We start from the raw sequence: 120,923 nt of genomic DNA on the forward strand, positions 1-120,923 counted from the left end.
TAAAAAAAAGCTCAATCACAGTTTTCAAAGCCCAAGATGATGATATCAAATTGTTTTTTTTTTGTACAGCCAACCCCCAAACCACTTTATTATTACATTAAACAAAGAAAAATCAGCAACTCCTCATAATTTAGAAGCTGGACCTAAGCAATGTTTGGCCTTTGTTTTTGAAAAAATGAATTTGATTGATTCCTTATCAAAATGGTTGCCAGTTGTTTTTCTGCCAATCAACTAATCGATTTATCAACTAATTGTTTCAGCTTTGAAAACGTTGAAAAATGTCTTGGTGGAAAAAAGAAAGAGACAAGAGGAAACACTAATAAACACAGTTTTATCTTTCTATTAAATCATCTCACAACCACCGTTAGAGGTTTTTTGTGATGTTTTCTTGTGGTTTTCTTGTGGGGGCGGAGCCTTACAATAATCCATAAACCACTCCAAGACATCTAACAAACTTTTTAGGTACTGGCACTTCACTTATATGTATATTTCTTGATATGTATATTTCTCTGACTCTGTGTTGTGTCATGTGCAGGAAAGCGGCCCCACGAGTGCAGCATCTGCAAGAAGGCCTTCAAACACAAACACCACCTGATCGAGCACTCGCGGCTGCACTCCGGTGAGAAACCCTACCAGTGCGATAAGTGCGGGAAGCGTTTCTCCCACTCGGGCTCATACTCCCAGCACATGAACCACCGCTACTCCTACTGCAAGAAGGACGGGCCGAGCTCCGGCTCGGGACCACGCGAGGCTCAGTCGGAGCTTGGCAGCCCCCTTGGCGCCGGCCCGCAGTCAGACAGCCGGACCACACCCCGCCCTCCCAAATGGACTCAGACGAGAGGAGAGCGCGAGGACGAGGACGACGAAGCCATGTGCATGGACGACATCCGGGTGGTTCAGGTGGACGACGGCGAGTGCGAGATCTACGAGGGCAACTTTGAGGAAGACGAGGACGGCGAGGAGATGGCGGAGGAAGACACGGCCGGGGAGGAAGAGACAGATGGAGACAAGGTGGACAACGAGTTTGTTTGTGACGTGGTGGAGGTTGAGCTTGAGGACGGTCACGTGGAGGACAAAGAGACGGAGGAAACAACTGAAGAGACGGATGAAAAAACTGAAGAGAGGAGGAAACGACTGAAGAGCAGGAGGAAACGACTGAAGAGAACGAGGAAATGACTGAAGAGCAGGAGGAACGACTGAAGAGAACGAGGAAATGACTGAAGAGCAGGAGGAAACGACTGAAGAGAAGGAGCAAGCGGCTGAAGAGAAGGAGCAAGCCGCTGAAGAGAAGGAGGAAGCGGTTTGAAGAGAAGGAGCAAGCCGCTGAAGAGAGGAGGAAGCGGTTGAAGAGAAGGAGGAAGCGGCTGAAGAGAAGGAGGAAGCGACTAGCGAGGATACAGAGGAATGGCAGACTGTGAAGCAAATACAGAAAAAGCATCAGGGAGGGCTCAGGCAGCGCTGAATCCACAGAGGAAGTGGTGACAAACGCCAAATAAAAATGATGTAAAATCTCTTTGGACAGCTCATAATGCCTCGGTTATGACATTTCGAGTTAATTCAGACAAAGCCGCAGAAAAGTCGAGAAAGTCACGGTGGTTGCTTGATCTTAACGGTTCACTACTGTGTACAAAACCTAGGTGTGCCTGAACTTGAAGAAAACAAAACAAAAAAATAGTGACTTTTTTCTTGTGGAAATGAAATATCAGTGTTAAAATTGTTTATAGAAGTCCAGATTTTAAAGCAGAATTCACCCATCAACGTGTTAGACTTGTTACTGAGACATACCAGGTTGTTTGTTTGTTGTCTGTTTTCATTTGGTCAGTGTTACTAATTTGGTTTGAAAACATTTTAACCTGTAAAGATGAGAGATTTCTATACCTTTTTATTGCCAATGAAGTTTCCTAAATCAGTATTTTATTGAGTTCTACGAACAAAAACCTCTGCACTACAGTATTCCTGGTTTACTATGGATACATGCCTCATGCATCGTATGCCCTTCAGTGTTATATACGTACACTAGCTAGCAAGATGTTGTTTGTGTTAGCGTGGCTAGTTAGCATTACTTTAGTTTTCAGTTTGACTGTTAGCCTTAAGGAAAACAAAGTATTCTTGGGGAGGATTGTGGGATGGGAGTCTGGGATGAGACGTCGGCTTCTGTACGCCATAACCAAATTTGCCCTATCAGGGAAGGTGGAGTTACAACCTTAAAGCCAGCATCAGGGGCCTGTGTTTTCGCTACGGCGTAGCCTGCACAGGTGGAGTCTCCAGTTCAAGATTCTCGCCTGGCTCCGCTGTGGTTCGGGAAACGCACGCGCCCATTCTTACCGAGTTTCTCCTTATTTGGTTGATCTTAAAGTTTCAGTTGTTAGCTTAATAATGAAGTCATACTGTACGTGAAGGACCGGGGCTGTTCCCTGCTCCACCCTAATGCCTCCAGCCTTATGCAAGACCTGTGTGCTGTTAAAAGTGCCATTGAACAGTGTTATAATTTCTTCTTTACACATGTAGCAGTATTCTGTCCCTCTGTTACCTACACAAGACCCATATTGACTAATGTTTGTCGACTTGCACAGAACAGCTCGTTTTTAGCTGAAAGATGCATCCTGTGTGAATTTAAATATTTGCCTAAAAAGGCCTAAAAAAGTATTTTGACCACTTGTTAGGGCTTCACAGTATTAGGGCTTCTAGACTATCAATGTTGGTCATTCATTTTTCTGACAAATTCTTTTTTTGAAAAAAATTGATTAATTGTTAAGTCTATTCAATGACAATAAATAGTGTAAAGGCCAAATAAAATTTCCCAGGGGCCAGGATGGTGCCTTTAAATGTCTAACTGTGTCTGAACACAAATTTAAAAACCAAATATAATCCGTTCACAAATAAACAGAGTCCTAGCTACACAATGTCCAAAATCTTAAATTGTCGTTAAAAGTAAAGACCTTTTGAAGCAGAGGAACGTGTGGGAACTGTTGAGAAATACAGTCCAGACTGAGCTTACCTGTGGATTTGAAATGCCTTGTAAACTCATTTCCCGATGATGGTAAAGTGTTTAGAAGAAGCGATATTTAATATGTTGAACTTTCAGTTTAAAAAAATTCCGTTTTCTGTAGATTTAAATATTTGAAGCTTAAGACACTCTGCTCCACCTGGTTGGCTCGGAAAGAAATACAAAAAATAAACAAAACCAAGATGAATTTGAAGTAAAATGGAGACAGAAGTATTTACTATTAAATTCAGCCAAACTTGTGCACTTGTTTTTAGATGGTTAAAAAAAGAAAGAAAAAGCTGTCCCGCACTTTAGGTAGCAAACGTTAGTGAATGTGGTCTCTGTCGAAGTGTTTCAGTTGGTTTTACCGAACAGTGTTATAATGTTAGTCTGTTTTAAAAAAAAATGTGTGTCCTCTGTATAATTTTTCGACAATGGCAGTATTAGAACCCTTTTCACAGATTAAAAAAAATGTACCTGTTTAGTTTTTAGAAGACTTTTTTATATTTGTGTCTTATTTTTATATTTTCTTTTATGGTTATTTATTACACATTGTAGTGTACATTAATGTAGTTTGAAATGATACAATAATATATTTTAGTATGAAAATAACCTCAAGACAACAAAAAAAACCAACATGTGGTTCTGGGAACTGAAGTTTGTTTTAACAAAAAAAAACATAAAAAGATAAAACATGTATTCTGTAAACATGACTTCTGTTTTAAGCTAAAAAAAAGAGAGAAAAAGACAGGAATGAAGTGAGAAATAGAAACTTGTTACATGTGCATCCACTCTGCGTCGCTATGAAGCTACTGAATTCTAAAACTCTGTGATTTTAAAAGCATGAGTCGTCGCCGTTTTAATGAAGGATCTTGTTATGAAGCCTCCCTTTTTATTTCGAAGCCAAATTCCGATGGTCCCGCCACCCTGTTTTCTGTTCTGTGCCAACTTGTTCCATTGTACTGTCGAAGCTGCATATCACATTGTTCTGTCCTCACCCTTTGTAAATCCACTGTCTTTTCGTATTGTTTTTATTTTAGTTTTGCTCCATTTTTATGACTCCCCATCACATAAAATATAAGAAAGCATTTGTGAGTTGCTTGTTTTACTTCTACTTAGCCTCCTACTCTATCACTATCACTCCTACTGGGATAAAAAAATTATTATTGTAGAAATTATTATGAAAAAAAACTTCTAGCTGCATGTTTTACGTAAGGATAGTATGACATTTAGTCACTTAGAAATCTAAGCCAGAGTGCCTCGGATATGACTTAATTTTGACTTACTTACTCATTAATTTTGAGATTTTTGCCTGTATTAGAAAGCGGAGTAGAACTGGGGGTGGATGACTTACCGAGACTTGAAAGCAAAAACATCCTAGTATTTGACGTAGTAACGTGCAGAAATAAAAAAAAAGTGAAAGTAAGTCTTGCATAGTTTATTTGATAATTCAATGCCAGTGCATTGAAAGAATGGTCACCATTCAGAGACAAAGCAAAAGGAACTGAAGGTGAGCTGGATGCAGCTCCATTTCAGCTGTTTGTGTTCTGAACTGCTTTATACAACAGAGAAGTTATATTCATTGTGACTTTATGAGAAAGTAGGATTGTCGTCAATAGCAACACTAAGAGAACATGCTATTGTTACATCAAATCTCTTATCAAATTTAAAACTACTGTTGAAATCCCAGTACTTGATACTCTGATACTCTACAAATCATGATCTTGGAGAGACTACCGTCCATTAAGTTGCACCTTATAAATGGAACAAACCGCAATGGACATTGAAGCTCAAAAGTCACATCCCATATAATTAATTAAAATTAATTTGACTTTTATACGTAAGTGTGAATATTTCTGTCTGTGTCTTATCTGTGCTATATGTATCCTGCTGGTCCTGCTTGCAAAGGAGACCTCGATCTGATTGAGACTACGTTATTAAAAATACGTTATAATGAAAGTTTTTTAGTACACAAGTTTTGCTCACACATGTAAATACATGAAGTGGAAACAGGTTTTGCTGAGCAGAAATTCAGACATCCACGAACTCAGGAAGAGAGATTATACGGAATGTTGTAGTGTTTTGCATCTAAAGCAAAATAAATAATTACCACCGGGTGGCGCTAGGAGACCACTCAACACCTCTTTACAGTACCAGGAAAAACTGAAATCTGCAGAACACAATGCATTAAGAAAACAATTATTAAAGTGTCCTGAGAATTTGGACATCAATCCAAACATAAATCTATGAACTGTAACCATTTGTTTTTCTCCATGGGGAAATGACAGACACTACTGCATGGTTGATGTCAAAGGGCAAACAATAGTATGTGCAGTTAGAGGAAAAATCAATGCTAAGATAGCAAGGGGGGTAATGACAAGACAAAACTTTTTTTCTAACCACATGTTTGAGATCCAACAGAATTTATTCACTTTTTTCACTTGTTTGAGTTTCCTTCAGGTGATTAGAAAGAGCAGAAGCAAAGCTCTCCTGATGTCCAGGTTATGTAAATATACACTTGTAATGCACTTTTACAAACATTTTTCCTATAAATATGTTTAGAGATGTTCACCTTGAGCAACAACAACAATATATTCAGCTCATCTACAAACCACACGAGTCAGAGCTGTAATAACTGGCAGTTATTAAAGCTCATTTTGCGCCGCTCCACTTCACGATGCTGCACACACGGAGCTATTTGTCAATATTAGTTGGGGATGCTTAGAATCACATCACACCTGTCAATCAAAGCACCACCTGTCTGGCCACTGATTGGCAACACTGATGCTGACAGAGGCTGTAATGAGTCGAGTGTTATGTAAAGACACGACTCATTCATCATTCATTAATAAGTTTGCTGTCACATTTTTTTGTTTGTGAGGAACATTTTGGCTTGTTGTTTTGTAGCCCTTATACCAGAGTTTATTTGTATCTATCTTGGTGCTTCAGAATTATCTTATTATATGTTATTGAGAAAAGACCCTGCAGAATATTGATATTGTGATTTGTATGATACCCTGAAAATAAGACAACAAAAAATACTTTAGTCATGTTTGTTTATTCATCATGTAACGCTTTAGTTTGTTGTCAATGACTCTTATTCAATGGAGATTGAATATAAGGCTCCTAGCGTTTCATTGCATTATGTAAAACATAATGCAAAAGACACTAATCACCATCATATTCTTTTGTGTCTGCTGTACATTTTATCTTCGTCATTGTATCAACTCTATCGGTTGACTTCCATTTACCTTTGATCTGCACTCAATCTTGACTTACCCCATCATTTTTATTCCACCCTTCTCACTGCCTCTGCATATGTTATTTTCCTCTCTTTTTTTATTCTCTCCACATGTTCTGCATTGACATACATTTGACAAACCCTGGATCCAAAAACCCAAAGCTGGATGCTCTCCCCACAGTTACAACATTTCACATGATCGGTACATTCTTTTCTGTCGTGCTCCTTTTAACATTGTCTACATCTTCTCTTACTATTACACAGAGCTGCCACATGCCCATATCTCTGGCACTTAAAGCACTCAGAGGGGTGCAGAGGAGGGCCACAGTAAAAGATATGAATTATAATTCTGTTCATTGATGGTGCTGCAGCCTCAGAATGGGATTAGTAGGCCTAGTACTTTTTTGCCCGCAGGATTACACCTAAATGAAATAGATTGTAGGCCTAGGTTCAATACCATTTCACCAGTAATATTATACTTATAACACCCCCAACCAGCCCTGTCAGACACCGCCTACCAAGAGCCTGGGTCTGACCAAGGTTTCTTCCTAAGGGAGTTTTCCTTGACACTGTCACAACAAATGCTTGCTCTTGTGGGAATTACTAGAATTGTTGGGTCATTGTAATTTATACAGTGTGCTCTAGACCTACTCTAGCTGTAAAGTGTCTTGAGATAAGTTTGTTATGAATTGATACTATAAATAAAATGAAATTGAATAGAAATCTGATATTAATAAACTATATTGGACTAACGCATTTACTCTGGAAGCAATTTTCGCATGCAAATTCTCTCTCTTTTGCAGCAGCCGTTGTGTTTTTTTTTTAACAATATATATGTTCAAACTTGCTGTGTGTGTGAGTATTCCGCTGACTAGTTTGTTTGTGGGTGTTACCATGGTGAATCATAGTTTCATGGCTCCATTCAGTGGTGGTGCACACGCTTAACTCTGAGTGAACCTACTCTGAGGTGATTGAACCAACTCAAATCGGCTGTTTCAGAGTTTGTTAAACCTCCTTCCTGAAATGGGCCCAGGACCTAGATCCATCTAACCCTGCTGCTGGCTGGATTATTAAAGCTGCCTCCTTTTCTTGGTTCTGCTGTTGAATGCCTCCAAAACTACTCTTGATCTGGACTTTCAATAATATTTATGGTGTGTTTGCTGCTTCTGAACTTTATATATGTCTAACTTTATTAGACATGTCTGTGTGAATGTCTGTGGGCTGAACACAACTCACCAACCTGCCACTGAGTGTCCCTGTCTGACAGCTCTGTAATGGCCGTTCAGCCTGAACCAGATAAGGTAAAGTGCAGATAACAAAAACGAATAAACATGATAACTTTAACTATTTATACACATATGTGCTTCATAAGTATTTCCTGTGATAAAAGGCCGTAGCCTACTGCTCACGTTAATTTAAGCAGAAACTTTCAGAAAAAGCTGATATGAACATCTTAGTGAAAAACGTTCACAACTCGACAAATTGACTCAGAATATCAATCCAGTTCGACCATTATAGTCTGTTTGCACTAAGATTCAGTATTTCAGCTTTATGTAGACTTTAACAACCAGTTCTCTATGGAAGTCCTCCCAATCTGCTACTGAAGTAAAGCGAGGGACACGACAGGAGCAAAGAATCATTAAATATATTTAATGATTTAAGAATCATTAATATGTTAGTAAATAAATGAGCAGAACGCCCTCAAATAACCTTATCGATACACATCCTTACTGCAGATGTTAAACACACAAGTTTGCATAAAATGCCATCAGTTGAAAGCAGAACAAAAGGCTCCCGCACTTTCACCGTCGGAACTGAATCCGTGTGACACCCAGCGGAAGTAAACAACACAAGTGCCCGTCGTTCTTTCAGCTGAAACTAAGCAACGATGTGTCCAGTTGAGTCTCTGAGAGAGTTTGTCACCGAGCGACTAACTGCTGCTGCTGAAGAAATCGTCCGAGCAGTTGAAGACACTATCGCCGAGTACAAGGAGGAGATCGCTCGGCAGCGCAGACTGCTGCAGCTCGTTGGGACACCCGAAGTCAAGTTACACAGGATAGGTGAGTAGGCTACGCACGTCATTAGTTTAACTATGATTACAAAAGGGTTTGTTGAGTTATAAAAAAAGTTATAAACTATGTATGATGCAGTCAGGATGGGATTATTTTGCATTTTGTTTGTGAAGAACTCAAGATGGCCATTTGTTCCTCACCTTCCCTCTCTATTTCTCTGACTGTAAAGAATTGATCTAATAATAATAATAATAATAATAATAATAATAATACATTTTATTTAAAGACGCCTTTCTTGGCACTCAAGGACGCCGCACAGGGAGTTCATGAATTAAGAACAGCAAAACAAATACTATACAACAGCAAAACAAATACTATACAACAGCAAAACAAATACTATACAACAGCAAAACAAATACTATACAACAGCAAAACAAATACTATACAACAGCAAAACAAATACTATACAACAGCAAAACAAATCCTATACAACAGCAAAACAAATACTACACAACAGCGAAACAAATACTACACAACAGCGAAACAAATACTATACAACAGCAAAACAAATACTATACAACAGCAAAACAAATACTATACAACAGCAAAACAAATACTACACAACAGCAAAACAAATCCTATACAACAGCAAAACAAATACTATACAACAGCGAAACAAATACTATACAACAGCGAAACAAATACTATACAACAGCGAAACAAATACTATACAACAGCAAAACAAATACTATACAACAGCAAACAAATACTATACAACAGCGAAACAAATACTATACAAAACAAATACTGTACAACAGCAAAACAAATACTATACAACAGCAAAACAAATACTATACAACAGCAAACAAATACTATACAACAGCGAAACAAATACTATACAAAACAAATACTATACAACAGCGAAACAAATACTATACAAAACAAATACTATACAACAGCAAAACAAATACTATACAACAGCGAAACAAATACTATACAAAACAAATACTATACAACAGCAAAACAAATACTATACAGCAAAACAAATACTATACAACAGCAAAACAAATACTATACAACAGCGAAACAAATACTATACAAAGCGAAACAAAACCCATACTATACATCTGGTCAAGTCTGGCATTTAACATATGGAAAGGAGCTTCCTGCTACAACGCCAGGAGGGGACCTGCTGTCTCCTGTCCCCTGGGGTCTTAGTCTGGGCTAAGACAATACAATGTTGATTATGTTAGAATTTCACATTTACACGACAGACCCATTTGTTCTTTAACCAAAATGACCCCCAAAGGGGCAGAGTTTAGCGGCATGTTTACTCTCATTGGACAGCGAAGATGCACTCGGCATGCTGTCATGACAACGGCAGACCAATGATAATGGATCTGAATGCACCAGGCGGAAAAGGAACCGCCCCCAGGTGCAGGGCATACATGAATATTCAGGACTGGTTTCACGTGACTCCATCATGGGGGCAGCATGAATCCAGTCCGCTGTCAGCTGCAGTGTTATTATGTTGTTTTGTCTGATTGTCTTTGTCTTATCATCTTCATCACTGCTGTTGCATTAAACCTTTTCTTAATTCGCAATTCGACCCTCAGCCTCCTTCCTTTAGCGATCCGATCAAACGCGACGTTAGTTATGGATTTCTAACAGTTTTCAAAAGGTTTTTCAGCCAAATAAACATGAAATAAGTTAGTAATGTTTAGTTTAGTAAACATCGGGGTGAAGTTAGTTTAATGTTTGATATTCGTCGGTTTCACGGATGTTACTTTCTGTGTCAAAGCCTCAATTTCATTTAGTTTCAGGGTATGTTTGAGAGCTAATTTCGACAGACGTTTCACAGTTATATTTTAGGGGGGAGGGGATTTCAAAACGTTTTAATTTTATTCAGCTAACATGATGTCACAATGGACCAAACCACTAGACTCCATGTAAATAAACAGTCAGTCAGTTGGAGGCTGGGGAAGTGGCCTTGACCAACTTCCAATTTGATGGTTTGAAAGCCATGATGGCTCTCTCTCATGGGTGGGCCAAATTCTCTGGGCGGGCAAAGCAGAGAAAGAGGAGGTAAATTAAAGCTCAGATGGGCCGGTCTGGAATCTTGCCCCTTATGACCTCATTTCCTTTAGAAAGAGCAGGATACCCAGGGGTCGGTTTACACCTTTCACCATTTCTCAGTCCCTCCTGGATTTCGCAGCCTTTTTAAGATTGTTGCAGCCCAAAATGCCTGATGTTGCGGGAAGTTTCATAATAAAAAATTGCGATAAAAGTTGCAATGTTTTTGGAAGTTTGTTGCAATGAAGTTGCAGGAGAAAGAGAGATTTTTTGTTTTTTTTTGTATAGCTTTAAAAAAAAAAAAAATGCTGAGTTTTCCTAGTAACCTTATCAATAAGTCTGAGGATGCTGCAATGAAAGTGGTTGGATTTAAGACCAAAAAAATAATTATTTATTGAATTAATCAAATTTGAACATCTCTGTCAGTAGCTTGTTGATTTAACATTGCTAATTTCTTAACCTGGCCTAGGACACACATACAGTTTAATGAAGTACTTATTGGACTTTAACTTATAATTGCACTTACCTCAATTTAGGTCATCCTGTACGTCTTATCTCAGTTTTCTTATCTCAGTGTGTGTGTGTGTGTGTGTGTGTGTGTGTGTGTGTGTGTGTGTGTGTGTGTGTGTGTGTGTGTGTGTGTGTGTGTGTGTCCGTACGCGCGCGTCGGTCGCGGGGGGAACTCAGCAGCCCCGTCCGCTGCAGAGAGCCAACAAGATTGAAGTTGCGGCTTCAGAGTGAAAAATCGTTACACCGTATATTGATGTTAAAATGTATACAGGTTGGCAAGACAGTCAGAAATGTTCTGCACAACCTTCCACTGTACATTTTGTTGGTGAATGTGAGATATTAGAGTCACACGCGTATTGTCTTCATATCGGAAACAAGGAAATTAATTGGTGACGTACATGTGACGTCAACCTTTTCTCACTCTCGCTTGGTCATAGGTTCTCAGAGTCACATACTGATACAAAGTCTGGCACGTGGGACTGCTGGGATTGGTTGAAGTCGCGGGTACCTCCAGTTATTGGTCAAATTTGTGCAGTGCCCTGCTATGCTACAAAGAACTATTTTTGGGACTGTTATTGCCACCCTTATTCTAACCCCAACCGGCCCGTCAGACGCCGCCTACCAAGAGCCTGGGTCTGACCGAGGTTTCTGCCTAAAAGGAAGTTTTTCCTCGCCACTGTCGCACTGTTGCTTGCTCTGGAGGAAACTACTAGAACTGTTGAGTCCTTGTAAATTCTGGAGTGTGGTCTAGACCTACTCTATCTGTAAAGTGTCTTGAAATAACGCTTGTTATGAATTGATACTGTAAATAAAATTTAATTGAATATGTATATAAAAATTAAAAAAACTACATACTATGTACATTAATATCGCTACTGCTATTAATACTTAGCTAGTGTTATTCGGATGTGCACCAAGCATTAGGCACAAGACCAAGGCTGACTGCTCTGATAAACACACTGGATAAGCTAACATTACACCAAAAATGTAAACGGAGAGTCGCAGCGGAGCTGAAATCTTCTTTTTTCCTTCATTGCTACAACTGTCGTCGTCAAGCTGTAGGATCAATACTGCTAGCACTGCCATACTCCCTGTACACATATTTAAAGACTGTCCAGTAGAGTTCATAGACAGTGTTTTAAAAAGTGCTTTTCTGCAATCTGCGCTTTAGTAAATGTGATTTTTACTGACTTTAATTATAATTAGTGCTGTCAAACAATTAAAATATTAATCGTGATTAATCGCATTATTGTCATAGTTAACTTGCATATAATCGCAATTAATTGCACATTTTGATCTATTCTAAATGTCCCTTGATTTCTTTTTGCCCCAAATATTATTATATATTGAAAACAACATTGGCATATAGCTTACTGTAGTGTTCAATTTCACACTAACATTCTCACTTGGAGAAATCATTCACACTTTGAGCAAATAATCTCTCACACAGTGTAACCCTGTCCATCAACATAAAAAATAATTTGATAAGGGGGGCGGAGAATTTGCATCAGCTGTGTGCTTGGCCATCAAGTGGTATTTCAGACTGGACAAGGTGCGATGATAGTTCAGTTCACAACGACAAAACACACATCACTTTGGTCTTGTTAATGGAACCATTGGCAACTTTTAAAAAGTAAACTTTCCATCCAGGATCTTTTTGTCGTCCATTTCGGCGTCTCGCGGTCGCCATCCACTTAAAACGTAGCGTTACTACTTTTTGGTCGGCTCACAAGCCCAAACAAGTGTGTGTGTGTGTGGTAGATCCGGTGTGCTGTTGTGGTTTTTCTAACACTACTGGTTATTGCAACAGCATGTGAAAAAAACTACAAAGTTTGCTAGGCCAAAAAGAACGTTAATCTTGCGAATAAAAAAAAATGTACGCCGTAAAAATGGGTTTGCGTTGACACGTTTAACCGACTAGCACTAATTATGATGTTCACACAAGGCTTACTTGTCAGTGCTTTATGTTGTCATGGTAGTTATTACATTAACAATATTAATATAAGTATCCCAAGGCTGAACATTCAACATATCAGTCACTGTGATTAAAGTAGTTTATGAATAGTCATTCAGATAAATTCATGCATCACCTAATTTAATCAATATAATAACCGTAAAGGACAGTTTGTTTAATCCATCTAATATTGTGTTAGTCATACAATCATTTGTTTCTTTGTTAACTAATACAGCAGATAATTAGCTTAAAAAATAATCACATTTTAAATTGCATTAAATTGCAATATTGGTGAAAAAAATCACAATTCGATTATTTTCCAAAATTGTTCAGCCCTATTGAAAATACCATATCAGTATCTCGGATCTGTTGGCTATTTAATGTATATTTCAAGATTATTATTTTAACATGTTTATCATTAATTAATATATTGACATCAAACCACCTGCAATTGGTCTCAGACATGCTCTCACAACTTTCACAGCTGTTAGTTTGTGAGAGAAAAAATCCTTTGAAAATACCATATCAATATCCCTGATCTGTCGTCTGATGAAATGCTTGTTAAAAAGATTATTTCAGCACGTTTGTCATTAATAATTATATTGACATCAAACTGCCTGTAATATGTCTCAGACATCCTCACAACTTTCACAGCTGTTAGTTTGTGAAAAAGACTTTAGTAATTGCTTTATTATCTTCACTGACCTATCGTGTAAAAATAATCCCTTAAATAGGTTTTTCATTCATTTAATTCAATCTACTAGAGAACAAATTACCTCTTACATTTCTCAGACAACCTCTCAGAGCTTTAACCTCTCATGAATTTGCTGAAATTCCATGCTTTTTGGTCTAAACGACATACTCATATTAAAAGTGGTACAACTCCCATATACTTTGGCCGTCTGGGGTCTGCCTAATATCATTGGAAATGTAACACACTCAGGTTTTTGTTACAAGTGTCACGTTGATTCAAGGCCTTGCTGACACAGAGTTACAGAGGCTTGAATGGAGTTTTTTTCTGACCATGTCATATATCTGTAAACTGACTAAAATGCACTGTTGTAAAGACATCTAGGTGAGATACAGACAACACAAGACCAGAGCTACATGTCTCAGCTTAATACAGAAGAAAGAACTTTTTTCAAAAGACCCAAAAATGGATTTTATATGAATTTGAATGTACAGTACATGAAGGTATGTATTTTTCTGTTTTTCTTAGATCCTTTTGGAAAGCTCAAAGAAAAAAGTGCAAAATACAAAACTTCTCAAATACAAAAACACACACACATCAATCACACAATACTTAAAATAACTATATACATAAATATATAGAAATAAGTAATTACAAACTGTTCATGGAGTGCTATGCATTATTATAGTCAGTGTTTATGATAAAACACAAAACTAGCCATCAGAGGGTTCAAATTTCATTGGAATCCAAGGCTTGTTTGAATCGTCTCCTTATTGGCCAAAAAGGTAGGAGGGTCTCGTAATAGGAAATTTTAACTGGTTCGAGCAACTGGTGCCACATCGCTTCAGAGCCATCATTGGCTTTCCGCAAGTCTATCTCAGCCTACAAGGAACTTTTTTTTTTATTATTCCTAAGGCTTGGAAATAATCATAGTCACAACCGCTACAGTGCTCAATGACCTATTTTGAGGAGGAAATAAACTACAATTTGTTTTTGCCCGTGAAGGCAGGGAGGACACCCACCAGACTACCTGGCACTCGAAGGATTGTTGTCGGCTGCGGGAGGCGAGGAAGACGGGAACAAAGGCTGCCTGCCTGGCTAAGGGAACTACCACACAGATCGATAAACAACACATCAGATTGATCACACACAAAATGGATGAGCTACAAATATACACGGATAATTAATAATATAATAATAATTTTCACAAAAGCCTGGCTGAACACACTTTCACTAGCACATCGCCTGGCAGGCACGCTCTCTACAGAAGCAAAACAAAATATAAGCCACCTGGACGAGAAATTGTAAATTGATAATTTTGCTGAAAGGACCCCCAGAAAACGCTAAAGTGATCATGGTGAGGTAAAAAAGACTTGGATCCATACAGGCAATGACACAAACGCTCACAGAACATACAATTTGCTACATTGAAGAGTTATGACATCAGATTGGGTTGTGAATGGACAAGTACGACAAGTCTATGACCTGGAAATGATGCTAAATTATTTAACTGCACTACTTAATGGCGACAATGATGAGACCTGATAAGGACTATTCCTTTCTATTTAATGACATGGACGGTTATACATTTAGTTATTTACACTGTGTTCTGCCATTATCTAATGGTAGGGTGTTTGATACTATCGCGTATTCCATGGGCCATCTCATCCTCCTGAGCTCCGTAGCAAACAATGTGACGGTGAGATAGCGTTGATTAAGCGTTGAAAATGGGACATTTTCAGCCCTGTTCTGTTCGTACGCCCCTTTTATAAATGAGACCCCATGATCTCTATAGGGTAAATGAGTGTAAAATAAAGCCAATCACCATATCAGATCATGCTCCATTCACCTTGAAAATAAATATAGGGCCAAGTACTGGAGGCTCAATTTCTCATTGTTAAATAACAATTTAATAAAAAAAGAATACACAAGCAATTAAATTATTTGAGGTAAATGAAGATAACTTTGTGGAAGGAGCTAAGCAGTGATGAGGGGCTGTATTATTGCCATTTCCTCTAGATTGAAAAAGCTTAAGGTTAAGTAAACAGGAGGAGCTAGTGAAAGAAATTAAGAACTAGAAACAGAACATCAACAATCTAGAAGTACAAACAAACAAGAAGTATTGCATGCACTGAAAGACAAGGAAAAACTTGAACTACTAACATACAAAGCAGAGGGGCATTAAGATTCATAAATAGAAAATATTATGAAATGAGTAACAAAGTGAGACACTTGTTGGCTTTCCAATTGTGGATGGCGCAAAATGGCAGGACAGTTCAGAAAATAAAAAGCCCAGATAGAGACGAAATCTTAACACAACCTACTGATATTAGGCAAAGGCTTTTTCTCATTCTAGAGAAATGTATATGAGGAGCAGGTGGATCTACACAAAAAGACAAGATAGTCTTTTTTTTATCCATCAAATAGGCCAAACTAACATCTGACATGTATCTGCCAATTTCAGAAAAGAAATCAGGGACAATATCTTAAAACTTAAAAAACATCCCTAGGAGGTGGTCAGAAAACATAGGCACTATGACTCTAGTGTGGCTACTTTGCTCTGAAGCTAAGCACTATCAGTCTCTCACTTCTCCCTCGCTCTATCATCCACACACGCACATACACACACACGCTGGCTCGACGCACACAACAGCGCACAAGTATAAACATCAGGGCGCTTATGTTATTTGCACTACAAAAAGTGTATATATTTTATATGTTTGTATTAAGTGTCCATTTCATTATACTATTCAGATTTACCATAGATAATTGAACTTGCACATGTATTTTAAGTTACATTTAAGAGGGGTGGAGGAGTCACCTTCTAGCATTTAAACATTTATTTGAAAGTAACGCACTAGTTACTTTTATAATTTGTAACTGAGTATCTAATATAGTTACTTTTTGGAAGAAGTAACTGTAACTAATTACTTTTTAAAAGTAACTTGCCCCACACTGGATACTTTCTGAACCAGTGAAGCTTTCAATCCAATTGTCAAAAAAAAAAGGTTCAGTACTGAAAGCTTCAGTACTCTATGAGGACATCTGGTGGTGAAAGGAAGGATAGCATTGTTACAAACTGTTCCACACATGGTCCTGGGACGCGTTGTTATGTCCCAGTGTATTGTTTAATTGTATTAAATAAAAATATTTGATCACAAAACAAATAAAACTGTTTCACAGATATTAGCCATGAATGTGTTTTGAGAATGTGTACATTTTGAGAATGAATTCATGGATAAATAAATAATGACTAATAATAACTAAGCCTATTTGGGACCATGCATAATAAAAACTGTAATTGTCTTCTCCACAAAGTAAAACAATAAAGTAAGGGTTTTGGTTGTGAACGTGTCTTGTTTGTAAAAAAAAAATACATAATGAAGAACACATTGCACACACAATTCTGTGAGTATATATAGACTAGAGCAGCATTATCTCCTCAGCCAAATAGGTGAGATGGACAGTGCAGAAGGCGTATATGATATATGAGCAATAGAATAACAGCGTATTGCCAACCTTGTTGGGCAAAATCAAATCAGTGTTCCCACATCTCTGGTCGCCCTCTCTTCGCAACAGGTTCCATGTCTAATTCTCGCTAAACTCTATCAACACTATAAACTTTCTACACACTATAAAATTACCTGCAATAAACTTTCTACTTGCTATAAAGTTATTTTACTTGCAATAAATTCTCCACTCGCTATAAACTTCCTACTGGCTATACACTTTCTACAGAGAAGGCACTCTCTAGCTCTCCTGACTCTGTTGACTCTTCTACTGCAACAACCTACAAAGCTACAAATCATATAGCTTTGAATTAAACTTTGAAACAGTCACAGTGGTGTGTATGGCTGCACAATTAATCAAATTTTAATCTAGATCACAATTTTGGCTTCCCACAATCAAATTTGCGTGATTGAGCGATTTTTTTTTTTTAAATGCGTCATTTCATAGAACACTCTTTTTTTTTGGAGAGCCCATCTACCGCTCCGCCAACCCCTGTCTGATCATGTGCCAGTCAGAGTTCCCTGTACCGCGCAGCTTAGTTTCTAGATGGAGACAGTCACAGAGGACAGAGTAACGTGAGGAAAATTCAACAGATAGCAGTCAGTTATACGTCGGTCTCAAAGTTCACCAGTTTACTAGTAAACGCAACATTTTGTCCGGTCTGTGTTGTTTTTCAGACAACAGCAGTGACCAGAGGTGGGTAGTAACGAGTTACATTTACTCCGTTACATTTACTTGAGTACATTTTTGAAAAAATTGTACTTCTAGGAGTAGTTTTAAATCACTATACTGTTACTTGTACTTGAGTAGATTAGTGAAGAAGAAACTGTACTCTTACTCCGCTACATTAGGCTACAAGGAGCTCGTTACTTTTCTTTTTACCTCTTTGGTATTCTACGCGTCATTGTTTTTACCCCCGCTCATTTTACGTCTCATTTTAATGTTTTATTTTGACAGAGAGAGAGACTTCCGCTTAAGGCTCTACCACGTGACTGTGTTCCACCAATCAAACGGCGTTGTGCAGTCACGTGACCATACTCGTTCTCAGCGGCGGGACCATAGACTGTATATATCTATGGGCGGGACGTGTTACCTTACAGTCGTAGTAAATCAAAGAATGTCGCCAAGGCAACACAGACGTGGAGACGTGAACCCCCCGGCCTCATAGTGAAAGCATTGTTACCTTTTAGTAAAAGTGCGAAACAGCAGCTACATCATGCGGCGTCTTCTGTGTCGACCAAAACAAACGGACATGTGAGCGTTCAACAACTCAACATCTAACCTGAGGAGACGTAGCGGTAGTTTTAGTTTTTGCTGTGGAGAGGTGATGTTTGTCTTTTAGGTTACATACAGTATGTTTTGCACATGCAGTATCCATCCAAATTGAATGTGACAAGTCTCTCACTTAAGCCATTTTGTAATTAATAAATTAATTTTAATTTATTTTATTGATTGGATGAACAATAGTTTGCTTAAATATGATTATTTTGTATTTTGTCTGATTGATGCTTGTGTTAAGAAATAAATCAGACGTTACTCAACAGTTACTACTTGAGTAGTTTTTTCATCAAGTACTTTTTTACTCTTACTCAAGTAATTATTTGGATGACTACTTTTACTTTAACTTGAGTCGTATTATTCTGAAGTAACAGTACTTTTACTTGAGTAAAAGTTTTGGCTACTCTACCCACCTCTGGCAGTGACCAGTGCTAGTTAGTGTCTGTTAGCTCACAGGGCGCTAGCGTGCAAGTAACATTTTCCCTCCAGGTTGCAACGGTGCACCTAATGTCCTTGCATCCGCTGCAATGTTGTTTATATGGATATGGTTTAATTTTGCCTTACATGACCCATTTCAATTCAATTTTATTTATAGTATCAATTCATAACAAGCGTTATCTCAAGACACTTTACAGATCTAGATGTAGGTCTAGACCACACTCCAGAATATACAAGGACCCAACAGTTCTAGTAGTTTCCTCCAGAGCAAGCAACAGTGCGACAGTGGCGAGGAAAAACTTCCTTTTAGGAAGAAACCTCATTCAGACCCAGGCTCTTGGTAGGCGGTGTCTGACGACCGGTTGGGGTTAAAATGAAGGGTAGCAGTAACAGTCACAAAAAATAAATAAAAATAAAATAAATAGTAGTTTGTTTGTAGTAGTTCTTTGTAGCATAGCAGGGCCCTGTGCAGCGTTACAAGGCACAGCAGGACGTAGCTGGGCATCGCAGGACGTAGCAGGATGTAACATGGCATCGCAGGACGTGTAGCGGGACCATGGCGACAGCTGCTACCCTGATTTTTGGCGCCTCCCTGATCGAAGGAAACATGCTGGGGAAAAAGAACATAAGGACTCCGGGGAATGACTCCCCGGAGTCCTTATGTTCTTAACTAGGCTCGTAACTAGGTTAGTAGCTAGGTTAGTAACAGGCATTTCTGGGACATGGATGCACACAAATGGAAAGATAGAAAGATAAATAGATGAGAGAGGAACTCGGTGTGTCAAAGGAAGTCCCCCAGCAGTCTAAAACTATTACAACATAACTAAGAGAGACAGGGTAAAGAGAGGAGCCTGGCCAGGCTAGAATTCTCACCAACCTGATCCCATCCCTCTGTCTAGAGGAGATGGGAAGAGAGAGAGAGAGAGAGAGAGAGAGAGATCCATCCCTCTGTCTAGAGGAGATGGGAAGAGAGAGAGAGAGAGAGATCCATCCCTCTGTCTAGAGGAGATGGGAAGAGAGAGAGAGAGATCCATCCCTCTGTCTAGAGGAGATGGGGGGAGGGAGAGAGAGAGAGAGACCCATCCCTCTGTCTAGAGGAGATGGGGAGAGAGAGAGAGACTCATCCCTCTGTCTAGAGGAGGTGGGTGTGAGAGAGAGAGAGATATCCATCCCTCTATCTAGAGGAGGTGGACGAGAGAGGGGGAGAGAGAGAGAGAGAGAGAGAGAGAGTGAGACATAACCATCCCTCTGTCTAGAGGAGGTGGCTATGAGAGAGAGAGAGAATTCAATTTAATTTATATAGTGCTTAATCACAACAACAGTTATCTCTTTGCCTATAGCGGCGTAACTAAGGGATGGTTCAGGACTCTCTGAGCCAGCCCTAACTATAAGCTTTATCAAAGAGGAAAGTCTTAAGCCTACTCTTAAATGTGGAGACAGTGTCTGCCTCCCGAACCCAAACTGGAACCTGGTTCCACAGGAGCGGAGCCTGATAGCTGAACGCTCTGGCTCCCGTTCTACTTTTAGAGACTCTAGGAACCACAAGTAACCCTGCATTCTGGGAGCGCAGCGCTCTGGTGGGGTAGTAAGATACTAGGAGCTCTTTAAGATAAGATGGTGCATGACCATAAAGACCTTTGTAGGTCAGGAGAAGGATTTTAAATTCTATTCTGGATTTTACAGGAAGCCAATGCAGAGAAGCTAAAAAAGGAGAGATGTGATGTCTTTTCCTGGTTCCTGTCAGAACATGTGATGCAGCATTCTGGATCAGCTGAAGAGTCTTTATGGACTTTTCGAGCAGCCTGGTAATAAAGAATTGCAGTAATCCAGCCTAGAAGTAACAAATGCATGGACTAGTTTTTCTGCATCATTTTTAGACAGGATATTCCTGATTTTTGCAATATTACGTAGGTAAAAAAAGGCAATCCTTGAAATTTGCTTTATGTGGGAATTAAAGGACATGTCCTGATCAAAGATAACTCCAAGATTCCTCACAGTGGTGCTGGAGGCCAGGGTGATGCCATCCAAAGTAACTATCTCTTTGGATAATGCGTCACGGAGGTGCTTGGGTCCCAGAGCAATAACTTTAGTTTTATCTGAGCTTAACATTAGAAAATTACAGGTCATCCAGGTTTTAATATCCTGAAGGCACATTTGGAGTTTAGCTAACTGATTAGTTTCATCCGGCTTGATTGATAGATATAATTGAGTATCATCTGCATAACAATGAAAGTTTATGGAGTGCTTCTTGATCATACTGTCTAAAGGAAGCATATATAAAGTGAACAGGATTGGACCGAGCACAGATCCTTGTGGGACTCCATGACTAACTTTGGCGTGCACAGAGGATTCATCGTTAACATGAACAAACTGAGATCGATCTGATAAATAAGAATTAAACCATTTTAGAGCAGTCCCTTTAATCCCAATTAAGTGTTCCAATCTCTGTAATAAGATATGATGGTTAATGGTATCAAATGCAGCACTAAGATCTAATAACACAAGTACTGAGATAAGTCCTTTGTCTGATGCAATTAGGAGGTCATTAGTAATTTTCACAAGTGCTGTCTCTGTGCTATGATGAACTCTAAATCCTGACTGAAAATCCTCAAATAAGCTGTTGCTATGCAGAAAGTCACACAGCTGTTTGGCAACTGCTTTCTCAAGAATATTAGAGAGAAATGGAAGGTTGGATATAGGTCTATAGTTGGCTAAAACATCTGGATTAAGGTTGGGCTTTTTCAGAAGAGGTTTAATTACAGCTACCTTAAAGTGCTGTGGTACATAGCCTGTTAATAAAGATAGATTGGTTATATCTAGTAGAGAAGTGCTGACCAATGGTAAAACTTCTTTAAGTAGGGATAGGGTCTGAGAGGCAGGTTGATGGTTTAGATGACGAAATAATTGAATTAAATTGATAAAGATCAAGTGAAGCAAAGCAGTCTAAACATGTATCTGGTTTTACAGCTGTTTCTAAGGTTCCTGAGTTTAGAGATTAGTCAGTGCCAGTTAAAGGTATGTCTTGGTGAATTTTGCTTCTAATAGTTATAATTTTATCATTGAAGAATCTCATGAAGTTGTTACTACTAAGAGCTCTGGGAATACTTGGCTCAGTAGAGCTGTGACCTTACGTTAGCCTGGCTACAGCGCTGAAAAGAAACCTGGGGTTGTTCTTGTTTTCCTCTATTAATGACGAGTAGTATGCTGCTCTGGCATTACGGAGGGCCTTCCTATACGTTTCAAGACTATCTTGCCAGATTAAACGAGAATTTGCCAGTTTGGTGGAACGCAAAATCTTCTCAAGTCTCTGTGATATTTGCTTTAATTTGCGAGTTTCAGTGTTATACCATGGAGCTAAGCGTCTTTGTTTTATTATCTTCTTTTTCAGAGGGGCAACAGAGTCGAGTGTCGTTCGCAGCGAGCCTGCTGCACTATCAACAAAATGATTGATTTGGGAGGGACTAATAGCATAGGAGTCCTCCGTTACTTTGTGACTTGGTAATGAATTAAATGCTAACGGAATCACATTCTTAAATTTAGCTTCTGCACTATCAGACATCTTGTATAGAAGGTTTTACCTACTGGCGTGTAGTTCAGCAGTATAAACTCAAAAGTTATCAAACAGTGTTCAGATAGAAAGGGATTCTGTGGGAACACTATTAAATGTTCAATTTCAACACCATACACCATGACAAGATCAAGGGTGTGGTTAAAACAGTGAGTAGATTTATGTACACTTTGAGAGAAGCCAATAGAATCTAAAAGAGATAAACGCAGTACTAAGGCTATCATTCTCATTGTCCACATGAATATTAAAATCTCCTACAATAATAATTTTGTCCGTTTTTAGCACTTAGTTTGACAAAAACTCTTGTATTACTATTTTATTACTATTACTTTTCTTATTCAATTTTATTTTAATATTCTCTAAAATAAAAAGGTACAAGTTTTAAATTAAAGCTGCAAGCAGCATAGGATGAGCCCTTGCTCATCTGCGCACGTCAGGGTTACTGGCGGCCGCCGCTCCTTGCGGCCGTGTATTTGCGCGGCAGTCAGACACCGCAAATTGTCACCAATGAAAAGTAAACTCCTTGCTGAGCTTAATGATATCTCACACGAGACTATACAATGTACAGTTAATTTGCTGTGAAAGGGGGCATATACTTCCTGATCCTTTCCTCGCTTGTCATCTCAGCCCCTCACTTTCAACGTGGGTTGAACGTAGGTTGGGAGGGAAGTTAGGAAGGGGACAGGAAGCAGGAGGTTGGGAGGGAAGTTAGAAAGGGGACAGGAAGCAGGAGGTTGGGAGGGAAGTTAGGAAGGGGATAGGAAGCAGGAGGTTGGGAGGGAAGTTAGGAAGGGGATAGGAAGCAGGAGGTTGGGAGGGAAGTTAGGAAGAGGACAGGAAGCAGGAGGTTGGGAGGGAAGTTAGAAAGGGGACAGGAAGCAAGAGGTTGGGAGGCGGGAGGAAGTTCAATTTCACAGGTAAGAGGGAGGTAAGAAAGGAGTGAAGTCAGAAGTGGGGAGATTGAAAGGGAGGGAGGTTGGGGGGTGAGATGAGGGAGGTTGGGAGGGAGGGGTGGGGGAATGAGGTTAAAATGGTGGGAGGGCGGTTAAGAGGGAGAGAGTGATGGTTTTGGACCTCTTGATAGAGCCTACATCCACCAGTGTGATGCTGATTTCATGTCACACCGTAGGACAGTGCTGTCACACCAGGGGACGTTTTAAAGATCAAGGCCAGTTTGCGGCCTAGCTATATGAGAGTCTTCAAACCTGACTAACAGTGTTAAGGTTTACATTATTTTCGATAGTCAATCAATATAAATTGCTGAAAATTTTCAGATCAATACTTAAATTTCATCACACCAAAGGACGACATAATGGTTACCATTTCCAACAGTGCACGGAAATAGCAATATTATGAAAATATTTGAGACAAAACTCACCTTGTGTGCAGTCTATGTGCTCCACTGAGGTCTACTGTACTTCCTGGATGAAGAAGGGCCCCTCTCAGTAATAGGGTGCCCAAATTAATGCCCGATTTATACATAAAGAATGGCGTCACACCAGCTGGACACCAGTTTTGCAGACAAAATGTAATTTGTCATAAATATTCTAAATGGGGACCTTAAAACATATAACCTTTAGCTTAATTAAGTTAACACTACTATAACATCTATTCAAGTATTTTAATGGATTTAGACTGATTTTTCATTTTATTACAGTAGTTTTAAGATAAGCAACGCCATCCCGGACAGTCACGCCACAGGACAAATGTCGTGCTTAAAATGAAATATTTACACATTTGAATTATAATGCGCATTACTTACAAATGTATTAGTTCAGGAAGATTACATTGTATATAAAAACATATATTTTATTGAAATATAATTTTTTATTTATATTTGTCACCATGGACACAAAAATGGAGCGTCACGTCAACCACCCTTACGCCAAATTCTGACTCTATCATGTGAATGTCTCAACAGAAATCGAGACTCATCAGACCAGGCAACATTTTACCAATCTTCAGCTGTCCAATTTTGGTGAGCTCTTGCAAATTGTAGCCTCTTTTTCCTATTTGTAGTGGAGATGAGTGGTACCTAGTGGGGTCTTCTGCTGTTGTAGCCCATCCGCCTCAAGGTTGTGCGTGTTGTGGCTTCACAAATTCTTTGCTGCATACCTCAGTTGTAGCGAGTGGTTATTTCAGTCAAAGTTGCTCTTCTATCTGCTTGAATCAGTTGGCCCATTCTCCTCTGACCTCTAGCACCAACAAGGCATTTTCGCCCAAAGGACTGCTGCATACTGGATGTTTTTCACTTTTTCACACCATTCTTTGTAAACCCTAGAAATGGTTGTGCGTGAAAATCCCAGTAACTGAGCAGATTGTGAAATACTCAGACCAACGCTCAAAATTGCTTAAATCAGCTTTCTTTCCCATTCTGACATTCAGTTTGGAGTTCAGGAGATTGTCTTGACCAGGACCACACCCCTACATGCATTAAAGCAACTGCCATGTGATTGGTTGATTAGATAATTGCATTAATGAGAAATTGAACAGGTGTTTCTAATAATCCTTTAGGTGAGTGTACTTTGGCCCTCTGGGGTGTCCCTGATATAATTGGAAAAGTAACACTCAAGTTTCTGTTACAAGTCTCAGGGTCATTCTAGGCCTTACTGACACAAAGTTACAGAGGCTAGAATGGAGTTGTTGTTTTTTTATTTCCATCCAAGTCATGCACCTGTAAAATTATTAAAATATACTGCTGTAACACACATCTGGTGAGATACAGAAAAAACAATACTATAGCCACATGTCTCAGCTTACTACAGAAAAAACAAGAGAAGAAGCCAAAAGACTCAAAAATGGATTTTATATGATTTTCTTTTTTTATGTGCAATGCAATAAATAAGGCCCTATTTTTGCTTTGACACAGCTACTGTATAGCCATCACAGGGTCAAACTTTCATTGGTGTCTACTTATTCGTCTTCTTATTGGCTAAAAGGAAGGAAGAAGGAAAAAGGAAGTTTTTCCTCGCCACTGTCGCACTGTTGCTTGCTCTGGAGGAGACTACTAGAACTGTTGGGTCCTTGTAAATTCTGGAGTGTGGTCTATCTGTATAGTGTCTTGAGATAACTCTTGTTATGAATTGATACTATAAATAAATTTGAATTGAATTGAAATTGAATTAAAAAGGTAGGAGGGTCTTGTAACATCATTTTAACTGGTCTGAGCAAATGTCGATCTCCTTCACATGGGTCTTACATCGCGTCAGCAATTTGCTTGGCTTCCCCCAAAGCTATCCAGGCTCCCGTTAACACATTGGCTAATATGAGGTTTCACTGAGAGCTCAACAGTCCCACCCTTTCTCCAAGAGACCTTGGGTTCTGGAAGTAAATTTCCCATTCATTTCTCCCATTGACATCTGGAAAAATCTGTGAAGTGCATGCCTTAGGCTAACCAGCTACCACGTGACTCAGAAACATACACCATATCATTTACAGTGAAAAAACAAACAGTAAATCCAAATAAGTCAAAGGTACAAGACTATGTACAAATTTTCAGCTGAAAGAAGGACCTACTCATCCCGTAAACCACTACGTAACACTGAATGAAGGAAGCTAACGTTTGTTTAGCTAAATGCTTATTCGGCTAACTGCTAGCTGAGACAGCATGTAAAAGACTCTCAAAATAAAACCTGAAAATAACCAGCAGTTACATCAGCTGTAGCCTCTTTTTCCCAGTTTTTAGTTAACATTATTTTAGACTGAATCAAGCTGTCCGCTAGCGGTTAGCCAAATAAGCTGTTAGATAAACTAACGCTAGCTTCCTGGCGGAGGCTAACGGCAGAAGATCGGGGACCAACAGCTTCCAAAACGGTAATGTCTTGATGGTCGCACCGCATGATATTTCATAAAATAGGCATACTCTGACAAAGTTTGTTAGTACATTATGACAGGCATATAAATAGAGTAATAAAAGAGCACTGTCCTTACATATAAGACTACAAAACACAAAAAAAATACATTTTAATATATTATGAGCAAATTTCAAGACATTTCCAAAAGAACAGTCATGCCTGACCAGTCGCACTACATGATATTTTGACCCTTTCAGTAACAAAAAAATTAGAAATGCCATGATTTTTGAAAAATTAATGTGGTTACATAAAGGGGAGAGACACTAAATATAAATTGTGTTTTTTTCTATAAATCTAGACCATTTTTAACTGGAGAAAATGCAGCTGGACATTCAATTTTGTCTATGTCATTGACCTGGATACCACTAGTTGCTGCTGTTAATTTGATAAGGTGTTAACAATCACAAATAGTTGTAAACATATACAGTCAGGTCCATAAATATTGGGACATCAACACAATTCCAATCTTTTTGGCTCTATACACCACCACAATGGATTTGAAATGAAACAAACAAGATGTGCTTTATCTGCAGACTTTCAGCTTTAATTTGAGGGTATTTACATCCAAATCAGATGAACGGTGTAGGATTTACAACAGTTTGTATATGTGCCTGCCACTTTTTAAGGGACCAAAAGTAATGGGACAATTGGCTGCTCAGCTGTTCCATGGCCAGGTGTGTGTTATTCCCTCATTATCCCATTTACAAGGAGCAGATAAAAGGTCCACAGTTCATTTCAAGTCTGCTATTTGCATTTGGAATCTGTTGCTGTCAACTCTCAATATGAGATCTAAAGAGCTGTCGCTATCAGTGAAGCAAGCCATCATTAGGCTGAAAAATCAAAACAAACCCATCAGAGAGATAGCTAAAACATTAGGTGTGGCCAAATCAACTGTTTGGAACATTCTTAAAAAGAAAGAACGCACCGGTGAGCTCAGCAACACCAAAAGACCCGGAAGACCACAGAAAACCACTGTGGTGGATGACTGAAGAATTCTTTCCCTGGTGAAGAAAACACCCTTCACAACAGTTGGCCAGATCAAGAACACTCTCCAGGAGGTAGGTGTATGTGTGTCAAAGTCAACAATCAAGAGAAGACTTCACCAGAGTGAATACAGAGGGTTTACCACAAGATGTAAACCATTGGTGAGCCTCAAAAACTGGAAGGCCAGATTAGAGTTTGCCAAACAACATCTAAAAAAGCCTTCACAGTTCTGGAACAACATCCTTTGGACAGATGAGACCAAGATCAACTTGTACCAGAGTGATGGAAAGAGAAGAGTGTGGAGAAGGAAAGGAACTGCTCATGATCCAAAGCATACCACCTCATCAGTGAAGCATGGTGGTGGTAGTGTCATGGCGTGGGCATGTATGGCTGCCAATGGAACTGGTTCTCTTGTATTTATTGATGATGTGACTGCTGACAAAAGCAGCAGGATGAATTCTGAAGTGTTTCGGGCAATATTTGTTACTGCTAATAAACACGACGTTTATTCAGTTCATACTTTTATTCAGTGCACAGCTAGCTTGGACACACGTGTCCACCATGAACCGCACAACCAACCACACAACTCCACGCATGCGCCAACCTGCACACACTGGGAAAACCTTCTGCCGTAGTGAACAGTGTAGAGGGGAAATAACATGTTAACAATCTCCCTATACTTTAAACAATTAAGAGAATACAAAGAAATGTTTTATACATACAAATAAAAAAAAAACATATACGCACAATGGCCACAGTTGTTACAACTTAAAATAAAACTGTTACATGTGCAAATAAAATGTACACTGCTTTTTAAATTTATCCTTTTGTTCTTAGCTTTGAGTGCTTTCAACAGCACCACAGTCCCTCACTGAGTGCTTTTAACAACACAAGAGCTGAGGCTCCCTTTTTGGTAAGACAGTCAGCAAGTTGAGTTTTTCTGTCTGACCAGAGCACTTTCTTTATTTTCTTAGTCTGTATAAGCTCCTTTATGCTGCTTATTTCCAGCCTTAGTCGTTTTTCAGTGACCTGTTTTGTTGACTTGAGAGCATCAAACAGAGAGTGATTGTCCGTTACACATATCAACGGAGGAGCATTTTGTTCTGCATTTCCACTTGTGAGCTCAGAAAAGAGGGTGGCCAGAAAAATAGCATTGTCTATTCCATCTGACATGGCCAGAGTTTCCCCTGCCAGAGTACTCCTCACAACACGTCTGATTCTCTTAGATTGCCAAGAGAGAGGAGAAAACTTCCCTCCTTCTCCCATTAGACCAATCAATGTACCCCCCTGTGTACCCCCATCAGGGAGATTACCAAGAGAAGCATCACTGAAAACAATAACGTGTAGAGCATCACTGTTTCCCAAATGCTGAAACCTGAGAGACACCTTTTCAGATTTAAGCTTTCTGAGGACCTTATTTGTCTCATGAATAGACTGGACTGTGGCATCTTTTATATTTGACGCTAAGTTGCTTGCATCAAACATAATGTCTGGTCTGGTTTGTTTTTGCAACCCATAGTATCTGGCCTATTTTTGACCTAAGCTGCTCCTTTTCAGTTTCATTAAGAGAGGCATCTCTCTGCACAGCACGTGCTGCTTGCAGCTGGACAGGCTGTAGGTTTTCAATGTAACTATTCTGATGTACATGAACTACACCATTATTACTAACAAAGTCCATTCCCACATAGCAGAATTTTTTATGTTCCTCACGCCCAACATGGAATGCAGACTTCAGCGTAGGGATCACTTCTGTTGTGAAAGTTTCCGAGCCTGCCCAAAGGAAGTCATCAACATGACATGCAAGTACTCCAATCACTTTACACTGTTCATCCAGCCAATAAAATACTGCTGGATCTACCTGAGACATTTTTCCACCTGTACTCAGCATTATTTCTTTCACCTTGTTGTACCAATACAGTGATGCATCTGCAAGGCCATAGACACATTTGTTTAGTTTCCATAGAATATTTCCCTTTTCTGCTTCAGGAGGGGGCCGGACATACACTCACCGGCCACTTTATTAGGTACACCTGTCCAACTGCTCGTTAACACTTAATTTCTAAGCAGCCAATCACATGGCGGCAACTCAGTGCATTTAGGCATGTAGACATGGTCAAGAGAATCTCCTGCAGTTCAAACCGAGCATCAGTATGGGGAAGAAAGGTGATTTGAGTGACTTTGAACGTGGCATGATTGTTGGTGCCAGAAGGGCTGGTCTGAGTATTTCAGAAACTGCTAATCTACTGGGATTTTCACGCACAACCATCTCTAGGGTTTACAGAGAATGGTCCAAAAAAGAAAAAACATCCAGTGAGCGGCAGTTCTGTGGGCGGAAATGCCTTGTTGATGCCAGAGGTCAGAGGAGAATGGCCAGACTGGTTCGAGCTGATAGAAGGGCAACAGTGACTCAAATAACCACCCGTTACAACCAAGGTGGGCAGAAGAGCATCTCTGAACGCACAGTACGTCGAACTTTGAGGCAGATGGGCTACAGCACCAGAAGACCACATCGGGTGCCACTCCTTTCAGCTAAGAACAGGAAACTGAGACTACAATTTGCACAAGCTCATCGAAATTGGACAATAGAAGATTGGAAAAACGTTGCCTGGTCTGATGAGTCTCGATTTCTGCTGCGACAGTCGGATGGTAGGGTCAGAATTTGGCGTCTACAACATGAAAGCATGGATCCATCCTGCCTTGTATCAACGGTTCAGGCTGGTGGTGGTGGTGTCATGGTGTGGGGAATATTTTCTTGGCACTCTTTGGGCCCCTTGGTACCAATTGAGCATCGTTGCAACGCCACAGCCTACCTGAGTATTGTTGCTGACCATGTCCATCCCTTTATGACCATAATGTACCAAACTTCTGATGGCTACTTTCAGCAGGATAATGCGCCATGTCATAAAGCTGGAATCATCACAGACTGGTTTCTTGAACATGACAATGAGTTCGCTGTACTCAAATGGCCTCCACAGTCACCAGATCTCAATCCAATAGAGCATCTTTGGGATGTGGTGGAACGGGAGATTCGCATCATGGATGTGCAGCCGACAAATCTGCGGCAACTGTGTGATGCCATCATGTCAATATGGACCAAACTCCCTGAGGAATGCTTCCAGCACCTTGTTGAATCTATGCCACGAAGAATTGAGGCAGTTCTGAAGGCAAAAGGGGGTCCAACCCGTTACTAGCATGGGGTACCTAATAAAGTGGCCGGTGAGTGTAGATTTCTCTGGACAACTGCATGCCCTGTAAGAAAGCAGACTTGATGTCCATGGAATTGACTTGCCACTTGTTTTGACATATTACTGCTAATAATAATCTGAGAGATTCAGAAGCACAGGTTGGGGAATCTTTCTGCAGCTCGTGAATATTCAGCTCTTCAAAACCCCTGGCTACGAGTCGTGCTTTTGGCACTATACCATTGGGAGTATCCTTGAGACTACAGACCCATCTGGTAGAGACACACTTTTGACCTGCATCATTAACTTCCTCAAATACATTGTTTTTGTACCAACTCATTATTTCCTCCTGTTTGGCGGCATCAAATGAAATGTCTTTTGTTATGAGAATATCACTCTCCATTTCAGACTCAATGTTAAGATTATCAACACTTGACATATCAACTGACTCCTTTTGCCCATCACTGCCATCAGGTTCAACATGTTGTATATTAAACCAATTTCTGTGCCTTCCAGAAGCCTTTCCTGCTCTGCCTAAGACCTTGGCTCTCTGTAGACGACTATCATCAGGTTTCATAAATGTTACAGTCTGACCTGTTTTTAACTTTACACCAGCAGAAGAGACAGAGTTGACACACACACTGTGATCTGTTTCACTTTGTGTCATTGTAGGCTGAACCACTTCTCCTGTATTCTTCCCCCTATCACTAGTGTTGGGTGTCTGTTGTGTGTCACTGGTGTTGTGTGTGCTGTCTGTGTTTTCTTCATCATCTGAGCTTTCTGCTACATTGTTTAAACTGCCTCTCTTGCTTGTTGTCTCCCTGTTGTCTTGCACAGTTGGCTCATCCTGAGACTCCTGTGTGTTTACCTTACAGAGCCTGGATTGGTGCACTCTAACTAGAATCCCTCCATGTCTTACAAATACAACAGCTCCATCCTGACCAATAACTATCCCTGGTCCCTTCCACTCAGGACAATCCGCTCTTTTGTAATATACCTTGTTTCCTGTCACATACATGTCATCTGTGGGCCTGAGCTGCTTTTTTATTGCCCTTCTTATCCGCTCAGAAGACTCTGCTTCTGAGAATGCCTTCCTGGAAGCATGTAAAGCTGAAATGTGTTCTCCTACTCTAGCACTCATGGTGGTACCCTCTAGAGCAGGTAGTTTATTAACTAATACAGATGGAAGGTTAGGATTCCGTCCAAACACTAATTGATATGGACTGTACCCCTGAACATTCAGCATACTGTTCTTAGCCATGAGGGCCCAGTCAAGGGCAGTGTGCCAATCACATCCATTCTCTCGTTTGACCTTCTGGATGATCTCAGTCAGTGTTTGGTTATGTCTCTCGAGCAATCCGTTGCTCCAGGGGCTGTATCCTGCTGTTGTTTTTGTCTCAATGTTAAAGTTTTCAGCCATGTCTCTGATCTCTTAGTTGTTAAACTCTCCACCATTGTCACTGTACAGCCTCTGGGGGGCGCCATGGACACTAATCCAAGTGTGAATGAAGGAGTTGACAATTTCAGATGACTTCTTTGTTTTCACAATGTTTCTTGCGCTGAAACATGTGAAGTGGTCGATGATGTGAAGATACCATAAACCTGGTTCCAACTCATGCAGGTCCATGGCCACTGTCTCATTATATTCCGAAGCTAAGGGCAAGCCCACAGCAGGCTTTGTCTTCTTGTACTTCGGGCATACATCACAGTCATATACTATTTGTTGCAAGACGGTAAAGCATTCTTTGTCCTTGTTCCCTGAACTGCGAATGAGCCTCTGTAGTCTGTCTGCAGACGCGTGACCAAACTGTTTATGGAGCTTCAGAAGGACTTTGTGTTTCTCATCTGGGGACATATTTTCTGTTACTGTTAGAACTTCTTCTTCAATTGAACCTTCTCCAGTTTCTTTGTCTCTGATGTCAACACAGTAATGTCCAGAGCTAGTGAATTCAAGAGGTATGGATTGCTTGAACATCACTGCACTGTCCTTTTCCATGTCCAAAATGGTCCCTGCCTTCTTAAGGGATGTTTTACTCAGCAGAAGTGGAATGTCAACCTTGACAACTTCACTTTCAATGTGGCATTTTGTTAGTCCTATTTTAGCTGGTAGTTTAACCTTTCTTGTGGAATACACCAGATTGCCATCTCCGAACCGAAATGGTCTGCAACTGGGAGTTTCTGTTCGCATCAATTTGTTCACTTGATCTTGGGTGAGGTCATCAAGATAGCTTTCCAGCCATTTCTCCCCACACACAGTACGGGTACAGGCAGTGTCAATAATCGCAGATCCCAATGATTCAGTCATAAATATCTCAGCATCTGACATGGAGGCCTTTGTAAACAATGTAATGTTACATTCCTCTACATTTGCATCTTCAGTTATTCTTACTTGTTCAGTTTTCTTGTGAGGACAGTCTTTAGCCCAATGAAACGTGCATTGGCAAATAGCACATCTGGATCTCTTACCAAACTTATCCAGTGGATTAGTCCCCGATAATGGCTGCCTTAGTTGTCCACTTTGCCATGTTGTGTTCCGTTTTCCTCTTCCTTGTGGTCTTTGTTCTGTGAAAAACGCCACGTCCTGGTTCATTTGTATTCCGTTTAATGAACCTGTCGTTTTCCTCCGAAGATCCTTTTTAGAGCCGACTTCATGGAGGAGAACTTCAACTCCGTGCAAGCCGTCAGTGCCAGTTGTCTGCTTTTCTCGTCGAGACAGGCCGTGTCTAACAGCTTAAAAGCCAGTATAGCATCAGGAAGCGTCATATTATACTTTTTCATCCGGTTGTATCGCTGTTCGAAGTCAATTATGTAGTCCGTCATAGAAACGGAACTCTCTTTCGTTATGCCATCAAAATAAGAATAGGCTTCATATGCGCGGTCCTTTTCTTCCTTTAAGAACACGTCGTCCAGTTTAGCTAACAACGTTTTCATACCGTCTTCACTGTCCAACTCTTCAGCGGGTATTCCCATCGCTGTTTCACGAGCTCTCCCCTCAAGTCCCAAGGCAACAGCAAGGGCTTGTTTCGTCTTGTCGAGGTCGGTAACCCTCGTCCAGATACTGACTTCATTTTTCCAACACTCGTATGGTCTGGCTTCATCAAACTTCGGCGGAACTTTATAACTAGCTGCCATCTTATAACCATCCTCTGCTACCAATGTTACTGCTAATAAACACGACGTTTATTCAGTTCATACTTTTATTCAGTGCACAGCTAGCTTGGACACACGTGTCCACCATGAACCGCACAACCAACCACACAACTCCACGCATGCGCCAACCTGCACACACTGGGAAAACCTTCTGCCGTAGTGAACAGTGTAGAGGGGAAATAACATGTTAACAATATTATCCGCTCATATTCAGCCAAATGCTTCAGAACTCATTGGACGGCGCTTCACAGTGCAGATGGACAATGACCCAAAGCATACTGCGAAAGCAACCAAAGAGTTTTTTAAGGGAAAGAAGTGGAATGTTATGCAATGGCCAAGTCAATCACCTGACCTGAATCCGATTGAGCATGCATTTCACTTTCTGAAGACAAAACTGAAGGGAAAATGCCCCAAGAACAAGCAGGAACTGAAGACCGTTGCAGTAGAGGCCTGGCAGAGCATCACCAGGGATGAAACCCAGCGTCTGGTGATGTCTATGCGTTCCAGACTTCAGGCTGTAATTGACTGCAAAGGATTTGCAACCAAGTATTAAAAAGTGAAAGTTTGATTTATGATTATTAATCTGTCCCATTACTTTTGGTCCCTTAAAAAGTGGCAGGCACATATACAAACTGTTGTAATTCCTACACCGTTCATCTGATTTGGATGTAAATACCCTCAAATTAAAGCTGAAAGTCTGCAGATAAAGCACATCTTGTTTGTTTCATTTCAAACCCATTGTGGTGGTGTATAGAGCCAAAAAGATTGGAATTGTGTTGATGTCCCAATATTTATGGACCTGACTGTAAATACTACAGGGAACCCTGTGCGTAATGCTGCATGATGGCGCTGTTGGCACTGCAGGAGGGCTATGCCAATGGAACATTAAGAAGAGAAATGTCATAAATCATTTGACAGAAATTATTTATATTTATATAGTACATTTCTATTCTTAACGACCTCTCAAAGCGCTTTTTACATGGTATAGGAACCATTCACCAGTCACACACATTCACACTGTGGCCGAGACTGCTATCAGATAAACATTCACGCACATTTACACTCCGATGCACAACATAGGGAATAACTCGGGGTTCAGTGCCTTGCCCAAGGACATTTCAACATGGGACTACAGGGCGGTTGCCTTCCAAATCTTCTGGTTTACCACTGAGCCACAGCCGCCCCGGCATAACAAAAGAACAACATACTGATCAGCATTAATGAGGGGCTTTGCATTGACTATTTATGGTTAAAAATGGGCGTGTACAGGGCAGGATGAGAGGCTGATTCACATACACACACTTTTGGGTAATCTGTGTTTTATAAAGGGAGCTGTTGTGGTTTGGGGTTTTTGTTTGGGTGTGTGTTTCCCTTTCTTTGACCTCCTTGTGTTTTTGTCTGTTTTCTCCGTGGTCCTGTGTTCCTGGCCTTGTCTTGATCCCCTGTGTCTGTTTGTTCTGTTTTCTGCTTTATTTTGGTAGTCAGCTTCCTGTCTTGTCTAGCTTCACTTTGTTTGTCTGATTGTCCTGCCCCGCCCTAATGTGATTAACCTGACGTCTCACCTGTTCCCTATTACCTCATTACCTCTTGTACTTAACCTCTGTGTTCCTTTTGTCTTGTGCTTTGTCATTTTGTCTCGTTCTGCATGACGTCCAGTTCGTCGTTCGTGTGAGTTTGCTCAGTCTGCGTTTCCCTGTCCGTGTTCCTGCCTTCCCCTGTGAGTGTTCCTTTGTTTGGACTTCCTCTGTGCCTGGTTTGGACCTTAGTTTGGACTTGTTTGGATTTTTGCTCTGGCTTTTCCTTTTGTCTCATGTATTTTGGACAGTCATTAAATAAATCCCTGCATACCTGCTTCAGCCTGCCTCTCTTCTCTGCATTTGGGTCCTCACCTACCCCCCACCATAACAGAATGACAAAGCCATAGTATGGACCCAGCACAAAGGCGCCTGTTTGAGGGCAGGGTGTCAGAGTTTGAAGAAACTGTTGCCGCATTGACAAACTCTGGCCCCACCGAGCAGTCTCCCATTCTTGAGAGGATTGCCACACAGCAGAGGTGGTTCAAGGAGAGGCCGTGGGTGAGCCACTTTGGTCCGTGTCTGGAAGACATTAGGAAGAGACTGGAGGGTTAGCGATCAACGTTGTGCACTGGCTCACTCACTTGCCCGCCTACGCCTGGACCCACCAAAACAGTGGCTATTGGGGCAGTGTTTTTTGCCCAGCCGGTTCCTTCACCGACTCCTCCCAGACCTTCCACGGCTCCCCCCGGAGAGGAGTCCAGGATGTGCAGCTCTCTGTTCGAGCATTTTCATGGGTGGCTCAAACAAAAAGAGGAGAAGCATGGACAGGTCTTTGAGGGCACCCACCTGGCTGTTTTTTCTGGAAACCGTGGGGGCCGGGGACGTGAGGGGGACGTCGGGGCCCCCGTCGGACTTCTCGTCGCTTCACAACGGAACCTGCCCTGATCTGTAGGCCCCGGGAGACGGACCTCCAGCAGTCGACAACTGCCACAGCCACCGCGGAGCCCCAGTCGACAACTGCCACAGCCGCCGCGGAGCCCCAGTTGACGACTGCCACAGCCGCCGAAGACGCGGACCCCCAGCCAGCACCTGCCAAGATTGGTTCCTAGGGAGTCGGTACTGAACAGTCCTCCCTGGGAGCCGCCCCGGACCCTCAGCCGGCATCCGTCACCACGGACCCCTCGGTGGTCCCGGCCCCCGGCCGACGGCCAACGTTTGCGGCCCTCGGTCGACGATCGGTGCCCCCGACCCCCAGCCGGCGTCTGGGCTTCTGCCCTCTCTGGGCATTGGCTCCCGGGGTCCCCCTGGTCCCGGTTCTAGGGGTCCCCCGGGACCCAGTCCCCTGGCTTCCTCTGGTCCTGGCCTTAGTCCCAGGTCCTCAGGAACCCACGTTCCCCCGGGATGTCTCTTGACTTCTTTTGACACTCCATTACGGTAAGCGTACCTGACTCATTTCCGTTTCCTGTGCTTGTGTGTTGATAGCGTGTTGCTGCTCACTCAATACTAGTTAAATTTGTTAGTTTTGCTATTTTAGCGGCTAACAGTCCGCTAAACACGTATTCTTCTAATAGTTGTGCCCAAGCACTCACAGTTCTTTACATGTTCAGTGACTTTCGTTAAATAACAGTTTTCGAAAGCTTGGTAGCTAACGCTACCGTACTTTAGCTTCGCTGTTAGTGACTTTAGCTTAGCAGTTAGCCATATCTGTTTAAGTGACTGGAACTTAAGAAAAGGGTTGTGTTACATTTGCTTCGCTTAGAGCTCGCATCAACGGGGCATAGGCATAAGCATTTGTTTTACGTCTTTCAGTGACTTTCGTTAAATAACGATTGTTTTGAACGCTTGGTAGCTAACGCTACCGTACTTTAGCTTCGCTATTATCAACTTTAGCTTAGCAGTTAGCCATATCTGGTTAAGTGACTGGAACTTGAGAAAAGGGTTGTGCTACATTTGCTTCGCTTAGAGCTCGCATCAACGGGACATAAGCATAAGCATTTGTGTTACGTCTTCCAGTGACTTTTGTTAAATAACAGTTGTTTGAACGCTTGGTAGCTAACGCTACCGTACTTTAGCTTAAGGAGTTAACTGTTAGCTATGTCATCTCTTTCTCCTACTTTTTCCTGCTCGATGTGTAAGATGTTTAGTTACTCCTCTGCATCCTTTAACGGCAATGGTATGTGTAACAAGTGTAGTTTATTAATAGACATGGAGGCGAGGCTTAGTGAGTTAGAAGTCCGGATCAGCACCATGATAGATAAATAATAATAATAATAATTATTTGACAGGGACAGTGTACATTAATCAACATTGCTGTAAATGCACCAGAATTAGCCAAAAGGCTATTTTTCATCCGTTGTCCCTGGACAGATCTTAAAATTGTCTCCCTAAAAACAACAACAATAAGAAAATTACAGTCAACAGTACAAATAAAAAGTAGTAAAACAGATAAAACTCTTTACAACACGTTGATAAATACAGTCTACAAATGTAATACAGACATTAGGGAAAATAAAAAAAATAAAAAGATACTACACAATAGAGACACAAGTTGCAGCACGGTTGGGAAGAGTGAAAATACATTTTCTTATTAATGGCGACATGTCTGATGTGTTATGAACCAGCTTTTTAGATGTTTTTTGAACAGAGTGTAAGTGGTGAGGTCTCTGATATTCTGAGGGACAGAGTTCCACTCCCGTGCTGCTGTGACTGAAAAGGCACTCTGACTAAATGCACTTCTCCGCAGAGGAACAACACAGTCTCCTCGGGCCGACCCTCGTGTTACTCTCTGTGTCGTGTTCCTAATGGTCACAAACTGACTGAGTGGAGGAGATGACAGACCATGGATGATTTTGTATAACAGACAGAGGTTTGAATACTTAATGACATTTTCCCAACTTAAAAGTTTATGCTTTTGTAAAATGGCACAATGGTGATATCTTAATGGTTTTTTATCCAGAATTTTGATTGTCTGTTTGTAAAGTGACTCTAAGGATTTTAGTGTTGTTTTGTTTGCCTGTGACCAGGTTGTTAGACAGTAAGTGATGTGAGACAGAACCATACTATACATAAACATTTTCGCTGCCTGAAGTGACAAGTGTGATCTTATGAACCGGAAATTTGCAATATTAAATTTGACCCGATTGCACACCTTTTTTATCTGTGATTTAAAAGTTAGTTTAGAGTCTAATAAAATGCCTAGGTATTTGAATTCTGACACAGCTTTTATTTTTTCCCCAGTCACATAAATATCTGCCTGATTATTTTCAATGTTTGATTTAGAAAAGTACATTGACACTGTTTTATTTACATTAAGTTTTAAGCAGGATTGATTTAGCCAATCAGAGACATGGTCCATAGACTGTGTAAGTTTATCAGCCACTTGTTTTGTGTTTTTACCATGGGTATAAATAACTGTATCATCTGCATACATCTGAATATAGACGTCAGGACAAACTGAAGGAAGGTCGTTTATATAAGTGAAAACAGCAGAGGCCCTAAAATAGAACCTTGAGGTACCCCTGTGCATATGGCAAGGGGCGGCGAGTGGTAATCACTAATCCTGACGGACTGTGAACGATTCGATAAATATGATTCTATCCATTTTAATGCATCTGAGGAAAAGTTAAATTGTCTTAGTTGTTTAACAATATTTATGGTTTACAGTGTCAAAGGCTTTTTTTAGATCGAGAAACACAGCTCCAACCACGCCACCTTTATCCAATAAATGTTTGATATTTTCTATAAAAAAACAATTAGCAGTTTCTGTGGAGTGTTGAATTCTGAAACCAAATTGCATTGAATGAAGGGAAAATTTAGTGGTATTCAAATGTGTTATTATTTGTTGGGAAATTAGTTTCTCTGCGACTTTTGACACAGTAGGTATGATGCTAATTGGTCTGTAATTGTCCACAGAAAATGGATCTCCATTTTTGAAAATTGGAATAACAGCAGCTGATTCCACACACTTGGAAATACTGCCTCAATAATGGAGAGATTGGTAATTTTGGTTACTGGAGTTAACAATGTGGAACTGAGTTCTTTGAGCATGCACATATCTATGCCAAATATGTCTCTAGTTCTGGAAGCTTTTAGTGTTCTTATTGTTTGTAAAACTTCGGATTCTGTGACTGTGCCCAGATTAAAAATTGGCTCTGAATTATTTATTGGACAACTATTTAGATTAATAGATGGGAGGCTGTGGGCAATAGAGGATACAGATTCAATAAAGAAAGTATTGAAGGCATCTGCAACTTTGTTTGAGTTATTCGTAATTTGTCCATTTATCTTAATTTCTAAAAGTCGTTTACTTTTTGTATCCTGTCCTGCAGTTTTTTCAGTTGATTCCAAATTCTTTTAGAATCCCCTTTCGCATTTTCTATTATAGTCAAGAAAAATCTGCTTTGGCCTTGCGTATCGCTTTAACAGTTTTATTCCTCAATGTTGTAAACAGATATTTAGCAGTAGCTGACTTGGTTTTAATTGCATTTTTTAACGCAAGATCCCTCTCCTTCATTAGTTCGAGAATATCTGAGTTCATCCAGGGAAGTATGTTTTTATTGTATTTGTGTTTAATTTTACAGCTAAAATCCTTAATTGTTCTCTCAATTTTGCCACAAAAGATTCACAATCCACTTCACAATTTTTCCCCCAACAATATTTGATCCCAGTCAATCTGGTGGACGGCACTATTAAATCCTTCCTGATTTTTTTTTGGGGATTCCAACAAACTCACGCTCTCTAACAGAATAACCAAATCTCTTTTTAGAGAGCTTTCTGGCCACAAGGATTAAATTGTGATCAGAAACACCAGCCAACAAATTGTAAGATTTAAATATTCTCTCAGGTCGGTTGGTAAATGCCAAATCAATCTGGGTGCTGCTTGTTCTGGTGATTCTTGTGGGCCCTTTGATCATTTGGACTAGATCGTATTTGTCAGTTATTTTTTTAAGCCTTTTCTACATGATGTGTCCCTCCCAGTTTATGTTGATATCCCCCAAAATAATGGTCTCTTTGTTTAAGTTAGATTCCTTCAGTAATTTTTCAAATTTATCATAAAAAGTGGCATCTGAAGAGGGAGGGCGATATACCACAATGACTGCAAAAGACATTTGTGGTGAAAGTACGACATTTAAACCCAAGCACTCCAGCTCATGATCATTCAGCCATTGAATTTCCTGACACTGAATATTGTTTTTTATGTATATCATAACACCCCCACCTTTTGCTCCTTCTCTGTCTCTCCTGAAGCAATTATAGCCAAGGATGTTAAGCGCTGAAGAGGGGGCACTTTTGTAGAGCCAGGTCTCAGATAGACAGAGATAATCCAGATTTGAGTTAGTAACAGGTGATTAACTTGTTCTGTTTTTTGACATGAAGCTTCTTATATTTAAGTGCCCACCCAGCAGACCTCTGGGTTTTGCCTTAGGGTCCCAAACTATTTTAGATTGATTGACAGTTTGAAAAAAACGCCCATTTCCCGGTGTTTGGCTACTCCTGGATTGAGCCGTTTCCTGTTTACGGTTGTTACCATGGTGACGGTGACGGATATCAGTCGTTAGTTACTGTAGTTAACCCCCACCGGTAGTCGGCGCGGGCCGGCCTGAGCCTGAGTTAGCCTCTGGTATAGGGTGACCAGACTGTGATGTTATGGATACATTGGGTTAAGAACTCCATTACCCAGCATGCCACGGTAGTGGAAGCCGGAGGCAGGAGGTGGAAAAACAGTAGTAGCCATGCGGGTAGCACAGCAGCGTTGTTCGAAGAAAGCTGTTGAGTAAAGTATGTTCAACGAGCAAATACGCCTCGTCTGCTTATTATAAAGTCTAAGCAAAGCAACACATGGTGTCAGAAGTGGCTGCGAGCAGCTACGGAAGGAAGATTTGTCGCGGGTGAAAGATGGAAAAGAAAGAAAAGTCTCCGGTCGCGTAAAGGTGATGAACAGCAACATGCTAGGAGAGTTTGCTACGGCGTGTGATGGCTACAAGTGGCAGTGGAAGTGAAGCGGGGGACGAGGGACAGATCGAACAAGTAGAAGAGGATCTGTGCCCGAATTGGAGGACATCCAGCAACAAGAGAGGGCTGGGAAGTCCTGATACCCCGACTTTCAGTAATGGAGAGGCTAGTCCACCCACTTCCATGCAACTGACTGGTAATCTTGCTGATAATTGGAAGCGTTTTAAGCAAAGATTTAATATATATTTAGCAGCAAGCGGAGCAGGGGGTGAGGACGAAAAATTGAAAGCTCACATCCTTTTGCATGTTATGGGAGAAGATGCTTTGGACATATATAATAGCTTTCAGCTGGATGAAGCTAATCTGACATTAGCAGATCTAATGACGAAGTTTGAAGAGTACTTCGTGCCTAGTCAGAATGTGACATTTGAGAGGTATAAGCATTGCTGCTGATCGTGGATACGAGTGCACAACCAATTCTGGGACTCAAGACATGTACAAAGCTCAATCTGGTTAAAAGAGTGTTTGTTGTGACATCAGATACTGCAAATGACCATGACCACTCATGGAGGAGTATAAGGACTGTTTCGAAGGACTTGGATGTCTTCCTGGAGAACACAAATACGTGTGGATAAAAGTGTGCCTCCTGTTGTGCATCCTTGCAGGAAAATTCCTTTTGCGCTGCGTAGTAAACTGAAAGAGGAGCTAGCGCGCATGGAAAAATTGGAGGTCATCAAGAAAATAGACGAACCAACTGAATGGGTCAGCTCGCTGGTTGTTTTGCAAAAGAAAACAGGTGCTCTGAGAACGTGCTTGGACCCAAGGGACTGAACAAAGCGATAAAAAGGGAACACTTTAAGTTACCACCCAGAGAAGAAATCATGGCACAGTTTGCGGGAGCTAAATGGTTCAGTAAACTAGACGCTTCGTCAGGGTTCTGGCAGCTGAGGCTGGACGAGGAGAGTTCGAAACTGTGCACATTCAATACACCTGAGGGCAGGTACAGGTTTCTTCGTCTGCCGTATGGTATCTTGTCAGCACCTGAAGTCTACCATAACGACTATACACATGATCTTCGAGCACTACCAGGAGTGGAGACAATGATGGATGACATCATAGTCTGGGGGTCGAATCGAGAAGAACATGACGAAAGACTGAGACAAGTTTAGACAAGACAAGGGAAGTAATCTGAAACTTAACAAAGACAAATGTGAGTTTGGAGTGAAAAACTTACCTTTGTGGGAGATGTTGTCAGTGAAGAGGGAGTGAAGCCTGACCCGAGAAAAACGTCAGCAATCAACAACATGGAAAGACCAAACAAAAAGATGAGGTCAGACGTTTTCTGGGAATGGTCACCTATCTGGCCAAGTTCGTCCCACAGTTGTCAGCGCAGTCAGCACCTCTCAGGAGTCTTCTTGAACAGAAGAATGAATGGATCTGGTCTCATGAGCAGGAGAAATGTTTTGTGAAACTGAAGAGACTCTGACACAAGAGCCCGTGTTAAAGTTTTATGACCCAGAAAAGAGAACAAGAATCTCAGCAGATGCGTCACAGTACGGCCTGGGAGCGGTGCTGCTGCAGGAATACGACGAGCAGTGGCTACCTGTCGCTATGCGTCCAGAGCCTTGACAAGCGCGGAGTCCAGGTACGCTCAAATTGAGAAGGAGCTATTAGCAAGCATGTATGCATGTGAACGCTTTCACCAATATGTCTATGGTCAAGCTTTTGAAGTAGAAACTGACCATAAACCTCTGGTGGTCCATCATGTCCAAACCTCTGAATGACTGTCCTGTGCGGATACAACGCATGCTAATCAGGCTACAAAAATATGACGTGCACATGATATATACACAAGGGAAATACATGTACACCGCGACACCTTGTCTAGAGCAGTGGATAAAGGGGAACGTACGGACAGCGAGAGCAATGCAGAAATACAGGCAACGTGGACATGATTGTGACAAATCTGCCAGTAACAGCTGACAGAACAGAACAGATAAGGAGAGAGACAAATGCTGACGAACTATGAAAGAACTCAAGCGTGCGATACAGAAAGGATGGCCTGAAAACAAAAAGGATTGCCCCATGAACATAAAAGACTACTGGAACTGCAGAGCCGAGTCACTGTGGTAGATGACTTAGTGTTGAAGGGGAGCAAGTTTGTTATTCCATCGTCACTACGTAAACAAATGCTCCAAAAGATACACGAAGGCCACCTCGGAGAAGTCAAGTGTAAACGACGGGCAAGAGAAGTAATGTACTGGCCGAGAATCAACCAAGATATCAGCCAGACAATAGCGTCATGTGAACTTTGTCGCATCCACAGGCCAAAACAACAAGCTGAGCCGCTGATGACTCATCCGGTGCCCCACAGACCTTACTACAAGGTTGGAACTGACCTATTTGACTGTAATGGAAAAAGTTACAATAGTGGTCACTGACTACTTTTCAAATTATCCAGAAGTTGGAGCGCTGCAGTCGATATCAAGCAAGGCAGTCATCAGCTACCTAAAACCTGTCTTCGCCAGACATGGTGTCCCATGTGAAGTGTTTTCGGACAATGGGCCTCAGTTTCCAGCAGCGAGTTTGCTGCCTTTGCCAAAGAATGGGGGTTTCAACACTCTACGTCGAGTCCCACCTATCCCAAGTCCAACGGCTTAGCAGAAAGCTCAGTGAAAACAGTGAAAAGCATGATGAAAAAGCACAGGACAGAGATGACTTTCAGAAAAGTTTACTGATCTATAGGAGTGCACCCTCTACAGAACGGGCTATCACCAGCCCAAATGCTGATGGGTAGACGCATTCGCTCTAACCTACCAATAAATGAAGACCTGCTGACGCCAAAAAGTGCTCATAAAGTCAGAAAAGTAAAGGAGGAACAGAAAGCGAAACAAAAACATTGGTTTGATCGAACGGCAAATCAATTACGATGCTGAAGCCTGGAGACATGGTGCTCTCAGGGACATCTCTACAGGCACATGGAGACTAAGGGACAGGTGGAGGAGGAAGTTGCTCCACGTCCTACAGGATCCAGACGGAGAATTGAGTGTTTCTGAGGAGGAACCGCACGGATCTTCAACTACAGCTGACTGAGAAGGACACTACAGCTCAGGAGACAGTTCAGCGGGACACGGCTGAATCTATGGAGCTAACTGACAGTGGTCTCACACAGCAGCGTCTGCACCACCAGCTGTTGAGACACCTTCCAAACTGTCGAAATTGCCAGCTGCTGGAGTACAGGCTAGACCTAAGAGACATGTTCAGCCACCTAAACGGTTGATTGAAAGTTGCTAAAGTTTATTTAGTTTATTTGGAGGAGCAAAATGCAACATGGACCTTTTAAGATGAAAAAAAAAAAAAAAAAAAAAAAAAGTTTAAACTGAAACATTTGTTTACATGTATAGTTAAGAACTGAAGATGGCTATGTTCTACGGGGTAAAGGTATTTAGTTATAGAGGTAAAGATTGTTATTAAAGGGGGAAAGATGGATGTTATGGATACTTGGGTTAAGAACTCCATTACCCAGCATGCCACGGTAGTGGAAGCCGGAGGCAGGAGGTGGAAAAACAGTAGTAGCCATGCGGGTAGCACAGCAGCGTTGTTCGAAGAAAGCTGTTGAGTAAAGTATGTTCAACCAGCAAATACGCCTCGTCGCTTATTATAAAGTCTAAGCAAAGCAACACACAGACGTCCCCGGTTCCGGGGACAGTCCCCGATTTTGGCTACCTGTCCCGGCTGGATCTGTCCCCGGAAATGTCCCCGGTTTCACTGTGACTGAAAGACCCGAAATTGGAATGAAAGAAAGAAAACACTGACAAAACGTAGCCGATAATCGCACCCACCACACGCAGGCTCCAGGCAGCCAGAGCCCGCGGTGCTCAGAGAGGTTTAGAAGCCGTATTTTACGATGCTAAAATCACTGATTATTTACATGGAGTCTGGTGCGTTTAGCAAACGCAATTTCGCGGACTTTTATGTTTAAAAATGATCTTAATCTTTAACAGAAAGGTCGACCTCCTTAGAAATCCTTTCATAATGTTGTCAGACACTTAGAATATTAATCTGTCTGTTAGAAGCTAAACAAGCACTTTTATGAACATAAATACAAGCTGGACAATTATCCCATTAACTTCCATTGTAGAGATCTCGTTTAATACTGCATCATGTCAAAGGAAAATATGTCCTCAGTAGTTTTTGTTGGATCTGATTCTCAATGAGTTGTTGCAGAAACAAGCCTTGAGCAGTAAAGCAAAAGCTGTCAGTAGTTCAGTAAACATTACAACATTATGAAATATTGAGACTTTCTGTCTTGAAATATTAGGACTTTCTATCTTTAAATTTAGGACTATTAGGACTTTATATTTTGAAATATTAAGACTTTCTATCTTGAATATTTGGACCTTTATCTTGAAGTATAAGGATGGATTTTTTATCTTGAAATATTAGGACTTTCTATCTTGAGGTGTAGTGGAGTGGAGTAGGAAGTAGCAGCAGGGGTGGGTCTAGGATCATACCTTAGGGGGCTCAACCCCTAATAAGAACAGCTCTAGGTCTAGTGTCCCCTTTTTAAGTTTTACAAAAATAAAACATTACTTGTTTTGGAGGTAAATACGCTTCTGAGCTGAAAATGTCCCCGGATTTTGTCTGAGAAATCTGGTCACCTTACTCTGGTAGCCGTCCCCCAGAAACTCCTGAGCAGCCAGGACATAGTGCCTGGGTGAATGTGCGATGCGGAGGAAGAGCTTTCAAAGGCACGGACCGCCACCAGCCTGTTAGCGTTTCTAACAGATTTTCCTCACTCAGCAACCACACCCGCTGAGATACCAACTCTGATTATCGGCAGCTCCATTTTGAGAAACGTGAAGTTAGCAAAGCCGGCAGCCATTGTTAAGTGCATCCCGGAGGCTAGAGCGGGCGACATTGAGTCTTATCTGAAACTGCTGGCTAAGGATAAAACATAAATACAGCAAGATTGTTATTCACGTTGGCGTTAATGACTCCGGTTACGCCAAATGGAGGTTACTAAGATTAATGTTGAATCAGTGTGTACATACGCAAAGTCAATGTCGACACCGCAGTCTTTCTGGGGAAGACCTGGTCTGATTCTGAGAGACGGCATTCACCACTTGGGATGGAGCAGCTCTCATTTCTAGAAATCTCGACACGTTTATTAGTGGACCTGATCCTTGACAATCCAGAGTTGGGACCAGGAGGCAGAGTCCCAGTCTAACACACTCTCTGCTCCTTCATTCCAGGAGTCACCTAGTAAAAACCCCATAGTGACGGTGTCTGCCCCCCGACCATTGAAATTATTTAAATCAAAGGTAAACAGAAGAGGAGCTGTGCATGAAAAACTCATAACAATTAAAACCACAAGTGCAATAGTGAAAAAGAATAGGAGAATTAAATGTGGACTCTTAAACATCAGATCTCTCTCTTCTAAAGGTGTACTAGTAAATGAATTAATATCAGATTCTAATATTGATTTATTTTGTCTTACTGAAACCTTGCTGGGTGATGGAGAATATGTTAGTCTAAATGAATCCCCCCCCAGTCATATTAATACTCACATTCCTCAAGGCACAGGCCGAGGAGGTGGAGTTGCAGCTATCTTCGATTCTAGTCTACTAATCAGCTCTAAACCTAAACTGAATTATAACTCCCTTGAAAGTCTTGTTCTTAGTCTTTCACAACCAAGTTGGAAATCACTGCAACCAGTTCTATTTGTTATAGTGTACCGAGCACCTGGTCCATACTCAATTTTCTTCTCTGCATTTGGGTCCTCACCTACCCCCCACCATAACAGGAACATTGCTTACAGATGTGCGTACACATGTTTTTTTTTTGCATATGCCATTTTTGGCTTTTGGGCGTACATACATTTATAGTAAGGGGTTACACAGTTTAAAAAGAGACCCAGACCCGTAAGCTCTGTCAATTATTTTTAACAGTCTGGTTCCAAGAAAAAGAGAACAATGTTTTAGTCGTTTTTTTTACAAAAACAGACTTACCTATTTCCTTTGTTCTCTGTCCCTCCAGAGTTCCCACAGCAACATGTTTGTAAGGAGGAGGACATTCTCGCTGAGGACCCAGAGCTTCCACAGATTAAAGAGGAACAAGAGGAACTGTGCACCAGTCAGGAGGGAGAGCCGCTTGTACTGAAGCAGGAGACTGAAAGTGACCACAGTGAAGGTCAGACTATGACCTTTAATCCTGATGATGACCCTCTAAGTGCAGCAGAGAAAGAGCATGTAGCTAACATGCCAGTTATAACCTCTGTGGTATCACAATCAAACAGTGACCACCAGCTCCTCCCTAATGAGGCTCAGAGCCAAGATCAGAAAGGTGTGAAGACTCATGGAGACTCAGGATCATTTAGAAGTGCAGAGCCAGATCCAAAAAAGAGACATCACAAGAGGAGTTGTCACAGTAACAATGTAAACAACACTGACTTGTCAGAGATACACCGTAATACTAAAACAGGTAAAAAGTCTTTCATATGTGACTCATGTGGGAAAGTCTTTAAGTATAATTCAGCATTTCAGAGACACTTGAGAGTCCACACAGGTGAGAAGCCATATTCTTGCAAAACATGTGGAAAAGATTTTGACGTAAAAATCACTTGGAAATTCACATGAGAACCCATACAGGTGAGAGGCCGTACGTTTGCAAGAGCTGCACAAAAACCTTCTGTGATGTCTCAGCACTAACAAGGCACATGAAAATCCACACAGGTAAGAAGCAATATTCTTGCAAAACATGTGAAAAGGATTTCGGACGATATGATGAATTTAGAGACCACATGAGAATCCACACAGATGAGAAGCCATATGCTTGCAAAACATGTGGAAAAGGTTTCAGACATAACAGTACATTATTGGCCCACATGAGAACCCACACAGGTGAGAAGCCCTATTTTTGCAAAACGTGTCAAAAAGATTTCCGGCAATATAGTGCCTTGCTGGTCCACATGAGAACCCACACAGGTGAGAAGTCATATTCTTGCAAAACATGTGGAAAACATTTTCGACAAATAGTGCATTGTTGGTTCACGTGAGAACCCACACAGGTGAGAAGCCATACATTTGCAAGACCTGCAGGAAAAGATTCTGTGACCCTTCAGGCTTAGTTAAGCACATGAGAGTCCACACAAGTGAAAAGCCGTATGTTTGCAAGAATTGTGGGAAAAGATTCTTTGTTGATTCAACATTGAAGAGACACATGAGAATTCACACAGGTGGGAAGCCGTTTTCTTGCAAACCGTAGAACAGATTTTGGACAAAGTAGTGGCTCATTGGTCCACACAGATGAGAAGCCGTACGTTTGCAAGACCTGATGGCAAAGATATTGTGACACTTCAATGTAAATAAGGCATATGAGAACCCACACTGGTGAAAATCTAAACTAATATTGATCCCTGGCCACTGTAGTCTTCATGTCAAAGTAGCCTTGGGCAAGTCACTCAACCCCAAATTGCTCTTGTTGGCTGTGCCGTTGGTGTATGAATGTGTGTGAATGTTTATCCCGTGAGCAGGTGGCACCTTGTATAGTAGCTAGAGTAAGAATGTATGTGAATGGTGCCAGTACTGTGTAAACCACTTTGTTCCTAATGATGTAAACCTTATGCTTGTTGGTTTTAAAAAATGTCCATTTACAAAGTATCTCAGTATCGCTTGTAGTTTAAAGTTTAAAAAAAACTTAAAATCCATGTGCCTCAAGTATTTGATAGTTCCATATGAAGCTTCTTGCACATCTTTGCAAGAAGTTTTTTTATTATTGTATAATTAATTCTATTAAATGGGAATGTGCTTTTTTTGCTATTTTTAAATACTAGCTTTTGTTTCTGACAAGATTCTGAACATTTTTGTATGATAAATGACAAATGATTGAATGTTTTTGATAGACTGTTTTGAAGAGTGTAATTAACTATGGAATGACTATATGGTTTGGAACCTTGTATATCTATATTTATTACTTTATTTTTATTATAATTGTTATTGTTATCAAAATAAGTTAATGATTATTTGGTAAAGAAATAAGTATGGGTAAACAAATCAACAGAACTGTAATGAAACATGTAACAAGTGTATTGATGCGGCTTTGTTTTAAAGGCTGACTGTGCTCAGTTAGTACAATGGCATGTTAGAAAGCACAGCCTAAACGATTTCTCATAAACTAGCTAAGTTAACCACGATTCTAATGGAACTGAAAAGCCAAACGATGCTGTCACTACCATTTTAGTGATTTATACGAAACCTGTTTCTTGCAGTGTCACGCTACATAGAATACAACTATTAGAAGGCAAGCTTTGAGGTGGAAGCTAAATCTAACCACTGTAAGGTAGCGAACATAAACTTTAGCTGTCTCCATGAAGCTCTCAGCTAAGCTCCTATAACTCGCAACGCAGTTAGGAAACAAGAATGAGCTAGTTAACTAATGAAAACAAGCATTTGAATCGGTGGATGTCAGTTTTAAAGTCAGGTTGAAACTGTTTCCCATAATTTTTACGATTTCCAGCCACTCCCCCCGTACTAATGTTACTCTGTACGGAGCATTAGCTCACACCCGCTAACTTATTGTTCATCAGAAGGGAGAGATTAGGTAATGTTAGCCAACCTAAAAATCCCATTTAATTAGTAATTTCAGCATTTCAATGTTCTTGTTTTTTTTTTTTACTATTCAAATTATATTTGACTTTTGGAATTCGTTCCAGCAGCCTTATGATGAAGATCCAACATATCCTGGTTTTGCCCCTTCATAATAAAACATTTAAATACCATGGGACTTTATTGTAAGGAATCGTATAGTAAATTAAAACTGTTTCTCAGCCTCTGCTTTGACCTTTTAGTGTGTGCTAGTGTGTGCTAGCGCTGTGTAATTCTGTCAATGCGAGACAACACAAATATCCTACATATTCTTGAATTTAGGGATGTTTTATGAAACTTAAAATAGCGTTATTGTATACTGCCAGCTGTAAGCTATTAGGCAACAGGACTGCAGAGAGCTCCGACAGCCAGCATCAGGCATCACAGAAACAAAACACCCGAAACACAATTCACTGTCAGTGGTTTCTTGGACATTAGGTTATTAAAATACTTTGAATGAGTATATAGTTGAGTAGGCAGTCTTTAATGAGGCCCAGGATACAGTGGGGCTCGAATGTTTTGGCACCTCAGGTACAAATTTGTATTATGTATGTGCATAAAGAAGCCAAGAAAAGATGGAAAAATTTCCAAAGACATCAAATGACAAATTAGACATTTGTATAATATGTCACAAAAAGTACATTTTATTTCCATCATTTACACTTAAAATAACAGAAAACTAAAAACCGTCGTATGCAAAAGTTTGGGCACCCTGCAGAGTTTATGCACCGCCCCCTTTGGATGCTGAGACCTGACAGTGTCATGGATTGTTCTCAATCATTGTCTGGAAAGACCAGGTGATGTCAATCTTAAGGTTTTGAATGCCCAGACTCATCTGACCTTTCCCCAACAATCAGCACCATGGGTTCTTCTAAGCAGTTGTCTAGAACAGGGGTTCTCAACCTTTTGCAAGCTGGGCCGCCCCAAAGCTGGTTCATTGCAGTTGGGGCCCTAGTGCCCTACGCCCCACACACCACGAACGATAGATAGATAGATAGATAGATAGATAGATAGATAGATAGATAGATAGGCAGGCTATTATTTTTAGGCCCACATTATTATTATTAATATTATTATCATCATCAGTAGCGGTAGGTATGCCTATTATCATTACTAGGCTATTTTTTATAATTGGCAGTAGTACCAGACTTCTAATGTAAGCTTGAAGATATTATTATTAGTAGTATTATTATTAGTATTATTATGAGTAGTATTAGGCCTATCATCATTACTAGGCTATTGCTATATATTTATATGAGGTTACATGCTTTATTGTTTTTATTATTGTTTTTATTATTATTATTATCATCATCATCATCATCATCATCATCATCATCATCAGTAGGCTTATTATCATTACTAGGCCATGCTATAATTGGGAATTGGCACCAGACCTCTGATATTAATTTATGCTTTATTATTGTTATTATCACTAGGTCTAATAGTAGGCATCATCTGCATTTTTTAAAGAAGCTTGCAGGTTGGTGATATAAATGTGAGACCTGAGCCTGCTTTGCCTTGCAAAGATCCTCAATTCTTGGCTCAATGTTTGATAAACATAGCCTCAAATCATCCTCGATTTGTGCACAATTACGGTATTTAGTTTTGAGTGCAGTCATTTTTGAGAATCCTGCCTCACACAAATATGTTGACGCGAAAGGAATATGAAGGTAAATTTGGTGCAAAAGTGAGAGCGCGTAGATGCGATGTGAGCACTTGTAAAATATGACTTGAGAGCTTGTGAAAAAAATCTGTACCCGTGTTTTTTTTCACTTGAGTCACTTTTCCAGTACAACCAGAACTCAGTGATTCCAACCTCTGGAATCTGTCACTGCAGCTTCTCATGTTATATTATATTATATGCAGTGTGCTCTCTCCATCACACAGCGGCGAGTCTGCGCTCTCCAGTTTTGCAACACTTCTTGCGATACATTTGGTGCAAAACTAATTTGTACCTGTGGACTTAGTCTGTGGAGCTCTGAGCCAACAGGACGTTAGCTAGCTAGCTTTGGCTAACTTGCATCCAGCCCGCTTTTTTTAAATACTGTAAATACCTTTTAATCATCTCAACACTTCAGTCCGACTGAAACACTGGCGGTGAGCTCCAGGGTCCTGCAGCCGCAGACGGACCGCAGTCAGTGGGGCTCGGCCAGCGTGGAAACACCGCTAGAAAGATCCGCTGCCGAGCTCGACGTGATCTGATCTCCAGCGGGACACGGAGACCTCCAGACCCGGTAGCAGCGGACCAGCCCCCCCGGAGCCCACCGCCAGTGTTGGTGGAATAGCAAGCTAGCGTTAGCTGACTAACCAACAAGCACACTTACAAATAAGTTACAAATAAATACAATTTAATTTAAAAGTCAGGCGTTATACACACTGGCGGTCCGTCCGCGGCTGCAGGACCTGGAGCTCACCAGCAGTGTTTCAGTTTGACTGTTAAAAGTGTTAGGATAACTAAAATGTATTTATTCATTAGCGGGGTTAGTTCGCTAAATGCAATTCCACCAACACTGGCGGTGGGCTCCAGGGAGGCAGTGCCGCTGCTACCGGGTCTGGAGCTCTCCGTGTCCCGCTGGAGATCAGATCAGGTGGAGGTCGGCAGCGGAGCTTTCTAGCGATGTTTCCATGCTGGCCGAGCCCCACTGACGGCGGTCCGTCTGCGGCTGCAGGACCTGGTGCTCACCGCCAGTGTTTCAGCTGGACTGTTAAAAAGTGTTGAGATAATTAAAAGGTATTGTATTTAGAAGCGTGCTAGCTGCTAGTTAGCTAACGCTAGCTTTCATGCTACATAAATAAGCCGGACAGAGTTGTCCCTCATCAGGTGATAGAAACCCTGCTGTCCCCGGCCGTCCTGTTGGCTCAGAGCTCCACAGACTAAGTCCACAGGTACAAATTAGTTTTGCACCAAATGTATCGCAAGAAGTGTTGCAAAACTGGAGAGCGCAGACTCGCCGCTGTGTGATGGAGAGAGCACACTGCAGCGACAGATTCCAGAGGTTGTAATCACTGAGTTGTGGTTGTACTGGAAAAGTGACTCAAGTGAAAAAAAACACGGGTACAGATTTTTTTCACAAGCTCTCAAGTCATATTTTACAAGTGCTCACATCGCATCTACGCGCTCTCACTTTTGCACCAAATTTACCTTCATAAGAGGGGCTCACGGCAGCTCCCGTGGTTGAGCACAGTTTTTTTCCCCTCCCATCCTGTAGTCTACTCGCGCCCCCCCGGGACAGAGTCCGCGCCCCCCCGGGGGGGCGTGCCCCACCGGTTGAGAACCACTGGTCTAGAAAACTGAAACTGAAAATAGTTGATGCTCACAAAGCAGGAGAAGGCTAAAGGAAGATAGCAAAGCGTTTTCAGATGCCAATATCCTCTGTTTGGAATGTAATTAAGAAATGGCAGTCATCAGGAACAGTGGAAGTTAAAGCAAGATCTGGAAGACCAAGACAAATATCAGACAGGATTGTAAGAAAAGCAAAATCAAAACCCACGTTTGACTGCACAATCCATCCAGAAAGACCTGGCAGACACTGGAGTTTTGGTACACCATTCCACTATAAAGAGATGCTTGTACAAATATGGTCTTCATGGAGGAGTCATCCGAAGAAAACCTCTTTTACGTCCTCACCACAAAAATCAGCGTTTCAAGTTTGCAAATGAACATATAGACAAGCCTGATGCATTGTGGAAACAAATTCTGTAGATCGATGAGGTTAAAATAGAACTTTTTGGCCGGAATCAACAATGAGGTACATTTGGAGAAGAAAGGGCACAGAATTTAATGAAAACAACCTCTGTCCAACTGTTAAGCATGGGGGTGGATCAATCATGCTTTGGGGTTGTATTGCAGCCAGTGGCACAGGGAACATTTCATGAGTAGAAGGAAAATGGATTCAATGAAATTACAGCAAATTTTGGATGCTAACTTGATGCCATCTGTGAAAAAGCTGAAGTTAAAGAGAGGATGGCTTCTACAAATTGATAATGATCCTAAACACGCCTCAAAATCCACGGTGAATTACATCAAGAGACGTAAACTGAAGGTTTTGCCATGGCCTTCACAATCTCCTAACCTCAACATAATTGGAAAATCTATGGATAGACCTTAAAAGAGCAGTGTGTGACAGACAGCCCAGAAATCTCAAAGAACTGGAAGACGTTTGGAAGGAAGAATGGGCAAAGATACCTCAAACAAGAATTGAAAGACTCTTGGCTGGCTACAAGAAGTGTTTCCAAGCTGTGATACTTGTCAAAGGGGCAGTACAAGGTAATTATTCTCCAGGGTGCCCAAACTTTTGCATCTTTTCTTGGCTTCTTTATGCACATTAATACACATTTTTACCTGGGGTGCCCCAACTTTCAAACCCCACTGTATAGCCTAACAGTACCATTTCCCTTTTGTAATCTTTCACTAGGATGTAGACAGAGGCTGCATCCGAACTGACCATTTAACTGGGTCATGTTTTGCAATATCAGGGCCTGGCATCTGAATCACATCTTAAGAGCTGTAACAGCTCTACAATCTTTCAAAATGCTGCATCTTTTTAGCTTGAAGCCTGTGGTTGACAACTTCTGACACTCTAAAGTGAACGACTTTAAACATGTATTAACATTTGTTTTTTTCCTGCCAAAACGAAAAACATTTTATTTGCGTACATTGTAAGGAAGCTCGTTTACAATCCCTTGTAATGTCCAAATACGTAAGAGTGATGATTACAAGCACTCCATCACAGTTGAGGTTGAGAAGTATTCATGAGGACAATTAAGTGAGCCTCCATTTTTGTTTAGATTATGGTACATTTTACTACTACATATATCATAATTCTCTGGATTACATTATGCTATTTCCTGATTTAAGACAACCGGCAATAGCTTCTCTTTGACGAAGATGTTTCAACTTGTTTGTGTTTTGGAAATAATAAATAAGTCATCATTATTCTGTGAGCATTCAGCACGTTATTTGTATTTGTATATATTGTACATTGCCCTTAACCATCTTTGTCACCAATGTAAAACTCATAGTTTAGACAATATAAGTGACATTGTAGGTGACCTTGTATTGATTATACAGTCCCTCAAGGATTTCGCAGACTTTTTGTGAAGATTGATGTGGCCTAAAATGCCTGATGTTGCGGGAGCTGTAAGTAATTGCAAAAAAACTTTGTTGCAATAAAGTTGCAGGAGACAGAAGTTGCAAGCAAAGTTGTGATTTTTTTTTGTATAGTTTCTTAAAAATAAAAAGGAAACTTGTTTTGGTGAGAATAAAAACACTGTAGGCTGAGTTTTCCTAGTAACAGTACCTTAAAGGCTGAGGATGCAGCAAATGTTGGTATAATATGAAAGGGCTGGTAGATTTAAGATAAAAAAATAATTATTTATTTAATGAATCAAATCTGAACATGTCTGTCAGTGGCTTGTTGAGTTTTACATTGTTAGTTTATTTTCTATCCTGGGGTGGGCTGGGACACATTCATACGGTTTGATAAAGGACTTATTGGAATTTAACTTATCATTGCACTTACAATAATGAGCGTAGCTGTCATCAAATTAGGTCATCCTGTACGTCTTATCTTCTTATCTCCGTTTTTTCTGCATCCACCGTGTGTGTGTGTGTGTGTGTGTGTGTGTGTGTTGTGGGGGAAACTCAGCAGCCCTGTCCACTGCAGAGCTGACAGGACTGAAACAGCAGCCACTTTCAGCGACATCAGGGTGAATAAATTGCTACAGCGTACATTGATGTTAAAATGTATATAAGTTGGCACAGTCTCGGTTCTGGAACCATACTCCTGGATAGGGGTTGGACTCTTTTCTACTCCGGAGATGCCCCTGGTGTGAGGATACTCACAAGCCCCTGGCTGAGCGCCGCTACGTTGGAGTTTACTCTAGTGGACGAGGGTCGCCTCCTTACATCTGCTGGTGGTGGGGGGGAAAACTCTGACTGTTGTTTGTGCATTTGCACCAAACAAGAGTTCGGAGTATTCGGCCTTCTTGGAAACCTTGAATGGAGTCCTATATAGGGCTTCAGTGGGGGATTTCAATGTACATGTGGGCAATAATGGAGATACTTGGAGGGGCATGATTGGGAGGAACGGCATCCCTGATCTAGTGGTTGTCTGTTGTTGGACTTCTGTGCTAGTCATGGATTGTCTATCACAAACACCATGTTCAAACATAGGGATGCTCATAAGTATACTTGTTACCAGAGCACCCTAGGCCGAAGGTCAATGATAGAGTTTATAATTGTTTCATCTGATCTGAGGCTGTATGTTTTGGACATTCGGGTAAAAAGAGGGACAGAGCTATCAACTGGGGTCAGGGGATGGGGAAGACTCTGGACAGACCTGGTAAGCCCAAACGGCTAGTGCCGGTAAATTGGGAACGCCTGAAGGAGGCCTCTGTCCGATGGACTTTCAACTCACACTTCCGGCGGAGTTTTTTGTGCATCCCTGTGGAGGCTTGAGACATTGAACCTGAGTGGGCAACATTCAAAGTTTCCATTGCTGAAGCTGCGGTTGGGAGCTGTGGTCTTAGGTGCCTCAAGGGGCAGTAACCCCAAACACCCTGGTGGACACCGGTGGTCAGGGAAGCCGTCCAACTTAAGGAGTCTTCCCGGGATATCTTATCCCAGAGGGCTCCAGAACCTCTGCCGTGAAAGAGGCAAAGCAGCGGTGTGGGAGAAGTTTGGAGAAGACATGGAGAAGGACTTTCGATTGGCACCAAGGTGCTTCTAGAAAACCATTTGCCACCCAAGAGGGGAAGTAGGGAACCATCCAAGCTGTGAACAGTAAGGATGGACGTTGTTGTCCTCAACTGAGGAGGTAAGAGGGTGGTGGAAGGAGCACATTGAGGGACTCCTTAATCCAGCTAATACGCCATCTATGGTAGAGACAGAGCTGGAGGATGATAGGGGATTGTCATCAGTTTCCCTTGTGTAAGTCACTGAGATAATTAAACACTCCACAGTGGCAAAGCCCCAGACACTGTTGGAGGTGCTGCGGGAGTATGGGTTGAGGGTGTCCCTGCTCAGGGCCATCCAATCTCTGTATGACCTGCATCCACCAGGGCTGCGCTTTGTCACCAATCCTGTTTGTAGTATTTATGGGCAGGATATCGAGGCATAGTCGGGGTGGGGAGGGGTTGCAGTTTGGTGGGCTGGGGATCTCATAGCTGCTTTTTGCGGATGATGTGGTCCTCATGGCATCATTGGCCTGTGACCTTCAGCACTCACTGGATCAATTCACAGCCAAGTGTGAATCGGCTGGGATGAGGATCAGCACCTTGAAATCTGAGGCCATGGTTCTCGGCAGGAAACCGTTAGAGTGCCTACTTCGGATAGGGAATGAGTCCTTACCCCAAGTGAAGGAGTTTAAATACCTTGGGGTCTTGTTTGCAAGTGAGGGGACAATGTAGCGGGAGATTGGTCGGAGAATCGGCACAGCAGGTGTGGTATTACATTGAATTTAATGTTTTGATGAAAAGAGAGCTGAGCCAGAAGGCAAAGCTCTTAATCTACCGGTCAGTTTTCGTTCCTACCCTCACCCATTGTTATGAAGGCATGACCAAAAGAACGAGATCCAGGGTACAAGCGGCCAAAATGGGTTTTCTGAGGAGGGTAGCTGGCGAGTAAGGATTCCTCCTGGGGGCATCTTTACCAGAGGCCCTCCTCCCTCCAGGCACATCCAGGTGGAAGGAGGCCTCGGGGAAGACCCAGGAATAGGTGGAGGGATTATGTCTCCAAACTGGCCTGGGAATGCCTCGAGATCCCCCAGTCAGAGCTGTTTGGCTGTCGGAAAAGGGAAGTTCGGGGTCCCCTCCCTGGGGCTGCTGCCCCCGCGACCCCAAACCGGATAAGCGGATGAAAATGGATGGATGGAGAGATGGATGGATGGATGTATGGATGCTTTGAGGTTGATAGTATGTTTTCTGGACAGGGAATACTAATGAAATCTAGAAGTTCAGAGAGGGCCACACCAGTATGTGTGTGTGTCTCATAACAAATAAGTATAAGTAGAATACTCTTTCTACTTATATTTATTTCTACTTTCATTCATTACGAACTTCTCCCAAATGTGATTCTTCATTTGCTGATTTATCGGTACTGTCCTCAAGGGAATATTGTTCTCCACTCCCAAGAATGGATGCAAAGTTAGTAAAAGACTGCGATTGTTCAAACACAACCATACTGACACTGTTATCAGAAACAAAGTTATTTGATAAATCTGCTGGACTCAAATTTGGTAGATAGACAGACAGACAGACAGATTAAAATTTTACGCAACCAGTAGCAAGACAACCATAACACAACCAACACATACACACATATATCACACATTCATAAGAATAAAAATCACTCACAGAAATGCAATGACCATGATAAGGTAAGGCTATGGTAGACAGTGTGCAATGGTGAGTGCAAAAGTGAACAGTGCAAGGATTGAACAGTGTAGTAGATCATAATTAAATATTAACTATGACTATTAAATATTAACATAACCTAGAAACTGACTGATTGAATAAGCATATAAACAATATATTATAGGGAATAAGTTATAAGATGTAAGATGTAGATGTAGGTCGCTGTAGTGAAGAGCACCCTCTGTGGAATCTTCATCCTCAAACAAGAGTGCTGATTTAGGATATATAGATTCACCACAATCTGTACATATGTTCTGTAATAGGGAAAAACAAAAAGAGTACATTGTGATCAGATTGTGGAATGGAAAGTTACATAAGAGACAAAAATAATAGTAAATAATATCAAAAGGACCTGTAAAGACCAAACTGGCTTCACTCCTGGGTGACAATCGTTTTTTTAATGTACGGGGGGGGGGGTATTTAATGTATTATTGTCCACTAAATCAACAGTGCAACCTGAAGTTATTATAATGCCAAAAAAGCGTTCCATAGGATTGAGTAGAGCTAGGTTTTAGCCAGAACTTTCTTAAATTAAATGAAGAAAAAAGTGAGGTGGTTGTTTTTGGAGCAAAAGAGGAATGATTAAAAGTCAGCGCTCAGCTTCAAATGACAATGTTAAAAACAACAGACAAAGCCAGAAATCTTGATGTAGTCATGGACTCAGACCTGATCAGCCACATTAAGATAATTAGAAAGTCAGCCTTTTATCACCTTATGTCTTATGTCTCAGCAGGATTTGGACTTTTATCTTTAGTAGACTTGACTACTGTAACAGTGTCTTTACAGGTCTCCCTAAAAAAAAAAATTAATCAGACAGCTGCAGCTGATTCAGAACATTGCTGCTCGAGTCCTCACTAACACCAAGAAAGTAGATCACATCACTCCAGTTCTGAAGTCTGTACACTGGCTTCCTGTGCCTCAAATAATTGATTTCAAAATACTTTTACTAGTTTGTAAATCACAAAACGGTTTAGGGCCAAAATACATTTCTAATCTGCTACTACACTATGAACCACCCAAAGCTCTCAGGTCGTCTGGGACACGTCTGTTTTCTGTCCCCAGAATCAGAACTAAACCGGGAGAAGCAGCGTTTAGTTTTCATGCTCCACATATCTGTAACAAACTCCCAGAAAACTGCAGGTCCGCTCCAACTCTCAGTTCTTTGAAATCAAGGTTGAAGACCTTTCTTTTTGATGTTGTCTTTCTTTAAATTAAGTGTTTACTTCTTAGACTGAAGTTGCATTGTTGAGACTGTATGACAATCAACAAGGGTAAAACAAAATTAAATGAATTGATTATACAGTGATATACTCCTAAACAATTAAGCAACGAAAATTATCAGCAATTATTGTTGGCTGAAACAAATATTAAAGTGAACTGAGTAACTTGGTAAATTTTGGGTTGTTGTTTTTTTTAGCTTAGGGTTGTAGCCATGCTGGGGGTATTTCTGAACAGGAAACAAACCTATTTCTGAGAATTTCTCCAACGTGGGTGTGACATAGATTTTATGGTCAAATCTACAAGAAACAGTTGGAACTGTTGAGGATTTTACAAAGTTTGTTGTGATTAAACTAAGCCTTATAATGACAACTATATTGTAGTGTAAAGAAAAGTACTTCCACTCTTGGTTATGTATAACCAGAGTAAAAAGTCCTATGATCCTGCGGGGAGCATGGTGGGTGAGACAGTGTGGAGGAGAGAGAGTGAACAAGTGTGTGTGTGTGTGTGTGTGTGTGTGTGTGGGGGGGGGGGGGTATCTACAATTAAGGAGGCTTCATATTCCAACACCCAAACTGGAAATGATTAATAGAGCCTTCCCTTTTAAAACAGTATTTAATAAAAGGAGAATTTATGAGGAAACCAACAACCAAGGTTTATAGAAGTGGCCAAGTTGATTAAGGATCTACGGCTTGAAATAAGTGAGGAATTTTGGTTGAAGAAACACCAATGCGTTTTGAGTAGTCGTTAAGACTAGAAAAGCGCTATATAAATACAGCACATTTACATTTACAAATACCAATCTGTGGAAGGAGTTTTACTGGTATTAGCAAAAAAAAAACACAATTAAATTAAATTAAATATTTATTTGAAATTCAAACAAAATGTTAAATATATGAAGACAACTCTGACTACCTTACCTGACTAATTAAAGAAAGTGAGCCTTGTTGCCAGATGGCAATTAAATATTTAATTGTATGGTGAGACTTGTATGTTGAGTAACACTGAGCACTGTGTTATGGTTTGGGGTTGTTTTCCCGTTTGGCCTTCCCTGTGTTTTTGTCCCAGTTTTCTCCGTTGTCTGGTGTTGTAGGTTCTGTCTTATGGTTCCCTGTGTCTGTGTTTTCTGCTTCCTGTTTTTGTTAGTCAGCTTCCTGTCTTGTCTTGTCTTGTCTAACTTCACTTTGTTTGTCTGATTGTCCTGCCCCGCCCTGATATGGTTCACCTGATGTGTCACCTGTTGCCCATTACCTCTTGTATTTAACCTCTGTGTTCCCATTGTCTAGTGCTGCATCATTAGTTTTGTCCTCGAGCCAGTGTGCTACATGTTTCTACAAGTTTTCCTGTTTCTCCGTTTTGTTCTCTGTGAGTACTCCCCTGGACTTTCCCCTTGTGATTGCCTTACCCTGCTCTGCCTTTGGTTTTGGAGTTTTTTGTGTTTTTTGGATTACCTATGTTCTGACTTTGCCCGCCTTTGTGTTTTCTTGGACTGCAATAAAGACTTTTTGTTGAAGTGCCACTCGCCTGCTTCGACTCTGCTTTTGGGTCCTCCTCCTGTCACATCCCCTTAACACACTGGCTAGTAAGTTACTTGGTTTCTCTGTAAATATTTTGAAACAATTAATAATGCATACAGTCTTTTCAAAGTTATTGTTCCTAAATGAATATGGAAGAGATTTTAATGATTCCATTTTAGGCCGTAGAATTATGGCACCAATCTGAAATAAATTACGTCAATACAGTGTTTGAAAAGCTTTGAAACAGTGGTCGCATCAATGCCAAAATAATGAGCAAAAAAATCAAAAGACTAATTCGTTCTGATCTTAATTAAAGCCAGCATGTACTGCTGAAATAATGTTAGGGTGGACAATAGATGTGAGATAGGGAGCTAAGAAATGAAACACTGTCATTAATAGTGAATATGTTTGTAAACTAGTGAAGATATTAACATTTTTATCATTGTTTTGTAGACTCATCTCATTCAGTGCAGTTCTGGTGGAGTTGCTGGATTGTCATTTTCATTAGAAACACGTAGAATATTTTAATTTGGTTTTTCTGTTCTTCCTTCACCTGGTCTGCAGTAGGACGCTTGCTGTTGTCTTGATGACAGTCTGTTAGACCCATTACTGTTGCAGCTGATGGCTTTGCTGCTTTCTATATTTGTTGAAGTTTGTGCTTCTGTTTAATACATCTAACCTCATTCTTCTTTTGTACTGTATTCTGTATTGATTTGTATTAATTTTCCTTTAGATCGACTTTTCTATGTAATTAAATCTGAGTCAGCAAACGTACTGTATCTCAAGCATTTATTCTTCCCTCCTCTTTTGCATCTTTTGTTGGGGATGTAAACCCCTGGACTGTAATATTTCAGATGTTCGAGCAAGATTTCTTCTCAAAACGTTTTGCACATTCCAAACATAACTAATACCATCTGTGTTCTCTGAGGTTTGGAGGAGTTGTGATATTTTGTGAAAAATAAAGTTATAATTGGTTAATAGAAGAATAAAGTCACTATATTCCAGAAAATAATCTACCTGCACCATAGCCTGCTGTGCAATACATGATTGCTCTGCTGATGCGGTAAATCTCAGACCTTCTGACTGACATAGAGACCTGTTTGGGTCTCTGGTCTCTGAATGAGCGAAGGTTTTAGGGATGTTTAGGGACGTGGCTGTACGCTGCTCTACATTGGATGTGGAAAACCAAAACTGTGGCAGATATTAATGAAGCTTAAACGCGACACATCTGACACAGAATGTCTAAGGCAGAGCGCATCCATAAACCTGAAGCTGCACAGCTTTTTACAGCGAGAGTGGAAACTAAGAATCAACTTCATTTGCCAAGTATGAGGACTCATACAAGGAATTTTGCTTTGTATGATATTGCTCACAATGTTCTTACTACAAATGACAAAACATTAGGTAACTTGCGTAACCTTGGTTCTCAGAGTAGCATGAGTGAGATGTCTCCCAATGGGATACGCCTCCCTGCGTATTCCTCAGAATTATTTATCTCATTATGCCAATCCTGATTGGCTGGTGATCGAGTGTCCATGTCACGTGGATCCATCCCCCTTTAAATAGCTTACGCTACGACGCGGACACCATTCAAAATAAGCACCTCTTCTCCCTTCGCCCCAGCGAGAAGGGTTGTCTGGTGAGACATCTCACTTATGCTACTCTGAGAACCGGGGTTACGCAAGTAACATAAAGTTCTCATTCATAGCATTCGTTTTGATGTCTCACTATGGGATATGGAGACTCCCGTATTGCCAGACAAGCTTATCTCAGGAACCACCGGCACTCAGGTAGCAATGCTCTGCTCCAGCAATGGCCCCGTGCTCAGCACTGCATGTGCCACGCTCGGTGCAGAGACGTCAAGTCTGTAAAACCGAACAAAAGTGAGAGGTGATTACCACCATGCCCCTGCACAAATGTCTTGGATTGAAACGCCTCTAAATAAGGCCCAGGAGGCAGCAAGGCCCCGAGTTGAGTGAGCATGCAGGCTCTGCGGGGCCAGAAAACCCTGACACGTGTTGGCCAGAGCAATGGATTCCACAACCCATTGAGAGAGCCGTTGCTTTGTCACAGGCTTCCCTCTCTGGGGGCTAGCCCAGGACACAAATAGCAGGTCACTCCGTCCTCCGTAGTCCTGTCCATGTAAATGTGCAGAACATGAACTGGACACAGCGCATGCAATTGCCATTCCTCTGAGGAAGAAAAAGGCAGGGAAGACAGCGCCAAAAGGTTAATGGGAAAGCATGAGCCAACCACCTTGGGCACAAAGTCAGGATTAGGTTTCAATAACACCCTGACACGCCCCGGGGCAAACTGAGTGCATGATGGATGCCCAACACGTTTTGCAGACGCCAAGGCCAGCAGCAGCACTGTCTTCAAAGACAGATGCTTCAGGTCGACCTCCTTTTTACCAGCTGGTTTGGGAATTTGACAGTAAAATCTAAAACCCAGATTTTTAATCTGGTTAAAACGGCAGGTAAAATTATGGGAACACCTGCACCTCTCAACCCGCAGGAGCTTTCTGATCAGGCAACAATCAGGCAGGCTAAGACCATTCTGTCTGATAACTGTCATGTTTTGTTTTCACAGTTGTTGAACTCAGGAAAGAGGTACAGGGTTCCTTTGTGTAAATATGACCGGTATAAGCACTCATTTGTCCCTATTCCAGTAAAGCTCATTAATGAGCAGAGATGAAAGTATGACTATGAATATTTTTAAGGTATATCTGTGACTGTGATGGATGAATGAAATTGGTTTTGTTTTGAAGTATGGCTTTTATCTTATTTAGTATGGGAAATCATAAATCTACTATTTGCACAGGCCCTTGAGTAGCCCATATGTTAACTGTATATTTGTTTTTTAATTGTTTTTTAACCCTGTGCTTTCGTTGTGTCTGTAAATCTTGCAGCTAAGTTGCTCAGTGTCCAATGCAAATTTCTCCTTAGGGAGACCAATAAAAGTACTTTGACTTTGACTCCTCCAGTGGTTCAAAAGGAGGGCTAGCAAGCCCATCTAACACCACTGCCAGGTCCAATGGGGGAGCCAACAGCTTAGAAAATGGGAGCAGCCAACGTGCTCCTTTCATAAAACGGCAAACCAAAGGGTGTTGGCTAGCTGTTTTATCCTCAAACCCCACATGACAAGCTGCAATGGCAGCCAGGTACACTTTTATGGTGGAGAAGGCTTTATGTTTGTCAATCAAGTCCTGCAAGAATGACAAAATTGCACCAACAGGGCACTGAAAAGAGACAAGTCCCTTCCTGAGACATCACTCCTCAAACACCCTCCACTTACAGTCATACAGGGATCTGGTGGAAAAAGCCCTGGCACTCTGAATAGTGTAAATCACATTCTGTGGGAGCCCAACTGCCTTTAAATTGCACCACTCACGGGCCAAGCCCATAGCACCAGTCGCTCTGGGTGCAGGTGAAAGATTGTCTCCCCCGCCTGGGACAGCATGTCCCTGCGTAGTGGAAGTTGCCACGGCTGTCCGCAAAGGAGTAGATATATCTCCACCAGCCAGTGCATCGCCGGCCAGTGTGGAGCTAATAAAATCATCCTGCTCTAGTGCTCTCTCACCCTGGACAAAGTGGGGGGCATCAGAGCCAGAGGAGGGAATGCGTACAGGAGAACCAACGGCCATGCGTGCGCGAGCGCGTTCACACCAAAAGTCGCGCCTGGATCGTGTATTGAGAAAAACAGCGGACATTGCGCATTATCTTTCGATGCAAACAGGTCCACTTCGGCCCGGCCATAGCGTGACCACACCTGCCTCACAATGGCTGGATGCAGAGCCCAGTTGCCGTACAGTGGCGTGCCCCTGGACAGCAAATCTGCGACTTGGTTCAGAGCCACGGGGACATCTGTCGCTTTCAGAGACAGGAGGTGCCTGCTGCTCCACAGTATCAATCTGCGTGCCAGCGTGTGTAACTGACGGAACGGTTTAAGCCGGATGCCTCCAGCGGCGCAGCGCCATTCCGCATTCCACGGTAACTGTTACCCTCTGTCCGCCATGACGCACAGGATCCAGCCTGAGGGAGGCCACCCAACGCTGGAAATCCCTCATAAACAGGCGGCCTAGTAGTCAGAATAGCCGCTGCCATCAGTCCTAGTAACCTCAGACCGCACCAAAGAGCCAGCTGATCAACCTCCCGTCTGTAGGCTGACTCATCACCATCCCGGATGAGACCGATGATCGTTGTGTCGTCAGCAAAATTCATGAGTTTAACAGCTGGGATTATTGTGGAGTATTTGAAGCAAGAGGGAATTTCGGAAAGCTCCAGTGATCTGTGGAAGATCTGAGTGAAGATGGGGGCCAGCTGGTCTGCACAGATTTTCAGGCAGGGTGGTGTCACACCATCTGGGCCAGGAGCCTTTCTGGTCTTCTGCCTCTGGAAGAGCTGGCGCACATCCACTTCACAGATTGTGAGTGCAGGTGAGGGGTCAAAGGGGGGGAAGTGACAGCGTACGGGTAGGGGAAGGTGACTGACTAAAGTGTGAGTTGGTGAGTTTGTGTGGGGAGGGGAATGTGACTGTGGGCGTTCAGAACCAGCAGTATACAGAGGGTATGTCTCCTGTAGTTTGTGAGTGTCTGCAGGCCTCCACACTGACTGAGGGTTGCTGTTTGTAAAGCGGTTTTCCAGCTTATCTTAGCTGCTTCGATCTCTTTGGTCAGTGTTCCTGGCCTGGTTATACAGGACTCTGTCCCTACTTCTGAAGACCTCCTTTTTGGACTGACGAAGTGATGCACAGTTTCATATTTGTCAGTCAACTTTTCAAAATCCATTCGGGGTACACGCAAAACATTCAAGGCAAAATATTTTGTGCTGAAGGAGATGGAACTGAGCTCCGGCAGAGACCTGTGCACCTGAGGAGGCGGAGCTGCGCTCTGGTGCGCTGCCCAATGTAACCTCTGTATACACACATCATATATCTGTTCAACGTCCATGTTATGGCTAAAAACAAAGATGAACAAGATAACGTTAAACATTATATGTAGCCTACTGTAAGTTCTTTATTTATTAAGTGTATTTGCAGATACCCCCAATTAAAAAAAATAAGATTTGAGTCAAAGGCACCAAGATCTCACTGTGTAGGCTGCTCTGTTATTTATCTAGATGGCAAATGAAGACCAGCCACTGACTTATTCATTTCATAATGGGTAAATGTCACTCAAGCACCGACATATTTGTTTTAACGTTAGGAGAATACCCTTTTAGTTGATTCGTTTGTATTTTTGGAGTGAATTGACGTTCATTTTGGATAACAAGTGGATGCAACTAAAGCTAGTATGCTCCCCAGCTATATAAGCTGTTATTTCTATGACTTTGATCATATTGTGATTATACCTTCGTCAAGGTTCTAAGGCGTAAGACAGTTGATGATTGTTGTTGATTTTGGTTAATTATGCCAAATTGATATTTTATTGATTGTTGTTCAGATGGCTTAGCTAGGTAGATAATGCTAGCGGCATCTGACTGTTGTTGCCATGGAGACATTCCGAGTGTTCATTCAGCAGTTTAAAACATAGACAGTTAAAGAAAGGTTTAATACTGTTTTAAAAGCATGATATTATTAGCCACGCATTATGAGCAACACATAAGTACCAGAAAGTAAACAAAAGAACACTACCAAAATGTGAATCTAAAAAGTCAGACAACGATGTACATAGTTCAAACGTCTTTAGATAGTGAAGGTGTGTGTTTCACACGTTTGTAAGGCGACACACTTAGTTTAGACGTCTTTAGTAGGTGTAAATTTGTATGGCATTTCTAACATATGCCGTTGTCACATTGCCGTCGGAAAATGTTTCTAACATGCCCTCGCAGCAGCCTTGTTGCTGGTCTCTTGTCTGCAAACCCTATTAAATCACTTCAAAAATCCACACAGTTTGGCAGCAACGGGGAGGGTAGCCTTCTCCTGCTCCTTCTCCAGGGTATCCTTGGCAGAACCCACTCGCCATAGGCCTACTTACGAACGTGTGATACACACGCCTTCAGTATCTAAAGACGTCTAAACTATGTACGTCGTTGTCATTGTGATTTTTCCCCTAACTTAGAGTACAGTACAGATATTCTCATTGTTAGAGTCACCTTTTGTTAGTGTTCTTTTGCTTACTTTCTGGTGCTTATGTGTTACTAATGTGTGGCTAATAATTTATCATGCTTACAAAGAAGTATTAAAATGATTAATGATCACTCAGAATGTTTGGAATGTCTCCATGGCAACAAGAGACAGATGCCAGCATTAACTACCTCAGCTCAGAGCCATATCACTCTGCCTCTGTTCAGCTGTCCGAACAACAATCCTAAATATAATAGCAAACAACAATCATCAACTGTCTTTGGACCTTAACAAAGGTATAGTCACCAGATATATGATAAAAATCATAAAAATAACAGCTTATATAGCTGGGGAGCTTCTTAGCCTGTGACTAAGGTAACGTTAAACATCAATGTTTGACTACTATGTATACAGTAAGTTGTATATAGTATAAGTGTATACATCATATGCATATACACATACATAAGGTTACATGTAAACAGATCTATAAAGCTTATTTAAACAGTAAGGCAATTAGTGCAAATGATCCAGCAGATGGCGCCAATGTTCAATCAATGTTAGAGTTACAATGCATTCTTCTAACCGTGTAGGTCACATAAACTGATGATGTACTACAATTTAATTATCAAATTGTTTTCATACTGTCAGTACTTAGTAACTTTTATCATGGATAAAGGGCCTGGAACATGTATATACTGAATGAATTGAAAGACATTTTAACCTAGCTATAACATAGGCCAAGGCCTACTGTATATAACTGACTAGAAATCACTCATTTTCTTTTTTTTTGGGGGGGGGGCACCCCTATGTGTGGCAGTGTACTTATCAACTGTGATGTACACTGATGATGGTGTAGTCTATCCACACGTTGGACACACAACAGTCTCCTTCGATAGGTTATCTGTGGCACAATCCACTCACCATATAGTAGATGTTGTTGTTGCTTGTGTTTATTAGGTTACAGCAGAAATCACATCACATGGCATATTATTCAAACATCATTAATACAAATAAGACAAAAAAGACCTGTAACATTTATACATCAATACTCATAACGTAGACCAGAGCACTCAGGCATATGGGGTGAGAGATAGGGTTCCAGACCAACTGAAAAAAATGTTTAAAAAAAATAAGATACCTTACCGTACAGGACCTTTTATTATTAATTTTTTATAGTTTGATGGCCTGTGGAACAAAGGATACCTTGGATCTGTTTGTTGTAAACAGAGGAGCACAGTATTGTCATCCGGAAGGCAGCAGTTCAAATAAGGAGGTAAGGGGGTGCTTTTGATTGTCCACAATACTGTTTGCCTTTCTTAGTGTTCTGTTTTTATATATACTTTCCATACTTGGTAATGGACTACCTGATAGTTTTCAGGAAATTATTATTTTTCTAATGAACTTTTTCTGTGCTTCAGTGGCGTTGCCAAACCAACAAATGATGCCAAAGGAGCGAACACTTTCAACAAAAGCACAACAACAAAACAGCAACAAATACCAGCGTGAAAACACTGCAGGGAAGCCACTGTCCAGCACCCAGTCAAAGACATGCTCCAGGAATGAAGGAAAAGAGTGGAGCGTGGCCCAAGAGAAGCGTCACACGGATATATGGATCACCACCGTGAGAGCCACTGACCAAGCGGATGTGAGAAGAACGGTTCAAATTAATTGTTCCTGCTATGAAGACGAGACGTGTGACGCAAGTATCTTACATTTACCAACAAAACGTACAGCGAAAGAATGTGCAAAACATTTTAGGCCTTTCTGCCAACCTGGACACATTTTAACATCAATTTACGCTTTAACGATTTTTCACTATAAAGCCGCTGTTTCAGTCCTGTCGGCTTTCAGCAGCGGGCGGGTGGCTGCTCTGTTCCGGTGGATACCGGAAAAACTGCAGTTGAGACATACAGGATAACCTAAATTGAGGACAACCACGCTAAAGTCCAATAAAACTGTATGAATGTGTGTCCCAGGCCAGGATAGGAAATTAACAATGTAAAGATTAACAAGTAGGGAGGCCCACCTTGATAATCCTGCCTAAGGGCCGGTGGTGGCTCGTTACACCACTGTGTGGCTTCATTTAGGTTAGCTAACATTAGACTTTGTAATCTACACAAAATCCATGCCAGGTAGAACTTGCTATTTTGTAATAACTAACAGTTGTGGCTAGAAAGGAGTACAGCTATGGCCGAAAAGTACGCAAAAAACCCCATGAATCTCGCAAAATAGTTCCTCTAGTGTATTTCAATCCAAACCTTGATCTTTTTCTTAAACTTAACCAGTCATTTGGTGCCTAACCTAAACTTAACTTTTGTCGCCGTAGATGTAGCCCTACTAGCCTCAACCATTAGAAACCGTTTTAGTATGTTTTGCTAGCTAACGTTATTTAAATAGGATATTTCTGTTACCGGATATGAAATGGTCACAGCATAACCAAAATCTATTGTTTGTGGGCTCCCATTGCTCAGTTTGGTTCTGATGGCTTCTAGCATGTTTTATGGCGGAAATCCTTTTGATTTTTCCCTCCCTTTGTCTTTTTCCTGTTGGTTCTGGCGTCCTGGCACACAGCAGCTATCCACCATGTTGAATCAAGGCATTTATGGAAAAAGGCAGTGCATTACAATAAAAGCAACTAGCTAGTAAGCTAACTAGTAACGACTCTGGCTCAGCTCCAATTCTGGCGCTCCACTAGGCTCTCCACTTTCCTACAAAAATGGCGGTGTTTTGATATTGACTGGTGCATGCTAGTATTGCGTGACGTCAACTGCCAGCCTAAAAAAACCAGGGATGCACAAATGACATAAATGTCCGGTGTGATGCAGACTTGGTTCACAACCATTCCACCCCGTTTTAAAACAATTTTTTAATTCTTTTTTTTTTCTAAAATGAGTGTTCATGATGAGTCCACCATTAGCCTGACAGAAGACACTAATGATCTTCAAAACACAGTGTAATTATTATTCTAATCTAGGGTGACCATATATTGATTTTCAAAATAGAGGAGACTCGGCCGGCCTTGAAACACAAAATCAGACAGGCTTCTCAGAGGTTGATGAACATGCTTTATTATGCCTCAATGGTAAAAAAATAACTTACGTAATAAAAGAAACAACCTGTAACAAAATAATAGCTCTCTTCAAATAAATAAATATGAAATAATGTTCTAAATATTACATATTCTGTGCCAGCTTCAACTAAATATCAATTAAAACCTTTTCCATTAAGCGTGTAGCTTAATGGTCCCATAAAAAACTGTGAACCCCCCCCCCCCCAGACAGTACATAAAAAGTGGATATGTCCAGGCAAAAGAGGACAATTGGTCACCCAATTCGAATCCCTAGTTTTATACTTTTCCTGTGTTTTGATGGCCATGATGACAGGTCTCAAAAAACTGAACCCTCCTAATATTCACCCCCTTTGTGCAATTTGCTGTGATATCCTTTGAGTTATTCTGTATTTGTCTTTGTGATTTTTTTTCTTTTCTGGATTGACTGGAGAGACCCGGATGATAATATGATGATGCTTGGGAAACAGCTAGTGAAGCTAGTAGTTTGGATGAGGACTAAATCCCATCTATTTGTATGAGGTTTGTCAGAAGTTAGTTTACTCACCTCTTTATAGTTTAACATTGTCCTGTGACTGCCAATATACGTGGGTAGGCTTAGACTAATGTCAAGCTAAACAGTGTGATTTCTTGTGGCTGGTGAATGACAGAAAAGTGGAAAAACTGATTCATTTATAAAATTAACTTTTTGCAGCTTACTGTTTTGTTATCATACAGATATGTTCCAATGGTCACCATGAGGTGCAACTCACAGCACACACTAAAATACGGTATGCAGGCAGGGGACCTTATGATGGCTAGAAACATACTCTTGTCTGGGAATAACTATTATAAAGTGTCCCACCAGTCCAACTACAAGAACATGGGCAAACATAAAAGTCAAACATAAATAATCTGTGTGTACAATCCTTACATCATGATGTTTTTTTAAGTACAAGTTTTTTATTTGCCATTTGATCTTGCTCTCCTTAGAACCTGTCATGCACTTTCAAGTATGTCATTACAATTCTTGTTAGAAGATAATTTTTGTGTGTGACTTTTACAGCAGGTGGAAGAATGGACAGTCCAGGACACTGTGCCAAGTACTGCACCTACACCACCATGGAGAATGATTCAAAGAAAGTCATATATGTTGTTACTATTGTTAAAAGGCAGACCCAGCAAAACTCATCATGGAATGTCATCATGGAAAGAGAGGCTCTGGTAAGCACCATGGACAAGCTTATAAATTTATAACTTATTTTTGTTTACAAGATCCTAGCGCTGGTAGATACAAGGACTCTGGAGTACTTCACTCATAGAATATGTGGCACTGAGCAAAGAATCTTGCCAAGAAAATCACTGCGGTGGGTTTTCCTATTTTTGAAATTTCAGTTGTACGGACATGTAAACATTATTCTCTATTATAATCTAAATCAATGATTTTACATACTTAGGCAGGACAGCTGTCAGGAAAAAAAGATCCTGCTGTAGTGGACAAAAGATATTGTTAACCACTTCTAGAACTGTGTTAACCAATTCTAGTATTGTTGTAAGATGGCAGAGACGGAAGGACATTTCCAGGTAAGTAATGCGTCTCAATTCGTATTATGTAATCTTGTTAAGGACTACTTAAATTATGTTTACGTTTAGTCCAATATTGTTAACTGTCTTGGGGTCTTGGATCGTAGGACGAGTAGCAGGACAACAGCGACAGCTGCAACCATGATTTTGGAGCCTCCCTGATCCAAGGAAACATGCTGGGGGAAAAAGAACATAAGGACTAAGGAATAACTCCCCAGAGCTATGTTAGTAACAATCATTTCTGGGACATGCATGCACACAAATGGAAAGATAAAGGAGAGAGGAGCTCAGAGTGTCAAAAGAAGTCCGGCAGTCTAAAACTATAACAGTATAATTAAGAGAGACAGGGTAAAGAGAGGAGCCTGGTCAGGCTGTACTGCCCTTCCTCTCTCCAGTTTTATTATATTATTGACCATATGGTAGGTAAATCTGACAAGAAACAGGTGGGCCGGGTTAGGCGGACGCTGCGACTCATCAATCCCTAACTATAAGCTTTATCAAAGAGGAGAGTTTTAAGTTTACCCTTAAATGTGGTGACGGTGTTTGCCTCCCAAACCCAGACCGGAAGCTGATCTCACACTGGAGGAGCCTGATAGCTGAAGGCTCCCATTCTACTTTTAGCACTAGAAACAGTTGTGCTCAACATGAGATGGGTGAAAGATGTGCACAGATATATGCCTTTCAGATAACTTCGGCAACCGCCTTAACCCTTGTGTTGTCTTCGGGTCAAATTTGACCCGTTTTCAGAGGTTTTTTTTATATCCAAAATAAAGGAAGTCGAAATACGGGTGAAAAATGTTGGAAAAAGCAGCAAAATTGAAGAAGAAAAAAAATCTAAAATACAAAAACTTCATAAAAAATACTAAAAAGCAACAAAAATGTTGAGATAAGGGAGAAAATGTTTTTCATTTTCAAAGGGAATACAACACAAGGGTTAAAGTGCCCTTATTATGAAAAAACACTTATGAACAGCTTAAACTGCCGTACACTACCCCCCCCCCCCCTTTTGAAAATACTGAGTCCCTTTAGTATAGGTAATATAGGGAAAATTGGTTAGAAATTAAGTAATTACAGTAAACTTAACACAAATTACTGAAAGAGCTTATGCCATAAGGGCATCAAAATACAAATCACAGTCTCAAGTGACATTTAACGTCAACTCATAACTTTTAGCTTACTGTAATTTATAACTAATGTCTGAACCTATCTGGTCTATTTACTTTGCGACCACTAGATGTTTTAACAGTTTTTTTCCGAAGAGTCTGTATCAACTCATCTTCTTCCTGACTGGCACCCCGGACCCTTCAACTGGGACAACTCATTCGGACCCTGGGGCTGGGACGCCTCACCCGGACCACTGGAAGGGGACGCCTCACCTGAATCACCTGACAGTGGCAGCATTGGCACCAGGGGAACATCCTCTTTATTTGGTTGTAGGTCTGAGTCTTGGCACTGCTGCAGCATTTTACTTCTTTGACGTGAAAACCAGACTGGTATTACTTCACTGTCATAAGGCTTGAGTCTGTCATGATGCATGACTGTGCTGCGTTTTGGACCTTGGAGCTCGTACAGCACCGGACCAAGGCGTGCTGCAACAATCAGGGGGCCCTTCCATAGTGCTTGGAGTTTTGGACTTAGTCCTTTCTTTTTTGTGTCATCTTTGACAAACACCAGGTCTACAACACTATAGGAATGTTTTCTTGCTCGAAGGTCATACACCTTTTTCTGTCGCTCTTGTGCAGCGCGGAGGAGCTCTCTTGCCATGCTGTGCACCTCTTTTAAGCCTTCTTCCAGATTGTAGAGGAAATCCGCAACTTCCAGCGGGTCGGCTTTGAGTTTTGCGGTACCAGACTGGATATCCTGTGGTTGATGGACCTCCCTGCCAAGCATAAGTCTGTTGGGTGTGAACCCTGTCACTGTGTGTCTTGAACTGTGGTAGGCTGCGGTGAGCATGGCAATCGCTCGTCCCAGTTCTTTTGGTCCTGGTTCACATAACATTGAAACATCTGCAGCAAGGTCCTATTAAACCGCTCTACCTGTCCATTAAAGGAGGGGTGGTAGGGGGTAGTCCTGGTCTTGGTAATCTGCAGAAGCTTGCACACATTTCGAAAAGGCGAACTCTCGAAATTACAACCTTGATCTGTGTGTAACTCGAGGGGGGCTCCAAACCTGGCAATGAAGTCATACACTAGCTTCCTTGCAGTTGTTTCGGCACCTTGGTCAGGGACAGGAAACGCTTTGACCCATCTGGTGAACTGATCAATAATGACAAGAATATACTTGTAACCAGAGCTGGACATAGGGAATGGCCCAAGGATATCAAAGTGCAAACGGTCCAGGGGTGCTCCAACTTGGTTACTCCGCAATTTTACTCTTTTTGTCGGTCCTGTGGTTTTGCATGCACTGCAGTGTGGGCACCTCTTGACAAAAAGGTGAACATCTCCGCCCATGCCATACCAGTGGCAGCTTTGACGCAGACGCTCAAGGGTTTTAGCTTCTCCCAGATGACCAGAGTATGGAGGGTTGTGACATGACTGTAGGACTTCCTTCCGTATGGACGCTGGAACTAATAGCAGTAAGGTTGGGTGCTGGTCTCCAATTCTCTCCAAGGAGTAATAGAGGACTCCTTGTCTCAGTGTGATTTGGGGCCAACAGAGCCAGAACTTCCTCACTGCAGGGCTCTCGAGCATCACTCCATCATTGGTGGGGAGTGTCCCTGTTTCCTTCCATGTGTGCAGGGTGACAAGGTCTGAATCTGATTTCTGGAATGATGCCAGTTGCTCAGGGCTAAGGGATTTAAGCCAATTGACTTCTGGGTTCTCTGGCAAGGGAGGAGATGACTGATCTTCCAGTGACGGAGTGCCATCGCTGTTTATGTCACTTTGGGGCTCAATGCACCTTACTGCCAGTGGCACAACGTCATCAACATCATCTTTAAACATGGCCCACTGCTGGTGAATTCTCTGGCAGTACTTGCACCCCTTGCATGGCAGATCTGACAGGTTTATCCCTGCCTGGTAACAGTCGCATTTGTCCACATTTTCTCCTGGCAGCCTTGACATGGCATCTGCATTAGCGTGCTGCTTACCGGCTCAATGCTCAATGTGGAAGTCATACTGGCTTAACTCTTCAAGACAGCGGGCAAGCTGTCCTTCAGGGCATTTGAACTGGAACAACCAGGTGAGACTGCCATTTATGGTCATGGGAATTTGTAAACTCTCACCTCTCTTTTTGGTGTAACCAATCGGCCGACCTTGTAGTTGGGGATCTGAGTTAGGGGCTCGATCTGTCTGCAGCAGGTGGTCTTTATGCCTGCTATTATGGTTACGTGCAGCCACTGGGCTGGATGACCTAACACAGTCCTTTCTGAAATGTCCGTTTTCTCCACATTTAAAAAATGGGTCAGCTGCTCTACAATTTGGACTTGGTGTTTGAGAGCGCCCTCGGTTATGTTGCACTTCATGATAATTTTGTTTTCTTTCTGGTGCGAAGCTTTGGGGTGCTTTAGGCTGTTGGGGTCCTGTGTTTGTAGGCTGGAGATTGCCAACCTGCAGCTGTAAGTTTCCGACTGTGTTAACAAGGGTCTTCACTTGATCCATTAGTGCTGCCAACTGGTCAGACGTAACATACTGGGGGGTCTGAACTCTGCGGGACATTGTAGCAGTATCTTCACACATGTCTCCTTCATTTACCCATGAGATGCGTCTTGCCCTGTTCTTTCTTTTATTGTCACGGCCCACAGTAGCTTTGAAGTTATGCTCATGGGCGTCCACAAACTTTTGGGCCTCAACAAGGAAGCCTGGGTCACGATTCATTACTTCATAAGCCCCCTTTTGGTTTCCTAAGCCTTTGAGGAAAACAGCAGTTGCTAGTTGGTCCTGCAGCTGGAGACCCTACTCCTTGATATGCAAGTGTGATAAGGCGTCTCACCTCCTCTGCAAACTCAGCTGATGTCTCTTGCCCCTGTCAGAGTTCTCCAAGCTTCCTCCTTAATGTGGTTTGGGGGTTGTTTTTCCCAAAGCGTTGAGTTGCTCTACCAGGAGAACATAATCTTCTCTTGTGCGCTCTGGTAGTGAACAGAAGTACCGCACTGCAGCTCCTCTTAAACACTCATGCAGCCTGTCCACTTGTTCTATGGCACTCCAGCCATATTTCCTGGCTTTACGTTCAAACGGCATCAAAAAAGAGTCCCAATCCTCATTTCCATCAAATGTGGCTAATTTAGGCCTCTGGGGTTCTGACAATGTGTTGTAGTAGGCTCCAGAATTATTTTGCCTCCTTTCGTCATGGTTAACAAGCGTGTGTTGGAGTTCAAGCTCAGAATCTTTAATCTCTCTGCGTCTGCTGTCAGGAGTTGTAGCCCACCTTGATGGGCCTGAGCTTTGAGATCTTTGATTTATGACCTCAAGTTCGGCTGCAAAGGGAGCACGATCTCTTGGTCTAGTAGTCATATCAAAAGGGGCACTTGGGTCAGGTGCATGCCTTTCTCTTGGAGAATGCATTGAGATTATGTCCTGTGATGGTGCAGCTGATTGTCCTGTTATGTGTGAAAGAACAGGGGCCAACATCAATTGAAGGTGTCTTGTTTGTTGATTTTGATTTTCCAACACAGCTCGCAACCATTCAGGAGTTGTTCCCGCTTCTGCAGGGCCTGCCGTAGCGCCTGCCGTAGCGCCTGCCGTAGCGCCTGCCGTAGCGCCTTGCAGTTCCTTAGTCATTTTATTTTTTTTTATATTTGGGCACTTCCTGTGGTGCTCTTAATTTGAAAGAAACGTACCGGAAGTTGCGGGCACGGCGATGTTGCGTCAAATTCACTACTCTTTTTTTTTTTTTTGATCTCTTTTCTTATTTCCAACACAGCCGTGACAAGTTGTAGCTTAGCTCTGATGTTGTTAGTTAGCTCAGGATGCGTCAGGATGTAGTCTTTTTGATTGGATTCACTCACAGAAGTTTTGCAGAAGATCCCACTTCTGACACCAGTTGTCGTACTTTACCTTCCGGTGGGATGGCGGTGCGTGGGTATAATGAGACACACAACAAGGGATCGTCTTTATGAACTTTACTTCCTCCAGTAACAGGTTAGTTTACAATCATAGCCGATGTTCTGGATGATACCCTGCGTTGTTTTGACCTCTAGCTCAGACACAGACAGCGTTTTAGCGTGTCCATGCAGGAAGCCAAGAGTGCCATACACTATGTATGTTGTATGTACGCCATACAACTGCCATGGTCCTGCTACACGTTCTGCGATGCCATGTTCATCCTGCTACGTTCTGCTGTGCCTACTACAAAGAACTAGGGGAGAGCCGGTGTTATGTGCCTTCTGGTTTTTCCACCTACTGGTTTCCGAGCCTGTCCAGATGCCGTGTAAACCTAAACGGCTACCCACGTCCACAGATTCGCTACAAATTCATAAAAGTTTTACTGGCCTTTGCATGTCACACCTCAACATAAACTGTACTGAACTGAATTGAATATCTGAGCATGACACTACAATAACATTGTACAGCGGGAAAATTGTGTTTTAAAATAAATTACGATGATCTGTGTCGCGTTGGGTTCGAACCTTCTTCGGCAAAAATAATAGCTTAACAGTCCACTGCACTGTCCACTACACCAACGCATCATTCACGTTTCTAGTGAAAAAAAACGTTGCTTTCTCTCAGTAGAACAGGAATTACGCTTTAACAGCGCAAACCAAAACAACTTGTTACCTTGATTTAGGCTTAAAATCATGATTAAATCGTGCACTATAACCTCCTGGACGGTGCAGTGGACTCTTAAACTATTATTTTTGCCGAAGAAGGTTCGAACCCAGCATGACACGGATCATTGTAATTTATTTTAAAACACAATTTTCCCGCTGTACAATGTTATTGTAGTGTCGTGCTCAGATATTCAATTCAGTTCAGTACAGTTTATATTGAGGTGTGACATGCAAAGGCCAGTAAAACGTTTATGAATTTGTAGCGGATCTGTGGACGTGGGTAGCTGTTGAGGTTTACACGGCATCTGGACAGGCTCGGAAACCAGTAGGTGGAAAAACCAGAAGGCACATAACACCGGGACAGTTGAAACACTTTTTAATTGAACGGAATATACAAAGCGGTCGTATCACACTGAAAGCTGATATTTTTTCACTAGCAACCTACACGTGTTATCTGTCAAATAGAGTTGCATATTCAGCTTTGGACAAAACCGTTCAGGAGTTATTGCAGCAAATGTGGGAAGTGCGTGATGTTTCATCTGTCCCTCCTGGACGGGACCAATGAAACAGCATGCGGGGACGAGTGAAACGTACATTGTAAGCCATATAACCTTCCTACAACTTTAATATTTTACTGTATATCATGGATGGTACTTGCAAAAGGTGTTTTTATAGATAGATTGTTGCAGGACTATGCGTCTTTGTGAATGTCTGTTAATAACTTATACCGTCATCCTGAAGCGCGTATGAAGCGGTTATTGAAATATCATGCACTGTGGATGATTGTGCTATTTTTATAGCTAGACCAGTAATCTTTTCTATTTATATAATGTTTCTATTGTAGAAAATGTCATTTCACTAGGTTTTTACATGAGTTATACCACTGGACATCCAAATAACCCCCCAACCCTCTCCATAGGATAACATGGGAAAACTTGACCCCCCCCCCCTACCTGGTGGGCTCAAATATATTTTCATCTTTCTAAAACTGCTTTTCCATGTCTCACTTTCATAAATAATTGTATGAACCCAGATATTTGTGCATTTACTTAAAATCCATGGAGTTACAGCCAAGTTGGGGACAGTTGAAACAGTTGTTTCAACCGTCCCGACGTAGACATATGACATTATCGCCTGTTTTGCTTCTCATGTAAACATGCATGAAATATGAAAGTCAGGGATTGTGGAGAACACTAACTGGTCTACTGAATAAGCATGCAGTCAAACCTTTAAATGAAAAACCCACGTTAACAATCGAAAAAATGTGACCGCTAATGAAGTTTACTTTTGACCATCAAAACTCATTTATCTGCTGTAACTCTGCAATAAAAGGAAATAACAGGAAGATATTTGGCTGATAGGAGGAGGGTAACATGCTCTATGTTCAGACCTAAGGAAGTCTGTCTATCATCCTTGCACTCGGAGAAAACTGGAATGTTTCATCGGTCCCGTGTTTCAATTGTCCCTGCTCTCCCCTACTACAAACTACTATTTATTCAGGACTGTTATTGCCACTCTTTATTCTAACCCAACCGGCCCGTCAGACACCGCCTACCAGGAGCCTGGGTCTGTCCAAGGTTTCTGCCTAAAAGGAAGTTTTTCCTCGCCACTGTTGCACTGTTGCTTGCTCTGGAGGAAACTAGAACTGTTGGGTCCTTGTAAATTCTGGAGTGTGGTCTAGACCTACTCTATCTGTAAAGTGTCTCGAGATAACTCTTGTTATGAATTGATACTATAAATAAAATTGAATTGAATTAAACTGAATCACAAGTCTCGTGATGGTAAACGTAATATACATTAGCTGTGTTGAATTTAATGATTTAACACTTGGCTCGAAAGAATTAACAAAGAAATACAAGACTAGGTATAGAGGCTTATGAACAGCTTAAACTGCGTTACAATATGCATTGAGCAGCAGAAAACTGCACACTCAGAAAGGGGCTGAAACAGAGGGGAAAAGAGGTAGTTAGGATTTTTTTTCCTACAAGCTATTTCCAGCAAACAACTTCAGAGACATGTTTTCTGGAACTCATATGGCTATTTTAACTTGTATGAAAGCCTTCATAAAATGGGCGCTTTAAGACTCGGGCTGAGGGATTAGAATACAAAGCTTTAATCATAATAATGAAACTTCCACCAAAGTCCATCAGCTTTAAGACTGGTCATAAAATTAGCACTCAAGTCTGTCAAATGTTTTCATTGCGTCAAGAGAGAGAATTGACATTGGGGTCTTACTGTCCTCTGCCGCATCAACAATGTGGAGAAGGCGTCTAATAGGGATGAGCCGAGTACTCGGCTGAAACGAGTATCCGATATGGATAAAACACTTTTGCAGAGTACAAGTATTATAGTAATGCGAGTCAATATTTTTACTCGGATTGAATAAATATCCACTGACTGTGTCTCCGTTCTGTAATAGGCTAGTCCCAGCGCCCCTCCCTACACACACGGATTCCTTCTGTTGTTGTGTCCCACCGGCTGTTCAAACTCACACACGCTCAGGACACGGAGAAGTGAACAGCTCTCTCCTGAGGTCCGCGGGGCTTTTCTGTTAACATTTAGGGTTTCTTCAGCTTCAGGTTTGTTTTATACTTCGGTTCAAACTAGTACTTAGTAACCAGGAGATTTCTGGTAACATGGGGTTTGTTCAGACATGGTGTTGGTAGAATGCGACTAGGGTTGCATCTCTGCCGTCAGAGTTTTTTTTTCATTTTATTTTTTTAAACTGCCTGCTGGCTCTAACCAGTTTTTTTGAGTGTCTGAAACTTTCTTGCTGTGTTTTTAAAATGTAACCTCAGATTCATACAGATTGGAAGAAAATGTTAGAAAGGATTTATTTATTTTGACAGGGTCAGTTCTAAAGTTACCATTTGAAGATTTAATAGCAATAGATTTAATCTGCAAAATAATCACTAGATCTTAATCTCATAGCGAGAAGGTGACTAAGTCTAGCACCCTGAAACAAATAGTGCTGTCTTGCTCTGTGGATTAGAAATTCAAACTTCTGTTTCGGAATGTTATTTATTTATTTCTTGACAAATGATCATTCTAAAGCTATGCGGTCAGTAAAATTAGTTTGTAAGAGTGAGCCTAATCTGGTGGTTTTGCCATTTCAGTGATGTAGTTTAGCCCACATTAGAGCAATAAAATATGGTATTGCTCCTAATAAAACCTTTTAGCAAGTTAAACAATATCTTAGGGTCTTCTACAAAGCCAACATTAATTTCTGCAAATATTTGGAATTCAGCAATAAACTGAGTGATATAGGATTCAATTTTCAGTAAAGAAGTATTGAAACGCCATCTAACCGCACATTGAGACAATTGGCCAAGTGTGGTGGCACCTTTATGGTCAGACAATGCCATTGGGAGTAACACTGCTTTATCAATTGAGTTAAATATTTGAGGGGATGCGAAAAGAAAATCTATCCTGGAAAAAGATTTATGTCTACATGAGAAAAAGGAATAATCCTTAGGGATGGTATTAACTGCACGCCAAATATCTATAAGCCCCAAGCTGCTGGCCCATGATTTCAGAGCATTTGTAGCCTGCGCCTGGTCCACAGTGGCCTTTGCGTTCGATCAATATTTGGTTCCCCCAGAGCATTGAAATCGTCACTAACAACAAAAGAACAGTCCATTAACTCCAGCATTTGATTAGTGAGCATATTATAGAAATTGCCATCAAAAACATTTGCCGCATAAGCTGACACAGATTAAATTTTTCTGGCACCAAATTCTGTTGTGGAAATCACAATCCTGCCTGTATCATCTAACTAAGAGGACAACACTATAAGTGCGAGATTCCGTTTGACAACAATGGCCATTTCCTTTGTTTCTGAGCTCGCTGTGGAGGATGCAATTGTATGATAAAATCCATTACGTAAACGGCCAGTATCCACCTGCAGCAAATGTGTCCTGTAATAATGCAATGTCAACATTTCACTTTCTTAGTAAGCCCAGAGTCGTTGGTCATTTTTGAGGAGCATTACATCAGCTACATTTCCAAACTAAAAGTGAAAGATCACCCATTATCAAAAAAGCTGCGTTCTGAATTAAAGTATATGTGGAAATTTCTACTGCCTTTATTTTGTTTCGGAATGGCTGCAATCTGGGTCAGATCCACATAGCAATGAATATTAAGATACACACTTTGTATTGCGTCCTTATTCACCAACCTGCAACATGCTGTCAGATAGATTTGGACCCAAAAGTGAGCTTATGTAGCCCGTCACTAACACGTCTTGTTTGGTTTATTAACTGAATAGTAACGTAGTTGAGTCCGTTTGCGGCTAACTAGGTAACGTTAGCCACACGACTGTGAGATGGCGTCATCCATTCCGCCTCCAGAGCCAATGAAGATGTATGGTGACTTAAGCAGCAATTGGGCAAGTTTTCAAGCAGAGTTTGACAATTACTTGCTGGCAACTCGACTGTGAGAAAGATGCGACAACACCAAAAAGGCTGATATGCAGTAAGTGCCGACACTTTGTACAAGCACAACCTGGGTCTCACACAAGACCAGAAGAAAGACATAAAAGTCATAGTGAAGGCGCTTGAAGACTACTTTACACCCACTAAAAATGTCATCTTCAATAGGTACGTCTTTGGAAATCTGAGACAAGAGAAGGGTGAGATTATTGACATGTTTGTTACAAGACTGAGAGAAAAAGCAGTCACATGAATATGGAACCTTTACCGTACGTACAAACCGCCGTTGACTTGAGCTGCAAAGAAGCTCTGGCTTCCCTGTGAAGGACGCTTGTCAAAAAGTAAGGGGGAAGCTTTTTGACGCTTTGGCTGGTCTGACGTGGCAGCGTTCTATGCTCGATTATGGGAGAAGCACAAGCAGACACTGACACTAAAAGCCTTTTACAAATTACATATATAATGACAAAATTTGTATTGTTAATTGGTTGCAGCAGTGTCTGTTAGAAGTTAGCTCACTTGTTTGGCGCTGAGCCTCTGCAGCGTGCAGGCAGAACAAGCAGCCGTCAGACTATTGTGAGCCGTTCAGGACTTCACTATGAGAGGGCTTTTTAGAGACGATGTGGCCGGCAGGTAATGTTACCTGGTCCCTTTACGCAAACAACGTTATATCATAAACAATAGGTAACCTAGCAATGGCGATTCTGAGCTTGTCCTCAGAATTAATGTTTTGAAATTAGCCAGCGCGAGGGACGTCTATATTCCGATTGGTTTCTGGAGTTAGCTGCTGCTTGCCGCTGAACCGTGTCTTAGCTCATTACCATAAAGTTGTAAAATTTCAACTTTCTGGTTGACGCTCAACACGCTCAAAATGCCCAAAGCGCGATGCCGGCAGATTTGCCACTCCTGGCAGCTGAGAACATTAAAAATGAATGACTTCCAGTACCTTTGGAAGCTCAAGTTGGCGGCGGTGTGTACGCACAGTAAGAGACCACCTTATGAGAGACAGGCTTGGAAAAAGATTGGAATCGCATTGGCAGTTGAGATTTTCTGTGCTGCAGAGATTAGGGACAATAAGGTGAAAACAATGGCCCTGGACAACTCTAGGCCTGGGGAGAGACTGAATATGGCGGAGGGACAGTGACAGTGGCCTACCTCCAGGCCATTTGAGCCGATCATCAAACTCGCACAAAGCAAGAGAGGGACAAGGGAGTGCCAGTTCTGTGGCACTCAACACAGATGTGGGCGGGACCAGTGCCCTGCTTTTGGGAAAGCATGCCGCTCGTGCAGCAGCCCCAATCCCTTTTCCAAAATGTATATGAAAAGAGGCCAAAACACATGTCAGTTACATACTATGGGCACACCCTCTGAAGAAGAGTTGGCCGCAATCTGGGTCAGATCTACACAGCAATGAGTATGGGAGCGGTGAAAACACTGGGGAAGAAGTGATTTGTCAACCTCCCACTGCAGAAGGGGCCCCAGAAATGCCAGCTCAACTCTGAAGCATCAAGAACAAAATGAGACTAGCACCAAGGGCGGCTCTTCAGCCTTGTCTCACTAGACTGAAACTTTACAACAGTGTTTGTATGAATTGGATGAACTTGACTTTGAAATTGTGGAATCCGGCCAGAAACCACTGCTTTTGGATTCCACATGAGAGGATCTCGACCTAATACACTTTGCCAATCCAGAGGAGTTGAATAGTGTAGAGCACAGTAAGTTGAACATGCTGACTAAAGAGTGCCTAATCAGCACGTACCATGATGTCTTTAACATCCCCATTAACTCTCTGCCTGGCGACCTTCACTTTGAGCTGGACAGCAATGCGGCCTCTGTGCAATGTGCTCCCAGAAATGTACCAGTAGCCATCAAAGCAGCCGGGAAAATGCAGTTGATCATTATGAAAGGGATGGACACTTGGTCACAGTCACACAACTCATTACCTTATGCTGACCTTAGATGATTTTTTCTACAAACTGTCAAAAGCATGTATCTTCACGCTGGTGGATGCGCAGCACACGTTTCTACAGTGCTACCTGGATGAGGAGAGCAGCCTGATGACTACATTTTGGACGCCGTGGGGCAGGAATTGCTGGCTGAAACTCCCTTTTGGCGCATCTGTTGCACCAGAGCTGTATCAGAAGAAGCAGCACAAGCTCCTGGTGGGCTTGAAAGGGATTTAGGCTGCTGGATATGGATGTACAGTGGCACTGGCTGCCAAAGCACGACGCGGCCATGCAGGAGATCAAGACGCTGATCACGGCGGTGCCTGTTTTGAGGTATTATGACATTAACAGGCCGGTCACCATACCGAGTGACTCCAGCCAGACAGGCCTGAGCTGCTGCTTGCTGCAGGAAGAACAGCCAGTTGCATTTGCGTTCCGTGCATTGTCCCAAACAGAGCAAAATAATGCACAAATTAAAAAAGGAGTGCTTGAACATTTTGTATGTTAGCATTTCCTCTGCTACCTTTATGGGAGGGATGATGTTACAGCAAAGTCAGATCACCGCCCGTTGGTGTCCATCTTCTGTAAGCCCCTCCTAGGTGCACCAAAGCGCCTCCAGAGCATGCTCCTTATGCTTTAGAACTGCTGCCTCAAAGTGGTGTACAAGCCAGGCCCAGAAATGTACATCAGTGACACGCTCAGCAGAGCTGCTACTCCTCCACAGAGAACAGACACACAGTACAGGCGGGAAATGGTCTTCAGCCTGCAGCAGGAACTTTAAGAAAAATTCAACAGACAGACTATCTGAACATCACCAGCCAACGCCTTGCACAAATCCGACAACACACAGAGAAGGATGTGTGTCTTCAGATGATCAAGACTGTCATGCTGGAGGAATGGCCAGAATGCAGAGAGGAGACACCTATAGTGATCAGAGGGTACTGGGCCATCAGAGACGAAATCAGTGTGCAGGACGACATAATCTTCAGAAGCCAGCACGTTATCATTCATAAAACTTTGCGACCGGAAATGCTGAGACCGATCCACTACAGCCACACATGGGGAAAAGCTTTCTACAGGCAATCCCAAGACACTCTATTTTGGCCCAACATGCAGGGAGAAATCAAAAACATTGTCCAGCAATGGTCGGTGTGCAATGACCCTTTTCAATGTCTCTGGAAAGGATTTCCTGCTTGTGGTGGACCACTACTCTGACTTCTCCGAGGTCTGACTTCTGACTTCTGTGAGGCAAATACCAACCATTGAGCCGAGCACCTGAGTCTGAAGATGTATAGCAGTCACGACCATCTGACCCTTTGGTGACAGCAGAGCCAATGCCTGCTGACATACTGCAGGCTTACTTACTGTTCAGACTGCTGACTTGTGAAGACTGTACTTACCTAACCGTCTGTGAGTAGTAGTCCAGTTTAGTTCTGGATGTCTGGAGACATCTCCTAAAGTAGGGGAGTGTAATGGGTAGAGAAAAATGGCCTAATAAATCAATCTAATAAGTCAACCCCTCCTATTTTTTAAAATGTTTATTACATATAAGATAACATTTAGATGAATTTTACTTCATGCTGGTAGATGGCACTGCTTCACTGTAGTTGAAAGAAATTAACATCCAGCGCATGAGAAAGACACAATTTCTGTATCTCCACTTCTTTCCAACCCACAGGTTTATTTTTAAACCTTTCCAATCTCTGTTAATATGTATCAAGAGAGTATATCACCAGCACAGTTTTCTATGTGACATATGTTTTCATGTTCTGTGTAGAAAGGTTATTATGTGTTTATACAGCATGTATTTGCTAGCAGCTTTAGCTAGCGAGCTAGTTGAAGTTAGCTTATCACCGTTAGTGAAGGTTCCGTTCTCTCATCTTTCTGTATGGGCTGTAAACGGTCGTGTGGATTGAACATGAGTATGTTTACGTGTATTATGTAATGTCTATTAAGTCTCTCTGTACATCCATTTGTTTGTATTGCCAGTGATCTGTTCAGTATACATTTTGTTAGCCAAAGCCTGTCAACGTTCTATGGAAGCTAAGCCGCCGTGAGTGGATGTGCTTGTGCCTGTAGACACACACGCTAATGGCAGACTGATGCGTTGTGTTGGTGATTGATTATCACACAGTCATGTGAATAGTTAAAATTTTAATATAGTATTCTTGGTATTTAATCTATGAAAAGGGAGTTTGTATTATAATGTATTTCATAGAAGTAATCCAATTTAGACTCTGATCTGTTCAATTATTCCTTTAAAGGAATAATTTAACAGATAGCAAGATACCCATGTAGCCTGTCTACATACTTGAATGTGCTATTTCAGTTGTTTCAAGAGGTAATATAATCTACATTGTCATTTTTTTAACGTATATTTGATATATAATACAGTGAGACTGGTATCTATTTCACAACGTTATTAATGGGTTTTGTATTTTATCTGATATACTAATCCAGACTTTAACTTAAGATGCAGATGCCAGCTTTGTATTGACCCAAGTTTAGGAAACCGTCCCAAACAAAATTTTGGGGAGTTTTGTTGGCGTATTTACAGATAAAATAAAATGAACCCACTGGCTCTTCAGAGGCTCAGATGAGGGAACAGAAAAAATATGCGTGCGTTCATTTTAACATCCACACACTGAGCATCTGTTATACTTCTTTTGTTTGCTAGTCAGGATACCTCTCAAGGAAAAAGACTTGCACGGTCGTAGCTCTCTACCCTGGAAATTCTTATGGGCGGGCCAAAGGCTCTGGGCGGGCAAAGCAGAGAAAGGGGAGATAACCTCACTCCTTATGACGACAAAAGGAGCAAGATTCCAGAACGGCTCATCTGAGCTTACTTTAGACCTATTGCCATTTCAAGCCAACTGGGGACCATAGGCCGGCTGGAGGGTTAGGGTTAGGTCATTATTGATAATCAAGATCCAAAGTGTCTTTTCTTGCTCTAAACATTAAAGTTGTAATTTGACCAAGAACACAGAGATACAGCACAAGACACAGATAGATAGTTCAAGTGTTTTTAATGGACGTTTCTCCAGAGAGAGAGGAACAGTTAAGACTTCCACCATAGTATCCGGGCGTAGCTGGTGGTAGGTCTGACAGGGGAATGGCGAGCAGCACAGCAGGAACAACAGGTAACAAAGGGATCTGCACAAAGGAACTGGATTTAGACAAAGTATAACAAATTAAAACAAGCAGCTTACAAACAACTAAAGCTACTGAGCCAAGTTACCACAAAGGTGTATGTAACGATTTGACGCTGAAGAGGTGGACAGCCTGGGTATAAATACTGTAGAGGTGAATTATGGAAGGAGAATCAGCTGTGCAGGTGATGGAGCAGGGATGAGTGGCCACGCCTCTTGACCTAGTTCCTCTAGACACGCTCCTCAATGTGGAGACAGACAACACAGTGGGAGCGGGAGATACGAAACACTCACAGGACCGGGGAAAAAGCAGCAGACTCACAACATTAAATGTTTTTTTCTCTCCTCTGTTGCATGCTAGACTAACATACACACATTTGCACACATTCACCCAGACACGCATCATGCATGTGTTGTGAACAGCTAGCTGGCTAACTGGCTAAATGCCACGCAGGTTCCCGACTGCCATTTTTGTAGTCTTTGGGCGGCAGAGAGCCTCAAAGCTTGGGTCTTGTCAACCCCCACCCCACTTTCTTCACACAATGAAGAATTAATGATTGGTCATTGATCATTTTGGAGTTAAATAAATTGTACTATACTTTATAGAAAAAAACAGTTGTTTTGTGTATTTGTTGTAATAATTGCTGGTTGAACACAGTCAGTTCTCGAATTCACCCTTTTTCTGTTCCTTTCAAAGATACAAGATTAATTAATGCAACTAATTAAGATTTTTATTTTAAAGGAAACGCCACCTATGAGAATGTTTCACAGTTCAATATTTTCCCTGATTCTAGGGTGGTGCCCCGTTTTGATTGTTTGTCAGTTTGGTGAAGTTATTAACACCCATATTCATAACTCTATTAATATTGATGAAAACATATCTGACAACTTGCCAATAATTAAATCTGTATCCCTGCCAATTCCCAACAAAAGCCATGTGAAGTTATATATACAGTATATAATGGAAAATCAGTATGGATAGCTTTTGTGAGGTGTGTTTGTACTCTAATGACATAAGATAATGAAGTATTTGTTGCATGAAGAGCTCTTATGCTATGAAACTTAAAAACAAAATAAATAAGATGATAAAAAATAAAACTGCATTATAAGGTGTTACAATTTGTTTCACCTTGGCTAAATACAGTTAGATAATATGTAATGTAATATATCAATGTTAACACAAATTGCTTCAGTGATTGTTTCATTCTATTCTGGTTGTGCTTTTAAATGGATAAAGAGTTGGGCTCAGGTTTTTTTTCGCACCCTGGGGATCTGGGTGATTGAGTCAAATGTTGGCTACGTTTAAAACACCCTACCAAAGGTGGAACACCGCGGACACTGTCATCGTCTTATACACAACCCTCTCTCCATTGCTAGCTGATCAGGAACCCATAGACATATGCATGAACCTGCAAGCAGGTCTTCCAGCTCTGGCATTTTGTTGCTCTCAGCCTTGTCCACCAACTGCTCCACATCTGTGACCTTCAGACACTTGGAGTCACTTCTAACCGATAAGCTAACGTTAGCTTGCTAGTAACATGGTGCAAGACGATTTGTTTTTTTTACAGACAAACTGATTTTCGTTCAAGCTTGGATATTTAGAGCCAGAGTTTGCTCACCATGTCCATGAATTTATGATAAAACACCATGTTGCGTCGTTGTTATTTTGACAGCCTACATCCATGTGTTGCACAACTTGCGTCTGCGCACATTACATGGTCAAGAGCGTAAAGAAAAACCCTAGCATAACCAGTACCTGTACTATCGTATTACATCCAAGTCAGATGGAGTAAATTGTCTCACGCACACACACAAAGTATTTATTCATGACATTACGGTATTTTTTCCATCCTATGAAAGGACAAGAAATAATTTAAGACCTTTGTGAATGAAATGTAATACTTTGTGAACAAAATCTTTAGGACTAGAAATGCAATGTATAAATCCAGTCCATTCACATTTAAAAAACTTTGATTGGCCAGGCTAGGAGGCTTGGCAGGAAACTAGTTTTGATTTTCCTATCCTGTTGAGCGACTTTAACTCTGATGTGTACATAACTGGAAGGATAGACTTTTAGTCTGTCTTTGACAAAGGCAGGGAAAAAGAACACACAAACACATGACGTAAGATGTAAACCCACTTTTTAATTTATCTCCATACAAACAACTGCCCAAAAACAAAAGTCATGTGACATAACTGATAACAGTATGTGCACTGTATCACCAGCAGCAGCCAAGATGATAGGTGCATTCAGCAATCAAGCCACATTTTCAAAACACATGAACAGTTGAACAATAAAAAACGTCTCTTGAAATGCATTAAAAACCATAAAGAGACTTTACAGAGACAAAATTAAAGGTTATTTTTTAATTCAGATACCAGTCATAAGAGATTGCCTTGTTGTGGTAGTAGAAACCATACTGTACAAATAGATGTTGGAGCTCATTACATTCAGCTCATTCTCGATTTGTCACAAAAGTCATTGTAAACACATACTGTATATTTCACAGACAAGCCTAAACCTAGCTCCAGACTAACTGCTCTCATGAAATTAATGACCCAGGTTTAATTTCAAACCTGCCAATTATACTCCATCACTTTCTCTTCCCTGTTTTCCCCTGAAACATTTCATCAAACCGTTGCTGTTCCAATCCTTTGTTTCTCTTTCTCTAACAACAACCTTTTTTCCTCTCTAAAATCAGACTTGAGTAAAGTATGTTAGTATTTCTGCTTAAAACTGACACCCACGCTCCAGCAAAAGAACTGAAAGTTCACACCAAAATACCGTACGTCTTATTTATGAGATATTTGTTTGCAATCACCATAGGGCTTCATCAGGAATTAGCATAGGGAAAGTCCAAATGTTACATTACAGGTCATTTAGATGATTCTTTTATCCAAAACAATGTATGCTATATATGTCAGAGCCCACGCAGGTACACAGTGGTTGATGTATCCCAGGGAATTGAACCCAGAACTCCCATACCAAAGGCATGTATCATATCCACTGCGCCACCCACAAGTGTGAGTCTTCAGGCTAAAAATAGCACTGCATTAAAAAATTAGAAGATGAACTACTGTATGTTGATTTGAAGGCCTTAACACTTCAAAATGTAATACTATAAGGCAGGATTTTATGTCAACAGGAAGCTGTTGGGATGCTAATCATTGTTTGTAGCAACAACAATGAGTTTAACAGTACAACTTCGAAACTGTTGTTGGATGTGTTGCTGGAGTGGGTCTAATGCAGTTTTGAGATCATTCATATCTATGCATGAACTATATATATGTTAAACAAAATTATAAATGCACTTTTGTTTTGGTTCCCATTTCTCATGAGCTAAACTCAAAGATCTAAGAGTGTTTCTATGTACACAAAAAGGCTTATTTCTCTTAAATATTGTTCACAAATCTGTGTTAGTGAAAAGATGCTAATTAGACAGGATGATTATTGCACAGATGTGCCTTCGGCTGGCCACAATAAGGGGCCACTCTAAAATGTGCTGTTTTATTGTATTGGGGGAGTCCGAAAACCAGTCACTATCTGGTGTGGGGGCGAAAACAAAAGAGTTGCATTTATAATTTTGTTCAGTGTATGTTGACTCATTTCACCTACTACCTATTAGCCCAAGTGATCTTGTACCTTTTTAAATAGCACAGCACAATTTGCAAGAGCCAAACATCTGCAAACACTGAATCAATGACTACAGTTAGGCAACAGTTCACTGTGGCCTTCCACTACAGTGGCAACAATTTCAATTAAAGATGTCTGTTCATCAAGTCTGTCAAGTCAATTTCATGCACTGTAAGCCCTACTGTAATCCTGTCAAAGAAAAACAAAGACAATGCTTTCTCCTTTTATAATACATATTCTTTATGACTTTTCATTTCATTCTTTCTTTGAAAGGTCACTTCCTGCTGATAAGTCACTACAAAATCAAACCATTTTTGATGGCAAACTGTCACCTGGGAATTCTCAGACCCTCAAACTGCAAAATTACCATTTACACTAAACAAAATACACACACTCAGGACCTATTCATGCACAAATGGAGCAATGTCAGAGTGAGTGGGCTGCCAGTGCTGGATCAGCGCCCTGAGCAGTTGGGGGTGTACAGTGCCTTGCTCAAGAGCACCTGACAATGCCCAGGAGGTGAACTGGCATACCAATCCACACGCTGTACTTTGGTTTGTACTGGGACTTTAACTCGCAACCGTTCGATTTCCAATCAAACTCCCTACGGACTGAGCTACTGCCACCCCCCAAATGTTTAGATTTCAAACATCTAAGGAAACCAAGATTTGTAAAAAGCTCCAATACACTACTTTTTCCATTATAATTCTCCCTATATTCTGTGTCATATAGTATTTAAGACATCCTTAAAAAATGAGTTTCAATTGTAAACTAGAAAGTTCACCCTGCAATGAAGAACAATGACCCAATCCCAAATTCTGGACTCATAGATTTATGGACTTAGGTCCGCGTTCTCGCAAAATTTGATGCAGACTTTACCAAAGGGAAATACCCACAGTTGAGAGCGTTGTGATGTTTACCATAGAGAAACCCGATAATTATAAAGGTAAACAACCGCATGACCAGTAGTTAAATTGGGCTGGGGCTCTCCAGGGCTCAGCCCCGGCACATAAGCCTGCTCGTTTGTGTCCAGATGTGCCTGCTTGCAGTTAGTTGCCCACTGAAAATATGTCACATAAAATATAATTAAAGTGACGTTTTTGAAATCACAATATTTCTGACAATAAATTAAAGATTTGAGAAATGTCATGTCTATTTTGTCTCGGCGGAAAACAATTGCAACACAGCAACAACCCGCGAAGCACTGCAGACAATTCCCCACTGTGGTCATAACGCTGTGTCTGCATGTAAGCCCGGTGCTGGGAAGCTGCAAAGGCCGCTATGAGTACATGTCGGAGACCAAGCCATTGAACCAGTGGCTTTGCCTCCGAGCATTGGAGATTCTCACTCGGTGTGCGTGTGTGTTTAACTACATTTGTGGGGTCCAAAAACCAGGAATACAGTATACTTGTGGGGTCCGGACAGCTTTATGGGGCCAAAATGCTGGACCCCACAACTTTAAAGGGCTGTTTTAAGGTTAAGACTTGGTTTTAGGATTAGTGTTAGAAATAGGTTATGGTTAGGGTAAGGGTTAAAGTTAGGTATTTAGTTGTGATGGTTGAAGTTAGGGTAAGGGGCTAGGGAATGCATTATGTCAATGACGGGTCCTCACAAAGATAGTGAGACGCACTATGTATGTGTGTGTGTGTCTTTACTACTAGCCCATTAGTAGGCCTCATAGTAGTAAAGAGAGAGAATGGGAGAAGGAATTTAGTGTAGGTAGACGTGGTCACCACAGACCCAAATCTCCCAAGTCTCTTTATTCGGCACATTATGTTTGGCACATTGTATGGGTCACTTCTTATATCATAAGATACAAGATCACAAGGTAATATGATGTGTAATCAAGTGATGACTGATTAACAGTAATGTAAATGATAAATGCCCTCTGTTGATACTACATCAACTCAAAGTATAGGCTCTTAAACTTGCAGTTTTAAACATATAATGTAAGACTAGATTTCTCCATTTCTTTACACAAAACTCTATAAAGTGCCAAATTTTATGGGTTATTATTATTTTTTAATTCCTGGGGGAGCATACCCTAGGGAGAGCACCCATATAACAAATCCCAATTTAACCCCTGAGCACGACACACAACCACAGAACAGAATGGACCTGTTGTCCTGCTTGTAAAACAAGAATTTGAAAAAAATTGAAACTAGCCAAACGTTTCCTTTGCCTTGGCCGTGTGGAAAGTAAGAAACTTAAAATGAAAATAGCCAAACTGGCAAGTGTCAGCAAAATGTTTGTTACTAAATGTTGCATGTGATCTCGTGAAGTGCTGTCCCAATCTCATTTATACCTATCCGTGCCCTTGTGGCCTCACACTCTGGACACGTTCATCAATTAAGTCTGTGAGACTTTAGTCCTTAGGGCTCACTTTGGGATTGGGCCAATGTAATGCCCTCTTTAAGCTTGAAACACTCTGTTTACATATTCGAATAATATATGCATATACATTTTTTTTACATTATGCTACTTCAGTTCCATGAATTTTAGAGATGCCTCTATAAAATAACTGATTTTCCACTGTCAGTTTGGTGTTGAGTTAATCTCCCTTTAATAAGCCTTTGAATATCTACTACTGGTATATGTATGTTGAATATATTAGCTAATATTTGTCTTTAGTGATACGGTGGAAATGTACTTTCATGATTATATTTTCAGTTACCGGTATGTTATATACTCTGAGCGATTCTATTATAACAAGCCTGAATGTACTGCAAAGTTTCTGTCAACTACTAACTCTGTGGTTTACATATCCTGATGGTATGGTAAGACAATTAAAAATTAGTAACTGGATTCCTATACTGAACATAGGGTCCATATGCCGGCTTTCATCAGTGTTATTATTAAACAAAAAAAGATGAAGCTATTTTCCTATAGATAGTAAACAGCACTAAGTTCCAGTGATGGAATGAAGAAGACACGTCAGTGCTGTTTCTGATGGAGTTTCAGTGGAATCCTGAGAAAAAATAGGATTGGAGCTTTTTATTAAGTTATTATTCTACAAATAGGCACCACACTGCAGCCTTGTTGAGACTGAGTTTGCAAAACTATTTTACACACTGACTTTAACTTCTAGAATCCATTCCAACTCCGAATTCTGTCCGACTGAATATTCACACTTTATACAATATTTTACTCCAACTTTCAAATTAGCAAAACTAAACCAGCAAATATCTGCATGCACCACAATTATATCATAACAAAAACAAGTTATGCTAAATCCAGTAATTAGGGTGGAAACAGATTTAAGACAATTTTTTCTTCTCCCAACGTAAACTTAATTAATATTTCAAATAATCTAAACCTTTTATTCAAATACATTAATATATTTGACACAGCATCACGTCTGTTACTGTTAGTAGTGGCTGATTTCAAAGGGCAAGAACTATAGTTTGAAAGCACTATTCACACACCAGCAGCTTTAAATAAATTAAAAACATCTGAAAAACATAACAAAGAATACAGAACATAATAATCTCAGAGAAATGTAGTTTTTAAACACAACATGAAAGCTAATCTTGCTCTCGGCTTCTACAAATGTTATTTTTCATAAACGCACAGGAGTTGATTTCGTAGACGACACTGTGGCCACTTGTTAGATATCAAAATGAAACAATCAAAAGTACAATTTAGCATATTTTAGGGCATACAACATTTAAGTGGAACCTTTCTTGGTCTGGAACAAACGGCCACTGCATGATTACAATAAGTATTAGTGTCCTAGTTGTAAATTTAAAATGCTGACAATGAGACAGCATCATAGCTGTGCAGTTATCTGAAAATAATGCAAGTGACCAACATCATCCAACCCCTGCAAACATTTGATCTATATCTAAATGTGAGAGGTAAACCCCCTAAATAATCTGCAGAAATAATCTACAGAATTTAAATGTAATTTAAATGTAAGCACTCAATTGCAATTAATAACCCATTAATAAATCTGGTTAAAGGTATACCTGACTGTACACCGTATGTATTCTAATCGTATCACAGTAATGCTTTATTTTTCAAGTCTGTCCTAATAACTGAATAACTGAAAATAAATCATTAGGCAGGCCATTGCTACACAACAGGTATCATGACTAAATCAATTGATAATACTTCAAATAGTAGACACAGACTGTTAAAGCTTTAGTACGTAACTTTGATATTAATATTGATATTAATGAACATTCAAGCCATTGCCAAATGAGTTGCTACAAAGCTAATTAAGACTTTCAGCTCCACACAACTCTCTGTATTTCTCAGTATGACTATGTTCACAAGATTGTGTCATCCGGGGACTTTCTCTTCGGCTACTAGCAACTGCATGGAAGAGGGGTGGGGGTGAATGTGCAATCACAGAAAGCTATATCATGTGGCTGCGCTGAAAGCGTTGTTGTGATTACTTAGAACTTCTCATGGGGGAGACAGAAACTACACACTTAACAACACACTACAGCTTAATCACTAACAATGAATGTCAATCATTGTTCATCTTAATCAGCAAAGAAATTATTTAATTAAAATTAAGTTATTTTCACATCAAAATGTGAATAAATAATAAATATATATTATCAACATTATGGTTCTGTTTTTTAATATTGTTCTTCCAAGGACTGTTTGTCACTTTAATATTGTTATTAACGAAGACTCTTTGGATTGTCTGTGTTACTAAACCATAAGTTTGTTGGCAGTAGTTAAACTGTTTAATACTGTATGACAAATACAGCATTTATTTACTTTATGTAAAAAAGGCTCAAACATAAATTTGGTGACGGACTGTATAGTGATGGACAAAATAAGAGAAATCGTTATCATAGACTTAATATCAATTTATGGTATTTACTTAGCAAAGGAGTCCTTTACTGCTGGTTTAGCAAAGAACAGAACACAGAAATATGCTGATTAAAATGGTACAACAAAATTTTAATTTCTAATACCCCAACCTTTCCCAGAAACTCATACAACCTAGTCAGCCTAAAGTGAACTGTGGCTCTGAGCAGAGGAGTTGCATATTCCAATATACATTTATATTGCTATATAAAACATAAAACATTGTTTAAACGAAAAAGAATATCAGCAAGTACTGTGTTGTACATGGATCACATGTCTTTGTATAGTGGTACACCAGGTAAAACTTGGTAGTTTCCAATACAACACAGGCCTTTAACAATAACATTTAATTGTGACTGTCATTCATAATTTTAGTTTTGTTTAGTTTCCACTGTTTCTCTTTGCCTAACCACCTTGGGATTTCAGACATACCATGGTTTTGTTATGTCTACTGTGTGTATCTACAGTACACCCCCTCCTTAACAGTGGTCAGTGACTTTGTTCACATTCACAAAATATTCCTACTTATATGGCTACAACAATAACTCTCTGATGTCCTCCCAGCTCTCTGCTAATGTTATGCCACCTGTATGTAATAATTACTTAATGAATTAGAGTTATTCAAACAATGATAATCTTAAATTAGAATGTGCTACGTAAATGTGTGATTTCACCATGAAACTATCCTCATCAGTCCAATAACTTACCCTTAAACTACTACCATTCAATAGGAAGTACCAGTTTATAAGTGGCATTAAAGTGCTCATATTTTGCTAATTTTCAGGTTGATAATAGTATTTAGAGATTATATCTGAATAGGTTATATGGTTTAATTTTCAAAAAAAATAGTAGTTTTTGTTGTACTGCAGCTCCTCTTTTCACCCTGTGTGTTAAGGTCTCGGTTTTAGCTACCGAGTGAGGCATCAAACTTCTATTCCATCTTTATTTAGAGTCGCACATGCGCAGTGTCTAGGTAAGGACTACTATCCTGTCAGAAGCAGAGTATGAGGGTGTGTCACACTAGCAGCTAGGGGAGCATTATGATGTGTGATACAAAGTGATGCACGTTCATCATGGAAGTAAAGGATGGAATACAATAGAGCTGTTTGGAGCAGTTTCTGAACAGTGTTTTCTTTTGGAGATGGTATTTGGGCTTTTTCACTTTGTAAACCTATAACATGCACAAAAAAGCTATATATCACAATAAAGGAAAAGGAAAAAGCCAAAAAGCATAATATGAGCACTTTAACATTATGTTTTGATAACAGTGTTATATGCTGAGGCAGTTTTGTAGGTTTTTATAGTACACTTGCTTTTAAAGTGTATTCTTATTGAATTACTCAGTAACTCATTTTTTTTAATAATTTGCAGCCCAAGCTTGAAATATAACACAGCTAAGCTTCTAAACATGTTCAAACAGAGAGCTACGAGGGATTACACTTCATGAAATCAAGGAGTGTATCTAAATCTTTTAAATTGGGTTTTATCAAATACATTCCTATCATTAGGATAGATGAGCCAATGTAAAATTAAGCACAATATTAATGAGAACTGTGGGAACATAAATGGAAATTTCGTAACATAAATGAATAGTTCAGCAAATATCAGTGAAGGCCATGTTGAAAAGAATCTTTCAATCATTCATTTGTTAATTGCAAGTAGGAAATACACTATGGAATAACACTGTTTGCAAAATTGCAATTAACCTTTTTAAAACTATTAGGTTGTGGTTATGTTTTACAAATGCTAAAAACTCCTATGATTGTCTAATACCACCTGATGTAGTGTATAAAACGGCAGGCACTGAGACCCACAGAAAATAGATAAAAACAGATATGAACAGATCAATAAACAGACTGATAGAAATAGAGCCACTCTCCCAGGACATGGCAGAGGGAGAGTCAGCCAAGCGCTTTACATTCCTGCCTGGGCCCTTCTCACCCACCACTACGTCACTCTGTAAAATAGTAAGGCAGCTGTTGGCATCCATCAGCTTAAAGTGCATCTCTAAACATATCCAGTCCACCACCCACCCACCTATATCCACACACTCACATACACACACACACGCATGGATGCTCGCAAAACAAATTGAGTACAAGCAGCAAAATTCAACATAAGTTCCTCCGTCATTGCAAAAATGTGTATGCTTACTTGAAGCTGAACATAGTTTCTCACTGTAATAAACACATTATGCAACAGATGACAGCAGAAAGAAATTGCAAATGTGTTCTAAATTGTAATTGTAATTGTAATAAGTATAAATGGCTGATCTGATGGTAGTATATAAGAATGAAAACATGGCATATTACCAACTTTGGCAATAATTAAATTTTCATTACTTATCAACACTGTAAAGGCTCCCTCTGTTCTTCTTGTTGATCACTTAAAGTGGGAAAAGCTGGATGACGCACAAACCTTTAATTGCACCCTTTCAATATTCCCAAATTTGCTGTACAGTTGGATAAAAATGGACAAACAGACAGACAAGCACACACATTGCAGGCACTTATAGGTAGTATAGATGCCAGGCCTCACTCACACTCACTCAACTCTTCCAGTTATTTCTAAGCCTGATAGAGAATCCATAGTTGGGACTCCCATTTTCAACTAGCAGCTTTCACTGCAGTGTGGAGTCACAAATCATCATTGCCAGTTCAATCAAGTTAAGTCAAATCATTCAGTCCATCCAGAGAGAGAGGGGTGGGGGTTGGGTGGTTTCATCTTTCTCTCTCTCTCTGCTTTTCCCCTCTCTCATCTCCATGTGTTTCCCCCCACTTCTTCTTCACCTTCACGCATCTATTTTCAGTCCTCTGTTTTGGCCGTGTCTGCCGTTCTGAGGCCATTTTTGGCCATTTGGCTGATGGAGAGTTAGCGACTTGGGCAACTAGTTTGGATGAGTTCCCTGCAGCGTCAGAAGAGTTGGGGATTAGGGTGTTACACAGTATATTGCATAGAGTAAACAGAAACATAATTCTTTAGAAAAAGACCTGGATTTTAAAATAAATAAGAAACTCCTATGTTGTTGTCTCATGTGCACAAATATGCAGTAGGTAAGGGATGGAGATGAAAGTGCAACTGCAAACATATGAAAATGGTTTAAAAAAAACAAAATTATCACATTATTTACCTCAACTGCAGAGAGAACCAGGCCTCTCTATGAAACAGGCTTACAGTATATTAAAAGGAGGCCTTGTACTCAGTCGGTTAACTAAATCCCTCCCAAAAGAGCAATTTTCCTATTATAGCTTAGTTAAGCTATAATAGGAAATATAATAATAAAATTGCTCTTTTTTACCAAAACTAGGTACGGGCTGCCAAGCTTTGGATTTCTCTGCATGCTGTGATGTGCATGGGGCTATAGTAAGAGCAATATTCAGCAGTCTTTTTTCTGTTATTTCCAAAACCAAACATACAAGAGCAAAAGGGTAAGGGCATTATACACTCATTTGCTCTGGTCCGTATCAGTTGATCAATTTGTAAATTTTCGCCTTTGTTCAGTTTTGTTACACACAGAGAAAAATCCAGGAACCAAAATGCATCACTATAAACCATGCAACAACCTTCACTCAGGTTATTGGTCAGATGTGTCTGGGGCGGGAGCAAGAAAGTCAGACTGTTCATGCATTGTATTCAACGTATGTATTGCTGTATGCACAACACTGACTGCTGCTGCTGTATATGAAAGCTGTGGACTGCGGAGGGTGTAAGTCGGGCCGGATAAATAAGTGTTTAAATCCAAACCACAATATGTTTCCTAAACTTAACTGTTGTTGCTGCATGACACTCACTTTTTGTTAGCTGAACTTAACTGCCACAGCCTTGAAAAGACCATCGTCTTGCGGTGCCCTCTACCCAGCTCAAAGTAACCTTTAGTCGATTAAACTCAACTACCAACGGCCGCTGATACAAACAACATCTTACGGAGCTCTGTAGCCCGTGTCACATGACCAGCTGGCAGTTGCCTAATTTCATATGATATCAAACAAATTGGTGTGCACATGTTTTTGTACAATATCATACAAACCCATTCATGAGAATGCGTTGAGAAAGTAAATTTAGAAAGAAGGTCCTGTGTTCTGAACTAGTGTACATTTATTGCATCTCCATCTATAGTTGGATTAATTAATTAATTTTCACATTTTTTCACATTGTTTTGCGAGCAATGTTACTACACCTGCTCTGATCACCAAGACTTTTCTCTTCTGATTTAGTGTCATTGTTGTGGTTTTCAGTTAATATATTTCCTGTTTTATTTTGTTAACTCAGGCCCTGTATTTGATTGGTTCCAATTGATTACTTCCTGCTTCACTGTTATTTGTTCTGTTTTGTTTTCCTATATTCATACTGTATGTTTCACATGGTTCTTCCTTGGATTATAACTAGTGTTTAGTTTAATGTGTCCTGGTGTAGTTTTGTTTGCTGTTTGAGTCTGATTAGTCCCTAATATTTTTTACCTGTTCGCTCCCTCCCTGCTTGTTTGCCCCTGTTAATAATGTTCTCTTCAGTCTTTGTTGTGTCCTCGTCTTATGTCAAGTGACACAAAGAAATGTTTATGGCATTTACTATCTAACTGGGACGTTTTGGGACAAATTGGAGGGGATTTGCTAAGGACCAAGCAAATTATGTTTAACTATGTATCCAGGTAATTTATAGCCTATATCTCACTGTACTGTATTGTGTAAACAGTTAACTTCATATAATATTGTTTCCTTCCTGCCCAAGACAATTGTGATTAGTGTAAAGAAGTGCACAAAACCCCGAGTGTTTTTTCTCCTATCCAGGAATGCTGTGGTGTAGCCAGAATTTACTCCACAGCGCTGTTGAGATAGGCTTGGCATTGCGAGACCACACCTGCCCAAATGAACCCCACCAAGGGGAAAAAACTAACTAATGCTCAGTACCTATACATGCACTAAGAGAGATGTCAGAGTGAGGGGGCTGCTCATGGAAAGGCAGGGGGTTTGGTGCCTTGCTCAAGAGCACCTTGGCAGTGCCCAGGTACCTGAACTGGCAACTCCAGCTACCAGTCCACCACCATACCTTGGTGCGTATGGGGACTTGAACCAGCAATCCTTCAGTTTCGTTTCAGTGCCGTTAATCAGCCAAGCATTACGTCAAATGCCAGGAGTTAAAATATCCTAACGTTTGCGTGGTTACGGGTATGCTAAAATCTCCTTTCAAAACTAGCACATGCAGTGTACACTGTATTGAGACCAAACATATCAGTTAGCCTTAAATCTTTTCTCTAAACATTTTCTAGTGACATTAAAAGTAAAACACACAATTAGAAATTAGAAAGTATGTAAGCTAAGCAGCCAAACAGCAAAATAACAGATTTTAAACTATTCCTATCATACTAATAATACACTAACTAGATAGACTTAGTGAAGGGTCAAATAATACTGAAATAAAAATAACTGACAACTGTTAACAAGGTCAGTGACATTATTATTAAGAATGATCTTGATATCGTAGAAAGAAATGATAAGACTGAAATTGTTCTAAGATCAGTTCTGGTTAAGGACTCAAAGAGCATCAACCAATCATTGGAGCTGGTTCGATTTTTAAAATACATCCTCAGTAATCACCTCACAAGTGGAGACAGCTCTAAGTACATGGGGCTGAGCCTGAGCTAGGCTATCTTTAGCGCAGATGTTTTGGACAAAGCCAGTGAACAAGTATGTAGTTCTGCTTAAGCTGCCTACTCAGCAGTAAAACTGCAAGCTAGTGCCAAGCCTGGTAACCATCCTAGTTGTCTCCACCACTCTCCTCATAGGAAAACAAGGGCACGGTTAGTGCAGATCGGTTTTACCACTGCTCACATTTAGAATAAGAGGGGCTTAATGTGGACACATTTTTGTACACACTGCTAAAAGAATATGGCCCAAACCCCCAAGTGTGGTCGGAGGGATCAGATCTCAGTGCGTACTTAATGGGTCCTGGGTGCATTTGCACCTAGGCAGTCCACTTGTGATCAAATCTCTCAGGGCGGATTACGAGGTCTAAACGGGACCAGAGTGCCAGAGCAGCAGGGTTAAGATATAAAGCTGGCAATTCCAGCAAAAGTTTTACAAATGAATAAGTATCAGTGGTTATTATATCACTCATACAGGGAAGTCATTGAATACAATAGCAAGTGTTTTTCCCTGCAAAAATTAAACGGCCTGAAAAGGCCTATTTTTATAGCCCAAAGGCTTGTGTTTAGGCTTTTTTATTTAATGCACATGTTATTATATTTTAGTAAGAAGCTCTGCTAACACTTCTTTAACAGAAATACTGTTTTTATTCAGACATTATTTCCTGTCATTTCTATTAATAAACCTATAAAAGTTAACACTTGCTGCACAGATTTTTCACATTAAAAAAGGACATTGTAAAAACCTAAAGTTGCATGTACTTCCCACTAGAACACACTGTAATTTACAGTGACTCAACAATTCCCCTCAAGAGCAATCAGTTGGTGCGACAACAGCGAGGAAAGATTTCATTTTAATAGGCAGAAACCTCGGATCTGCCTCTAACTTAATACATACATATGTTTGAAAAAAAGAATAGCTAAAAAGTTCAAACATGCACTTGATTTTTATATGTTTTTAATTATGCTCATGACCCTGTGCCGTTTATACTGATAAACACCAACACAGTCTTAGTTATGACAAGCAGATACTTTTTGGGACATACAACAACAGTTCATACACATTCTTACCTGAGGTCAGATTTGGTCAGGTGAGGAAATGGACAAAAATGATTGCTAGACCTACGTTCAACAGCATCACTAGAGCCACCAAGATAGAGTTTGGGCCCTGTGAAAAAACAAGACAAGTATCTTTAGTGTTATGTGTTCTGAATGTAGTCCTGCTACCTTTTCAATTGGAATCGTTTGGAAAATTTGGGCTTAAATTCAATCAATAGTTTAAAATTTAACATGTGCAAGTTTTGGTTTTGGATTTTGTATCTAAAAGATTTTCAGTGCTGTGGCTCAAAATTTAGGCTAAAGGATTTCAACAATGTGGATGAGGTCATTTTAATTCGATGACCACCTGTATTCATTTGAGCCAGAGTATACAGAGGAAGAGAGAGGGAGCAGGTGGAGAGGGGTGAAGCAGTGGCTGGATTCTGCGACAATCGGGATATTGGTGGTGCTTCCGTGGGTGCTGTGCCCAGAGATGGGAAGTAACGAAGTACAAATACTTTGTTACTGTACTCAAGTAGATTTTTCTGATATTTTTACTTTGCTTCTTTTTGTGGCGACTTTTTACTTTTACTCCATAAATTATAACCAGAGGTGGGTAGTAACAAGTTACATTTACTCCGTTACATTTACTTGAGTAAGTTTTTGAAAAGTTTTAAATCACTATACTTTTACTTTTACTTGAGTAGATTAGTGAAGAAGAAACTGTACTCTTACTCAGCTACATTAGGCTACAATGAGCTCGTTACTCGTTACTACGCTTCATTGTTTTTACCCCATCGTACGTCTCATTTTAATGTTTTATTTTGACAGAGAGAGAGTCTTCCACTGAAGGCTCTACCAAGTGACTGTGCTTAACCAATCACACGTCGTTGTGCAGTCACGTGACCATACTCGCTTCAGCAGCGCATAGACATATAAAGAGGTATTTCTTTATATGTCTATGCAGCTCCGGGACAGATTAGCTTTACAGTCGTAGCAAAGCAAAGACGTCAGAATCAAACGTCGCCAAGGCAACGCAGACAGCAGCTACATCATGCGGTGCCTTCAGTGTCAACCAAAACAAACGGACATGTGCGCGTTCAACAACTCAACATCTAACCTGAGGAAACGTAGCGGTAGTTTTAGTTTCTGCTGTGGATAGGTGGATGTTTGTCTTTTAGGTTGCATACAATATTTTTTACACATGCAGTATCCATCCAAATTTGATGTGACAAGTCTCTCAAGTAAGCTATTTTGTAATTAATAAATACATTTTAATTTATTTTATTGATTGGATGAGCTATAATTTGCCTAAATATGATTATTTTGTATTTTTGTCTACCTGATTGATGCTTGTGTTAAGAAATAAATCAGACGTTTTTACTCTTACTCAAGTAATTATTTGGATGACTACTTTTACTTTTACTTGAGTCATATTATTCTGAAGTAACAGTACTTTTACTTGAGTGCAATTTTTGGCTACTCTACCCACCTCTGATTATAACACAAATATCGGTACTTTCTACTCCTTACACTTTACAAAATGGGCTCCTTACCTACTTGTACAAGAGGTTGTCATGTAGGAGAATAGCAAGGACACACGTCTCACACTGTGAGCCACACAGAGATAAAAGTGTCCAGAGGATAATCAGTTGAGATTGTGTGTGTGCGTCTTTGAGAACATATAACTTATTAGAGACAAGTCAGTTCATTTAAGCCTGTTGTTGTGGCCTATAGTTCTTGCACATTTGAAGTAAGTTAGCTAGTGATTTTGTTGTTTGTGTTCTTCACCTGCTCCATGTTGCTTGATCGTAATAAAGCATCAACAGAGAGAAGTTGTTTCTGTCTGTTTTAACAGACACAACTGGGGCAAAATTGGAAACTAGAATCAGCAGTCCTAATCTGGTCCACACTAACACGTTTCAAATAAATTATTTTTTGCGTCCTCAATACCATATTCAATCTAATTGGATGGAAATATACTGTATGTTGCACTTCTAATATCCCAGTCATCCTCGGCCTTATCTGAGAGAGATGTTTGAGATAGTAGGCATCAAGAATCACTCTTGGCGAACTCTTAAAGTATGGGGAACTTCGTAATTAATGTCTGTTTAGTAATTCATATTTTATCCTTTATTTTCTTTCCAAATGCCATCTTTGAGCACACATACCTACATGTAGATTCCTTTAAATGTTAAGGGGAAGATTAAAAAAGAGACTCTGGATCTGTGAATTCTCACAGAATCACAACTGAATTCCTACCTTGCTATTCAGGCATCTTCAGGAATCTTATCAACCTGGAGTTCCAGTTTCTGTCACAATAATCATATATGTGATGTTTTAGGCCTGTTGGCAGACATTCATTTGAAATGTAGGCAACAGCATATTACCTTTTTCCATGTCCACTGAGGTTTCTCAGCTTGTCTAGCAACAGGTCCAGGTAGCTAGGTAGGTAGAGTATTTTTTTAACACAAGTATCTGTACTTCTACTTGAGTATGGGAAGTGTGTACTTTTGCCATCTCTGGCTGTGCCACTATCTGCCCCAAAAATATGTTGTCAGGAGTGGGACCTGTTGCTGCCAGATATTGGTAGTCTTGATGTGTCCAGTGATATACCTCGAACACAATGCTGTGCCACCACGCCAGAGGATTCCCCCCATCTAATCAACAGCGCTATACTAGTGACATGAGCAAATACAAACCATTGTTTTTATTAAAAATCTTTTAGATAAAAGATCTAGATATAATTAAACCATGGATGTATTATAGCCTATTGACCGCACAAAACACTCCAAAGGCTGCGCCACTCTCCCTTTAAGAACATCATATCATTGTTTTAAGATTATCATCTTAAAAGACTTGTCGGCTTTTGAAGCTAACATTAGGAGAGGCAGCTAAAGTTCACAGTTAACACGCTGGAGACTGCTGGCATTAACATTCCCAAGGTTGCAGGATTGTTACATTCCCCCTGGGTCTCAGCAAATTGCACCTCAATGCACTCAAAACTGCAAGTTACGATCAACGTAACGATCTTCCTGCTTCTGGCGAGAGCAGTCGTGTTTTTCCTCCTCTCCCCTCTTATCTCAGCTTGGCTTCTTCCCAGTCTGTCTGGATTGTCTTGTGATACTTTTTATTTTCTCTTTGTCCCCTGCCTGCTGTTTTCCTGGAAATATTCAACATGGAATTGATTAACTGGTCACTCAGCGCTATTGACAAGATTTTTTCACCTAAACATGCTTCTCCGGGAGAGCCGCATTGCCCCAGCGGGACGTTCCCTGCAGGCTACACTCGCGATTCCTATTCACGGGATTGGCAGGTGGTCTGCCTGGATGTCCTGACTGTGGAGGATGTCGAAGATATTTGGATAATTGGAATTCTGTTGGTGGGGCTCCTGATCATCGGCCTTGGGGTCTCGCTGACCTATTGGAAAATTGGTAAGACAGCCGCCAGCAAATTCACCCACAAGCTGTCTGGGGAACTTAAAGAGTGCCTACACGGAGTGGTTGAGGGGATGAAGGTTTTACATCTAAGGGCTAACCAGTCCGGTGAACTGTCTCGTAACATCTCAGACCGGACCGTGGAAGCGCAGAAGGGGATTGATAACATCAGGGCCCAGTCGGTGGAGTTGCTTCGTGTAACCACCGGACTGGCAGAGAAGGTAGATGGACTGCAAAAATCACTACGTGATATGGATGCTCGTATGACGCTGAGGTCGGTGACAACTGATTGATGGACATTGATTCGTACAAATTCCACCGAGTCACCCTAAATTTGGATTGAAACTGATCAACTGTTTCCCCCCCGCCCCCCCCCCCCTTCTCTGCCCGAAGCGGGAAAACAACTTGCAGCTGACATTCTATCCTTTCCCTTGCACTGGCTTATCTCTCCAAGGTCACGCAGATGGACTGAACTTTTACCAACACAGACAGTCTGATGCGCTACATTTACACACACAACTCATTCTCACACACACACCATACACCACCCCCCCGAACCAGCCCCCGATCCGTCTGACTGCCTCGTTTCTTTCTTTCTTGTGTTTCCACCTCACGTCCATGGTCAAGGCCGGGCTGAACTGGGCTGTTTTGCACAGTGCAGTCAGTCTGTCTCACATTTCACATACATACGCACACACACTCATAGTCAAGGCCGGACTGAACTGAGCTGTTTTTCAACAACCCACACAGTTTGTGTCTCCTACGCACTCACATCCACAGACACCATACACCAATTATTCCTTCATGTATGTAGTCTCGTGCATTATATTATGTCTTGTATTATCCTGCTGTCTGCATATATCCTTTTCAGAGTGCATGTGGCGGCGCTTTCACTAGCTGCGGCTCAGAGGCTCTCTAAACTCTCTAAACTGTATTTCGTTGCATTGTACCTGTACATGTGTGATGACAATAAAGTTGAATCTAATCTAATCTAATCTAAAAATCATGTATTGGTAACTTTATCTAACTTACCGATTCCTCCTCTACAATTTCAGGGGCTATTTCCACACTAGCTTTCTTGGTTTCAACTAGACTCTTTGGTTTGGTTGATTCCTGCCGTTTTGGCTTTGGAGGTTCTGGTGCTTTGGTGTCCTCTTTAGATGGGGCTGGTGAAGGGCTAGGGGTTGGCAGGGATTTTAGTGCTGGTGTCCAAATCTGTTTGGCAGGTGGCGGCAAGCGTGCAAGGCTTAATGGGTGAAGGTCATCCTCCCCACCAGTTGGTTCCTCGGGTGGCGGAATCTTGACATCTGCCTTGACATAGTAACCGTGATACTGGGAGTGAATCTGCCCATTGCTGGGGTAACTGCTAACTGTCATGGTAACATCTGGTTTGACTGCTGGAGGGTCCTCTTGTTGTCTCACTTCCTGTCTGAGAGAAAGTTTTGATGCTGTTTTTGATATGCCTGCTGAGAAGAAGAAAGGAAAAGATAAATAGTTAACCAAAAAACCAGCACATACAGTATATTGGTTGGGGCTGTGGCAAAGAAGGTAGAGCTAGTTGTGTGTGTGTGTGTGTGTGTGTGTGTGTGTGTGTGTGTGTGTGTGTGTGTGTGTGTGTGTGTGCATCCAAGGAACAATTGCATTTTTACACTTTCTGTTTAATTTTATAATGCAAACCGGCGCAACAGGAAAGAACAAACACCAGCCATATGTTTCACTTAACAATATCCACACTAACAAAGTGACAGTGAGCAAAGTAACAATTACCTGATGATGAAGTGACTAATCCGCACTTTTATAGATGCATGGTTTGTGAGTTAGGTAATCTCTTTCTATGTACATTGCTGGTTGCTGCAGTAATTACAGCTGACCACCAAATAGTTCAACATTCCAAATAGGCCGGAAGGGTTGACCATAGCCCAATCCTTTCCGCTTGATGGAATTGATATTGCGTTGGGAAACAATTTGGCAGGTACCCAGGTTTGTGTGACACCTATAGTGTGGATTTAAATGTAAATGGACTGTTCTTATATAGCGCTTTTCTAGTCTCACTGACTATTCAAAGGGCTTTTACATAGTACAGGAACCATTCACTATTCACACACATTTATACACTGTGGCCGACGCCACCGTATAATGTGCCACCTGTTCATCAGAAACACACTCACACATTTACGCAACGACTGCACAGCATCGGGGCAACTCTGGGTTCAGTGTGTTGCCCAAGGACACCTCGAGATGGGACTGCGGGGCGAGTGATCAAACCACTGTGGCTCTACCACTATGCCAAAGGTGGCCTGTGTGGGGAAATGGTGTGCTCTTGATCGGCCTGAGAGTCCTGTGTTTAGCCCATGAAACATGGTATCATAATCAGTGGCGGGTCTTCAAACTGTGTTGACCAATTAGTGCCAGTGTTCAACCTGTTACTGGCTCGTTCTGTCATATGTGCTACGTGCTTCAAAAAATACATGTGGTGAGTAACTAGCACCAGTAAACCACCGTCCCTACCAATCAACACCATAGAACACTTCCTACACACCACCCTATCTTACCTGCAGAGGAAGGGAACCTATGTGAGACTGCTGTTCAGCATTTAATAACATAGTTTCCTCCAGGCTCCTCACAAAGCTCAAGGAACTGGGTTTTAATACCTTAATGTGCACTGTGCAATCCTTAAATCCTGTCAGGCAACCCTTACCCATAGTTGTGTTTTGGGCCGCATGCTTTACTCCCTGTGTTTAGCCAAGAAGTGGGGAAGGAACTACACCTCTGTTAATATCATCAATTCCTAAATAGAAAGGGGGACAGCTTCGAGTACCTTTGTGGACTAAATTATATGTCCACCAGGTGTTTGAAAAAAGCTAGGGGAATCATAAACCACCCGGGCCTTATCTCTGATGAGATAACACACACAAGCGCACACACAAACACACACACACACACACACACACACACACACACACACACTCACACAGATTGTAAGATGAATTATGCACAAGTGGAAGCAGTTAAAGGAGTTAATAGGATTATATTTCACTGGAATTGTACCCTGTACGATTTCATGTGACAAATAAAAAATGCTGATTGATGTGTCTGTAGTGTGAAGTTGGCTACCTCAGATCCACCACAGCCGGTCTCCTCTATGTCCCCAAGTCAAAGCTCCGCAGTTTTGGGGACCGAGCCTTTTCCAGGGCAGCTCCAAGGCTGTGGAACTCCCTCCCCCATGAGATCCGCATCTCTGAGTCCCTCACCATTTTTCAGTCCCGTCTGAAGACCCATCTTTTCTGTTCTGCCTATCCTTAGTTTTTTTTTTTTTTTTTTTTTCTTTTTTTTTGTTGTTGTTATTAAACACTGTCAAGCGACTTTGAGCTCGGGAAAAGCGCTATACAAATTCAATTTATTATTATTATTATTATTATTATTATTATTATTATTACACTTAACATTTTGTTGTGCAACCCTGGGTTGTAAAATGACAAAAAAATTAACCTTGTAACCTTGATAACTATTAATTGCGGATGAATGACTTTTCATTACAAAGACATGCTGGTCAGTTAAAAAATAACCCAAGTTGTATACCTGCTGTCAAAGACTCAGCTGTTGGGGTTTTGTTCTCTTTCCCAGGAGTGACGGCAGCATCAACTTTACTGTTAAAAAAGGTATTTTTAACAACAGTGGGTGAAGCAGTGGGGCTGGGACCTGGGCTCTGAGATGGAGATTGGTTGGGTGTTGTGCCTTTCCGGTAGAAATGCGGGCTCCCTGATGAGAACTTCTCCTTTTTCTCCTCCACAGGAACCTCCTTTACCTCTACTGGCTCATTATACTTCTGCCGTATGTAGTCAGGGCCTGAAATAACAGAAGTTATAAAAGCTTGTATGCACAGAAAAACAATATTAAAGCAAACAGGGTAATGAGAACATGCACAAAAAAATTGTGTGCACACAACTGCGGTAAGTAGAGTTGGTCTAAGTTGAATTGGAATTACTGTATGTCTGAAAATAGTTCACCTGCTTTATTTCTTCCAAATATGTTTGGGTGACTGCAAAGTTATTTTCAAAATTTACTTGTCTAATCATGTTTCTTGACCTGCTGAACTTAAATTGTACTATTACTGACAGCTTTTGCATCAGTGCACTCATAAAACATGATCCAGGTGGGGAGTGCGCCATCTGATGCATTTCAACAGAAATATATAAAGTGCAAAGTAAAGTACAATGCTCAAGTCAAAGTGTTCAGCAAAGAAAGTTGATGGCCAAAACTATTAAATAAGACCCATTTTGTATACACTGGAATTTTCCTTGAAGACATTTTTTTTGGAACGATTGTTCAATTGATAAGTGCAGATCAAGCTTACCTGTCTGCCACAGGCAATGCCAGTAAAGCTGTGTGTGCTTACACTTTTTAAAACGCCACATGACACCATTTGCTACAGTATAATTCACTGACCAAAGTTAGAAACAAAACACTTTTGTTTTTGCCCCCATTTTCCATACACTGTCACTTACCACGAAGGAAATCACTGAACCAATAGCACGACTATATCATTGAGCTCTCAAGATTCACAGTAACCTTCCAAAATGGTCTCACCATTGTATTGCACTTGAACGCTCTAAGGCTCTGACTTATGAAAACTTTATAAACAGCCACGCAATTACATTTTATTTTCAGATTCAAAATACCGCCTTACCAGCACTTGTTGCACTTTTTCCGACACACATGAGACCAGGTCGCCTCACTAGGTTGGTCTCACAGGCACTTATCCCAGTTCCCCCATACAAAAAGAACTTTGGTCAGAAATCTTTTTTTTATACATATACCAAGATTTGGAATGACATTCCGTATCACATCAGAACACTATCATCCATCACATATTTCAAAAAGGCATACAAACAGCTCCTTTGTAACAGTTACACTTGCACGCATTAATTAATTTGTTTATGTATTATCCAAGCCTTGTTTGCACTGTCCGTATTTATCTAGCCCAGCGGATCCATCCATCCATCTTGAACCGCTTATCCGGTATCGGGTCGCGGGGGCAGCAGCTCCAGCAGGGGACCCCAAACTTCCCTTTCCCGAGCCACATCAACCAGCTCCGACTGGGGGATCCCGAGGCGTTCCAAGGCCAGGTTGGAGATATAATCTCTCCACCTAGTCCTAGGTCTTCCCTGAGGCCTCCTCCCAGCTGGACGTGCCTGGAACACCTCCCTAGGGAGGCGCCCAGGAGGCATCCTTACCAGATGCCCGAACCACCTCAACTGGCTCCTTTCGACGCGAAGGAGCAGTGGCTCTACTCCGAGCCCCTCTCGGATGACTGAGCTTCTCACCCTATCTCTAAGGGAGACACCAGGCACCCTCCTGAGGAAACCCATTTCGGACGCTTGTACCCTGGATCTCGTTCTTTCGGTTCTTTCGGTCAGCAGATGTCTCGTATAAATGTCTTTGTCCTTATGTAACTGTATTGTTTGCAGTTGTCGAAATGTATTTTTCTATATTGATGTCTTGTATTAATGTCTGACGTGCTGTACCCATGTTTTATGTTTCTGAAGAACAGGAACCTGCTGAAACCCGTTTTTAAACTGAGTCAGGCCCGTTTTTATATTGTAATGTAATGTTACTTTTTCTAACTTTCCTGTATAATAAATATATGAAATGAAAATGAAATGAAACTGAACTCAAAGATCTAAGATTTTTTTACATACACAAAAGGCCTATTTCTCTAAAATATTGTTCAGAAATCTGTATAAATCTGTGTTAGTGATCACATCTCTTTTGCCAAGAAAATCTCTCTGCATCTCCGTGTTCTGTCTCACAGCATATACTCTTATATATATATATATTTCACCGGTAGTAAGACCGAAATAATATTAAAATAAAAACCATAATAACATCTAGTCAATAATTGTTGATTGATAATTGTTGAAAGCAGCATAGTAGTAAAAATACCATTAACAGTGAAGTTATACAGCTGCTCTGCTGCAGTCAGTCACTGAGAGAAAAAAAATGTGGTGCAGTCATTAAACATGCTTTTAATTTAAACAAATTTCTTTAAAAAACGTGCATCACATAAAAAACGGGGAAAATCGTGTCCGTGTGCAGGAATCAATAAATTCAATTTTGTGACTATTTCACGGATGACGCCATGATGCTGGGTTGCCACATTTTGCTAATTCACAACCTATTTAATATCAATTCTGCCATATTTTAGTTAGTCAGCAGCAATACTAGCAGAAATTGTGGCACGTTAGTGCTATCAATTGATTAAAAAATGTAATCAAGTTAATCACCATAAACAAATAAATAAAGGTGGAGATATGAATGATGTCTTGAAACCTCTGGTCTTAAAGCCCCCGGTCCTGAACTATGTTGATGGGCCTGCAGTGTGAAGCGACCCATTTCGCGATTACACTAGTTAGTTTTGCTGTTGCAGTTTTGTTGACAAACTCGCCCTGGCTGCACTTTCTCTGTGTTTTTAAACTGGATGCTAGTGCAAGTGATCCGTTTACTTCTGAAAAGACTGCTTTTTCAAAACCAGCATGGCTCAGTTCAAAATTTTGTTTCAAAACAAAACTCCTCCTCTCTCATCATGATTTGACATCCGATGATTTACTACCACTGTACTCCATAGTGATGTGATGTTCAAACAGAGATAGCCTGAAGTCTCATCTGTCACTGGATTTAAATAAATGCCTGTAGTAAATGCAGTAAATGCAGAAAAAAAGTATCCAGGTCCTAAAATCTGTCATTAAAGGAATGTCTAAAAATAATACGTGTCTTCTTATTAATTTCAAAATCAGACAGAGAAATTTGTAGCTTTGTGTAGTACTTCATCATCATCATCATCTTCTTTTAGGGGCAAGCAAAATGTGTTTTGTCTGAAGATGGTATTTCAAACGTATCATGCTTCGTTGGTAGGACAGTTCATCACTGCAATAAGTGCAGACAACTTTGGTGTTATTAAAACTTCCATCTAGAAGCTTTTTAATAGGAAACTTGCCATTCAGTTTAGTGGGCACCGTCTCCTCTGTTTACTTGTGTTCGCTGTGCAACAGGTATCCAACACAAAGCGTAACCATCCATGCTGTGATAACAGGAAGAGGTTGGGGTCAAACTTCATATAATGCTTACTTTGCATTAAAAAAATAACGTATTCCTTTTCTTAAATGAATCGCATGCGTTACCATTGACAGCCGTAATTTATTTGTTTAACGGGTCATAACAGAAATTGAGTATTCCAATTTGAAACATTTTTTTGGTCATGAAACAACTAAATGATGGATATTGCTCTATTGTAATGTAAATACTCAGTTAACTCAAATTACAGATAATACTTGTCCCTAAAAAAATTTCAACTTTACCTGTAGCTGTAAATAATGGATCATAAAGGACAACAAGCACTGTATTTGTATCACTGATAAGGTACTCCTTTGAAATAGTGAATACAAATAACATTTAAATTTCACTAATGTGATGTTTACCCAAACTTTACTTACACCAATATAAGACTTTACTTTGTGACCAGAGGTGTCAAAAGTATTCACATTCATTACTCAGGTAGAGGTATAGATATTAGGGTTTAAAAAGACTTCTGTAGAAGTTGAAGTATCAACTCAAGCTTAATAAAAGTGTGAAAGTACTGGGTTTAAAACTACTTAAAGTATAAAAGTAAAAGTAATGTAAGGGGGAAAAATAATATCTCTATATTTGATAGGTAAGTTTTGGAAACAATTAGCATGTGGTACTTGGGGGTGCAGAGATTGCAGCACATTTTAAAGTTTTTTTTGCATCCAACCATTTTGAAGAATTCTTCCGTATGTGTCATGTGCAGGTGCGATGGATTGCGCACAAACCACTAGGGTGTCAGACTGGTATATGTTTATTAGGGATGAGCCGAGTATTCGACTGAAACGAGTATCCGGTACAGATAAAGCACTTTTGCCGAGTACAAGTATTATACAAGTAATACAAGTCAATATCTTTACTCAGATTGAATAAAACTCCTCAGAGCTCCCCCGCCCTACATACACGCGCTCTGCTCACTTTCAGATCACTGATCCCTCTCTCTCCCTCTCTTCCTCTCTCTCTCTCTCTCTCTCTCTCTCAGTCGATCGGGTCTGCGGGTCCGTTCCGTTAACGTTTAGGGTTTCTTCCGCTTCAGGTTTGTTTTTTACTTCGTTTTGTAGTACTTACATAGTAACCAGTAGGTTTCTGGTAAACGTGGGGTTTCAGACATGCTGCTTGGTTTGAATGCGACTTGCGTCGCGTCTCTAAGATTTTTTTTTTTTTTAACCGCTGGCTTCATTAAAGTCAATGCAGATCTGAGAAACAGCATCTGCCCCCCCCCCTTCTCTCTCTCTCTCTCTCTCTCTCTCTCTCTCTGTGTCTCTCTCTTACTCACACACACTCACCTGGTGTGGAAATAAAAAATAGATAAAAAAAGAAACAAAACCCCAAAAAATCACACTGATCATAAAAAAATTCTAAGTTAAAAAAAGAAAGTTATATTGAGTATGAAAACTCTTGTTCATTACACTTTACTTCATAATTGCAACCGCATGTGTTGTATTCATTGTTGCAAAACTTTTTCTGTATAGTTTGTTTGTTACCATGACAACACCACTGATCTGAAGCTTGATGCTGTCATGCAAATAGTTTTCTAATCACTAATAAATATAACAATTTATGATCAACTCATATCAATTGCATGCTTAAAATAACATACAGGTTAAAGCCCCGCCCATTTCAAGACAACCCGACCCACTTCCGGGTTAAATTCTGTCCACTTCCGGGTAGGCCCCGCCCAGTCTGAGTACAGATACGGATACAGATAATTCCTGTGGTAAACAGATACAGATACAGATACAGATAATGTTGTACTCGCTCATCCCTAATGTTTATACTTCTTATCCAACCACAATCAAATTCACTTCATCTGGATGGCGCGATTTATCTGGATAGCAAAAATGAAAACAAGGCAAACTGAAATAGGAGTTACAAGGCTATGGAGTAGAAAAGTGCAGATAATTGCGTAAAAACGTAAGGAGTTTAAGTAAAAACTCTGCTGTAAAATAAGTACTTAAGTAAAGTATAGATACCCAAAATTTCTACTTAAGTAAGGTAACGTAGTATTTGTAGTTTGACACCTCTGTTTGTAACACACTTGATTACATGTTACCAACTCTGTATTTAATACTGTCAACTTTTTAATGCTGATCATCTGTTTTCTTTGCTCCAGTTGCATGAATCATGCAGTTGCGTGCAGTTTTGTTCTTGACCAAAGTATGTTTTTGAGTTGCTGATTAAATTAAATTTAACAGTTTTACACACCTGTTTCTTAAAAGACAGCTGTGAGTTTAAATACATGTAAATACATGTTTGTATGTAAATACTGTACATATAGGCAGTTTAGTTATGTTAGTGATGTTAAGAAATGTTGGCCATTGTTGGACATATCTATCTTTCTTAACAAGCATAGCGTTAGTTCATCTTGCGCCATGGGCCGTTGCTAATCCTCTCTGTATTGTCCCAAGTTTAGTACATGTGCTGCATGTAACACACTATACCTAGTGTTGGGAAGGATACTTTTTAAAAACGTATACGTTACTCAATCTGAGTAAGATATTCTGACTACTTGGATTACATCCACACTGAATTGCATTTAATGAGTGTAGAAATGCTGCCATCAAACACTGCTTACTAAACATGCCTATTCTAGAGTGTGCTTCTTCCAATTTGCTGAATGTGTTTTTTGGCAAATGTGTAAAAATGTTTGTATTTGTAGTCCTGAACTGAATAGCCTACTACAAAAATCAAACCGCAGTGTCACTGCCAAATGTAAGTCTAGTGCAGATTGGAGTCACACATGCTCAGATTTAAACGATTTACGGCACGTGTCATACCCGATGAGCATCGAGTCAGACTGGCTCTGGCCGAGTGCAGATGTGAGTTGCGCATGCTCAGATTTAAACGGTTTACGACACAACGTGTTATACTGATATTTGTGAAATCGAGGAAATAATAAACTTTTCTCCATTACAAACAATAATAGAAGATAGAAATCATCAAGCTATCTATGATTGTTTGATTGCTAAAGTTAGCTCAAAACGCCATTCAACTGACAACCTTGTTGTGTTTGATTGCTAACCTGTGGCCAGCAGTAAACAAACTTTGTTAAGTAGATCCATTTTTACTGTATTGACATTATAGAAGTCTCTCGTTAGCATCTTGTATGCTACATGTTGCAAAGTGATGCATGAGCAACTCACATCTTCACTTGTCGCAAAGTGACGCTTGCACGACTCAAATCTCGACTTACATAGGGGAGTGACACGCAGTCTTGCTACCACAAGCTAATTTTAGCTACTGTTGGCTAGCATGTCAAACAGGGCTAAGTCTTTCTCGGCTCTGGGGCTAGTAGATCAGCACATAGGAGAATGTAAAGTCGCATGTCAACTAAGCAGGTACAACAGGTACACCTGATACAACTATAAAATAGCAAGGTGACCCGTAAAACTACAGCAGACGACTACCCTTGGCTAATTAAAAAAAACTTACTTTAATATGCTTTAGGTTGGAGTCATTTGGACGCTGAAAGGAGGTTTTTTCACTGCGCAGTTATATTTCGTTCTCACTGTTCTTGCTTTATTGTGAAATGCTGTTTGAATTTCCAAGATAGAAATGTATTCCTGCCCTGGATCTGTGTGCCGGTTCCGGCTCCTTCTCTACCTCTATCATTGATTACACAAAAGGCTATTTTTTTTGTTTTCATATTGAGGCTTCTGGGAAATGCATGGAATTTGTTAAGCATATTTGACAATAGGGGTAACAAAGTCATGTTGACGTGCTTACGTGGTGACGTGTTATAATGTGTGTCTGCGTGCTATTGAGAGCATGTGCGAAAAATAAACGGTCAGTTCCCGGACCAGAGAGACGATGGCGGTCTGTCATTTTTCTCCCGTCCATATAGATGCTAGGAGTGCTAACTAACCACTTTGGTGACTATTTTATCGTGAGACTGCTGCAAGAATGTCTAACGCTACAGGTTATGGGCCCAGTCATGCAGGCCAAAGGTGGTTCAGACTCTTATTCGATGGAGATGAGAAAAATTACAAACTCTGGGAAACGAGGTTCCTCGTGCACTAGGAGTTGCGTGGCCTCAGAGAGGTTATCCTGGAGGACCCGTAGATAGATGAGGAAGACAAAGTGGCTCTCGCGGAAGACGAGGCAAAGAACGGAGAGGCATATGTAGAGTTAGTGCAATGTCTGGACAACAAGAGTTTGTCATTGATAATGAGAGATGCCAAACGCGATGGAAGAAGAGCACTGGAGATTCTCTGGGAGCACTATGCGGGAAAAGACAAACCCCGTGTTGTGAGTTTGTATTGTGAACTTTCCTCGCTCCATAAGGCTAGCAACGAAACGGTAACTGACTATATTATTCGAGCAGAGACTATATTCACGTCATTGAGAAGAGCAGATGAACGTATTAGTGATGGACTTCAAATAGCCATGGTAGTAAAGGGGCTACCAGATTCATACAAGCCGTTTGTCGTGCACGTCACCCAGACAAATGATATTTTAACATTCAGCGAGTTTAAAACAAAATTGCGAAGTTATGAAAGTACTGAAAAATATGGGCGGAGTGACGTGAATGTAGAAGAAGACAATGTGATGAAAACTAGCGGGGCAACGAGGTCGCGTGGAAGAGGAAGAGTAAAGAAAATGGACCTGGCTGAGGTTGAATATTACACATGCGGTAAAAAGGGACACATGGCCAGGACATGTCCTGACGAATCCCAGGCGAGAAAAGAGGAGCGGAAATGGGACGCTCTACAGCGTGGAAGAGGGCGCGGTCGAGGATGAGGCCGTGACCATGTGAAGAAAGCCGACGGAGAGAGGCAGAGCCTACATCTTTCTGTTTCTTCAAGCTGAGTAACTGTTCCACACAAAGAGGGAATAAGAAGGGTCTCATGGTCGACTGCGGCGCTACAACACACATGATCAGTGACGCCACAAAGTTCAAAACAGTCGACGAGAGTTTCAAACCCGAGGACCACGTCATTGAGCTGGCAGACGGAACAAAGGTGAGCGGGATGGCAAAAATGAGGGGAGACAGCGAGGGGCGACGAGTGAAAACGAGGCTCAAGCAAGCACTCTACATCCCATCGTTTCCACAAAACATCTTTTCAGTGAAAGCAGCAACAGCCAACGGTGCAGAGGTCCACTTCAAGGACGGTGATAACTGGCTGTTCCAAAAAGATGGCACCAAGTTCAAAATGGATGTGTATGGTAGGCTGTATTACCTTAGCACAGTAGAAAATGAAAATGTTGATGAAGTGTATGGTTGTCATGACATTCAAACTTGGCATAGGATACTTGGTCATTGTAATTTTGATGATGTTGCAAAATTAGAAAAGGTTGTTAAAGGAATGTCGTTAAAAGGGAAACATGACAAGTCCAATCAACAATGTGAAATATGTACACAGGGAAAATTCACACAAAACAGAAACAGACAGGCAGATGCTAAAGCTACAGCTGTACTAGAGCTAGTACACACAGACCTATGCGGCCCTGTAGAGCCAGCAGATAAAGATGGATACAGGTATGCAATAGCATTTACTGATGATTACAGTGGGATGATTTTTCCATACTTTATCAAAGCAAAGAGTGACACAACAAAAGCTACAGAAAAATTTATAGCAGACGTAGCCCCATATGGAAAGATAAAGTGCGTACGGTCTGATAATGGCACAGAGTATACCGGGCAGGAGTTCCAGTCTTTACTCAGGAGTAACGGGATAAGGCACGAGTCAAGTGCACCCTACTCACCTCATCAGGACGGAACTGCCGAGAGAGGTTGGAGAACCCTATTCGAGATTTCACGATGAGTGCTATTGAAGAGTAACCTCCCAAAGCAATTATGGACATATGCTGTACAGACAGCAGCCCAAATCCGCAACAAGTGCTACAGTAAGCGACTAGAGCAGACACCTTACCGTGTTTTCACAGGTAAAACACCTAATCTTTCTCACATGAAGATATTTGGCTCTGAATGCTACGTGTATGAACAGGATAAGAAGAAGCTGGACTCTAGGTGTGAAAAGGGGATCTTTGTCGGCTATGATAAATATAGTCCCGCATATAACGTGTACTACCCTGAGACAGGAAAAGTCTTTAAACATAGGCTGGTGAAATTCATCACCAAAGGTAGCACAGATAGCCAGACTCAAACAGATTGTAACGTGAGGGATGAGCTTGAGAATTATGAACATACACCACCAAAGATAGTCACCCAGGATCAGGGACAGCCTAAACAGAGTAAAGAGTCGAGTGTTGAGGAGACTGCTGAGGGAGGTCTGACCCAGACAGACAGTACTCAAAGAGAACATGGAGAAAGGAGGTACCCTACGAGACAGAAAAAGGCTCCAGAATACTTAAAGGACTACCAGTGTAAGGCTGGGTACAATAATGTAGAAAGTGAAAATGTAGATTATTTCTACAAAGTGGCTTATGGTGTACCCAAAACATTTAGAGTGGCTATGGACTCTAAGAAGTCAAAAATGTGGATTGACGCAATGAAAGAGGAGATGAACTCTTTGACAGAGAATGAGACTTTCACTCTGACACCACTGCCAAGAGGCAAACAAGCAGTGGGAGGTCGATGGGTATATGCAGTGAAAGAGAGCCCAGAAGGATCTGAGACTTGTAAAGCAAGATATGTCTCAAAAGGATATGTTCAAGTAGAAGGGATTGATTATAAAGAGACTTTTTCACCAACAGCTAACTTGACCTCTGTCCGAGCATTGATGCAGGTAGCTGTACAGGAGGACCTTACCCTGCATCAAATGGATGTGAAGACTGCTTACCTCCATGCTCCAATGGACTGTGAGGTATATATGGAACAACCAGAAGGTTTTGAGATCAAGTCAAAGACAGGAGAACATTTAGTGTGCAAACTCAATAAGTCATTGTATGGTTTAAAACAGTCCAGGCGTAACTGGAACATGTTACTGCATGACCCAGGGCTGCCAACTCTCACGCATTGGCCGTGAGACACACGCATTGGTTTCACACGCTCACACGCCACACCCTCGATTTCTCACGCTGAAGTGTCAACCCGGTCGGTCAAATTTCTGAAAGATGAGTTTATCCATAGATTTAGCTGTTGAACCACTTATGATCGACTAGTTGTGCTTTCAGAGACTGTGAGGGGGTTAAAGAGCGCTTCCCGGCTTCAGGTATGTGCTTTGAGTATCACAGACCCGTCCGCCGCTTCGTGTCCACTCTCTCTGTAAAACAGAGGTGAGCACGCTGCTGGTAGCGTAGCAACTTCAGTTCATTTTAGTGTACTCGCTCTGGGGGGGCAGTGACGCGTTGCATTTGTTGTGTAGTCCTCCAATGAAGAGCAGCGTACAGCCTCCTCTAAACTTTGTCAGAGACCCAAATGCGCCTCTGTGTCTGTCAGACGGTCTGAGTGAGATCCACCATATCAGCGGAGCAATAACATGCACAGTACACTGTATTACAACTCTCCACATCTCGGACAACAGAGATGGGAAGAGTTTATTTTTGAATGTGCACAAAGTTGTAAATATGAGCAGAAATCTGATGAAACACTGAGCTATACTATACTATATATACAGTACTATATTACTATACTATTTATACTATACTATATATACTGTACTATATATACTATACTATATATACTATACTATGTATACTATACTATATATGCGATACTGCAACGTTGGGCCACTATAGTGCTTCTCTAACCTCGGTGCATCTCTAAATGTAACTGTAAATAATTTCATTGATGTTTTATAAAATGAACAAATAGTCTTTATTTTCACAAAAAAGTAAATACAGTAAGTGCTGCACAGAGGATGAGGGCCAAACATTACTGAGCCTTGGCACAAAGGTTAAAGGAAAGAATTTATGTAAACAGTGGTTCTCATTCTTTAGAATTTCAGTGGTCTTAGTTGATCCCTCAATATTAATTTAACTTTGGGTCCCTGGTCCCTACACCAGGGACCCCTGGACCTGTTCTCCACAGACCCAAATCTTCTCAGCTGTTGCTGACATATGCTACTGTCTCTTCATGTGGTTCATTATGTTTGGCACATTGTGTGGGTCAGTTTCTTATATCATAAGAAGTTAATAATGTAAATAATGTAAATGCTAAATGCCCTAAAACCTGTTGATACTACAACAATGCAAGGGCTCTTAACCCTACAGTTTTGCACATGTCATGTAGCTAACGCTTGATTTCTACATTTTTTTTGCAAAAAAACTCTCCAGAAGGTGCCAATTAATGGTTTATTTTTTCAATTTTTTTCCCTGGGGGGCATACCCCCAGACCACCCTAGGGAGAGCCCATCCCCCCCACATATAACAAATCCCAATTTAAACTCTGAAGGAAAAGACCCAAAGAAATTGCTTTGTACGCGGCAAAATATGGGTTGGCCCCCCCAAATCTCACTCCAAGGTTTTTGGAAAGTTGGCAGCTCTGCATGACCACCTTACAAAGAATGGTTTTGTACAAATAATGCTGATCATTGTGTCTACAGCAGAGAATCTGACCATGAGAAAGTGATTTTGTTGGTATGGGTAGATGACTTAATCATAGCTGCGAGTAACAACAACTTACTCAGTGATGTAAAACACATGCTGAAGAGAAGGTTTAAGATGAAAGATATGGGTCCACTTAAACACTTCCTGGGTATTGACTTTGAA

At 41.0% G+C, this 120,923-nt stretch overlaps 2 protein-coding genes and 1 long non-coding RNA gene across 5 annotated transcripts; 1 reads left to right on the plus strand and 2 right to left on the minus strand.

The window, feature by feature from the left end:
* The first annotated feature begins 8,060 nt into the window (after positions 1-8,060).
* Positions 8,061-49,085, plus strand: LOC116684955 (zinc finger protein 79-like). 3 transcript variants are annotated; one of them, XM_032510310.1, is made up of 3 exons: positions 8,061-8,287; positions 46,940-47,550; positions 48,208-49,085. In XM_032510310.1, the coding sequence occupies exons 1-2, from the start codon at positions 8,116-8,118 to the stop codon at positions 47,536-47,538; spliced, it is 771 nt and encodes a 256-aa protein (XP_032366201.1). In that variant the 5' UTR covers positions 8,061-8,115; the 3' UTR covers positions 47,539-47,550; positions 48,208-49,085. The 3 variants fall into 3 exon arrangements, with proteins under 3 accessions (XP_032366201.1, XP_032366199.1, XP_032366200.1); XM_032510308.1 differs by lacking the exon at positions 48,208-49,085 and adding an exon at positions 47,970-48,043; XM_032510309.1 differs by lacking the exon at positions 48,208-49,085 and adding an exon at positions 47,719-47,784.
* Positions 49,086-49,245: 160 nt separating this feature from the next.
* LOC116684957 (uncharacterized) lies at positions 49,246-71,110 on the minus strand. The gene is made up of 3 exons (XR_004330877.1): positions 71,100-71,110; positions 64,690-64,698; positions 49,246-49,333 (listed from the first exon to the last, which is right to left on the minus strand). It is a non-coding gene; the product is annotated as an uncharacterized LOC116684957 (long non-coding RNA).
* A 22,120-nt stretch (positions 71,111-93,230) lies between these two features.
* Positions 93,231-111,584, minus strand: LOC116684958 (junctophilin-1). Its single transcript, XM_032510311.1, has 5 exons — positions 111,551-111,584; positions 108,771-109,037; positions 106,224-106,654; positions 101,788-101,884; positions 93,231-97,983 (listed from the first exon to the last, which is right to left on the minus strand). The coding sequence occupies exons 1-4, from the start codon at positions 111,582-111,584 to the stop codon at positions 101,804-101,806; spliced, it is 813 nt and encodes a 270-aa protein (XP_032366202.1). The 3' UTR covers positions 93,231-97,983; positions 101,788-101,803.
* Between the last annotated feature and the right edge of the window lie 9,339 nt (positions 111,585-120,923).

This window comes from Etheostoma spectabile, unplaced genomic scaffold (assembly GCF_008692095.1).
Source record: "Etheostoma spectabile isolate EspeVRDwgs_2016 unplaced genomic scaffold, UIUC_Espe_1.0 scaffold00569425, whole genome shotgun sequence".
Classification (NCBI taxonomy): domain Eukaryota; kingdom Metazoa; phylum Chordata; class Actinopteri; order Perciformes; family Percidae; genus Etheostoma; species Etheostoma spectabile.

Bases quoted from the DNA above. Each gene is read 5' to 3' on its own strand.
- LOC116684958 (XM_032510311.1), bottom strand. From the start codon at position 111,584: ATGGGTCGCTTCACACTGCAGGCCCATCAACATA. The intron at 109,038-111,550 runs GTTCAGGACCGG...CTGTTATTTCAG, and splicing joins ACTGCAGGCCCATCAACATA to GCCCTGACTACATACGGCAG. The intron at 101,885-106,223 runs GTAAGTTAGATA...GTTTTTTCACAG, and splicing joins AAATTGTAGAGGAGGAATCG to GGCCCAAACTCTATCTTGGT.
- LOC116684955 (XM_032510310.1), top strand. From the start codon at position 8,116: ATGTGTCCAGTTGAGTCTCTGAGAGAGTTTGTCACCGAGCGACTAACT. The intron at 8,288-46,939 runs GTGAGTAGGCTA...CTGTCCCTCCAG, and splicing joins AGTCAAGTTACACAGGATAG to AGTTCCCACAGCAACATGTT.